Raw genomic sequence first — 144179 nt, 5'->3', positions numbered from 1 at the left:
CTCTTGTCCCATCCTGCCTCCTACACGTCCACTACTGACCAAAGCCGCTGTTAGCATGGCTACCCCCTTGCTCGGGTCCAGCCTGAACTGGAGTCTACTCTAACTACATCCCTCCTGGGGCACTGGCTATCTGGCCTGGCCAGTCTCCTGCAGGGCTCTGGGCAGAGAGATTAGTGCATAGACCCTAACTGTCACAAAGCCACAGACTGGTACCCTGTAGCCTCTGTGGTACTAAAAGGCTTGTTTTCCTGGGAATCGGGATGCTTGCCAGTGGTTGAGTGGCCCACCTTTCCCTCGTTCCTCTTCTATATACCTTATCTGTAGAACTCTCTTCCCGGGATATAGTCCCCGCAGGGAAGACACTGGTCTGTATGACCACAAATGTTCCCTGCTTGGGGCTAGTTCAGGTGGTAAGAGTGATGGACATACAGGAAGGGTGGGGTCAAGGGCTTTCTCTATGCCTCCTCACTCACCAGGCAGGTGACTTTGGCCACAGCCAGAGCAGAGGGTAGTGCAAGGTCACAAGGCCCAGCAGCCCCTGGTTCCATTAGTTCTGTAGGCCTAGGAATCAGCCCAGAAAAGGGGCCTGAGCATGATGAGTGATCCCCAACTGGCCCTGACCAGGCTCCTTTCTGGTCCTGGAGACAGCCTTGAGAGGTGGCCAAGGTCCCATCACTGCCCAGTGGCCCCTTGGAGGCACATAGGACATCTTCTTGTAGCTATGTTGGCCCCAGGCAAGGCAGGGTCACCCTGGCAGCCCCCAGCCCCGTGTGGGAGAGGAATCCAGGCTGGAGGAGTCAGTCACACCCAAAATGAAAACCACATGCTGGGCCTGGCTCTCCCTCAAGCCGCAGCCCCACAGTTCCCTCTCCCTCTTCTGCTCCCCAGCCGCTCCTCTCCAGGGTGCAGGGTGTGGGGAGGCGGAATCCAGAGGCCATCAGCAGGAGAGCTCAAGAGACAAGTGTGGCTTTCCGATGGCCACCAAGCCCTCAGCCTTCACCTCATTGGAGCTGAGGGTCTCTAGTTGTCCCTGCCTCTCAGGACTGAAGTAGATTTGCTGTGGGAGATGCCCATGTAGGACCGCTGGGTGGGGCACGGTAAGGGCCCTGGCAGGCACCTATGGGTGGAGCATCGGAGTGAGTGAGGACAGTCATGCGAGAAAGGCCTGGTCCTGGAAAAGATGGGCCAAGCAACTCCAGATGGCTTGTGCCCCCTGCCCCACTACCTCATATCTGAGGCCACTGTCCCAGCAGCACGACATAGACAGTCACGACATGAGAGGACACTGGATTACTCTGATCAGGCTTCAGGATGGTAGGTACTAGGTGCTGGCTCCCTACTTAGGTCTCCGTTCCCAGTACACACTGTAACCCCAGTACCAGGCACCATGCCTTCCCCAAGCTCCAGCTCTAGCACAACAGTTACCTCTTGTCAAATGAGAAACAGGCTCACAGGCGTGCCCTAGGCATAGCTTCAGAGGCCCAGCTGAAGTGCCACCACGCAGTACTGATGTGCCCAGGTCTCACACAGCCAGCTAGTCTGCATTCAGATGTGTGGAGTATGGCTTCTTCCCTGGGAACTCAGCTAGAGGTCTCTTGTCCACCCATAGCCAGTCCACCATCCACAGGCCCCAGGGACCATGCCCAGAGCCCAGCTTGGGTGGTATTGAGAGAGAAATCCAGTGCTGGGTAGTCAGGTCTCCTGTCTCAGCCAGTGATTAGCCAGAGAGGTTCAGTGTGCACACGCGCGCGCGCGCGCGCGCACACACACACACACACACACACACACACACCTACACACCTGGACACAAGCTCAACACACCTGTTAAGGCTTCAGGTAGGCCCCAGGAAAGCTATGAGAGGCCCAGTGAATTCAGCAAGGTAGTTGTGCCAAGAGTTAATATTCGGGGACCCTTTCTGAGTCAAATACTTACATTAATAGAAGCCATAATGAAAGGCCCAGTCGACAACAGCACTAGAATTTATAAACTGGGAACAACTGTAGCAAGCCAGAGCTATAGGGGAAATCCTGTCGGGCTGCTGTGGGACACTGGTTTCCACAATAGACAGGCATTTTGCTCATATGATACAGTGATACACTGCTTGATGACACAGCTGTTCTGCTGCAAGCTTCACCTCGGCCCCCGCGACCATATACCCAAAGGGTCTGGGATGTTTGGTGGAAGCTTCACCCCAGCTCCTGGCATCCCAGGAGTCAGGAATGTTGATGTGGAAGTTCCACCCCAATCCCCCTCCCCCATCTCTCTCTGAAAGCCCACCAAATGACGGCCCCCTCCCCAACAGATGCTCAAGACCACTCCCACAGGGTATTTAGAAAACAGACAGGTGGTTTTTCCGTTTTCCTTTCCTGTCTCTTCTCTGGGGGGCTGGAAAATCATCTGGGAGCACTGAGTCCATTAAACCTGGACTTTTTCTAATTCGGTTTGATTGGTCTGCTTTGGATTGCTGCGTTAGCAGTGAAGCTTATGGGTGTGGGGGGGGGGGCAGAAGATTTTCAGTAGCAACATAGCTTCACTCTAAGCCAATGCATTGGTCTGACGATGCCACTGAAAGCAACAAAGGATTTCTCTATAACTTGGTAAACTCATTATAACGTTACTATTGTTAAGAGGTGAGTAGGTGAGGGCTTCCCTTCTGAAAGGGTTAGTGTTCATACAGTAAGGCCGTGGGGCTGGGAGGAGGGCTCAGTGGTAGCGCGGCATCAAGCACACGTAAGGGGTGAGCTGGATCCCTAGCACTGGGCACGCTGTCTCTCCTGCCAAGTGAGGACACATGGTGCAGGCCACGGTCACAAGAAAGAGGCACCACCTGCGGATGCTTGTGTTTGGGACTCCTACCTCTAGCACTGTGAAAAGCTGTGTTACTGCTAAGTAATCAAGCTCGGGCATTCGGTTACAGCACGTCTCCTGGAAGACTTAGAGATGCCTATTCACTCACATAGGGAGGCCTTGACAGACTAAAGAGAGAATTCCATCTAGACCCAGTTCAGTGCATCAGTAAGTTCACTAGGGGTTACACGTAAGCGCTTGAATAACTTGCAGGTGGCTACACTACTGTTTGACCCCATCCCGCTATTGACCTCATACAGTAGAAATTAGTGATTGGAAGGGAGGGGCTTTGTGGAGGCCACACAGCCCTTCCCCTCTGTATTCATTGGGCTTTCTATTGCTATGATAAAATACCATGGCTAAAAAGCAACTTGGGAAGGAAAGCGTTTTATTTCACTTACACGTCCACATCTCGGGAAATCAGGGCCGGAACCTGGAAACAGGCCCTGAAGCAGAAGGCTTGCTGCTTACTGGCTTGCTCAGCCTGCTTTATTATAGCTCTCAGGACCACCAGCGCAGAACGGTACTATCCACAGTGAGCTGGACCCTCCACATCAATTAGCAGTAAACAAACCTCACCATAGGCTGGCCCATGGGGCCAATCTGGTAGGTGTGTGTGTGTGTTCTCAGTTAAAGTTTCTTCTTCCCAAATGACTGTGGTTTGTGTGGAGTTGACAGAAACCAGCCAGCACATCCTCCTCTCACAAGAGAATGGCAGCTGGATCACATGATCCCAGTGCAGGTGACCATAGGATGCAAGATAGGATGGCCCACCCCTAGGCGATAACCACCATGCATGGCAGCAGTACATGTAGGGACACATGTTCCTACCACAGCAGAAGCAGCCGCTCGGGTGGGGAGTCTCTTCTTGGGGTGAAAAGAGGGCTGTCCTTGAGACTACAAGTGTGCTGACATGCTGTTGAGTTGCTCACTGTGAAGGGGTGGCATTTATACGGCACAGCTGGGTTTAGAAAAGGTCTACATGTTGCCCCCCAAATTTGGTGTCACTGTGGAAGCCACACAAGAGAGGCAAATACAGCCCTTTTAGTTCTGCAGGGTCCAGGCCACCCTGTTCAAAGGGCGAGCCCAGGCTGAGGGTCTTCCATGACCTTGGCAGGAAATGCCCGATCCCTGTCCGGGCAGCAGAGCAGAGAGCCCAGCATCCCCGGGATCGAGACCCAGTCCAGACACACTGATGTTGGACAGTGACGCTGTGGTCCCCGCTTAAGTAAGAGGGCATCTCTGTCTGAGCTACAGGCACTTAGCCAGGCAAAGCTCCACCCTACCCTAGGGATCTGAGGGTCCCTGATTCCTCACCACAAAAGCAGGCACGAAGCAGGGACGAAGGCCCTTCTGAGCAGAGGTACCCTGTTGTACCCCAGTCATGGAAGAATGTAACGAGTGACTAGTCACACCTGGCCTGTCGCTCTGTAACCCTGGGCTTCTCAGTGGAAAACTGGGAGTGGACAGAGGTGGAGGTCAGCACTGTGCTGATGGGGACCAGCAGGCTCCGAAGGGGCAGCCAGCGGAAAGTGCATTCCCACACAATTAGCTCATGGTTTACACATCCCAGAAGGCTGATAAGGTCACGAAAGGAGAGAAGCTCAGAGCTGGAAGCATCATTGGGCTGAGGAGCCAAGCCCTGCCCACGCCAGAAGTCTGGGGGCCTTTGGGGTCGTCCAACGCTGGCAGCCCAGGCTCCTGGTGCCACCCACCCTGTCCTCCACGGTAGGGCCTCCCCTAGCTCAACCTTTAGCTCTTCCAGCACCTTTCCCGAGAGCCAGGCCTCAGACAAACCCCAGGAAATCCATTGAGGGCCATTTACTTGCTCCATTCCTCTGAGAAGTATTTATTTATGACAACCAAACACCATTTTGTGGATGCTGGTTTAGGATGGTGAGCCATTTTTAAGCCATTTTTCCTTAGGACAAAACTGTGGTTGCCTCAAGGCTAGGATGTTGCTAACCGCAGTAAGTTCTAACTGTGACTGTTCCATTGCATTGAGACACTAAAACCGCCCGACGGGCCGTCCATAATAACAGCCTTTCTCAAAGCCCGACAGTGTCTCTCTCCTGTCTCGCTTGCTGCAGCCATCCTGCAGTTTATCTAATAAGCGTTCTGCTTCTGCCTTTCCTCTATCGTCTGTCACCCCCATATCACCTGCCCATCACTGCCTTCCCTCACAGCAAGTTTTTCAACTGTCTTAACTCCAACTTTGCCATTCCTAAGCCCTTGTGGAGAGTGGGGTCTGCAGTCTGGGTGTGGGTAGCAGAGCCTGGACCCCCGTGGCTCCCAGGCTCCTGAAAGGCCTGGGCTCCTACAGAGAACTCAACATGAGCCAGCACTTGGTGCCATGTGGTAGCCCCCCACTTTTTAAATTTTAAAGATGATGCATTTGTGTAGTCAGTGTGTGAGTATGTGCACGTGAGTGTGAAGTCTCGTGGAGGCCAGGAAAGGGAGTCAGATACCTTGGAGCTAGAGTTACAGGCAGTTGTGAACCACCCAACATGAGTTCTGGAATTTAAACCCCAATCTTTTGTAAGGGCAGCAAGTGTTCTTAACCACTGAGTGTTGTAAGGAGCGATGGGCCGCTTCCCTGCTGCCCCAGCTCCCAGCCACCTGGCTAGCTTATGCCCCAAAATAATTACACAGAAACTGTATTCTTTTGAACACTGCCCGGCCCATTAGTTCCAGCCTCTTATTGGCTAACTCTCACATCTTGATTAGCCCATTTTTTTTTTAAATTTTTTTAATTTAATTTAATTTTTTTTTTTTGTGGTTTTTCGAGACAGGGTTTCTCTGAGGTTTTGGAGCCTGTCCTGGAACTAGCTCTTGTAGACCAGGCTGGCCTCGAACTCACAGAGATCCGCCTGCCTCTGCCTCCTGAGTGCTGGGATTAAAGGCGTGCTCCACCACCGCCCGGCTTTCGATTAACCCATTTTTAATAATCTGTGTAGCCCCACGAGGTGTAGCTTACCAGGAAAGATCTTAACCTGCGTCTGTGTGGGGTGGGAGAATCATGGCGACTGCCTGACTCAGCTTCTTTCTCCCAGCATTCTGTTCTGTTTACTCCTCCTACCTAATTTTCTGTCCTATTAAAGGGCCAAGGCAGTTTCTTTATTTAACCAATGAAATCAACACAAAACAAAAGACTCTCCCCCATCAACTGAGCAATCTCCCCAACACAAATTCTTTTGAAAAACCATTATTTTTGTTTTTATTTATTTATTTATGTGTGTGTGTGTGTGTGTGTGTGTGTGTGTGTATGTGTGCTGGTGCCCATAAAAGCCAAACGAGATTGTCAGATTCCCCAGAGCTGAAATTATAGACAGTTGTGAGCTGCCCAAGTGTGCGGTGCTGGGAACTGAACTCAGGTTGTTTGGAAGAGCATCTGTTGTTCTTAACCCTGAGCCATTTCTCCAGCCCTGCTACCTGGCACTTCTTTAACACAGTTACCAGTGTTCCTGGAAAGCAGTCATACATGTTCAGGGGCCACTGTGTGGGGAGCAAACATGGAAAAGGGACAGAGACACTTAGTGGCTTTCCTGTTCATTCATCCATGGAATCTCAGGTGCCGATGTGACCAGCAGCCACTGTTCCTTCTCCAGGAGGGAGTCAGGGCCTCCCAAGAACATGCTGGATCTCCTTGGCTTTCCTGTCTGTGTGACCTGCCCTGGGTTCATGGCTCTCCTCATGCCAAATCTCCATCTTTCTTGTCAAAGGATTTCACGTGCTTTCTTGTCTGGAGAAGACTGCTTGCTGCTAACTCTCCTGAAATAGAAACCTCCTCACAAGTGGGGCGTTGTTTCTGTCCCCAGCAGTCAGACCATGCTGTTCTGATCACAGGGCTACTTCTGTGACCTTGCTATAGAGTGTGGTCTGGCTGCCTTCCTCTCTGCCCCCCACCCCACCCCACAACCAAGGGCTGCTAACAGGCATTTTTACAAGGTAGCTATGCACCTGTAGGACCGAGCAACCATGAGGGAGAGAAGTGGGTCTTGCCTTTTGGGCGTGGCCTGTCTGAGCTGTTTGTAGCAGGTCCTAGCTCTCTGCTGCCCTTTGCTCTGTCTATGCTGTCAGTGGCACATTGCTGCAGGGTTCCTTGCTCTGTGCTTTTCACAGTCCAAGGTGATCTGTCAGGGGATTTCAGCGGAGGAAATGTCTCCATCACGCATTTTCTTTATTAGTGAGTGACGTGTGTGGGCAAGTCGTTCTGGGTTGTATACAAAAGCAAGCTGATACCACCGTGGAGAGGAAGCCTGTAGGCAGCATTCTTCCGTGGTTCTGCTCCAGTTCCTGCCGCCAGGTTCCCATCCCTATCCTGACTTCCTATGTGACTATGAACTCTAAGATGAAATTAACCCTTTGCTTCCCAAGTTGCTTTTGGTTATAGTATTTATCACAACAGAAAGCAAACCAGGATGGTACTTATTGATAGAAGGAATATATATATATATATATATATATATATATATATATATATAGCATTAATTTCATAATGGTTTTAATTTTTTTTCTTAAGGTAGGGTCTTATGATATAGCTCTGGCTGTCCTAAAACTTGCTCTGTAGACCAGGTGAGACTTGAACTTAGAGATCCACCTGCCTCTGTCTGACTCCAAGTGCTGGGACTAAAGGTACACTATTACTTTTTTTCAAGACAGGGTTTCTCTGAGTATCTCTGGCTGTCCGGGAACTCGCTCTGTAGACCAGGATGGCCTCGAACTCATAGACATCTTCCTGCTTCTGTTTTCCAAGTGCTGGGATTAAAGGTGTGTGCCTCTATCATTCAGTAACTATTTCTTTTTTTTTTTTTTTTTTTTTTTGATTTTTCGAGACAGGGTTTCTCCGTAGCTTTTGGTTCCTGTCCTGGAACTAGCTCTTGTAGACCAGGCTGGCCTCGAACTCCCAGAGATCCGCCTGCCTCTGCCTCCCGAGTGCTGGGATTAAAGGCGTGCGCCACCACCGCCCGGATTTATTTCTTTTTTTTTATTAAAGAATTTTTTTATTTATTATGTGTACAGTATTCTCAGTATTCTGTCTGCATGTATGCCTGCAGGCCAGAAGAGGGCGCCAGATCTCATTACAGATGGCTGTGAGCCACCATGTGGTTGCTGGGAATTGAACTCAGGACCTTTGGAAGAGCAGGCAGTGCTCTTAACTGCTGAGCCATCTCTCCAGCCCCCCAGTAACTATTTCTTTAATTAAAACTTTTTACTTCATTTTAATTTATGGAGTGAGGCACTGTCCTCTTCCCTCATGTGGATCCCAAGGCTTAAACTCAGGTCTTCAGGCTTGGTAGCAGTGTTCTCAGGGGCCTTTGAGTTTTAGTTTTTTAATAATAACATTTGAGTTTCTAGATTTGCAATCATTATTCTCTATGCTTTCTATGTTCATGTCATTTGTTTTTACCCTACTGCACTTGCCAGAAAGTCTAAGAAAGTGCTGTACAGCAGCTGCAGTGATCAGCACCGCTGTCCTGGCCACCCAAGGGTACACAAGCTGTCTCAGAATTTTTGTCGCATGACACACACCCGAAAGAAAGGTAAAAAGGGGTACAGGTTCGCCTTGCTCACAGTGGAGGGTTTAAGTCTAAGTTTGTCTGCTTCCCTCACTGTGGTCTTCTGCTGAAGCACGGCTGTGCTTCTCACCTCACAGCATCCAGGAGAGAGGAAGTGGTCCAGGAAGGGTCCAGGACAAGGTGCATCCCTGGTGACCCATCCTCCAGCTGGGCCCACCTTCTTAGATGCCTGGACCGCGTTCCAAAATGGGACCACGGCTGCAGGCCGACCCTTTGATGCATGCACCCGTGAGGGACATTTCATACATCAACCGTGGCAGGAACCTCTAGGGCTTTTGTTGTTGTTAATTTTATTGTTAACATTGATGGCTAGTTGATCAAACCTATTTTGGGGCATATTGATTTGTCTCTCTGAAGTTTCTAAGCTTATGTTTGGTGGAGTGATCTGAGGTGGTGGCAGAGATGGCCCTGCTCTAAGCGGTCTTACGCAAGATTCTGCAGACGTCACTGTTTTCGGTTTGGTTGTTTTTGCATCTTCACTTAAAAGTGAGGTCGATCTGGTTTTCTCTTTTTCTCCATGGAGCGTTTCTGTATTAAGTGACAGTGGAGTCATGAGTTGAGCTGCAGATTTTCCATCTTTTCATGCATGGGAAGGGCTAGAGTGATGGCAGGCTGACTTCCAGCTCAGAGTGGAGTCAGACCTGGCCAGCATGAGCATCTGCTTCTCCAGGGCTTCCTGGGCTGACCATTTCTAAGAGCTTTTCCAGTGTCTTGTCCGGCTGTGTTTTCCTGGTGCTGTGACTCTGGCTGTTTGAATCCACAAAGAATTGATCACCTGTGTGCTGCAGGTTTCCTAAAAGCTCTAGGTTTCTGAGCTCTGACATTGTGATCCGGTCTGGAGTCTTCCCTCTTTATGACTCCCTTCTTGTCCCTGATTGTATGCGGGTTGAAATGTCAACATTTAGCAAGTCCTGGATAGTGATGGTCGTCCTGTACTGGGCTTTCTGGCAAAGATAGTTGGTTTCAGAAAGAAGCAATCACTTTGCCTCTTGTTTCCTGCTACATTGCTTTCCTTTTACCCTCACAGTCCTCTCATTTTCATGATGGATCTTATTGTTCCCAATCGAGTTCCCTTTTTTGTTTTTTTGTTTTGTTTTGTTTTTTGAGATGAGGTCTTACCATGTAACTCTGATTGTGCTGGAACTCACTATGTAGATCAAGCTGGCCTCGAACTCACAGAGATTCACCTGTCTCTACCTCTAGGGTTCAGGGAATAAAGGTGTGCGCTACCACACCTAGCTCTTTTTCCTCTCTCTCTCTCTCTCTCTCTCTCTCTCTCTCGTTTTTTGAGACAGGGTTTCTCTGTGTAAAAACCCTGGCTGTCCTGGAACTCACTCCGTAGACCAGGCTGGCCTTGAACTTAGAGATCTGCCTGCCTCTGCCTCCTGAATGTTGGAATTAAAGGTGTGCGCCACCACCTCCTAGCCAATTTATTTTCTTAAAATAGATATAGAGCTTGGTGGTGGTGGGTGACACATACCTTTAATCCCAGCACTCAGGAGGCAGAGACAGGTGGATCTCTGTGAGTTCGAGGCCAGCCTGGTCTACAAGAGCTAGTTCCAGGACAGGCTCCAAAGCTACAGAGAAACCCTGTCTTGAAAAAAAAAAAAAAAAAGAAGAGGAAGAAGAAAAAAGAAGGGGCTGGAGAGATGGCTCAGAGGTTAAGAGCACTGGCTACTCTTCCAGAGGACCTGAGTTCAATTCCCAGCAACCACATGGTGGCTCACAACCACCTGTAATGAGATCTGGCGCCCTCTTCTGGCCTGCAGGAATACATGCAGGAAGAATACTGTATACATACTAAATAAATAAAGCTTTAATTAAAAAAAAAAAAATCCAAAACCACAGAGAAACCCTGTCTCGAAAAACAAAAACAAACAAAAAAAGAAAGAAAAAAGAGTGATGGATATAGGATCCTTTCTATGTATTCCCACCCAGTTCTGGGACTCTGGCTGTCTATTTCTATGGCTTTCTAGAAGCAAATTGGAATTCCTGCTTTAAACAAATGGTTAGTAGGAGTGTATTACTTCATTTCTGAGTGGTCAAAGTTGCAGACATTTCCGGTTATTTTAAATTTACCGGATTGTAAGATCATTTAAATCAAAGCACTTTCAGTTCGCCGACACAGCAAACGTGTACTCATTTCCTCTGTGACGGCGTGAGCACTACTGTGTTATGCACCTGTCTGTCATTTTCTGCCCCCTAAGACCCTGTCCTCGGCACCCCAGCCCCCAATAGCCTTGCACATTGTGCCACAGCGACTCCCATCGGCACATGCTCACTGGTGGCTCTGCTTCGATTCTTGCTCTGCTCTCTGGCTTGTGGCCACCGGCTTGGCCGCTCTTTGTTTTTGCTGGATTGGGCATATGGATGACATGTGCTAGAGATTCTCCTTCGTGCTTCCTGGTGACATTTCTGGGCTGGTGTGGGGTGCCCGGTCCCTAGATGACATGGCACTGTCCAAGGATGGGAACTCCAGACCTTGTCAGAGCTTCTGAGGTCACAGCTTGCTCTGTTGGCAAGTGAGAGCATTTCCCCTGCACTCTGGAAGGCCTGGGAGGGGGAGGATAGTATTCCTAGTAATGGCCCAGTCCCCCATCCTTCATCCTTTCACGGGTTGCCAGAGTTTCTCAGTGGGCACATGGCCATACACCCTCCTGTGCATTTCCACAATGGCTGCCTTCACCATGTAACAGAAGAGGTGGAAAGTCCTGGTGGCGCCTTATATATAGTGCCCTGTGTTTCCAGATGAGGAAAGCTGAGGCTCAGAGAGACAACATCACCTTTTTGGGGACACACAACTAAAATTCTCTCATCTCTCTAGCCTCTGAGAAAGTGCACCCAAGAAGGGTTTAGGGGGAAAAAACTTGCTGCTTTTCCAATATGCACAGAGTACCCTGATGGGTGTGCTTAATAGTTCACAGAAAAGAAAAAAAAAAAACTGGGGAAGGAGATGGCTGTGAGCTGAGAGAACAGCATCCAGCGACCATGATTCTGTGGGGGCCAGGGATGGAATGTCAGCCAGAATAGGGACAAAGGGGGCTTCACTTTCTGCATCTGCCCCGTGAGACTGCCAGGTACTACTTAAGTACCTTGGCCCTGGAGTTATCTCTCCAGCCTCCAGCAGGCTGTGCCAACAGCCCAAATGCAGAGGAGGCAGCATTGGTGATGTTGGGTTGGAGGGCAACCTTTTCTGTGACTCAATAGGAGTAAAGTTTATTGTTTACACCCTTTAAAACATCTTTTTCCAAGTCTAATCAACCCAATTATAAAATGTGGCACTGAGCTGAACAGAGAATTCTCAACAGAAGAACTTCAAATGGCCAAAAGACACTTAAGGTTGTGCTCAGCTTCCTTAGCGATCAGGGAAATGCAAATCAAGACAACTTTAAGATACCATCTTACACCTGTCAGAATGGCTAAAATAAAAAACACCAATGATAGCCTTTGCTGGAGAGGTTGTGGAGAAAGGGGTACACTCATCCATTGCTGGTGGGAATGCAAACTTGTGCAACCACTTTGGAAAGCAGTGTGGCAGTTTCTCAGGAAATTCGGGATCAACTTACCCCTGGACCCCGCAATACCACTCTTGGGAATATACCCAAGAGAGGCCTTATCATACAACAAAAGTATATGCTCTACTATGTTCATAGCAGCATTGTTTGTAATAGCCAGAACCTGGAAACAACCTAGATGCCCTTCAATGGAAGAATGGATGAAGAAAGTATGGAATATATACATATTAGAGTACTACTCAGCAGTAAAAAACAAGGACTTCTTGAATTTTGCATGCAAATGGACAGAAATAGAAAACATTATCCTGAGTGAGGTAAGCCAGACCCAAAAAGAGGAACATGGGATGTACTCACTCATAATTTGTTTCTAGCCATAAACAAAGGACATTGAGCCTATAATTCGTGATCCTAGAGAAGCTAAATAAGAAGGTGAACCCAAAGAAAAACATAAAGTCATCCTCCTGGATATTAACCTTCATCAGGCGATGAAAGGAGACAGAGACAGAGACCCACATTGGAGCACCAGACTGAAATCTCAAGGTCCAAATCAGGAGCAGAAGGAGAGAGAGCACGAGCAAGGAACTCAGGACGGCGAGGGGTGCACCCACACACTGAGACAATGGGGATGTTCTATCGGGAACTCACCAAGGCCAGGTGGCCTGGGTCTGAAAAAGCCTGGGATAAAACTGGACTCGCTGAACATAGCAGACAATGAGGACTGCTGAGAAGTCAAGAACAATGGCACTGGGTTTTGATACTACTGCACATACTGGCTTTGTGGGAGCCTAGGCTGTTTGGATGTACACCTTACTAGACCTGGAAGGAGGTGGGAGGTCCTTGGACTCCCCACAGGGCAGGGAACCCTGACTGCTCTTCGGGGTGATGAGAGAGGGGGAATTGATTGGGGGAGGGGGAGGGAAATGGGAAGTGGTGGTGGGAAGGAGACAGAAATCTTTAATAAATGAATTTTTAAAAAAACATCTTTTTCCAGGTGTGGTGGCGCACACCTTTAATCCCAACACCTGAGAGGCAGAGGCAGGTGGATCTCTCTGAGTTCCAGGCCAGTCTGATCTATATAGAAAGTTCCAGGGCGTGGAAAGCTACTCTGTGAGACCCGGTCTCCGTAAAATAAAGTGAAAAACATGTTTTGAGAATTCCTAGAAGGAAGGGGAGCCAGATGCTGCATAAAACACAAGCTTAACAGCTGCAGGGAACACCCTGGGCTTGACCCAGGTCAAGGCTTTGTCTCCTTTGCCTCAGCATCTGTCTAGACTGCTCCGTCCATCTTCCCATTTGAGACAAATGAGGACCTCGCAGAAGGTGTTGTCTCGGGCACTGCTTCAGAGCTGCCCTGGGACCAGGACATAGTCCCTTTCCATCAGGGAAATGGAGCTTAGCCTGGAGCCTGGATATGAGGTATCCATGGACAGCCCCGAGGAGCTGAGGGCACTGGGAAGGGGTGAAGGCCTTATTGCTGGAAGCTGGAGGACATCCAGGGGCCTTCCCCATATCTTAGGGGCTGTGCTGTCAGGAACGCACAAGGGGTCAGCAGCCTCTAGGGAGGAAAAGATTCGGACAGAGAAGTGCCTTAGTGTGGGCCACACATCATCTGCCTGCTCCTGGGGGCTGCCTGGGAATAAGCAGCCAGAAGATGAGTGTGAGACAGAGAGCCATGGAGATGGGAGACGGCCCGTAGGGTGGGCTCGGGCTGTACTGCATTCAGAGCTCTCTCTTCCAGCTAAGCAGGAGCAGGGGCATGCTCCCCACAGCCCTGACTCCTGAGCCCCAGTGTGGGCAGGAGGCTGCTGTAGGGCTGGGGCTTTGCCAGGCAGCTGGGCCTAGTGTTTTTCCTTCCACTGGCTCTGGCCCCAGGCCTGGTGAGCAAATGCTGACCCATATTTCCACTGTGCGGGGCGGAAAGTAGGGCAGCAGTGAGGCTGGAGCCAGGGTGGTGGGAGGCAGGCGGAGGTGGGAGGCCAGAGGCAGCAGCTCAGACTTTCCAGGCTGGAAAGTGGGTCCGTGGGGAGGGAGTGCCCTTCCCTAGGCCTCTGGGCTTCCCTGGGCCAGGGAGGGGGCTGGGTGGAGTCAACCCAGAGGAGCTGGGGTGGGGGTTGTGGTTCCCTATATACCCCTACCCTGCATTTTGAGGGTCGCACAAGGACAGAATAGCTAGTTCTTCTATACTTCCTTATGGAGTGCTTCTTCCCTTGGGGCTTAGCGGAAGACAGGTTTCCTTCCATGTAGGCCCCAATGTGGCTGCTTCACCTTGTCCATCCTGACACCTGGACACAGGGCTGACTTCTTGGTCTGACACTTCTCTTGCTCCAGGTTCTGGCCTTGGCTGTGGCCTCAAGCCAGCCTCCCACACCATGGTGGTATTGCCTGCTGGTAGAGCCGGTGAAGTGTGTGGCCCTGGCGCGTGTTGGGGAGAGCAGGAGAATGCTCTGTGGTACAGGGAGCAGAGCCTTATGTGGGATCTTGAGTTATCCTTGATCTCTGTGCTGAAGAGACCAAGAGAGAAGAAGGGTGCATCACAGGCAGGTCTCTGTCCCAGGGAGCCTTGGCCCTGCCTGCGCTATACACAGTAACCCAGGTTCAGATACAGTGAGGACCGTGAGCATCTCAGGGAATGATGATACAGTGAGGGCCATGAGCATCTCAGGGAATGATGATACAGTGAGGACCTTGAGAATCTTAGGGAATGGTGTTACAGTGAACACCGTTAGCATCTCATGGAAGAGTGTTACAGTGAGGACCGTGAGCTTCTTACCAGGAACACTCAAAGTACACAGGCAGCATCTGGGCACTGGGGTAGGATGCCTTTGATCCCAGCTCTTTGTAGGCAGAGGCAGGAGGATCTCTGTGAGGTCAAGGCCAGCCTGGTCTACAGATTGAGTTCTAGGACAGCCAGGACTGTTACACAGAGAAACCCTGTGTCTAACACAACAAAACATAACAAAAATAAATAACAACAACAACAAAACCCCACAGGCAGCGTCCTCAGCAAGTTCCTCAACAAGGAAGCTGGTGCTGGGGACAGCATGGGGTAGATTCTGGGAGCTCAGGTTGTCTTCACCTTTTCTCAAAGCCATGGGGCAGTCCTTACAGAGGCCCTGCTACAGTTATGGGTAGAATCATTTTGGCTCTCCCGACACTTGGAGTTTCTCCTACATGCCTCGCTGGAGGGACTGCACATTTTACCGCCAGTTTTTACACTTTCTGCAAGCAAACAAACACCCCCAGCTGACTTTTTCACTCTCACCCCAAACCGGGTTGTATATGTAGCTCAGGCGAGCTTTGAACTTGTGATCCTTTGGTTTCAGCCTCTTGAATGCTGAGATTATAGGGAGGCATCACCATGTCTAACAAGTAGTTGAAATTTTCTCAGGAATAGTATTGGATCTGAATAACTATGGGGAGCATGGCCATTTTAATATTACTAATTCTTCCAGTTATTTGGTGGAAATGAGATGTCGTTCTACTTGTTAAGTCCTTCTCAGTTTTCTCCGAATGATTGCAGTTTTTAGTGTAAACGTTTGCACTTCCTTGGTTAAATTCACTTTTAAGTATTTTGTTCTTTTTGATGTTACTGTAAATACATTTTCATAATTTTATTTTCATGTTGCTCACTAGTAGTATACAGAAATACTACTGAACTTTGTATACTGATCTTTTATTTGCGGTCTTGTGGAAGTCACCAGCTCTAACATTTTGTGTGGTTCTGTGCACACAAATATAGTTTGCCCTCTACTCTGTCAATCTGTTTGCTTTAAATTTCATTTCCTCCTAATTTCTCTGGCTAGTGATGACAGTAGAATCTATGTCTGGCTCCTAATCTTAGTGAGAAAGTCTTTAGTCTTTTACCATTAGGTATGTTGAAGTGATTTTTTTTTCCACAGAGGCCATTTCTAGGATTAAGGAAATTCTATTTTTTCCTATTTTTTTAAATCATTAAACGTATTAAGTTCTGTAAAATGCTTTGTGCTTTTACTGATAGGATCATGTAGTTTTATTCTTAATTAATTATGACAGTGCATTGATTGACTTTCATATGTTAAACCAATGTTACATTCATTGCACATAATATTTTTTGATGTTACGTGATTCAGTTGCAGTCACTTTGATGAACACGTTTGTTTCTATAGCCATAAGGGATAGTGACCTGATGTATTCTTTCCTAATGAGGACTCTGTCCAGTTTGGGTATCAGGATAACATTGACTTCAAGGAATATGCTCGAAACTGTTCCTTCTTTTATTTCTAGAAGACTTGAGGAATTAATTCTCCTTCAAAGGTCTGATTAAGTCCCCATGCAGCCATTTGGCTCCTGGCTTTTCTTCGTGGGAAGTTTCGTTTTGTTGTTAGTCCCATCTTTTTATCTCTAATTGAGCCTATTCAGATTTTCTCTTTCTTCCAGCCAGTTTTGACAGTTGTGTCTTTCTTGGAATGCATTCAGCCAGCTTGTAGGTGGCACATGGCTATTTTAGGGGAGCCTCATAAATCTTTATTTCTGGGAAACCATTGATAATGTCTCCTATTTCGTTCCTGATTTTACTACTTTGACTCTTCTTGCTCCCTCCTGTCCCTTGGTCTATCTCTTCAATTTTCTTGATTTTTAAAAAAAGATTCATTGTTGTGTATTGATTTTTCTTAATTACCATTCTGTTTTCATTTCTTCTCCTGCGATTCTTCCTATCTCCCTTGCTTGCTTTTCATCCCCTTTCCTTGTTCAGCTTCTTAGGTGGAAGCTTAGCTAGGGTGTTCACCTGCACTGGGAAATAAGGGCAGTCTCCTGTGCTGGCCCTCCCTATATAACCAATCAATTAATTATTTAATCCACTTAGTTCGATCATTTGCTGCCCAAATGAACATGGGCATGGTCTTATCCACTACTTACCAGTAGCCACCCTCCTAGAGAAAAGTGACTCCCTTTCCCCCAGAGGCCATCAACTACCAATAGTGCCTCAGCTAGGGGGTGGGACCTCTCAGAGAGGCCATCCCTACTCTGCTGTGTTTTGTAGCTGGCTTGACCTTATTCAGGTCACCAAGCAGCTGTGAGTTGATGTGTCTAACAGCCATGCCATGTCTGGCCATTTCCCAGCATTCTCCCCATCCTCTGGCTGTGACATTCTCTCTGCCAGTTCTCCTGCCGTGGGGACCGGAAAAGAGGGTGACACAGATGTCCCATTTACAGCTGAGCACCCACAGTGGCTTGTACTGAGTACTTTGAACAGTCATGGGTCTTTGCATTAACCACTGCCCTCTACAATAAAAAGTTTCTCTGACCAAGTTGGGAGCCATACTGCGGTGGTTTGAACGAGAATGGTCTCCATAGGCTCATATATTTGAATGCTTAGTTATCAGGGAGTCCAACTGTTTGAGAAGGATTGGGAGGATTAGGAAGTGCTTCGAGGTTTCAAAAGCCCACACCAGGCCCAGTCTTTCTCTCTCTCTCTGCCTGCTGCCGGCAGATCAGGATGTAGCTCTCAGCTCCTTCTCCAGCACTATCCCTGCCTGTGTGCTACCATGCTTCCCACACTGATGATAACGGACTAACCCTCTGAAACTGTAAGCCAGTCCCCAATTAAATGCTTTTTTTTAATAAGAGTTGGCTTAGTTATGGTGTTTTTTCACAGCAATAGAACACAAACACAAATCCATTCATAGATTTAACATAAATATCTATCTATATTTAATATTTATAACTTTATATTGATATAAACATAAATGTTGCAGGATACTTGCTTAACTATGCAAAGATGTGTTACATTTGTTTAATTATGTAAAGATGTGTTGCAGTTTTATTTTGCCTAAGGCACCTGATTGGTCTAATAAAATGCTGAATGGCCAGTAGCAAGGGAGTAGGTATAGGTAGGTCTTCTGAGTAGGGAGAGTAAGTAGGAGGATGAATTTAGGCTCAAGCGGGAGAAAGAAAAAGTGACACCAGAGAGATGCCAGGGATCAGACAGACAGAAAGACATGGAGGAAGTAGGACATACAGAATGAAAAAAAGATAAAAAGCCCTAAGGTAAAATATAGATGATTATAAACAGTTAAATTAAAAGAGCTGGTGGGACAAGCCTAAACTAAAGCTGAACATTCATAATTAATAATAAGTTTCCATGTCTTTATTTGGGAACTGGTTGGCAGCCCAAAGAAAATTCCAACTACACATAAATATTTATAAGACAGTTTAACAACATGACTACTTAGCAAAAACAGTTATCAATAAACTTTCCCCAGGACCTATGACTTCTTTGGCCATGGGCTTTGAATATGTTTATAGTAAATTTTCTCCTGTGGAGCAGGCCTCAAATCCAATCAAAACAGCAGCTGGGAACCCCAGAAACAGTCTCACTACAATTGCACCAGTGGGCACACCTTACCTGGTAAGCAGGTCTCATAACATGCAGGCAGGACTATCAATACCATTTCTTCCTCAGCAACCTTCATATCACTTTCCAGCAATATGAAAACTAGCCATTGGAGAGAGTTTCCTGGTCTGTTAAAGATTGGTTTGTCAGTCACCTACTAGGCTGGTGCTGCCACTCAGCCAGAAGGCCCAGCCTGCAGTGGGCATGGAGCTGCCATCAGCTGCTTGCTCCTCTGGGAGGAGGAGAGCAGGGGCCAGGCGCTGCCTGAGGGCTGTAAGCAGAATGATCATACCTGGGGAGCCTTGGGGTGGCTGGGGAGCCTTGGGGTGGCCAGTACACTGCCCAACCCCATGATTACCCTAACTCTATGCAACAACGGTATATCCAAGCAAAGTCTCAGGAATATTCCAGTATTTATGGAACTTCAGAAACCTTGAGCCAGATCAATGATGATGTGGGATTCCCCTCTGTGTGCTGTGAATGTGTTTTATTATCATTGGGTAATAAAGAAGCTACTTAAGCCTATGGCAGGGCAGAATAAAGCCAGGCAGGAAATCAGAACAGAGATAGATAGAGAGAGTAGTTGGAGTCAGGGAGAGGTCAGATAGCTCCCAACTGAAGGAGAAAGACGCAACGCTGGAATCATACCAGCAGGCAGCCTTGTGATTACACATCGATTAATAGAAATGGGTTAGTTTAAGATGTAAGAATTAATAAGAAGTCTGAGCTAATAGGCCAAACTGTTGTAATTAATATGGTTTCTGTGTGGTTATTCGGGTCTGGGCAGCCGGGAAATGCAAAAAGAACAGTCTCCAGTTACACAATGATTCTTCACAATAATGATTTGCATATAAAGAGGTTTGGACAAAATAATTCACTGTGTGACACATTGTTGGTCACAGCAGCGCTTTCATAAATGAATGTGTGACAGGAAGATAGGAAAGATGGCAGGATGGAGTGGTGTGCACAGTGGAGAGACGCCGAGATGCAGCGACTGGCACGGGAATGCAGCCATGGTGAACAAAGGAGCAAGTCATCCATCGCCGAGCTGCGGGGAGCCTGGGGCCCTCACCAGCCACCTCACCCCACTTGCTGCCAGCTAAGCTGGGGCTGCCGCTTAGCCCTCAGGCCCAGCCTGCAGCACGGAGCTGCCACTGCTGCTGCTTCTTGAGCTGCTTGCCCTGTTGTGGGGAGGAGAGCCTAGGAGGGCATCCCTGCCCACAGGCTGCAAACATGGTGGCTATGCCTGGGGACCCTGGTGCCAAGGGCCCAGGTACAGCAGCCTGGAACTCTTGCAGGTACCGTCCCTGAACATGCTGCCCGACCACACGGTCACCCTGACTCTGAGCAACAGCAAGATGTCTGAGAGGAAGACTGTTCATTTTCTGGGTTGGCATCCGTGGTCCGTGCTGTCGCTACAGGCCGTATCCATGTCCACAGTCTGTGTTGTTGCCAGAGGCCAGGTTGATGTCTGTGATCTGCGCTGCTGCTGGAGGTCATGTTGATGTCCGTGGTCCATGCTGCCCGCGGCTGCTATGGGTAAAGATGCTCCTTCTGCAGTTTGTAATGATGACGACAGAGCCATAAATGAGAATGAGAGACATTGAAGGTTTCTGTGACACTCCCCTCCGCCTCTCCCAAAATAGTCTAGACAGGAAGCTATTGAAGAGTTCTTAAAAACTGATGAAGATGCTGGAGTAACTCTTCACAGTTGCTGGCTTCTGGTGGGGGTTGGGGAATGGGAAAGGACTCAGGTTTTTTTTAAAGAGGGTGGCCACTAGGTGTTTGACCATACTACAATGAGTATATGGGGAAAAATTGGACTTGGTATTTTTTTTTGAGGAGGGAGGGTGGACCTGGGAGGAATGGAGAATGAGTGTGATTGGGTTCATGGCATGAAATTCCCAAATAATTAATTAAAATGTCTTGCAACCAAAGTATATAGTTTGTTCAGCAATGGGGTTTCACCATCTAGCTATGGTGGCCACCCCAGAGAAATGTTAATGGCTTATATTGTTTTGGGTGCCTCTAGGGCCTATCTGACCAATAACTCACAGGGCGGTAATCCATGCTTGGTACTAAGATTTTCATTTAATAACGCATGCGTGCTGGAAGCAGCACTGTTCACTAATGTGCGGCTGGGGTACTTCTGTTCAAACTTTATTTTTAAAAAGTTTAATTAGCTTACAAACGAGCTGGATTTCAACACGTTGATTCCTGTATCTTTAGTTTTGGTTAATGTATTCTCCACCCTCCTCTTCCTCATTGCGGGTCTCCATGCCTGATGGACTCAGGTTTGTTCTTTTGAGATAAGGTGTTCTGTAGGCAAGGCTGGATTTTAATTTGCTTCGTAGCTGAGGCTTGTCTTGAACTCCTGACCTCCTGCCTCCATCTCCCAAATGCTGGGATCACAGGCCTGCAGCTCCCCTCTCCCCTTATTCACTGTCTGGTACTGAACTCTTACTTCAAGTGATCCTCTGTGCAAGTGTGACAGTTCTGAGAAGAGAGGTCTCCTGGCAGCCGGGAGCCAAGGAATGCCACAGAGCCACACTGCACGACCAACCTCACACAGAGTTTTGTTTTGTTTTCAACTAGGAAAGACACAAGAGGGCTGATGCCTCTGCTCAGGGGAGAAGCAGCAATAACTGAGCAGGAGGCAGGCTGTATATAGGGTTTCATGTGTTTGTGTGTGTGTGTGTGTGTGTGTGTGTGTGTGTGTGTGTAGCTTTCGAGGATGAGCAATCTAGGCCTGAGGTTGGTGAGATTTTTGTGGCCTAATCTTAGGACAAGCTTAGGGATTGGTGGGGTTCTGTGGCCTGATTTTAGGGCAAACTGAAGGATTGGTGGGATTTTGTGGTCTGAGTTTGGGGTCTTTTTCTCTGTAGGGTGGAGCTTGGCTGCCTCCATCTAGAAGGACTGGAGATGTGAAGTCCATTAGAGTAGTCTAGAGGTGGGACCTGGCCACTTGCACACTCTGACCTCAGTATCCCAAGTAGCTGGGACTACAGGGATGTGTGATCATAACTGGTTTATTATTCCCTGTCTTTACATGGTTGTGTTTAACTGATGCTTAATTCTTTACCAATAAGGTAAGATTTAGGTGTGTCATTTGCCAGTTTTTTCCATGTTTCTTGTGTCCTTTTGTCCTTTCATATTAGGCTTATATTAAGTACAAACAGTTTGGCCTATTAGCTCAGGATTATTATTAACTAGCTCTTACAACTTAAATAAACCCATAATTCCTCTCTATGTTTAGTCATGTAGCTTGGTACCTTTTCTCAGGGAGGCATTCTCATCTTGCTTCCTCTGCATCTCTCTGCCTTTCCTCTTCCCAGAATTCTACTTGTCTGGTTGCCTCGCCTATACTTCCTGCCTGGCTACTGTCCAGTCAGTGTTTTATTAAACCAATATGAATGACAAATCTATACAGTGTATGTACAAAAGCATTATCCCATAGCAAGCTTCCTTTCATAAGTGCAGCTGACAGCATCAGTGATCGATAGGCACAAATGTTTAAAAAGAAGTTTGTCAGGCACATCACATCTATTCAACAAAACAATAACAGCTACTCCCCCCTGAGGCCTGTGGACTTCCAGCTACAGGCCTTTGCCTTGGCTTACTGTATAAGTCATATGTTCCCCCATGTGGAGTTGACCGTAAATCCAGTGGGAAAGTCGGTGGCTATGGTCGTATCAGTAGTGCCACTATTGCACCAGTGAGCACATATTGTCTGGCATGTTGGTATCATGTTTCACAAGGTTCATAGCTGATCAGGACCGTTGGTGAGAATCCTCTCCCAGCAGCCTGCATAGCACTGTCTGGCACTGTGAAAGCTAGCCAGTAAGGAGGGAGCTTCTTATTTAGTCTTGGATTTATTTCTCAATGTCCTGAAGTGAAATGATGTGGCGTCTTCAGCAATAGGGTCTTGTCATCTAGTCATGGTGCACAGCCAATGGCAACGGCAACAGCACATATGGTTTGTGGGGCCTCTGGGGCACAACCGACCAACAATTCACGGGGAGGGAACTGATAGCTGTAACTGAAATTTTTACTCAACCACCTCATGACTCGGGATTGTCCTTTTCTGTTTATGCAAGATGTTCTTGTTTAAAGTCCTTCATTACTGTTTACTATTCCTCCAGATGTTCTTACACATCTGTAAGATAGTCAAGGGATAACGTGATGCAATAAACCATTTTACAGAGGGAGGCAGGATCTCTAAAGTGCTGCCCATTCCAAATAAGTGCCATTTGGTCTTGAGCAGCTAAGGAGCTACTTAAAAGGGGTTGTTAAACAACATTCAAAAAAGATCTCATTACTTCTATCAATTCTTTTGTCAAAAGATCAACACCGGCTCTGAAGGCATAGGTGGGGGACACTATCTATCCCTGCATAGTCCACAGACATTTTACACGAGCCATTCAGCCTCTTCATCCCTGGCCTGCAGCTGCTGTGCATCTTCCTACCCTGAGGATCCTGAAAAACCCGGCTTGAGTTGCCCAGATTGGCTCAGGCCCAACGACCCAGCTTTAGCCTGCTGTGCCTGCCACTGTAGCTGGAAACCCAGTTCTGATAGGCTCCGGGACAGCACTATGGGTTGTGCCTTTCTTTGGGCCAGGTATGGCTTCTGCAAAGACCTCAGGCTGGGCAATAACTCTCCACCCCTGGAGTATTTTGTGTCATATACTCTGTGGTGACCACCCCTAAGTTAAGCTTAGTATTTTTCGTCTGTATTGTCTTCTCACATATAGTTAGTGGCTGCTGCTCAGGTTGCATTTCCGTTCCGTTTCTCATCATGTGACTGGTTTTCTGTATCCGCTTTAGCTCTCTGGAAACCTCAGGACAGTGTTGGTGAGTTTTTGTACAGCTAGTTCATCTTTTTTATTGACAGTTTCTTTTTGCTTTCCCCCTGAAATGTAAATGCTTTGCTGTTTCTTTGTAGGCACTGTGATTTTTTTTTTGTTTTGGTTAAAGTTGGAAATTTGTATCTAATAATACCGTGACTCAGTGGTGATCAGCTTCTCCCCAAGGTTTGTCGTTTGCATCATTGATTTGCGTTCATTTGTCCCAGGTTGCTTCTGGGCCAAGGACCAGCGTGACATGCAGCCTTGTCTTCTCAGGGCCTGCCCCTCCCCAGCATGCATGACATCACTTTTTAACTTTCTCACATATACAGTTCCTCGTCGGTAATTTAACTTTTGATGTCTGGGATTCTGAAAGAGGAAAAAGAGAACAATGAACGGGAACGGAGAGAGAAGGGCCTCAATCCTCTAAAGCTTTTGGATGCTGCCTGTTGGGACAGTGGAATGTATCAGCTACTTTATGCTGCTATGACGAACCCTGACACAGACAAGGACACAGACAGAGACATGGACACACAGCCCCATCACGGTGGGGAAGGCATGGCAGAGATGTCCTGTGAGGGTAGAGGCACCTCAGAAGGATGGCCTCAGACCATAACCTTCAAGGCCTTCCCTTAGCAACCTGCCTCTGCAGTGAGGCCCTGTACCCTAACTGTTCCACAGCCTCCATAAACAGCACCACCCAAGCGTCCAAACACAAGAACCCATGGAAGGAATTTTACATTCAAATCATCACAGGGGTTTGCAATGATTAGAGACATAACAATGACCATCCATCGCTATGAACTTCTGTGACCTCAGCCCCGGTTAGATATTGGAGTACAGATTATAGCTATCTGGAGACAGAGTCCATTGTGCCACTCACCAGGGATACACTCACACCTGCCTGGCGCTGGGGAATGGGCAGTGACTAATACGGAAAGCAATCGCACTTCATTTTAGAGCCTCCCCCGGAAGCTGCATCCCTTCAATAGACTTCCCAGTTTCACAGTAGTTACAGCGCCCAGATTGTCCCGTATAAGTGTCAGCCATGGTGGGAACAGCTTTCCGCCCACTAGCTGAACCTCTCGCCCCAGGGCCTTCTGTCTACTGTTTTGGGGGGGCTATTTCTGACGTCACATGGCTTTGAGTTTCTGTCCCTTGTTTTCGCTCTAAGGAGTTCCCTTCCGTGCTTCTTCTGGTTTGAGTTATGGTGGAACGACGGTCTTTTCAGATGCAGAGTTCTTGGCTTTTCGTGCTCATCCATTTCATCACCCCGTTGCCTACTGGCTTACACGGCTTCTGGTGAGGGTGACATATTAAATCTAGTGGGGTAACTCTCGCATGTGATGGATTGCTTTTCTCTTCTGATTCAGGTCTCTTTGGCTTTTGAATCTTTAACTGTGTCTCTGTGAGGATCTTTTTGCATGTTCATGCCCAGAATCAGCTGAACATCTTAGATATATAGATACCTTTTTTTTTCCCCCATCAGTTTGGGAAATTTTCAGCTGTTTCTTTTTTCACATGATTTTTCTCTCATGAACAAAAATTCCTGAAAAGAAACTGTGTCTGGCTGTGAACAAAAAAATTCCTGGAAGGAGCCAGTTGGAAATTTAGCACTGTGGAGAGATTGGGATTTTGCTGGCTCAGAGGCTAATTATTTCACTTGGGTTATTGTTGGTCTTCCGGAGCAGCCGTGCCTTGCTGTAGTCGGCATCTGAACTAACACCTCGTGATAAAACCTCTCAGACACGATTATCTTACAATTAACATTGTATAATAACAAATGAAAACCTCTGAGGGTGTAATTTAGCACAATACCAGCTTTCCCAACCTGAGAGCTAAGCATCATTAGATAGCATCTTTGGCCTATGAGATAGCTCCCCACAACTCAGAGTGCCCACCTCCCTGGTGCACCCACCAATGTCCCTTAAAGTCACCTTGATTTATGACTATCTTTGTTCTGTAAAACTACACAAACTCTGGGAAACTGCCTCCACATTGGAATGTGGAATTTGGGGGTAACCTAAATCTGTGTTCCTAGGCCATGGCTACTCAAACTGGCTCCAGAATAAACTATTCCTTCTTCCCTTTAAGATGAGAACTCTGGCATTTACATCAACACTCTCCATCCCTCTTCTCCCTTTGGGACTTCAGTTATGCAATTATTTGTGTTTGATGGTGCCCTGAAAGTCTCTGGTGTTTGTTTAATTTTCATTATCCTGTTTTCTTTCCCAGACTGGATAATCTCAATTTACCTATTCCTTTTATGGACTTTTAAAAAAAAATCCCAGCTTCTCAGATCTCCTGCTGAGCTCCTGTAGTGAGCTTTTTGATTCAGTTTTCGTACTTTGCAACTTCAGGATTTATGTTGCTCTGTAATTTCTACCATTTGTTGATATCATTCCTTGGTGGCACATTCCTCTCCCACTTTATCAGGCATGGCTTCCTCTGTGGGATGGAGGCCCTTCGTGGCAGGCTCTTACTACATGGTCCATGTTGTGTAGAAGAGCCTGGCTTGGAATTTGTGGCAATCCTGCTTCTGCCTCCCAAGTGCTGGGTTTGGCGGTGTGAGCCACCACGCCTGGCTCTTAGATCTCTGAGCATACTTGCGACTGTTAAAGTCTTTATCTAGTGCGCCCGAGGCCTGGCCTTCCTCAGTAGTTTTTGTAGCTGCCTCCCACCCCCTGTGTATGGGCTGTGCTTCCTTCTGGTTTTGCATGTTTTGTACATTTTTGTTGGAACCTGAACAGATTGAGAGTATAATTTGACAACTCTGGAAATTAGATCCTTCCCCTCTTCAGAGGTTTCTGTTTGTTGAGGTTTCTTTAGTGACTTAAGTTTGAAATATTTCTATTCTTTGCCATGCATGACCGTAAAGTCTTTCCTTGGTTAACTCAGTGGTCAGTTAACTACTGGACTGAAGATGTCCGGAATCAGTTCAGCTCCCAGTTGTGGGAATCTCTATATGTATTGGGACACACTCAAAACACTTAGCCATGTTCTTAATAAGGACGCTAGTCCTCTCTTCCCGCTTGCAAAGAGCCTTAAGGTCAGTCAGAGTTGAGAACTCAGGGGCCTAGTCAGGCCCTTCCAGAGCCCTGGACTTTCCTGGCTCCTTGGAATGTGTGGCCTTCTAGGTTCCTAGGGACGAGTTGTAAGTTCTGTTTCCTTCCTCAGACCAAAGGAAATGCAATTCCCCAAACTCCCTCTCCCTCTCCCTCCCTCTCTCTCTCTGTCTCTCTCTCTCTCTCCCTCTCCCTCCCCCCCCTCCTGCCTCTTTCACTATGCTCTCTCTATCCTCTATCCTTTGTTATTCTCCCTTCTCTCACAGAGAGCCCTGGTCAGGTCCAGTCTGCTGTCCCTGTTCAGTCTACCTTTTTCTCCCTCTGCTCTGGCCTCTTCCAGATGCCTCTGGCTGTTCTCCCCTCATATCTACAACAAAAGCCTTCCCTTCCCATGCCATGAAGACTCACACCATCAGTCTATACACCAAGTGCTGGCCCTGTCCAGACATCCTTCTCAGTTTTCTTGGTGCTTTGAGAGAGAGTTCTCAGGCATTCTCTCTCTCCCTTTTCTCTCTCTGAGATCCTGGCATCTCACGTCACATGTGTAGAGACACTGTGGCAAACGTTACTCGAGATGGCCAGAGCCACATTTATGTTATTTTGTTTTCTATCATGGGGGGTCTCATGAGAAGCATTTAGTGAAATGGTTCTCTTCTTTTGCCTTTACATGGGTTTAGGGGTTGAACTCGGGTCACCAGCTTTTAGCAGCCATTCCACTGCCCCGGGTTCACATAAAGAAGACCAGCTGTTGCCCAGCGGGAGAGGGAAGTCTGCATTAGAGTCACACAGCATCAGCAGGTCCTCTCCAGATCTGCCACATGCCAGTCATGGCCTGGCATTCTACAGGAGGGGAAGAGTTGCTGTATGATTTTGGAGGGCATGCGCTCCTTCGGGGACTGCATAGCTGAGGTGCTCACACTCACACACAGGAAGCCGCTGAACGTGGTCCTGTTTGCACTAGCTCAGAGATGAAGGCGAGCAGATAGGGATGGGTGTTGTGGCTTCGTGATCTCGCTTTTTTCTTAGGTGTTTTCCAAGAGAGAGAGCAAAGGCCACAAGGCTGAACCCAGGACTTGGTTACTGGATTTAGTTCAGGCCCTGGGTCAGAGGTGCTATTTGAAATCTGACCTAAAATAGTGGTGTGGGAGCCAGGGAAGGAGAGAGGGAAGCATAGAGAGAGGGAGGCAGTTTGGCAGCATTGCCCTGTGGGACAAGTCCCTGCGCTGGTTGGGCCAGCAGCTAACTTTGCAGCCCGGCTGCCTGCATAGTTCTAGAAGTTGTGCCCAGAAACCTAGTCCAGAGTCTGCTCAGCCTGCCACTGCCTCTGTGAGCACTTAATACCCTGCAGCAGAACTCAGGCTGCTCACAAGGCTGGGATGGATGTCCCCCTCTGCAGGAGATGAAAAGTAAAGCCATAAAGTGAGCTAAAAGGCTAGTGTGCCTGAGCACAGTGTCCTCTGGGCTGGGACAGCTGCAGGGCTTTCCCTGAAACCTGGAGAGCGTGAAGCCAGATTGGGGAGCTCTCTTTAGGTAGAGGGGTTGCAAGCAAAGACCCGGTGCTGGGAATGCTCAGTGCCTAGCAGAAAGGGGAAGGGGAGCTCGTGAGAGAGTCAGTCCGGTGGCCCCATTCTGGGGACATTGCCTAAGGGTGGAGGCAGCCTCTAGAAAGATTATGTATATAGAGCACAGATCATGGCCCTGGCTGGAGCCAGTGAGCAGACTGTGAGTCTGTGGGGGCTGGCATGTGTGGTGTCTGAGGGTGACTTTTTAATTCACAGCAGAGGTACCTGGCAGCCAGACAGGCTTGAAGCCTGTGTGCACTGCAGGAGACAGCTACCCCGTGGGTGGGGATTCCAAGCTTGAGTCAGCAGATGTGGCTTGGGAGCATGTCTCTGCCTAGGTCAAGCCTAGGGGCCTGTGCCACACCTAGGGAGGGGTGTTGGTAGGCCCTGAAAGAGCCGTTGTTATGCCACGGCAGAATCCTTCCCATGTTCCATCATGTCCATGAAACTTCTAAGGCTTTTTTCCTCCCTAAGGGGATACTACCACAACTAAAGGGAGTTCTTGCTTGGCTGTCCTCCTGCCCGGCCTTCCTAGGACAGCCCTGGCTAGGCAGCTGCAACTCTGCTTGGAGGCAACTGGCTTTGGCCCATTCTCATTGCCCAAACCAGTGAATCCCCAAGTCACACAGACTTCATGACTGGAGGCTGGGAAAGGAGCCTCCTGCTGCCCTGGGCTGGGGCCCTTAGCTACTGTCTTTTCCAGTGGAATGGAGTGAGCCTTAGGGCCTCCAGCTGGGCATGGGGCATGGGACACGGGGCGGGGCTGGACTGAAGTTACCCACAGTGACTCCTGGCTGGGCAGAAGTCATTTCCTATCCTCTTCCTAGGAGCCTAAGCTCCTGTTAGTGGAGACTGGCCTGGCTAGCTCTAGGTACAGCACTGTAGCTGCTCCTAAGGACTACACACACACACACACACACACACACACACACACACACGAGGAATGGGTATGGTTAACTTCATGTGCATACTCCATCTACCTGCTTAAAAAGCACAAGCGTCCTGGCCTCTGCAGCCCCCTCCTCCATCAACACTGTGAGCATCTTGGCCCCTGCAGCCCCCTCCTCCAGCAACACTGTGAGCGTCCTGGCCCCTGCAGTTCCTGGAATGCTTGTCAGAAGTGAGAAACCTGGATCCTGTGACAAGCATGGTCCATAGATAGTTCCAGAACACAAGGGAAGTTAGGGGGACGGAGACCTCTGAATCAAAGGTGAAAAAGATCCTTCAGGGTCCATAAAGTCAAGTTCATCTCATAAGAGTATCTGTCTGTCTCTGTCTGTTCTCTGTCAAGGGACAGTGGGATATTCCACGCTGCCTTAGGGAACCTTTACCTGAAAAGGGGAAGAGAGTCCTGGTCCTGATGTCCACTCAGGCTGGATTGTCTTCACAGCGTCACTCTGCACCTTCAGCGAATGAGCTGTAGTAGAGACAGTGAACAACCATCTCCTCTCTGGAATTTGTGCTGCTTCTGAGTCACACATTTCTAATCAATTTGTAACATATACCTGCTCAGCTTAAGACATTGTGCAGTTTCTATTAGCATAGAACAACTTTGCTATTTTCAGTGAGTTAGGTTTTCCTTGTACTTGCCGTGACTTGATAGTGTGGAGAGCTAGAACCCACAGACAGAAGCCTTGGGTGACTTGGTTGACGTTCAAGCCTGGAAGCCAGTGCCAACACACCGAGGACGGCTTGAGAAGTGCTGGAGTGGTTTGTCTTTGGCCTCTAGGCCTGCAGCCTAAATGCTGTATTCACAGTTACGGCTCAATGGCTGTGTTATTTATTTGCAATGAGGGTGAAGTCATTTGCTTTGTTTGCATTCTAGCCTCGTTGATTCTATTTATTCTCTCTTACTGTCTGTCTGACAGTCAAACATTAACTTGTTCCAAAACCCAGAATGTGTTTGGATCAGCTCTCTGGATATTTTGGTGTGTCTGGGGGACCCGGCAGAGGCTGAGTAAGATGTCTCCATTCCTCTCTCTCCTTAGTTCCTAGGCTCCATGGTAGTTTTGAAACTGTTTTCCTGACACTGAGCTGCAGTAAACCCCAGAATATACTATCCTGTCCAAAGGAGGGACAGTGGCCTGGAGGCCAGGAGAAAGCACACCAACAAGGGGGTCTTGACAGCCTGAGCTGTTCCGATTTGGTAGGCGCATGAGCCTTTATGTTGTATAGCTCAAACCCTGATGAGAAAGAGGAGACTGGCTGGCTGAAACCCAGAGTCCTAAAGCCTGAGCTGGTAGACCTGGGGCTCCTTAGCAACCCCCCAACACACACACACACTCTCCAAGTGGAAAGTGTGGGCCATATTCTGGTAGCATCTGTGGCAAAGTTCTGACAGGCCCCAGTGTGGTCTCTGGCCCCAGATTCCTATCCTTGAATACAGAGCTCCTCACAACTACAACCCAGAGGAGGAGGGAGGAGAGAGGAGGGCGGAGAAAGAGCTGAAGACAAAGAAAGGGGTGCGGCAGGGCAGCAGCTAGCCGGAGGGGGCGGAGAGTGAGCTCAGCCTGGAGCAGGTCAAGGCTGTCAGAACTTGTGGGAGGGTTGAGGAGAAAAGCCCTGCAGCACTCAGGCAGAAACGCCTCTTGTCTCAAGTCCCCGCTGTCACTTTCTGGGGGCTCCCCCGGCACTGAGGCAGAAGACAGAAAGAGCTGGGACCTCTTTATTGGCCAGAGGCACTCCTAAGCTTGGGCATAAATAGGATCTCAGGGGCTCTGTCCTACAGCTGACAGTCCAGCAGGCTGCCCCGCTGCTCCTGCCAGGTGAGTGCGGTGTACACATCCAAAGAGGCCTGGGGCTCCTGGAGCAGGAATTTGTGACACTCCAGACTCCCCTGGGGGGATGGGCATGACCTGGGCTTTTTTGGTCTAGTCTCGTGCATAGCTAGTACATGAAGTGTATGTGCTAGGCACACTTCACAGTGGTGGAGACACAGCGTGGAGCAGTCAGGAGAGTGCGGCTCCTGTGTGCTGCACTCGGTAGCGATAGCTGTAAGCCTGTTTAGGTTCTTTCTGTGCCTTGGGCTACGGCCCTGGAGGCTGTGAGTCTGCACGTTACCCTGAGGATTTTGTAGACCGGCAGTGAAACTAACCACGCACCCCATAACCTGGCACCCTTCTCTTTCCTGGATAGAATCGGGGAAACTCTTGCAGGAACATTTTGGGGAAGTAGGCATGTGTTTATGGTGTCTCACCAATCTGGAAGTTCCTTCTGTTCTCTTCTGGGGCTGGCTGGGCAGGGGCCTTCTTGGGACTAAAGGTGCCAACACTTCTCTCTCCCCCTGCTGTAGGTGATGGAAAACGGGAGTGTTTCCCTGGGCAGAGCTCTTTGGGCCTTCCTCCTGGCCATGCTAGGCTCTGCCACAGGCCAGCCGCTGGGGGGAGAATCGGTCTGCACAGCCCGGCCCCTGGCTAGATACAGCATCACTTTCACCGGCAAGTGGAGCCAGACAGCCTTCCCCAAACAGTATCCTCTATTCCGGCCCCCTGCACAGTGGTCCTCCCTGCTGGGTAAGGGCACCTTTCCTCCTTCTGCCCCATCCAGGAGGCTACAGTGCCTGCTGGCTGCCCACTTCACAGCACACAGCACAGGTTATTCTCAACTAAGAAACTCTCAACACAAAAGACACTTGCTAATTACTCACCATACTAGTGGCTGGCAGAGGGCACAGTGGTACAGGAACGCTGGTGGGACACGGGTCACCCAGCCAGGTGTGTCCTATCCTAACAACTTAAGTATAAAAGACAATATTGTCTCTCTGTGTTAGGGGTGGATGTGGCTCCTTGTCATTCATCTGGGGAGCTGACATGGGGGAGGCATGGTATCCACCGTGGTCAGCCCCGTGGCATTGAAGTCTGTAGCTCCCAGGGGATGCTACTCATCCCAGCTGGCTACTCATGCAGTCAGGTCTTTGCTCAGGGGCGGCTCACAGCTCTGACTACAGCATGTGGAGGAAGAACGAGTATGTCAGCAACGGGCTGAGGGAATTTGCCGAGCGTGGTGAGGCCTGGGCACTGATGAAAGAGATCGAAGCTGCCGGAGAGAAGCTCCAGAGTGTGCATGCCGTGTTCTCAGCTCCCGCAGTCCCCAGTGGAACCGGGCAGACCTCTGCAGAGCTAGAGGTGCACCCCAGGCACTCGCTGGTAAGTCTCTGCTGGTCCAGGAGAGGGTGTGTTCTGGGGCTGCAGCTGCTGAGCCTTCTGCTCCCATCCAGGTGTCCTTCGTGGTACGCATTGTCCCCAGCCCTGACTGGTTTGTGGGCGTCGACAGTCTGGACCTGTGTGAGGGGGGCCGCTGGAAGGAGCAGGTGGTCCTCGATCTTTATCCTCACGATGCAGGGACGGACAGTGGCTTCACCTTCTCCTCCCCCAACTTTGCCACCATCCCACAGGACACAGTGACAGAGGTAAGTAGTCCACAGTCTTTGCCCCACGGCATAGGCTGTATAGCCATTCCCCACGGCACAGGATGTCTAGCCATTCCCCACGCCATGGTGGGACAAAGAAGGTGGTCGGCGTGGTTGAGAAAATTTGTAAGGGCAGGCTGTTTCAGGGGGACCTCTGGGCATCCCAGACTTTGGCTTCTCCTTGGAGAATAATCCTGTTTCTGGTGTCTGCTGGTTGAGAGTGGGGTGCTGGTCTGCCTGGGATCTGGCAGTATTATAGAGAGAAGTGCCCGATGCCGGGGCCTGTACGGCCCTTCCTTTCCAGTGAGGAGGCGTGTGTCATCCTGCCCGGTGCATCAGCAGGCACTCTATAGACAGGTGTCTCAGTGGAGCTGCAGTGTTGCCTCTGGGAGATGGAAGGAATGGCCAGTCTTCTTCAATCTTGGCAAGAGGCCATGTGGGCACCTCCAGCTGTGCTGGCCTTAAGAGCCACTCAGATGATACCCAAGTTGGGAGTGTTTGCTGGCACTGTCCTGCTTGATGCTGGGTACTGACTCAAACAGACACTTGAAAGTGGGCCTCCCAGACCCTTGTGGCAGCTTCTCCTCCTCTGTCACCCAGATAACATCCTCATCACCCAGTCACCCAGCAAACTCATTCTACTACCCACGCCTGAAGTCCTTGCCTCCCATTGCCAAAGTGACCTTCGTGCGGCTACGGCAGAGTCCCAGGGCCTTTGCCCCACCTTCCCTGGACCTGGCCAGCAGGGGCAATGAAATTGTCGACAGCCTCTCAGGTAATTTCCTTGTTTCCCGTCTTCTGTTAGCCCCAGGTAGACAGGCTGGAAAAGCATGCTGGAGCTCATTCCCATGTCACTACTCCATGTCACCACTGGCTGAATTGGGGTGAGAAGCCACAACTTGTTCCCCTGAGCCTGTAGGGTATACTCTGTCCAAGGTCATACACTAGGTCCTAAAGCCCAAAATAAGGTACAACAGGTGAGTTCCTTCTGCCCTAGGCTAGCCCTTGTCTTTAGCATAGATTCTGAGTTCACAGACTCTCCCAGGACTCCAAGGTCACAGGAAACTTGAGCCTGAGCAATTTCAAAGGGGAAGTCTTGTCACTTTTTAGGAGATGGTATTAATTTTTAAAGGTTTAGGATTTGGTGGGTTCAAATACTGTAGGTAAAACTTTGACAATATCTACTGTTGAAAGACCCTGAACGACGGAGAAAGACCCCAGATATGGTTAGGAAACAGCATGCACCAGAAATGCATGCAGTGGCCTGCACGCCACAGCCCATAGGGATGGAGTGAAAACTCAGATGGTGGTTCCACCTCTACCTCCGTTAGCCAAAAGAGAGGAAGGCATTGGTGGAAGCCTGGCATTCATGATACTTCCATGGAGACTTGGGTCCTGCCTGGCTGTGGCCAGTGCAGAGTTCCCAATTCTCTAGGGCCAGTCCAGGGTTCTCCTCTTTCCACAAATGATTTGAGAGTCCAGAGAGTCTGCTAATAGGCACCTTGGGCTTTCATCCCTCAAGGGCCTCAGCTGGAGCCGAGGGAGCTGGACACTGAGAGTGAGAATCACAGTTTGCTCACTGCACTGCAGCCTCCAGCCAGTCAGACGCCCAGCAGCCCTTGTGTGAGGCCACAGAGAGAGACCTGGCCGTTTGAGGCTGTGTTTCTCCAGTCCCTCACACTGGAAGAGTAGAGAGTGCCTCTCATCCGTTGGCAGGCCCCAGAATGGGCAAGCACCCCTCCAGACGGCTATAACTTATTTTCTTAAGGAGCAGGAATCAGCCAAGACCTGCCAAACTTCAAAGCCATTTCTCCTGTTGGCAGGAGCTGAAGGAGCCTCAGCTGCCAACTCATTTTCTCTAGCCACTTGGGATGGTCTCTGCCCTGATGCATTGGCCAGGCCAGCCTCAGGCAGAAGGATGAGCTTGTTGATGGGCTATGTAGCACAGGCATTTGAAGTGTGTATCTCCCACCACCATTCCTGTTGGACAGTCCTGTAAACGCTAGACAGTGGTGTCACCTGGGAAGACAGTGCAGTCTTACGGGAAGAGTCACTTGCAGGCAGGCCACTGGAGGGGTCCTTTTGACTCACCAATGGGGCACTTAGCCACCTGGTCAGGTCTGGGAAGGTAGCATGCTGGGAGTGCAGGGGACACTGCCAAGGAAGGGCAGGCAAGGACAGTAGGTGGGGATGGCACGGAGAAGAAAGGGTGGGAGTGGACGCTGCCCTCCGCTCTGGCTGAGGACCACATCTCTGGTGACAGGGAACTTCAGCAAGTCTACCCATAGTTACCACTGGATGGCATAGGAGCCAGCTGAGCACTTCCATACCCAGTACATCTGAGGAACACAACGTGGCAAATTGTGCCAAGGTGTTCTTCGTCATGAAAAGCCATTGCCTGTAGCTAGGGCTTCTCACATCTGCCCACCTCTTCTACCTAATTCTCTCATGCTTTCATGACTGCTAGCCTGTCAGTGGAGTAGGGGCAGAATACCTGGCATGGCCCACATGAGTTTCCCTTGCTAATCTGGTCTCCTCAGCAGCAGACACCAGACCTTGTCTGGGATGAGTATATCCAGGAAGCTCCCACTAGGCCCACATCTGCACCTCTCCCACTTTCGGCCACACACGGGTCATCCTGGGTCTGCTCCCCTCAGGAATCTGCAGGGTCCAAGAACTCCATTTGGGAAGCTCTCCCTGCAGACCAGGGCTGCTGCAAGCGTTCAGGAATCTAGCTATACCTGGAAGATAGGGGCTCAGGTATCTCATCAAGGCTGGCTGCCTGGAACCCTCGCTCTCAGGCAAGGGTCTAGGTAAAAACTGGGTCTGTTCATCTTTCTAAAGGGTCTTTGTAGGCCCTGTCTCACCTTTTCCTCCGAGGAGAGGGCTATTTCAGGAGTGGCCTACTGAATTTTCTAGAATATTCTGGGTACTGTATCTGACATCCCCAATCTCTTTTTGTTCCTTTCTGAATTCTTCCAACATCTGACTTGTTTCTGGGAGCTCTACACATTGATTGCAGCAGCACAAGGACTCATAAAAAACGGGGTCCTTCCCTGGGAGCCATTAGCCTGGCTACTGCTGCCAGCACCACACTGTCCTCTCATGACACTAGTGGCGGTGGCTGGTCTCCTGGTCTCTTGGTCTTCTGTAGATGATTGTTCTCTGCTGACTGGCTGGCTGGCTTAGCATATGGTGGATATACGGGCAATCGCATTTTGCTCTGGAAAATGGAAATTACCAGGTTGTTTAGCCACATAACCCCAAACTGATTATTTTTAAATTTGTGAATATGATAGCAGCAGAGGAGACATAATCAAAAGGAACACTATTGAAAATGTTTGAGCTTCCTGGGTGTGTGTGGGGAGTAAGATTCCACAACCCAAAGGGTTTCCTGGCATCTGTAGGACTTCAGAAATGTCAGTTATGAAGGTTACTGGGGCCAGAGAGTCACCTCCCCTCAGAGAGGTCCCTGCTGTTGTAATGCCTCTTCCATAGCGGGTAAGATCCCACGACCCTTGCTGTCACAAGTTAGCCAAGGTTTCCTGAAGCTTACGTCTGGAGAGGAACAAGTCCAGCCAGTCATCTGGTTCTTGTTTGAGTGTATATTCGTGATACCCGTCATGCGTCTTGCTCTACACTCCCGAGAAGAGCAAGTGTTTTGTTCGGTCTTTGGAGGAGTCTCCTGGGGTTGACGCACATATGGGGATAATCTCTTGTTCTTTTTCAAAGTATCTCTTTGTATAGTACTCATTGGGTCTCCCCTGGGCTTTGTCCAGTTCCAGAGACACCGCTGGACTGTGAGGTTTCCCTCTGGTCATCCTGGGGACTGTGTGGAGGACCATGTGGAAAGTTGGGAGCCAAGAGCAGAACTCGTTACGTCCGTGTTCAACCTGCTAACAATGGGACCCCCTGCCCTGAGCTTGAAGAAAAGGCTGAGTGTACCCCTGATAACTGTGTCTAAACCCAGACTCCAGTAACCAGCCCTTAGGGTCCTCTCAAGTCTTGGACTCAGATCCGGGCCACAAATGTTCCCGGGAGGCACATGCAGACAGGGAGAGGAGCTTGGGCAGTTTTGCACCATTTCCCACCATGGTTGGGCTGATGAATGCTCTGGACACAGAGGTCCTCAGTGGCAGGTAAGAGACAGGCTGCTTCTCCCACCGTGTGGTCCCTGAGGCTCATGGTCTGTTCTCCAAAATGTCCCATGTAACTTATCACTGCGGCGAGAGGCTGCCGTCAACGCAGAGAGCAGGCACGCCGAAAACAGGCAGAGGATGCGGTAAGCCTGTGAGCCCCACAACCACACTGCTGTCAGATACCTCAGGCCCACTGCTACCACTGCACCTGCTCCTGGAGGCCAACAATGCAGCTTCACACCACTTGTGGCTAAAAGAGGAGTAGCCACAGGAGAAACAGATGAAGGGGACAGTTTGGGGAACTTGGTCCTCTTCTGTCACCAATCCCTTTGCATTTGAATAAAAGTTGTGTTTCTGACAAATGCCAGAGGGTGTGTTCTACCTTTCCTGGTCACCCTGCAGCAGAGGTGCTCATAGGTATGTACAAGTAGAAGTCACAGATTCACAAGAACCCACAGTGACATCATGGCTGCAAAGTGGGTCCTGGACCAGAGAGGAGGAGACAGACTCATGGGATCTGTGCTGAGGATTCAGCTGCCAGGCAAAGCAGCATGAAAACAGTGCTCACACGTTCCAGACTACCACACAAAGACAGCATGACAGAGTGGGGATGTTCAGAGCAGCGCCCAGAGATCTGTCACAACCACAGGGGCCCTCGCTCTGCTCCTCCCCACAGATCATGAACAGGGGCCTCTCGGGAACCTGAGTGTGGGCGCCCTACCCTCATCTATGTCCATGTCAGCTTTCTGTCACTGTGACAAACTGTCTGAGACAAATGACCTAGAGACAGGAAAGGACTGTTTTGTCTCAGCTTTGAGCATGTCCGTGCATGGTCCTGCAGATCTACTGTTTAGGGACCAAGATGAGGTTAGCACATCATGGCAAGGAGGGCACAGCAGAGCTGTGCCTTGTGACTGGCATGAGAGAAGGAAGGAGTGGCACTAAGGTCTTGTTGCCTCCTAGGGAAGCTTCCCAGTGACCTAGGGACTCCCAACAGGCACTACTTCTCAGTGTCACTCTAGGGAACCAGCCTCAACACATGAGCTTCGTCGACATCCCAGGCGCAAACTGAAACAGCTTTGAGGGCTCACTGTGGTCTGCCAGGGCCTTTCTTCTGGGTCAGGACTGCCTACTCCTCCGGCCACTGAATTCTGAAGTTGCCTAAGCATCTGACCCCAGAAGGTCACTCTGGGAATATCCTCCTAGCCCTGTCCCTCAGCTTGGATGTGAAGAACATGTCCTTCTTGCTTCACGGGGACCTTGGTAGACTACTCTTCTGACTGGCAGAGATCTTTGCCTCTGATGCTTCCAGGGTCAGATGCCAGGCCCACTGCCTACCATTAGGTATCTAATTCTCATTGAAAATTCTTGAACATAAACCAAGATCACAGGGTCACAAGTCTGGAGATTGCTGTGGAGATCTGAGAAACCTTCATTGAAAGCTTTCCTTAAGCATTTAAGAGGCTGAGACAGGAGGACTGCCATGAATTTGAGGATAGCCTGGGCTACATAGTGAGCTAGAGTGAGATCTTGGCTCAAATTAAAAAAAGAAGAAAGAAAGAAAAGGAAGAAAGAAAGAAAGAAAGAAAGGGAAAAAAAGGTTTTCTCTAATGTTCCCTGAAGGGTAACACCAGAGGAACTTTGGAGAGGAGCGTAAGACTGTCTGGAGGCTGTACTGGATATGTCCCCAGGAACATGAATATGGTCACCAACCCAAGACACATACAGAACACCAGTCCTCATGCCTTCGGCCATGGCATCGACAAACCATAAGAACAGACCCAGGAGAACTAGGGTGGAATGCAGTCCCAGGGTATCAGTAGGGTGTATTACACCAGGAGCTCAGAAGCCAAAGGAAGACCACAGAGATGTACACTCTATTTAAACCCCAGCAGATGGACTCGGTGCTCCAGCAAAATTATGACAGTTATGAGACCAGATCCACAAAACCATGAGCTGCTATGGAGTCTCCAGAAACCATGTCTTCAGTACTAGGACGTAGCTCTGTGGCAAGTGCAAACGTGTGAGGTCGTGGGTTCAATGCCCATTACTGTAAAACAAAACAAAATGAAACACGGGTGTGTATAAAAACTGGAGAAATCAACACAATGTCCGCAGTTCAGCTAATTACGCTCTCCCCAGGGCATACTCCAAGCCTCCGTGACACACCCACGGAGTTGTAGCAAGCCAGCCAACTGGCTGGGGTCCTCTAGCTCCACCTAAACGTAAGCTACACACAGGCGAAGAGAAGAGCTTCGGTGTCTAGGACCTAGCACCTGGCTTGGCACGTCCAGAGGCTTACAGTTCCGAGTCCTGAGAGCTAGGGCACTTTTGCTCTAGGCTCTACATGCTTATTACTCTGGGCTTTAACCCAAGTAACACTTCAACTTGGCAGGTACTGTAACCAGCAGTAGGTGGTAGTGGGCAGTGGGTTCTGGAACCCTCAGACCTATATCCCCAAGAGTTAAAAGCCCTGAGTAACTAACGTTACAGTTTCTTAGGCTTCAACCATTGGGGCTTTCCGCACTTGACAACAGCTAATATTAGAATTTGTGGAACTAGGGTGTTTAGAACCTTGGCCCCAAGGCTGGGCCCCATCTAGCCACCAGGGCCTCTAGTTTCTCTTCTCTAGCCTTTCCCAACACCTTTCTTCAGGTGTTGCTCTCTTCCCCTCTACCGCCATCTTTTACTGTCTCCGGTTTCCATTTTCTCCACCTACTCTCTGGAATTCTCCACCTGCCATCTCATTGCTATTGTTATTATTATTGTCCCTGCCTTGGTGGAGTCAGCCCACAGCTGCCAGCTTCATTATTGCTACTACTCAGTCCCACTTCATCTTTGAGTTCCCAGCTCATCTCAGTCTACAGATGATAAGATCAAAAGGAGGCAAGAAAAGGTCATTCAGGAGAAACCCAGTGTTTCAATACCAGAGGGAGCGCAGGGGTGTGTTCTGGCTATAGTGGTCTTCTGTAGCTGCTGGGGTCCTCAGAGTGACTTCAAAGTGTCCAAAGCAGCTTGGCTACTTTGAGGACAGTCTAGCTGCTGCTTGTGAAAGGGCTGCCTGTCTGATGGTTCCTGCCCAAGGCTGCCAGGCATAGGAAAGAGCCACTCACCCCTCTGGACAGTTTTCATTCTCGGCAGAAGGCACTAAAGGTCATTCATAGCAAAGACTTCGTAGAAGTTTAACACAGAATAACTCCAACGGCATTTACCATCATGCAACAGTATTTAACCATAGTTAACAGTGCTTAACTCCTGACCCAGGAGATGTGAGTGAGTTCCTCTGCTTTGTCTCAGAACGATCTCTGTCAACTTCTTTTTACTGTTATTACAACTTCTGAGAGTCTACAAATGTTCTAAAATAAAAGGCTTTATAAAGCCAGGTATAGTGGTGGACATCCATAGCCCCAGTATTTAGGAGGCAGAGGTAGGAGGATCACAGGTTGAAGCCAGTTAGTTTGGGTTACATAGGAAGTTGAAGGCCAACCTGGCCTCTCCAGCAAGACCCATTTGAAGAAGAAGAGGAAGAGGAGGGGGAGGAGGAGGAGCAAGAGGAGGAGCAGCGGGAAGAGGAATGCATAAAAACATCACTGTCTTATGAGTCTTCTCAAGGCAAGGACTCAGTTAAAATTCATGCTCTTTTTGGGCATGGTGGCTCCTGGGAGACAGAGGCAGGCAGATGTCTATGAATTCTAGTCCAACCTGGTCTACATAGTGAGTTCTAGGACAGGTAGTCAGGGATACGTAGAGAGACCCTGTCTCAATAAAGCAAAACAAAAAACCAACCAACCAAACGAACAAAAAACTCAAACCAAACCAAAACTAACAACAAAAAACCCAGGCTCTTCCCACTTCTCAGTGCAGAAGAGTAAAACTTGGAGCCCTGGTGACTAGAAGACTTCAGGACACTGCCAAGCTACCACGTTTCTCAGACACTCCTTGATGTAGGTGGGTCTTCTTTCTATGTGTTGCTTTTGTTGGTTAATTAATAAAGAAACTGCTTGACCTGATAGGTCAGAACATAGGTGGATGGAGTAGACAGAACAGAATTCTGGGAAGAAGGGAAGTGAATCAAACACTATAGCTCTCCTCTCCGAGATGGATGCAGGTTAGAATCTTCCTGATAAGCTAACACTTCATGGTGGTACACAGATTATTAGAAATGGGTTAATCAAGATGTGAGAGTTAGCCAGTAAGAGGCTAGAGCTAATGGGCCAAGCAGTGTTTCATACAATTTGTGTGTTATTATTTCGGGGCATAAGCTAGCCAGGCGGCCAGGAGCCGGGTGGCAGGAACGCAGCCCACCATTCCTACAACTCCTAGTCCCAGAACAATAGCTCCTTCCTCTAGCTACACTTCTAAGTCCTCTTCCCTTATCCCACACCAATCTCCCTTTCTTTCTTCCTTCCTCTCATTCCTCCTCCACCTCCCGCCATGCCGTGGGGACAACCAGGAGACTTCAGGATGGCCACTGAGGGTAGCTCTGGACTGCAGCATAGAATCCTCCTAAAGCGGCGTGCCCCAGCTTCCTTCAGCCGACAGGCCTGACAATAACCGTCTCTCTCTCAGCACACCTCAGCATCTTCAAAAGCCAGCAAGCTGCAAGGAACTCCTACACCATCATCCCTGAAAAGGCCTCAAGGCACAAACACCATTTTGTCTGGTTCACTGGGGCTTACATCAATTATCTACCTGAGCATAGGCACCGTATGTCGCTACTTACAAACATCAATCTGACAAAATTACTCATTGCAATGCAAACGCCTAACAAGCCAGCCCTTGTAACTGCTCCATTTCAAGGAAAGGACCACCAGGAGTGTCTAGGGCTATAGGGGTGGACATGCAGACACGTGTACGTTTTGGTTTGGTTACAGCCACTTTTTATTTCCATGCTGGAGAGAGCAAGAGGCGACATTCCAAGGGACATGCTGATAGCAGGTGGGTAAGATGGATTCTTCTGCTCGAGGCTGAGACACGGGTCATTTTATGGCATCACGCTCATCTCCCGAAGTCTGTATTATTCAGCAGTAGGTCTAACGCTTAATGGCTTTTCCTGCGATAGTTTATCGAGTTATGAAAATTGCCTTGAGGGTGAATTATATAATTCATAATACAGGAAGCCTACTTCTGACACCTTGTAATCCAAGCGTGATTTGTTTTCTGGGCTGTCAGATCTCCTCGAGCGGAGAAACTTCTGATGTCACTTAGCACACTAATTGTGGTTGAATACACAGAACGTATGTGGGGAATTCTGGCTTGGCCTTTAAAGCAGGGCACAGGAATGAGTCTACATGCATGCAGCTTCCCGGAACCTGCTGCACCTGGGGGGAGGGAGTACCCCAAGGGAGTCATGCCTCCCAGGACCTGACTTTGCCAACCACCCTGTCTTCACACTGGTTTCTATGTGCTCTCAGATGCAAGCGTGTTTCTACACAGGCGAGCCTTACCTTGATTCTGAGAAAGACACAAGTGTCCTGCAGTTTTCACACCATATAGAAACTCGGACAAGTCTTCCAACATGTAAGTCGGAATCAACACCAAATTTTCTGATTTGAATACAAGGAGAAAATAGAATTTAAATGGAGCGTCATTCTTCACAAAACTGATTATGCATTTTCATACTCTCTATCTTTTATTGATTGATATTAAATTCTTTCAGCTCATCATGACCATTATTCGGTGTTCTATTTCCAAAAATAATAATCTGGTTTGAAAAATATTAAGTATATGCAGCAAGCATAGAGGCAGAGAACAGAGATGGAGTGAGGTGGAGCTTGGAGCCAGCAGAAAGGGAAGGAACAGGACAGAGGGAATCTGTGTAGTTCGGTTTCCCCGTGTCTGTCACCGAGGGAAGAAGCTGTGCTTTCGGTCAGGGAGTTTGAACAATGCCCTGGTTCCAGATCTCAGCCCCGCTACCTACCAAGGAGCCCGTCACCTCCCTCTTCTCTGGAGTAGAGACAACGGAGATGATGTGGCAGCGCCTACTCCTTTGGATCATGAGGCTGGGCCTAGCACACAGGTGATGTCAGGGTCTGCCGGTGTCTGCCCGGTGTGCTCTGAGCAGGTGAACATCTGGATACCTGGAAAAATCCTGGCACGCTGACCAGTTTTCTAGTAACTCATGAGTTTTCCAACTTGGATGTCGAGGAGCCACGGAGGAGTAAGAGGGACGAGTGGTCTGTCCGTACTGCCTGCCGCCCACATTTGTGACAGGCTGAAGAGTCACCGGGCCCCTGGAGTGGCTGAAGAGACCAGACCAGTGCAGCTGCACAGTGCTCTGATGGCCACATGAGGAGAGGCCCTGGCGCGTTTTCCCATAGTCCCTCTGTTCATGCTTTAGCTAACCCAGGGTTAACTTCAGGAGACTTTGAAACATGTCAGCTCATAAGTCGTGAGGCATGCTTAGAAAAATGTCAAATTATAAGACCCCAAAGACAAAGGGGCACTAGAGAAAGATCTACAGACAAGGTAGAAAGGGACTGAAAGAATTTTAGCCATTGAAAGAAAATAGGGAAACATGAACATAAGGAGAATTTTAACTATTGGAATCTTTAATTTAAGCACACATATAAATACCCACAAGAGCTGGGAACTACTCTGTCTGGAACTCACGGAGTGGAATCAATAGAAGGCAGCAAGAAGGGCCTAGTAAAGGAGACTGGATAGCCAAGCTGGAAGAGGCCTCAACAGAAGCAGGAGCGAAGAGTCGGAGTGAGGGGCACAGAGGAGCCAGGCAGATGAACACACTCGCCTACGCGGAGAGACAAGGTAGAGAAGGCAACAGCAGCGACAAACAAAGAATTGTCCAAACTGATGAGACTAAAGAGCCCAGTGGAGGGAACGTGGGGAGCCACACAGGTACCCTGCAGTCCAGCTGCTGAAGGCCACCTGAGCCTCCTGGCTTTAATAACAACTGCCTTTCTGGATATGCCAGACAATTACTCATATCCTATAAAATATAATTCCCAGCATTTCATTTTAAACATCCCTTTAATGAAAACATTTTTTGTATGCCCATTTTTGTTTCATTTGCTGTGGGAACCCATTGGGACAGATTCACCAGGTTCCCTGGAGCCAGTCAGGCATGCCTATGTGACCTGTCACCAGCAAAGGCTGTGTTCTCACATCCACTGAGTTGAAGAACCCGCAGAGCCTGTGGCATGCCTTGGCTTCCCACAGTGCACACGATCACTAATATGCTCCTATTCTGAAGTTACTAGTAAGATGTAAACACATGCTTAAAAAGGTCTGGAATTGCCAGGCAGTGGTGGTCATACCTTTAATTCCATCATTCAAGAGTCAGAGGCAGGTGGACCACTGTGAGTTCAAGGCCAGCCTGGTCTACAGAGTGAGTTCCCAGACAACCAGAGCTGTTACACAAAGAACCTTGTCTCTGGAAAACAAACAAACGAAAACAGCAAAACAAAACAAAGCAACAACATCAACAGATCTGTACGCATAGGTACAACAAGGGCACATATAAACTGTGCATGGACTCTGGTGAAATACACCCTTCTAGAAAGTTCGGTAGATGACCTCAGAGCCGGCCATCAAGATATGCTTTCTCAGTAGGACTGAACATGGACTGTAAGGGACCTGCAAAAACTACCACTTTAGAGGCAGAAAATACTTTTTTTTTTGTTTGTTTTGTTTTGGGTTTTTCGAGGCAGGGTTTCTATGTGGGTTTTTTTTTGGAGCCTGTCCTGGAACTAGCTCTTGTAGACCAGGCTGGTCTCGAACTCACAGAGATCCGCCTGCCTCTGCCTCCCAAGTGCTGGGATTAAAGGCATGCGCCACCACCGCCCGGCTCCAGAAAATACTTTAAAGTCACTTTGATTGTCTGCTAGCTGGTGACTCTGAGCCATCTTGGTTAGAAGCAGACAAAGTGGCCCTGGGCAGGAAAGCCCCTGGCATGTCCGTGGCCTGCTGCAGGTGATCTGTCAAGGCTGGCTTCCACCTCTTGGACTTTGTCTCTACCTTGCTAACTTGGCTTCAGAGTTCTTGCTCTAAGCCTGATGGAGAAGTGGGTGTGTCTTCAGCCTTAACCCTCCCTGAGTGAAGAGACGTCCGAGAAGCATGAACCATGCTGCTGCTGGAAGCTGAGGGGAGACCGTATAGGATTTATCAACCAAGGGCTTGCAGCCAAATCCAGCAGAAGAAACCCTTGCCTGGAAACACCTGCAAGAGATGCATTCTGTGTATGTAACCTTGTTTCTGTTCCTTTGACTTGCAATGTCCCTTAAAAGATGGGGAAGGCATCGTTGATGGTTAAGTCTGAGGGGAGAGGAGAGGAACGGGGCAGGAAGCTGTGTTTGCAACTCCTCTGGCCTGGTAAGCTCCTTGGAGAGTTGTTCTCATCTCTCTCTCTCTCTCTCTCTCTCTCTCTCTCTCTCTCTCTCATCTATCTATCTATCTATCTATCTATCTATCTATCTATCTTTGTTTTTACATGCCCACTGCAGTTTCCCCTTTCTCCCAGTCCCTCCCTTTCTTCCCCTCCCTCCCCACCCTCCAATCCATTCCTCCTCTGCTATTTCTCTTGAGAAAAGGGCAGGCTTTGAATATCAACCACGAGTATCAACCAGTCATGCTATATCAAGCTGCAGTGAGACTTCTGTTAAGGCTGGGTGGGGCAACCCAGTAGGAGGAAAAGGGGTGAAGGACCAGAAAAGAGTGTGAGGGTTTGGGGGAGAATGTGTCTTTTACTCCATGGGTTTTGAAACCCTCGCTATGGTGTGAGCACAGTGGCAAGGCACCATGTCTACAGGTGACCGGTGTGGAAGCTTCTGTCCCAAGGAGTTCACTGTGCAGACCTTGCTCCATGGCATCCTCCTCCCATAGGCAATGCATCTCTCCTGACATCTGCTGACCGCATGGGGTATGGCACTGCTCCCTGTTACTCTAGCCTGCCCAAGGACAGAAGTGGAGTGGCACGTGCTTAGGGCCAGAAGAATCTGGGCAGAACCAAGCAGATAAAGTGATATTCCAAGAACAGTGGCATTTTAACAGGAGGATCAAACAGGCATTCGTCAGCTCAGAATCAATCACCGAGCACATGCTTTAGAACACACTTACACTCAACTCAAATATTCACCGAATCTCTACCACATAGCCAAGTCTGCTCTGTCTACCCTATAGCTCTGCTCCACCTACCACTAGCCAAGCCCTGCTCTTTCTATCATATAGCCAAGCCTGCTCTATCTACCACATAGCCAAGCCTGCTCGATCTACCATATAGCCCTGTTCTATCTACCACATAGCCAAGCCTGCTCTATATACCATATAGCGAAGCACTGCTTCAGGCTTATTACAAGCCTGGAGGTTAGAATAAAGGGGAATAAGATGTCTCCTGCTCTCAGGCACTTCAGAGAACATAGATGAATGCATACACTGTTCCCAAAAGGCACTCACGGAGGCAACCATGCTGGCACAAACAACTCCATATATGTATCTGTGGGAATGGGAATGAGCAAATCTTACAATGGAAAGGCGTGGCTATGGACAGAACAGTGGTACTCCAACCACCCACACAAGTGGCAGCCAGAAGGGTGAGCCACAGGGGCTTTGGTGAAATGAATCCCCCAATTCCATACACAGTGAGCTCTGGAAGGAGCTCAGAAGGAAAGACAGAACTAGAACCAGAAGTTTCTGAGAATGGCAGGTGCACACAGTCCTCTAGGTGATGTGGAAAGCGGCCTTCTACAGTCATCGTGAGCTCTTTCTTCTCTAGAAGCAGTCAGCTGCCTCAGCAGAGTGGCTTGTCACCTTTGGCCCTGCTGCCTGAAAGGTCAGTGTTGCCCATGCATTGAGAAGACATGCATACTCTGCTCTTTGCTCACACAATGACCTCCAAAGGTCACGAGGGCCTGTTGCTGCTGCAGGTCCCTGTCCTTGGTGACTTTCTGTCCAGTTAACTGAAGCACTGAGAGAGGGGTGGAAGTCTCAATTTGCCCAGTTCTTTCTGGATTTGGTCACAGTACCCCATGTGTTTGGAGACAGCCATCATTTGGTGATCTTATGTCTCTCCACCTCTCTGTGGGTCGCTTATCCCCGGTAACGTTCCGCTCTGATGTCCGCTTTATCTGAGCCATTCAAGCTTTTTTAACCTCCTGCCTGAATGGCCTGACTTAGTTCTTAACCCCTGACAGCCCTGTGCTCTAAATGATTTTTCCATAGTCTACATTATAGCTATGTCACTGAAGCCCATTCTGACAGTCTCTGTCTAGCCCCTGTTGAGGCTATGTTACATACCTTGTAGTTATTAATAGCAGATGTTATGACTGCCATTTTATTATTTTCTTTTCATTCTTTTTTGTCTTTGTTTTCCATTCTCTGTCCACTTGTGGGGTGCCCAAACATTTTATATTTTACTTTGCTTTATATAGAATTTTTTCCACTATATCTTTCTATAGTTTTATTGCTCATTAATATCCCCTAGTATGAATATCTTATAATTTTAAGATGAACATAAAACCCTACCTATACCATCTTGAATTATCTTAAATATTATCTCCTTAGACACAGAAAGGCACAGCAATGTTTGAACTTTTGCTTTCAATCATCAGCCACTTTAAAAAATGGACAATTGTGGGCATGTTGCTGTGGACACAGAACTGGGGAGGCAGAGGCAGGTGGGTCTCTATGAGGTTGACCTCATCTACATAGTGAGTTCCAGACCAGCCGAAACAATACTGTGAGTCCTGGGATGAAAGGCATGACCATGCCTAGCTAAGAATTCTTTTAACCTGGGCTGGAGGGGTGACTCAGCCATTAAAGGCTAGGCTCACAACCAAAAATATAAGAATTCTTTTAACCCGAGTGTCCTTGACTTTCTTAATCTTAATTTCCATTGATCTGAGAGTATCCTTGAGAATATTTTGTTGTGTATAGGATTTTGGTTGCTTTCTTTCAGTGTTGAAGCATGTACCTTCACCTGCTGGTGTCTGTGCTCCTGGTGTCTCCACCTGCTGGTGTCTGTGCTCCTGGTGTCTCCACCTGCTGGTGTCTGTGCTCCTGGTGTCTCCACCTGCTGGTGTCTGTGCTCCTGGTGTCTCCACCTGCTGGTGTCTGTGCTCCTGGTGTGTCTCCACCTGCTGTGTCTGCTCCTGGTGTGTCTCCACCTGCTGGTGTCTGTGCTCCTGGTGTGTCTCCACCTGCTGTGTCTGCTCCTGGTGTGTCTCCACCTGCTGTGTCTGCTCCTGGTGTGTCTCCACCTGCTGGTATGTGCTCCTGGTGTGTCTCCACCTGCTGTGTCTGCTCCTGGTGTGTCTCCACCTGCTGGTATGTGCTCCTGGTGTGTCTCCACCTGCTGTGTCTGCTCCTGGTGTGTCTCCACCTGCTGGTATGTGCTCCTGGTGTGTCTCCACCTGCTGTGTCTGCTCCTAGTGCCTCCACCTGCTGGTGTCTGCTCCTGGTGTCTCCACCTGCTGGTGTCTGTGCTCCTGGTGTCTCCACCTGCTGGTGTCTGTGCTCCTGGTGTCTCCACCTGCTGGTGTCTGTGCTCCTGGTGTGTCTCCACCTGCTGGTGTCTGTGCTCCTGGTGTCTCCACCTGCTGTGTCTGCTCCTGGTGTGTCTCCACCTGCTGTGTCTGCTCCTAGTGCCTCCACCTGCTGGTGTCTGCTCCTGGCATCATTCCTCATCCCTGACACCCTGTTAGTCACGCACTCCTTCACTCCTTCTCCCCCACTGCATCCCAGATAGTTCCCGGTCCTTAGCTTTGGCCATTGGCTGTGATGCACGTGGAGATGGATGTCTTAGAGTTTACCCACTTCGGTTTCCCAAGCTTCTTGAATCTGTAAGTTTATGTCTCTTACAAAATTTGAGGAGGCTTTAGTAATTATTTCCTCCATTTCCCCCACATCATTACCACAAAAGAACACTGTTTCTCCTTGGGACAACCTGTTCAAAGTAGTTTATTCTGTCACTAGCCTTGAATACCTGCTTGTTCAAGAGCTCAAATGCAAGTGATTGACAGCCTGGCTAAGAAGGGCAGGAGGTGCCAACAATAGCAATATCTATGGACCCTATAAATCTCTACATTCTGCGTTCGAGTTCCATTTCCAACAGTTTTGTTCTGCTGTGAGGGAACCGTGATCTGTGGTTAAATGACTTACGTGACGTCATTCTGTCTGCAGAGACAACACTGAGATTTTAAACCAGGTATTCTCTTTCTTTACACACACCCAAACAATAGGCATTCAAAACTATTTACTGAATTGGATATTCACTAAAAACAGGACTATATAGAGCCTCAAATATGAAACAAAATCTCAGACATTCAATTGAACACAGAATTTTTAAAGATTGATTTTATGTGTATGAATGTTTTGCCTGCATTTTTGTGTGTACACAACATGTGTTCCTGATGTCAAAGAAGTCAGAAGAGGATGTTGGATCCCTCGGAATTGGGGTTTTGGATGGTTGTGAGTCACCATGTGGGTGTAGGGAATCTGCAAAGGCAACAAGTGCTCTTAAACGTGAGGCCATCTCTCCAGTCCTCTTTTTCATTCATTTTGACATTTTTTTCTATTTGTTTTTCAAGACAGGATTTCTCTGTGTAGTCCTGGCTGTCCTGAAACTCTCTCTGTAGACCAGGCTGGCCTTGAACTCACAGAGATCTGCCTGCCTCTGCTTCCTGATAATTTGTGTTTCAATTGATATATTTAGACCATTGACAGTTAAAGTGATTATTGATATAGTTTGGCACTCCTATCTACTAACTTTGTTAATGTCTTCTATTGATTGCCCTTGTTCTTCTTTCTAAGTTTTATCTCCTACCCTCGTGCTTTGTGTGGTTTTAACAGCATTTTCTAGAATCTCATTTCCTCTTTTTTAAAAAATTATTTTTATTAAGTCTTTGAGAATGTCATACATACACATGTACACTCTGCATTTTGACCAAATTTATCACCATTTCTCCCTGACTCCTCTCACACCCATCCCTCCCGACTTCTTGTCCTGTTTGAGTTCCCTCTTTTCATACCCCACTGAGTGTAGTTTGTGTGATCACATACTCACAGGTGCAGGGCCATCCACTGGAGCACGACCACATTACAGAGAAAACAGGGTCCCTGTTCCCCAGAAACCATCAATAGCCTCACTGTGCTAGAGTGTCAACCAGTTGACACCGGGCAGGTCTTCCGCAGGCAGCCCCCTGCCGCGACCTCACCATCAGAGCGGTACCGTCACACCGAGACTTCATTTTCCTCTGGCCGTTTCTGACCTCTGGCTCTGACAGTCTTTCTGCTCCTTCTTCCACGTCGGGCCTTGACATGTTGAGTCTTGAGAGAAGAGGTGTGATACAAAGGCCCTGCTTGTGGCTGAGCGCTCCCCTCACGCTTACTCTTTGCACTTTGACCAACTCTCAGTCTCTTCCTTGTTTTTTTTTTTTTAAGATTTATTTATTATGCATACAATGTTCTGTTAACATACATACACCAGAAGAGGCACCAGATCTCATTATAGATGGTTGTGAGCCACCATGTGGTTGCTGGGAATTGAACTCAGGACCTCTGGAAGAGCAGCTAGTGCTCTTAACCTCTGAGCCATCTCTCCAGCCCCTTTTTTTTTTTTAAACGTAAGTTTTGACTGTGTGTGGGTGTTTTGCCTGCGTGAGTGCCTAGTGCCTCCGGAGGCCAGAAGGTGTCAGATCCCCTGGAACTGGGGTTACAGATGGTTGTGAGCTACTATGTGGGTGTTGGAAAGCAAACCTGAGTCCTGGGAAACAGCAGTCAGTGCTCCCGATGGCTACGCCATCTCCCCAGCCCTTCTCTCTGTTTTCATGCATATCAATTACGCAACTTTTAATTTTTTTTCTAAGCTGTCGCAGAACTGGCCATATACATTTAAAACAAAGCCAAGTCCACGTCAAATAGCAATTTGTTACTTTACATCATGTGTAAGCACGTATAAGCTAAGAATTCCCAATTGTCCTGGTTGTTACATCATCTTATTTCCACATAAATTATCGTTGGGTAAATTGTTGCTAAAATCTGAACAAATTTTTATCTGTTAGGTAAATTAAGAACAAGGAAAAATTTAATTTTAACTGCACTTATTTCCTCCATTTTTGTTTTTCTGATGAAGTATTTCTCTTTAACTCTGGAGGATGATTTTGCAGAAGCCTAAGTTGGTAGGCTCTTCTCTTCTTGTATGATTCGGAGCAGTCAGGTGACCTTACATGTACTCCGTGCTAGGAACAACCCCCCTCTGGCTCCTTCCCAGACTTTCTGGCTCCGTCACTTGTATGATGCCCACAGCTGTAGTTGTGTTGTTACCGCTGTTAGTTTTGTTTGAACGTTAATCCCACATGGTGTTTCCCGAACCCCTTACATCCACGTCTGGCATCTGACATTAACTTGAAGTTTTCCTTTTGCTTCAAACTCTCTTCCGGGTGTCAAGTTTGTCAGTGCTGCTTCACGTATTTTCTTTCCCTTCTCCCGCTCTTCTGACCCAGCATTCTGCGTGTTGAGGTTTCATAGTTTCCCCAAAGCCCTTGGATGTTCCGTCCCACTTGTTTTTCCTTCTGCTTTCCAGTGTGGAGAGCTGGCCCCATCCTCAGTCTCAAAGACTTTCCTCAGCTCCGGCTAGCAGACTTCACCTCTTTTTACAGTGCATTTTATCTCTGCCATTTGTTTTCTTAGCACATCTCAATCATGTGACCCACATTTATGTCATCGTGTCTACCTTTTCCATTTGATTCTTTAGCATCACTTTTTAGAAAAAGGCTTACCCTGGTAGTTCTAATATCCTTGCGTCTGTGCTCTGGGGTTTGTGCCCTCTTCACAGGTTTATTAAAACATGTATAAAATATCACTATACTTTTCTCTTTTGTCAAGTTCAGTGTATCTGGATTTATGTTGAGGTCTTTGATCTATTTGGAATTGAGTTCTGTGCAGGGTGATAAATATGGATCGGTTTGTGTTCTTCTCCATGCTGACATCCAATTAGACCAGCACCTTCTGTTGGAGATGCTTTCTTTTTTCCATTGTATAATTTTGACTTCTTTGTCAAAAATCAGGTGTCCCTAGGTTTATGGATTTCCATCTGGGTCTTTGATTGGATTCTGTTGATCCAAGTGTCTGTTTTTATGCTGATACCATGATGGGGTTATTATTGTTTAGCTCTGTAGTAGAGCTTAAAATCATGAATTGTGACACCACAGGAAGTTCTTTTATCATACAGTATTGTTTTAGCTATCCTGGATTCTTTGTTGTTGTTGTTTTTCTGTAGGAAGTTGGATATTGTTCATTCAAGGTCAGTAAAGAATTATGTTGGAATTTTAATGAGGATTGCATTGAATCTATAGATTGGTTTTGGTAAAATGCCCATTTTTACTATGTTAATCCTACCGACCCATGAGCATGGGAGATATTTTCATCTTCTAATATTTTCTTCAGTTTCTTTTTTCAAACACTTGAAGTTCTTCTCATACAGGTTTTTCACTTGCTTGGTTAGATTTACCCCAAGATATTTTATATTATTTGAGGCTGTTGTAAAGGGTGTTGATTCTCTGATTTCTTTCTCAGCCTGCTTGGTCATTTATATATAGACGGGCTACTGATTTATTTGAGTTAATCTTGTATTCAGCCACTTGACTAAAGTTGTTTATCAGCTGTAGGAGTTCCTGTCAGAATGGCTAAGATTTAAAAAAAAAAAAAAGCAACAGTTTATGCTGGAGAGGATGTGGAGTGAGAGGAACGCTCCTTCATTGTTGGTGGGAATGCAAACTTATATAGCCACTTTGGAAGTCAGTGTAGCAGTTCCTCAGAAAACTGGGAATCAACCTACCACAAGACCCAGATATACCACTCTTGGGCATATATGCAAAGGATGATCATTTATACCACAAGACACTTGCTCAACTATGTTCATAGCAGCTTTATTTGTAATAGCTAGGGAAGATGAACGCTAAAAAGAAATCCCACACTAGCTCAATACTGAGTATAATAAAGGGTTATTTATTTAGGGGTAGACTCACAGATCACAGTTCTCTGCATGAACTGAATGCAGTAGCCAGAAGAGAGAGCGACCACGTGCCTTGCATCGGCATTTATAGTGTAAGAGGCCATGCCCAAGTGGGTGGGTAACTTAAAGGTTACTGGCTGTAGGAATTCTTACAGCAAGCCAGAACCTGGAAACAACCCAGATGTCCCTCAGCCAAAGAAAAGATAAAGAAAATGTGGTACATTTACATAGTGGAGTATTACTCAGCTGTTAAAAACAAGGACACCAGGAGACTTGAAGGCAAAAGGATGGAACTAGAAAAAATTATCCTGAATGAAGTATCCCAGACCAATAAAGACAAACGTGGTATGTACTCACTCATAAGTAAATATTAGCTCTAAAAGAAAGGATAACTGTACTACAGTCCTCAGACCCAGAGAGACTAGGTAACAAGGAGGGCTCACTGGGGAACGCCCAGATCTCCCTGAGAAGTGGAAATAGAAGAGATTTTATTAGTGGATTGAGAGCAGATGGGGACATGAGTGATCAGGTTGGGGAGCATAAGGAGGATGTGTACTGAGGGGGACAACTGGGGGACATTTCAGGGTGTGGGAGAAACCCTATGTAGGGGAATCTCCCAGTAGTCTATGGGGAGGAACCCAGCTTAGACTCCTAGCAATGGCTGATAAGTAGCCTGAATTGGCCATCTTCTGTGACCAGGCTGCATTCCATAGCGTTCCTCCCATGCTCTGGGTCTTATTCTTTCCATTTCTTCTTCTGGGGTGTTCCTGGACCTTGAGAAGTGGGTGGGTGATAAAGATGGCCAACTTAGGGTTGAGCACTGAGTATTTGATTCACAACATTTTGACCAGTTGTGAGTCTCTGTATTGTCCACTGTTCATTGAAAATGAAGCTTCTCGACCAAGGTTGTGAACAACCCAGGTCTATTGCTGTAAACATAATTGTTTCCACATTCTGAATTGACTTTCTTTTCTCACTCAGCTCTTTATGTTCACTTGGAATTCATTCAGGAGTCTATTCATGTCTTCTTTGACGTCTTTGAACATATTTATAGTCATGCTCTTGTTTTCTCTTCAATTTCGTTTAAGTTGCTGTCATTGAAGGTTATACTAGGATTATTTTTGTACTTGGATCTCTACTCATATAGAATTCAGTCATTGGTTAAGTGTTGTTGTTATTGCTGTTATTGATTTAGTTACCTTCTTGCAGTGGAAGTGTTTGTGGTGTTCATAAGAGACTGATTTGTAATCATGTTGGAATATTTTCTTACTTTAGATGGGTGTTTAGGGCATGAGGCCCTATTTATCCTCAGACCTCCCCCAAGAGCTGATTGCTATCTGCAACAATGTCACTTATGAAAATAGAGTAGCAGTTGACTACAACAGTCACTTCTTAAGTACTAGTTGTTTCAGGAAATAAAGGGGCAGCATCAGTACTACACAGTACTAATATGATGTGGGATTTCCCTCTGCATGCTGTGATTATTACCTTTAATGAATAAACTACTTTGAACCTATATCAGGGCAGAACTTAGGTAGGCAGGGAAGATGGAACTGAATGCTGGGAGAAAGGAGGTGGAGTTAGAGAGAAGCCATGTAGCCCTGCTGGAGCTGGACAGAACTTTAGCCAGTAAGCCACAGCCACATGGCAATACGCAAATTGATAGAAATGGGTTAATTAATATGTAAGAGCTTTTCAATAAGAAGCTAAAGCTAATAGGCTAAGCAGTGATTTAAATAATGCAGTTTCTGTGTGATTATTTCAATTCTGGGCAGCGGGAACCAACAAGCAGCTCTCTCCCACTACAAATTGGTGCCCACATAACCAAATAAAATCCACTTAAAAACCTGAGAGAGCTTAAAAAGGAATCCTAGACACAAAATAAAAGAGTTAAGCATGGTTTGGTAGTGGCATTTTCTTGGGTGGGCTCTGTTTCCTAGAAGCAAACAGGGCATGGCTCCTTAAAAAGAGGTTTTCCTGATTCAACAGTAGCAGGAAAAAAAGCAGTGGTTTTGAAATGCCAGCTTTCTGGGCTGTGATGCCAACGTGAACTCTGACTCTTTCTGGAGGTCTGGCTATGGGGCACTTGAATGGGGTTTGTGGACCTGGGTGCTTGTATGCTTGCTTGGGAAAGTAGCTGAGACTATTCCAGCAGCTCAGCATGCACACACCCCCTTCCTGGGAAGGTGGTGGGGTCAGGACTGCTAGGAGTCCACAGGCAGGAGAGCATGGCAGATTCCTGCTGCCATATACAGAGATATTTCCAGGCAGTGCAATGCTCTGCACGGAATATCTAGCCATTACTCAGATAAAAAAGGGTTTATGTACTGCATGTTCATTCTCAGAGTTAAAGTGCTGAGCGCAGCTCCTACTGGGTGGTCCCAGAGCTGGCAGTAATGGTACCTCCACCATTTTGAAATTGGGAGAGAGGCAGAACCAACATCCATAGCAGCTGCAACCAAGCTGCTTACCATTTTACAAACTATTCAAGACAGTAAATAATTACATATACACAATAGAACAGATTCAGACATAAAAAAAACTTCTAAATGGGTCAGTGTTGGATAAATGTAGGTAGGATTGGGAGAGAAAAGAAAAAGAGTATAGAGAGTTATAAAATGAAATAAATGGTTTATAAAAAATTAGAACAAAGTCTTTAAAGATACAGAGTTCAGACAGTAATAGGTTAAAAGAAGTAAAGAAAAACAAGCCATGTAAAGATGGGAAATTCACAGAGAGTCTGGATTATGTATATTATTGTGTTTTCTTTGAATTTTTTGACTGTGAAGGAGCTAAATACAGAGAGACATTTCATTGTATGGACTGCTAAGCTAAACCAGCATGTATTTTATAAAGGTATCTTGACTCCAAAATTTGGGTCTAAGGATATGTTGCTTTGGAAAAGAGGTTCTTCTTTTGTTTCCATAGAGGATGAGGACCTGTGGAATCCTTCCAGACTAATGTGCTTTGATCAACCAAGACCCCCCAAAAGGTTGCCTTGAACACCCCTCAAAAATTACTTTACTGAATAAACAGCAGGAAGAAGTTTGGACAGAACGATGCCCATATTTAAAAATATTGTCTATAAATGCTTGCTTACATTTAAAGGGGAATATGCTATAGAGACTTGCAATGGTATGGATCTTGGTTTATTGATATAAATTTAAGGTCAATTTTGTTATACTGTATGTATGTATTTCTGATCTTGATTAAGATATTGTGTTTGTCCGGCTGATTTAAAAATATAATGTATAATTAAGAAATATAGGCTAATAGATAATCATCTATAATAGTCAAGTTTGTAGTTATGTTAGTTAGATTTTGTAGATATACAGAGATGTATTTCAGATAAATATCCTTCAAATCTTTCAAAGACTACAGAATATGACATTTAAAATGTTTAAGAATTTAGGAATTGTTTCATGACAATAAGACACATCTGCTCCTGGCAGCACCAATCTACTTCAAGAGGAAGATGGGCATCGAGGAGACTCCTTATGGAGTTGGATAGCCATTTGGACAAGAAACTGCTCTTGCTTGCACTGCTTAACTGGACATGCAGGACCCACAGAAAAATGACTGCTGCACTTGCCTAAAGGTGAGATGATCCTTTGGGGTTCCTGCATCATGAAAGAATCTGCCAGACATTCTGCAGGACACAGAAGAAAGTGACTGACAAACTGCCAATATAGGCAAAACTGTCTTTGAAATTTCCTGCTTCATGGAAAAGTCTGTTCGATACTATGGGTCTGTAGGCTGAAGATGGGTGGCACAATGATACAGAAGAACTTTGAGTGACTGTCCAGGCAGTGAGATGTCTCTGTCATTTCTAGAGTTTTGGAAGTTGTTTATAATGCACTTCCTGTTTACTTAGGTAATAGTATATCCTTCTGGAGTCTTTGATGGAGTTGAAGCATTGATAGTTATAGTTTTACTTAATTATAATAAAAGATAAAGTAGATATAAATATTGTAACTGTAATTCTTACTTGATATCTGTTTTGTTACATGTAATTTTACTATGTTGAAGATAAAGCCTTCCTTTTCATTTAAACAGAAATGGGGAGATGATGTGGGATTTCCTACTGTATGCTGTGATTATCATTAATGAATAAAGAAACTGCTTTGGACCTATAGCAGGGCAGAACTTAGGTAGGCAGGGAAGGTGGAACTGAATGCTGGGAGAAAGGAGGTGGAGTTAGAGAGAAGCCATGTAGCCCTGCTGGAGCTGGACAGAACTTTAGCCAGTAAGCCACAGCCACGTGGCGATACACAGATTGATAGAAATGGGTTAAATTAATATGTAAGAGTTAGCCAATAAGAAGCTAGAGCTAATGGGCCAAGCAGTGATTTTAAATAATACAGTTTCTGTGTGATTATATCAGTTCTGGGAAGTGGGAACCAACAAGTGGATCTCTCCTACTACACTAATACATTAGCTATTGTGTGTTTGAAAACAAATAAGAAAGAAATCTCACATTGGAAGTAGAGGAGGAAGGCATACATAGAAGGGGGAGTGGCTGAGCAGAGAGAGAGAGAATTTGGTTAAAAATAGACTGGAAAGAGGGGTAAAAATATAATCAGATAACACAACAGTCTCAGTTCCTGGGAGACTGAGACACATAGGTGCTAGTTAGATTTAACTGAGTCATGGAGGTGCTGGTTAGCTTTAACTGACAACTTGACCTAACCTAGAGTCACCTGGGATGAGAGCCTCAATTAAAGAATAATCTAGATAAGGTTAGCCCCTAGGCCCTCTGTAGGAATTTCCTTCTTTCCCAGAGTGTGGGTGTCTCCATGTCATGGGCTGACCCTGACCTGCACACTGGTGGAGAAGGTTAGCTGAAAGCAAGCATGGGTGTATTTGTTTCTCAGTGCTCTTGACTCTGGATGGGATGTAACTAGCTTGAGTTTCTGTCTTGACTTCCCTGAAATTGAGGACCATAACCTAGAGCTAGAAGCTGACTAAACCCTGTCCTTCCCCATGTGGCAAGTTGACCCAGCAGCAGAAGTGAAGCTAGAACATCCTATAAGACCAGGGAGGCCTCTGTTCTTTGAGAGATGGAGAGAAGGGGGGTTACAGAGAAATGGGAGAAAAGGTGTGAGCAGCGGGGGACTGAGGAGACCTGCTGTGGTGACATTGGTATGATATTAAACAGGAAAAGTTCTAGAGGGAAATGAGAGCTATGTGGAGACAGACAGAGTCTCTGCTCACTCCATGAACTCCAAGGGCAACAATCAGTGTGAGGCTGAAATCCCACTGCACTCCCTTACCTCTGAGGATGCTCTGGCTGGGGAACCAAGTCTCCATGCATTCTTTAAACTCAGAGGGGGACCAGTGGAGGAATACAAAGTCTCAGTGTGCTCCCTGACCTCAAAGGGTAACCATGAGTGAAGACTGAAACTTTGACACATTTCCCTGGTCTTAGAGGTGACCATAGGTGGGGAGCTAAGACTTGGTTCACTCCCTAACCTCAAAGGATAAACTAAAAGATCTAAAGTCTTAAACACTTAAAAGTCTTAAAGTCTTAAATACAGGGACAACCTGTATTTCATGTTGAATAGCTACATTTTTCTTGAGTTGAGATATGGTTATGTTGCCTAGGCTATCTTGAACTCTTGGGCTCAAGTGTTCCTTCTATTTGGGCTTTTCTAGTACCTGAGAATATAGGCTCACACCTCTGTGCCTGGTTTTGGCTACAATTTTTAATTGCTCAAGTGTGTGTGTGTGTGTGTCCCATATCTGAATGCTAACCACAATTAAGTTCACTTTTATCTGTAATTTTTCAAAGTTGTAAGAATTTTAGTGTTTTCATTTTTATCAACACAAATACCATTTAATCATTGGGACAATAATACAACTTAACATAGCATCTGCATGGCACTTTCCTGCATGTGTCTGCCATCCCCTTTCCAAAGTCTTCTACACACCACAGAAGATCCAATGAGCACCAAGACTTTCCATCTTTCACAGAGAAAAACACACAGCTCAGACAAAATACTTTATTAAAATATATACAGTAGATCACAGGCAATGCCAAGAACTGAAACCAAAACCATCGAGATAGTTCACACCGCCCTTTTTACCCACAAGCTTCAATCCTCCCCTTTCTCCTCTCAAGACCCACACCCTAGCACCAAGCCCTCCGAGACAGCACTCTGCAGAACTCTATGCTGTGCTGGCCCTGAGAAACTCCCCACTTTCCATCTCTCAGTCTAGGAAGGGGAAGGAGACAAGACCTCAAGCAAGTCCCTCCAGGTTTTCTTTCCTAGAACACAAACCATCCATTGACCCTGGAGCCAGATCTAAGTCCAAGACTTTACTCAGCTCTTTTGTAAACTAACTTAAAATCATTCCACAATAACATACTGATTTCCTAGTTTCAATGGAATAATATTACAAAATAATTTAGATTTTTGCAAGGGTAATTTTAATTAATTCATTAATTTTAAGTTAAATGAAAATTGTTTTCCCATGGAAAACTAGCTCAACATCAACATTCTTCTTCCTACTTAGCTCTAGGCAGCTAAACACTGCCACCTAGAGACAAGGGCATCAGCCTTAGTCTTGTCAGTGGGTGGTCACCAACCGGGACACCTTAAAAGGCAACCAGTGTGGCCATGGGAACACACAGGAAAGAGGAGCTTGGGCTAATCAGGTCAATGGTTCCTGGGAAGATGCACTGTGACTGGATGGCATATGTTCCTGCAGGAGCATTTGCTCTGTCCTGTCACACAGTGTCAACTTCTAAGAACATATTTCATGTCAACATCAGCACCATGAGGCAGGGGCCACAAGGAAATGCAGTGTTCTCCATACTGAACATCTGAGGTATACTTTGTGCAGCCACAAAAATAATAAAATTAAATACAAACTAAACAAGGACCAAGCAGCATCCATCAAAAATGTCATGAAATTCCTGGAGTCAATGTACAGTCCTGAGCAGCTAAGACACTTCGTGCACAGGAAACACCGAGATGAGTAACAAACACAGGAGATACACATAGGGTATTTCCTAAAGGCCAGAAAATTCCTGCTGCTCAAGATTGTCTGCACCCCCAATTGGTGGAGTCCCCATACTGCAGATAAATACTGTCCCCTTGAGACCACCATTTAAAGAAACAAATTCCTAGGATAGGGTCTCTGTCCTTAGCTTCTGGGTATTCATCCAATTGTAAAAATGATTTCCTTTTAATAGAAAAAAAATCTAAGATATGAGCCATTGGTAAAGATTTCTTAAAAACAAAGAAGGAAGAGTCAGGTAGGAAAATGACAGAAACTAGACTACAACCTCTAAAAAATCTTATTGAATTATTTATAAACAATAATTACAAACTGGATGTACTGAGGCAGAATAGCATGAGATCACACAGTCTTCTGTGGCTAAGGCAGACTTTTCTGAGATCTGTGTCAATTTCTCTTCTTAAACTCTAGGAGAGGCAGATATGTGTGCCACATGGCTTCAAATGCAAAAGTTTACAGCAATGTAATTATTTCCTTCCAGCAACTCTAAAATTACAATTTACATATTTAATCCCAATGGAAAAAATTTACAATTTCCCCAAACAACTGCAGAATGGTCTAAAGGGAAATACAAAGCCAACCTACACCAGAAGGCAGGACTCAAGCAAAATAGGCATAGCAAAAGACGGCCACAGCCAATAGGATGATGCCGTTGATGTTCACCACTGTCCTCCACAAAGGCTTCTCAGAAGTGTCTGTCATCTTCATCTTCAAGGCTTCCTCCTCTTCCTTAGTAAGCTTTGGTCCTTTCTCCTGGTCCAGCCCACAGAACAGGTCATATGCCTTCCTGAAGCATCCTTTCTCCTTTTGGGGAGCTTCTGTTTCTACAAAGAGACATCAAAAGGTTGGATAAAAAGTCTAAAGCAGTGGTTCTCAGCTTTCCTAATGATGTGACTCTTTAATATAGTTCCTCATGCTGTGGTGACCCCCAATACAACTGTTTTCATTGCTACTTCATAACTGTAATTTTGCTACTGTTATGAAATATAATGCAAATATCTGATATGCAGATGGTCTTAGCCCCTGTGAAAGGGTTATTTGACCCCCTGTTGCAGGAGCTCCTTCTGCTCCTTCAGCCAACAGCCACTGAGATACCAGCCCATTGGCGTGTGGTCTCTCTCTTTTTAAAAAAGTAGCAACTGCCTTCAGCTTGCTCTCCTGCTTCCGGCTCTGCTTCCGGCGACTAGGTTCCTTTCCTGGTTGTGCAGAGGGCTGTTGTCTGGGATGGTGATCTGTAAGTTTTCACCTTTAAATAAATAACTATTCTATTAATCATAATTCTGAACTGGTGTGGGATTGTTATGACTTACACCTTCAACCCCCCCAAAGGGGTCAAGACCCAAAGGTTGAGAACCACTGGGGTAAAGGGACTAGAAAGTTTCCTGGGAAGATGGAATACCACAGAGAATTTACATTCTGTAGAAGAATCCTTCTCTTGTTTTCCAGAATGGGAAGTGAATACAATTCTGAGACAGAGTTGACTTGGACTCTGGCTTCTCACAGTCAACTAATCTGAGATTTATCTCTTCTAGGACCAATAAAAATGGGCTTTGATTTAGAATAGTCAGGTAAGATAATAGATTATGAGAGGGACGTGCTAACAACAAGATGGACAACTGACTTAGGGACAATACGGTAAACCCACCTCTGAAATCTAGGACCATATCCTTTTGCTATGCCACTGGAAGGCAGGGAAGCTGGCCTGACCCAGAGGAGAGCTGCCAACACTTGCCTATTCTAAGGTCTCACAACAGACCCAGCCGGAGGGAAGGGCCACTCTGACCAGGTCCTGATGCACAGTCACAGCAGTCTGTACCCGCCGGGCTCACAGCACGCAGGTGCACACGTTAGTACTGCTCAACCAAGCCATGCGGTGCTGCCGACACCCAAAGTGGATGCTGGCAAGGGAGCAGATTCCCAGCTCAGAGGTCAGTTATGGCACTGGAGACAGACAGGCGTAGTTTCAGATGCCAGCTCTGCCAGTGACCAGCTGTGACATCCACCCTACTCTATTTTTTTTAATGTAGCAGGCTATTTTTGTTCTTTTTAAAAATTTTAGTTTGTGTCTTTACATCATGTATTTTGATCCCATTCATTTTCCCATCCCTTCACCCTCTAGCCCTGCACAGCCCCAAATAAAACAATATTTAAGAGAAAAAGGGAAAAATAAATTTAAAAAGGGGAAAAAATAAAAATCTTGTCGGGGAAGCTGCAGTGTGACACCGTGAGTCATACCATGAACCCCTTTGTCCATATAGATTTACTGGAAGTGTTCATTGCATGGAGTCATTGGTCTGGTTCGAGGCCTCTGGTTTCTACCTCCTGATCTAGGCTGAGCCTCACTAGGGCTCCTCCTGGATATCCTGCTGTTGCCCTGTGTTGTGGAGATCCTGCTGCTTTGGGGTCTGCAGGTCAGGTCCCTTCCCCTGATGCCACTCTATGTGTTAGCACCGTGTTCAGAGACTACTGATTGGCACATCCTGCTTTTTATAAGCAGATTAATATGTTTTGCTTTTTTGGGGTGGGAAATGGAGGCTCAATACATGGCCAGACAGACCTCCTGACTCCTGGATTATGGGTATGTGCCACCATTCCTAGCTCACACACTTATTTTTGGAGCTTTAGTGGCCAAGTACATACGTGTCTCAGAACTCTGAAGTGAGGTGACGAGGCCACGTGGTCCCTGGGCTCACGGTGAGCTTGACATCTACTGGGTCTGCAGCTAGGAGTCTTTGTGTCTGATGCCAGACTCGTAACTTTCTCTGCTTCAGCTAGTGCTATCTTCAGGACCAACCTTCCATTTCAGTACCAGATAAAGCACAGGGACTTGCGTACTTAACCTTCCCATACTTCTGCATACCATACACACGCATACCCATGTGTGTTTCTCTTCCACATAGAAAAAGTTGCAACACAAAGTTGAAGACAGACTTAATTTAAGGACTAAGCCTGGGGCTAGAGTGGAGGAGCTCAGACATAGAGCACTCTCTTTGCAGCATGCTAAGTCTAAGGAAGACTTGATCCCCAGAACTGAAAAATGGTGTGGGACAATTGTCTGCATCCTGTCAGTTATATTTTAAATAAACGCTGATTGGTCAATAGCCAGGCAGGAAGTATAGTCAGGAAAACCAGACAGGAAGTAGAGGCAAATCAATGAGAACAGGAGAATTCTGGGAAGAAGGAAACTCATTCCTTGGCAGTCCTGGCCTAGTCACAAAGCTAGCAAGATATGAGTGCCTTGCTGAAAAAAGTACTGAGCCATGTGGCTAACATAGACAAGAATAATGGGCTAATATAAGTTATAAGATTTAATAAGAAGCTTGAGCTAATGAGCCAGTCAGTTTATAGTTAATGTAGACCTCTGTGTGATTTCTTTGGGACTTAACGGCTGTGGGAACTGGGCTGGACAGAAACTGCATGTCCATGTGGAAACTGCATCCACATAAAGCCTGAGAGAGCTTGGGAAGTAATTCTAGAAAAAAAGGATAGCATGACTTATTGATAACAGCATTTTCTCAGATGGGCTTTGCTTGCTAGAGGCAAGTGCTCTCATTTAATAGAGGCTTCCGGACTCAGCTTTAGCTATACAACCTTACAGCTCTTTTAAGAAGCCCTGGCACAAAACACTTAAATGGTGTTGATGAAAAGCTGACCGCATGCTTTTTTGTTTTCAGCCATAGCAGGAGAAAAATCATGCCATTTTAAAATGCCAGCTTTCTGGGCTGTCCTGCCAGCACAAACTCGGACTCTTTCAGGTAGGAGGTCTGGCCACAGAGCATTTGAGTGAGGTTTGTGAGCACACTGCTGGAGCTTGCTTGCTGGCAGGGACCTTGTAACACCATAGAGTTGTGTCAATAAACATGGATCTGGTTGGTACCTCTGCCATGAGGCTGAAATCTCAGAAAGTTAAGTAATAGGCTGGATCCAGCCACCAAAGCCACAGCTTTAATTCTAGCCATTTTGCTTAATAAATTAAAGACTCACGTGGTCAGAAAAAGAGAGATATACAGTAAAGAGAGATTCAAAGATGAAGAAAACCTCTAAATGTTTTATAGTGTGTTAAAAATATATGCAGGCTTGGGAGAGAAAAGAAAAAGGTTAAAGTCCTTAAAGAGAGAGAGAGAGACAGAGAGAGAGAGAGAGAGAGAGAGAGAGAGAGAGAGAGAGAGAACTTGGGAGGCAGAGGCAGGTGGATCTCTGTGAGTTCAAGGACAGCCTGGTCTACAGAGGGAGTTCCAGAACAGCCAAAGATACACAGAGAACTTGTCTCAAAAAGTCAAAATTAAAAGTAAAAGTAAAAATAAAAGTAAAAGAAATAGAGGTTTAAATAAAGCTATGTAAAGATGAAAAATATACAGAGAGTCTGGATACTGTATGTTATTATGTTCTCTTTGAATTGTTTGAATGCTGAGGAAGGAGCAACAGTTGCCAAAAGATATTTGTTTATAATGCTGCTGAATTAATCCAAGATAGGTACTTTAAAAATACCTTGACTTCAAAATTGAAGTCAAAGGGTATATTACTATGGAGAAGAGGTTTTGCTTTTGTTTCCACAGGAAATGAGAGGCTGTGGATTCATTCTGAGTTAAGAAAAATCAGGTTTGATCAAGGAAGATCACCTAAGAAATCTCCAGTAGGAATAGATGGACCAGATGTCTGAGTTCTTCATCCAGAACAGATTCATGACTCTGCCTGAGATGATCAAGTCTCACAGGATACTCCAGTCAGGACTTGATCATAATTCTAAATTTTCTTTAGGTCCCCATAAGATTATCAGCACCCCCAACCAGCAGGAAGTAGCCTGGAGAACTATGCCCACATTCCCATAAAATGGACTATGGATATTTTCCTTTGTTTAGAATGTTGGTTACAAGTTGTAATGGCTAATGGTCAGGAGAAAAGCTAAACAAAGTATATCAGATTCAGAGTTCTTGTTATTTAAAAAAAAAAAAGAGGGAAGAGGTGTGGGACAAATGTCTGTATTCTGTCAATTATATTTTAAATAAACACTGATTGGTCAGTAGCCAGGCAGAAAATAGGCAGGATAACCAGGCAGGAAGTAGAGGCAGGTCAATGAGAACAGGAGAATTCTGGAAATAAGGAAGCTCATTCCTTGGCCGTCCTGGCCCAGTGACAGAGCAAGCAAGATGTGACTGCCTTGCTGAAAAAGGTACTGAGCCACGTGGCTAACATAGACAAGAATATTGGGCTAATATAAGTTACAAGAGTTAATAAGAAGCCTGAGCTAATGGGCCAATAAGTTTATAGCTAATGTAGAACTCTATGTGATTTCTTTGGGACTTAATGACTGCAGGAACTGGGCAGGACAAAAACCCAGACAACAGAAAAAAATCACAAAGCATAAGTTTATGGACACTAAGCATCATGTTAAGCATCCAGAGAAATTGGGTTTCTAACCTAAAGTGGAAAAACTTAACATGCCAAGAGCCTCTGGCCCATACTCTGGTGTCATCAGAAATGGACATAGCTTGCGTACATCTCTATCTTAGATCATAGGCTATACCAGAAAGCCCCAATCTTCGACCCTGACTGTGCTCCATATCAAGAACAAATTATTCTTCATTCCCTGATTCACTGAGTTCTGCAAAATCTGAGGAGCAAGGCAGCTGAGAGGGTTTCCCAGTGTTGCCCATTTGGTGAGCTTTTTCAGTGCGTATCCACACCTGTCTTCCACTACCCTTCCCTAGTCCCCGAGAAGAGATGTGAGCATTGACAAAGGCATTTGCTAAACTTCAACAAGTGGCTTAGGAACACACCTATCTCAGTTGTATCCTTGGAGTCCTCCTGGAAGTCCTCATCTCCTGCATCCAGGTCAATTCGTTCTTCCTTGCTGTCACGAAGACTCCAACACAGACGATACAGCTGTGGGAGAAAGCAGAACAGATTACCAGAAAGGTTGAAATAGTGCCTTAGGCCAAGAATTTGGGGAAACAAAGTGGTGTGAGACAATTTCTGTATTCTGTCAGTTAAATTTTAAATAAAAGCTGATTGGCCAGTAGCCAGGCAGGAAGTATAGGCAGGACAAGCAGACAGGCAGTAGAGGTGGGTCAAGAAGAATTCTAGGAAGAAGGAAGCCCATTCCTCTGCAGTCCTGGCCCAGCCACAGAAGAAGCAAGATGTGACTGCCTCACTGAAAAAGGTACTGAGCCATGTGGCTAACAGAGACAAGAATAATGAGCTAATATAAGTTATAAGAGTTAATAAGAAGCCTGAGCTAATGGGCCAATTAGTTTATAACTAATGTAGACCTCTGTGTGATTTCTTTGGGACTTAACAACTGCAGAAACCAGGCAGGACAGAAACCTCGAACAACAGAAAAGTATGAATCAAAAAAGGAAATGAATATGGCCTTGCCATACCAAGAAATCATGGATCACTCTCCCACTGAAATCCCACATAATATATGCAGCATAATCTAGGGAGAGGCTAAGGGGAGAATCACAGGTGAGAAGGGAAGACCAGATAGGGAAGAGTGTGGGAGCAGCGACTGGACATGACTCCTCCTGCACTGGGGCCCTCACTGCACCAGTGACCTGCACAAGATGGGGCTGTCACCATTTCCTCCTGCATGGGGAAGCCACTCAGGAGACCCCACCCCACGCTGAGGGCCTGTGGACAATTAAAGACTGCTGAAGAGGAAGTGACATTTTCTCCAGTGGGATAGCCAGTGACAAGCTCCCGGGTTCTAGAGGATTCCTGGCTCACTCTCATGCAAGCAGTCATAATTAAACTCTGTGAGCCAAAGTAAGAGGGGGCTTGTTGGAAAGACATGGGATGAGATGGTAATAGACAGTGTAAATGACCAAATTCAGTATGTTCATATATGAAAGTATCAAAGAAGTACAATAATATTAGTAGTAAAAAAATAAAAACAAAAATAAAGGGCAAGGTGAATTAAAAATATAATAGATTTAAACATGCTGGGCCAGTGAGATAGCTCTGTGAATAAAAGAGAGTACAACCAAGCATGAAGCCTCGAGTTCAATCCTGAGGATCTGCTGAATAGAAGAGGACAAGCACCTCACGTGAGTTTTCCTCTGCCCTTCATGTGTGCACTGCAGCATGCAGATGCCCACACATGCACAAAATACATAGATAAAATGGAGCTTTTACATTTTTAAAATTTAAAAGCTCATGAAAAGAAACTACCTGAAATATTTGTTGTGTGAATGAATTCACTTTTCTCTGATAATTAAATTTGTTCCTTTCATCACTGCTGCTAAGAAAGAAGACTAGAAGTCATTTATGTGAACCAGCATTGTAAGATCTTATTACTAACACTGTCACACTATGGAAATAAGAACTACAAACATGGGCCCTGTCAACACAGAGTAGAGCAGGGGCAGTTTCTACCGATACAATTTGGAATATGAGGTAAGAATTTGTAAAATTCTGTGAGAACCAATGCCATACATCCACCCCAGCCATGCCTTTTGCTGAATGTCTTGCTTTCCCTACTTTACAAGTGGTGTGGGAAATCCTCCAGTATATGTGTTGCTTTTATTGTTTAATGAATAAAAAAAAAAAGCTACTTTGGCTTGTGATAGTGTAGAACAGAGCTAGGCAGGAAAACTAAACTGAATGCTGGGAGAAAGTAGGCGGAGTCAGGAGAAACCATGTAGCCACTGGAGGAGACAGACGCACCCTGGAGTAAACTACAAGCCTAGTGGTAGAATATAAAATCATAGGAATGGGTTAATTTAAGATATACGAGCTAGCTAGGAATACGCTAGATTCATTGGCCAAGTAGTGTTGCAATTAATATAGTTTCAGTGTAATTATTTTGAGTCTAGGTGGCCGGGAATGAATGAGGAGTCTCCGCCAATACAAAAGGAAGCTCAGAGCTAAAAATGTGTGAAGCTTCAATGCTTCCGAAGAATGAGATACAGCAAAATGGTTGATACAATGTAAAGATCCCTACCACAGAGCTGGCAAAAGACAAGCTGGAGAATCTGCAGCTATAAATGCAGATTCTATTTTACATTAAGGCTGTCTCAGATCTTGATAATCTGCCAGGGAGGTTAAAGCTCTCTTAGGGATTCCACGGGTGCTTGTATTAGTGTGTGCTGGAGTAAAGTGTTCATACAACCCTTTTTCTACAGATAAATGCTACATTGGGTTCCTTTTCTAGCTCTGTTCCCTTGATAACCTGGGAACAATAGAATGTTGTATTATTGGGTCACCAGACTATTTTTATTATAATAAGATGGCCCCATTATTTACTATTCTTTGAATTGGTAAAACTATAAAATAACTTTAACACAATGTCAACATATGCAGCTAAAGAAGTGTCTTATGACTTGTGAAGGCTTCAGTTGGGTGGGCATTGATAGTATACTGTGGTGTGAATGTCTCCTCCAAGACAAATACTGGAATGTAATTGCTGGTGTGACATCCAGAGTGGGGTATTTCTTTAGATAATCTTTGGAAGGAAGTATTCCAATTACCTCTTAATACTGCTACCTTGGGAGAACCTTTCTGATAAAAAAAAAAGATGAAGTTTGGCTTCTATCCGTTCTCCCTCTCTCTCACAGCAGCTTCTGTCAAGACACCAACTACCACATTGTTATGCGACATGAAACCCCTTACCATATGAAGCCTGTCAACTTTTGACTTTCCAACATCCATATGGTGAGAGAAATAAACTTCTATTACTTATAATATTGTAAATGTCATTTTTAACATTAGAAATATTATTTATATAATTATATTGTTTATAATATTATTTATAATCTACTTATTCTGTAGCATTCAATTATAGTAACAGAAAGCATACTGTTAAAGATATCTCCTTTAGAAAAAAGTCAAAAAGTAAGCTATAGTTTAAGTTTTCCTGAGTGGATGATTTTTGTATTAGGCATGTGTGTTGCAGGACTTCTGGACATTTGGCCATGGTATTTTCACATGAAATTCAACTTCTTATTTTGGACAAGGACTTCTAACCTAGAGTATTATGCTGCCTGTCAAGTGACCTCACTTCCCTTTGTAGGCATTACTCAGGAAGCTGAGTCTTCAGGAAAGTCCCAGACTGAAGTCTGGGCTGTAAGGCTTGGACCAGACAGTGCTGAGACAGCAAGCATCCCATGTTTCCCATCCTGAATCCTCCTACATGAAACCATCGACCAGCTGGAGCTATCTCAGCTCTGTAAAGTGTGAGCTGCTCAGCGGGGTGCTGCAGCAAGGACTGTGGGACACAGGCAGGAAAGGTCTCGAATGGATGGATACTCACGTGCACATCTGGAATGGGCTTGGTGAGGAAGGAGATGGCCAAGACGACGATGAGAGTGATAGTAAAGAGGATGATGGCAAAGTATAGATAGTGCACCCCACAGATGATGGTGGGGCAGTTGGTAGGCTCCATGCAGCTCCCGGTTCCATAGGCAAACTCAGTAATCATACGGGAGAGTCCAATCAAAAGGCCTAGAATCAGTCCCCAGAAGGCTCCCTGCAAAAGAAAACCCTGGGTTAATTGTGTTGAAACAAGAAAGCAACTGGTGTTCTCAGAAGCCAGAAATGAGGAAACAGGAGAGAAGGCTCCTCCGAGCCATCTGCAGCCAGGACACTAAAATCAGATCTGGGCGAGAACTGTTAAGTAGCACTTTTTATGAGTCTGTCTATTGTTTCAATGACATGATATCCTGTATCATAACACAAAAATTCAAAATAAAATGGATTCAAACATTTACTGGTTGGTATAGACTATTTAACAGTGCATATCAAATCAAAACCTTCCTCCTAACAGAAAAGCTAGTTTGAGGGTGAAGGGTGTAGTTCAGTGGTTGAGTGTTGGACTAGAAGTGTGAGGCCATGGACTCAATCCTCAGGACCACAAAAACCAGAGCAGCAATAATTTGAGCCTGCATACTTTCAGCTGATGTTATCACAAGACTCCCAAGTCACGTACATGCTGATTCATTGCTTTCTGTACATTCTGATAAATTCTCTGAAGACATAAAAATAGTTAAACTAAATAAAGACTTTGAGGAATGAAGAAGAAAGGAACTTTTCTATAAAAGTATAAAAAATACTTGCAACAACCCACAGGTCCTTCCTGCATCACATCCGACCTCTTTATCCTGCCAAATCTCCCACCCCTTTCTCCAGGGTCTCACCTAGTGATTCTCTCTGACTCACTCATGCCTTCCCCCAACCCACCTGATCTCTCCCAGGACCACACATCCAGGGCCACTGCCTAATTTACCTCCTCTGCCTGCATCCAAACCAACCTCTGACTTCCACCAGGACTTTCTCTGATCACAGGTCCCTTTTGCCCAGCAGCCAACCCCTGCACCCAGCCAATAGCCAACATCTTTCTCCAGGGTTCATTTCAATGAGACTCCTTAACCCTCCCCATTTGCACACTATCCCCAAATCTGCTCCTGACCCCATAGACACTGCCTCAGCCTGGTCTTTACTGAAGACTCTACTTCTGCCAGACTCTACCTACCTGTTTTCAACCCACAGGCTCCTCTCATACCATATCCGACCTTTCCACGTGGCCAGATCTACCCATGTGTTCCAGTTTAGACCAGGAGGCACATCCTAGACCACTGCAGTCCCCTCCCTCCACCCGACTTCACTCAAGCCATTGCCTTCAGGCCCAACCCACAGGTACATGCTCTCCTCTGTCCAACCTGCTCTGTCCACATCAGAACTAACTACAGAAGCCCATACACCAGTTCATCACAAAAATACAAATGACATGAAAGATTGAGCCAGTAATTTCTATCCTACAACCATTGTTTCTATAGAAAGATTCACCAGTGAAAGTTACCCAGATGAGTCCCAGGATACAGAATTGAAAAGAACAATCATAACTTCAGCAAAGAATTCAAGTTTAAAGAAGACACAAGCAGTTCAATGAAACGAAGGAGAATACACACCTGCGTGGTGCTCAAGCAAATGCAAACCTAAGGCTGATGGGAATGACAGAGACAATCGGGATGTGAGAACAGAATTCAGTGAGGAGACAGAAGCCCTGAGGACTGAAGATGAACGTGACCACAGAACTGAAAACCCAACACCTCAACTAGGAACCTCACAGGGAAGGCTCACGAGTACAGCAAGTCAAGCAGAAGACAGGATATCAGGACTCGAAGAGTAAGCAGAGGATCTAGCCCAATTAAGCAAGGACTATGACCCTGAAGAAGAAAACAACACAGGAAATAGTTAGATCCTAGCAGAACACTTTCTCCACACCCATATGGATACAAGGAGCACGGGGGACAGAAATAGACCAGCAAAGAAGGTCCCCACAGCATAGCAGGGTAAAACACCAAGTGACAGAACAAAGATACAGTGTGGCCCTCATCTCTAACTCACACCCCGTGCAACACCACATGACTTAACTTGTCAAAGAGCAAGGGAGGGGACGCTGTCTGGTCACAGTTTCTGTCACCCTCCATCCCATAGGAGACACCTCTGTTCTATTTATTCCTCTTTTGGTAACCAGGGCCTATACCTTTTCAAGTTTAGGAAGGCAATGTAAGCAAAGCATTTCAGAGACCAAAATCAAAGAAAAGAAAACTAAGTGCCTAAATGGTTAAAAAGACTGGATGGAAAATGTACACTATTAGTTGGGACCTTATAGCAAGAACTGGGTTGGGGGGGTCAGAGAGAAAGTAGATCTGATACTAACTCCTGAGGGGCCCTTGTGGTTCTTTGAGGCGTACCCAGCCAAACTTCTAACTGTACATCACTTCTGTCTAAGATCTCTGGAAAACAATCCTTCTCATAGAGAATTTGCAAACCCCCATAAGCCACTGCTGCAGCACACGGGCTTTTCGGGAGCTTCTAGAACGATACCTACTGGTTCATTGACTCTCTTGCAGAAAACAGCAAGCAGGAAGACAGCTGCGATGGGTGGCCCCAAGTAACTGGTGATAGACTGGATGTAGTCAAAGAGCTGTCCACTCTGAGCCGACTGCACGATAGGCACCCAGGCGATGCTGATGGCGATCAGCACGAGGATGAACAACCTGAAATCAGAGCCCACAGTAGCACATCAGTGTTGTACATAAACAAATACGTACCAATAATATGTAAACATATGCACATACTTACATATAGAGGTCACCAGCAAATATATATGCACGAGTACTATATAAATATATGCATATCTCACGTTACTGTACTGAAGCGAAATAAGCAAATTCATTCTGGAGACTTCTTTCTTCCTTGCTCTGCTTAGGCATCAGAAAAGTCACCTGTGTCTATGAATAACTGAATAACTGAAACTCATCTGACTTTCACCAGGCAGCTTGGCCCAGTGATCTAATGTATGAAAATCTCGCTTTGAGAAGAGTCAGGTGTAGGTATGGGGTTACAGGACTCGGGAGCAAAGTAATCATGCGCTCAAATTCCCACTGTTTCTACATGATAGAAAACATGGCACTTAATATCTCTTCAGCTGAAAACTGAGAATAAACGGTTGGGATAAAGATTAATGAGAGAAAAACATCTCACAAATATTAGATTTAAATTTAAAAATTTTTAAAATTAAATTTAAAAAGTAAAAACTCTTCTTCTTCTTCTTCCTCTCTCTCTCTCTCTCTCTCTCGAGACAGGGTTTCTCTGTATGACAGTCCTGGTTGTCCTGGAACTCTCTCTGTAGACCAGCCTGGCCTTGAACTCACAGAGTTCCACCTGCTTCTGACCCCCAAGTATTGAAATTAAAGGTGGACACCACCATCACACTTGGCTCTCAAATTAAAAAAAAATTTAAATTAAATAAAAATTTTTAAAATACCATCTTCTTCTCCTTCTTTCTTAGAAAGTCTTAACACAGTTAAAAAAAACATTAGCCAAGGAGAGAGTCTAAAGGAGCCATCTACTCGGGAAGTGACCGGGTCTTTCTAGCTCTCTTCTTCTTATTTTACTTCATGTTGTAAAACGGTGGGAGATTCTCTTACATGCTCTTACTTTTGTGCACTTGGTTTAATTGTAAAGACTAGAGTTTCCTTACCCCATGTGTGTTTAAAGCACGGAGTAGTGCTTTTACATAGGTCTTCCTCTGGGATGGATTTCCCATAACATCCATGATTTACTCAAACCCTACCTGCCATTTTTGACTCTAAGATCTTCCACAAAACCTTCCCCCTACTACACTAAGCCATGCTCATCTCTCTTTTATCTGGCTCCTGGATTGCTCTTACAAACATTACGATTGCTTCATGCCATTGTAAGCTTGTTCAGTGCTGAGCAAACCCAAAGCCAGTAGTTATGGGAGGCGCAAAAAAATGTGAGATTCAATACAATCATAGGACCAGAAAATCTAGAACTATACAAGTCAACGAACTGGTTTTCTCTCCAGCAGGTACCTTCTAAGGAAAATCAAACCTCAGTGCTGCTCAGTAGAATGCAAAGTAGTAGATTCTCTGCTGGTCACACACTCTTTTGTGGCATTAAGTACCCTTGTTTTCTCAAAAATCAAGCGGTGTGGATACAGTTCAGTGGTAGAGCATTGCAAAGTGCCAAGTTCAATGCCAACACCATCTGAATATATATGTGCACATAGCTGGTACTTTGTACAGCACAGAATATACTCAGAGCCCTGTGCAGGGACTTAATTGGTTGCAGCTGGCAGTTCTGACTCTGCCCAATCCAGGCCTAGTTAAGTAAGACCTAGGCAACTTCATTCTAGTAATGCTCACTGGTAGCCTGAGATAGAGAAGTCAATCTGTTTGTTTCTCCTAACTCCAGAGGGACACTGCTCAACTGTTTCAATGTAAAATGAAATGCCAGGGCTGGGGTCTAGCTCTGTGGTGCAGTACTTGCCCAGAATGTGAAAACCCCTGACTTCAATCCTCCAGTAGCTCAGAAAATAAAGTTCCCGTACATAGCAACTATAACTGGGCACAGAGATAACTCCGATTATACCAAGTACCCGCCAATCTTGCCTAACCGCACTACGGTGGGTAGAACTCTCTGTGACCTTCAGCTCCCCTGGTACATGGTAGAGAGGAGGAAGCTGCATTTACCTTCCTGCAATCATGAGCTCCTTCTCAGATGCTCCCTTCCGGATCTTGGTGTAGACGTCCATGGTAAAGAGGGTGCTGGCGCTGTTGAAGATGGAGGTCAAAGAGCTCATGAGGGAGGCCATCATGACTGACAACATCAGGCCTCGGAGTCCTGAAACAGAACGGGGTTTTGAGTGACATTCATCACCCTGACTCTGTTTCTTGTGCAGCAGTCTCCAAGGTCTGTTTGCCTTTAGAAACCATGACTGTGTCTCAAATTTCTCTCTCCAGAAAGAAGAGAAGTTTCAAGAAATGGACTGTAGCTTTACATTCTAAGACCACAGCAGGCAATGATTTGAGACAAGAGAAACATTGCAGACTTTTCAACTAAATGGTGGTGATGCTGGTGGTGAGTGTGGTGGTCATGGCAGTGGTGGGTGTTCTCACCCGAGGGGACTACCGGAAGGACTCTCACCAAAGAGTCATGATACAGAAGAAGGATGTCTAAGCTGGACCGGAGAGAATGAAAAGACATCCACGAATGGGAGGCTAGAGAAATGAACAACTCTCATCTGGCAAAGCTGTAGCATAGAGTGTGGTGGCTGCTCTTGGTTGTCAGCTTGACTCACCTGGAATTAACTAAAACCCAAGCCACTGGGCACACCTGGGAGCAATTATTTTTCTTTATTAAATCATTTGAGGTAGAAAGACCCACCTTTAATCCAGATTTTTTGAGGTGGAAAGATCCATCTTTATTCTGGCTACACCTTCTGATGGCAGCCTGCATAAAGGACTTGGAAGAAGGATTCTCTTGCTGTTTGTCTGCGTGACATCACCCTCACTGGCAAGCCCATTATGGGAGCCTACTTCTTAGGGACTCCGGCAAATACTGAAGACGAGCTGAGACACTGAACCTCATGGCCTGAACAACTACTAGATTCTGGGGCTTTCTGTTAGGGAACAATGATTGTTGGACTGGCTGGACCACAACCTGTTAGCCACACTAATAAGTCACCTGGTGAAGCAGATCTGTGACAGACTGCCTGACTTGCAGCAAGATTTGGTTTTGTTGTTGTTTTGGTTGTTTATTTGCTTATTTTGTTTAGACACGGTTTCTCCGTAGCTTTGGAGGCTGTACTGGAACTCCCACTCTGTAGTACAGTCTGGCCTTGAACTCACAGGGATTCACCTGCCTCTGCCACCTGAGTGCTGGATTAAAGGCGTGTGCCACCATCGCCCAGCTAAGACCTGTTTGACCTATGCCCACATCAGCTTTGCCATTGACAGTTCAGGCAGCCTAGGTTAAAACAACCTAATCTCTCATTGTTCTATTCTTCTTAAACCTTCATCTGCTTATCTACTCAACAAATGCTTGCTAAATGTACTTGTATGGCAGTCTAGCCCCCCTCCCCATTATAATAAGGCAGATGAAGTAAGGCAAGAATGGCAAACGTAGGCAGGAAGGAAAGTGCATGATAGTTAGGAGACAAAATGGGCAGGACTGATGTGGATTAGTTGGGGAACACTTGCTGGCTGAAAAGCTGAAGCTACAAGAGGAACCAAAAGAGGCAGCCTAAGAAGATGTGGAAAGGCAAACAGGAAAGGATAACATTATGGACCCTAAGAGAAAGACTCAAGGAGACAACTGACCAATGCCGTTAAACGCAAGTGAGTGACGTAAGACAAGGGACAGGAAGTGTCTGGTGGTCTAACACAGGGGATTGAGTAGTCACAGAAGCCAGGTGACAGACACAGTGTTTTGCTGTTTCGCACATGGCTTTTTATTGCTCACTGTTCCCTCTAGCACCATGTGCTAGGGTCTCATGAGCGCAGGGGTCCAGGGCCCGTTTGGAGAAGTCACACCCTGTTCCTGCCAAGACCAGTGTGACTGACGCTTATGGGAACCTTAACTAAATAGCAGCCAAGTTCAGGGGAGTGGTTAAATATATTTCCCCTCTTATATGATTGGAATACAAACGCTCTGCCCAAGGTTGTGCATAAAGCTCTGGAGAGAAATTTAAAAAGAAGTCTAGGCATGCTGGTGCAGCCCAGTAATCCGAGTACTAGGGAAGTTCAGACGAGAAGACTAACGCCAATCCAAGGCTAGCCTGGGCTATATAACGAGACTCTGCCTCAAGAGAAAACATGAATACATACATACATAAATATACACACACACATACATACATACATACATACATACATGAAAGTATGAAAGGCTGAGAAGGCGGCTCAACGGGTAAGGTATTGGTTGCAGAAGCATGAGGACCTGAGTTCAGGCCCCCAGTCAGGAACTGTAGCTCATAGCTGCAACTCCAGAGCTGATGGGGAAGATGCAGATACTGGGGCTCCCTAGTCAGCCAGTTTAGAAATAACTGAGAGCTCCAAGTTTAGGGAGAAAAGCATGGCTTAAAGCTCATGGGATATCTTGGAAGACAGGGTAGGAAGATTATAAGACCCAAAGAACCAAAAAGTCTACTGTAAGACTGTGTCTCCTAGAAATGGCAGAGAAGTTTCATGCATAATACCCCAACAATATGGCTTCTTAAACAAGGCCTGAACAAGGACAACACCAATGTAGACATGCTAACATGGAAGGGGCCCTTCCATAGGCAAAGGACCTCAGGCAACTAAGGGGCATTAGGAGCAGGAGAAATAGTCTTCCCTTGGGATGAGCTCCTAATTAGTTATCTAGTACCAGGTGGTTAGCTCTGAGATCATATACACACAAACAACACTAAATGGAATCCATGTGTGTGTGTGTAAAATTTTATAAGACAGGAATTTGAGAGTGAAGGGGAGCTCACGGGAGGAGTTGGGGAAGGAAAGGGAATGGGGAAAATGATGTAAATATATTCTAATAACAAAAGTAATAAATGTAGCAGGAAAAGAGCTGTTACTACAAATGAGTGAAAATGTAGGTGATTGCAGATGTCAGTTAAAATGTTCTCTACAGATGTCTGCCTCCCTCTTACGTGCTTAACGTTTCCACCACAGTGTGGACTTTTAAAACTGTGAGGAAAATAAGGTGCATGGGCCAGTGCGGTGGCTTCACACACTCACACACACACTCACACACACTCACACACACACTCACATGCACACACACACTCATATGCACACACACACGCACACTCACATGCACACGCACGCATGCACGCACACACACTCTAAATACCAAGATGAGATCACTCGGCATCTGCGTTTCTGTGACCGACTCTCTCACTTCACACCCTGCTGCAGCATCCGTGTTCCCAGATGAACAGATCACCTTCTCGTGAGTCTGAATGTCACCCACTGCTTGTGCAGAGCACATTTTTATCTATTTATATTTAAACACTAAGGTTGGTTCCCTGTCTTGGCAATTGTGAACACACCTAAAATGCACACTAGAATTCAGTTGTCTCTACAACATAGTGGCTCCATCCCTTTGGATATGAACCCTGTATGGAGAACGGTGAACCCTATGGTAGGTCTATTTTTAATTTTCTTTCCTCAGGAGCTTCTACACTGTTTTCCAAAATGGCCATTGTAAGTTACAACCTCTTTGTTTAAGTATTCTACATGATGATCTAGACAGGCATGGAAAGGGACTTTCTCCCCCCACCCCAATAAGTTTTTGTGTCCTTTCTTAGCCCGACTAATGGACAAGACCCAGGGTGATAGACTCCAACTGGACCACATGTTGTGAAGATATAAATTAAACTCAGAAACACAGAAATGGGACTTTCTCCTTAGAGCACACCCCTGGCCTGGAAAAGCCTTTGTCCCAGAATGCACTCAGAAGTCTGGGTGGAGCCTAAGCCAAATTGACCTCCCAGGAAAGTCTCACCATTAGGCATGAGCTCCACCACCAAGGTAGGATAGGCGATGTTGGAACAGCCAACTGATGTGCCGCAGTACTTCTGACATTCCGAGGGGACGACACAGGCGATCTTGTCTAGAGAGAGATGAACGGGTGCATCAGTGAGCTTCCATTGGGTAGCAACGGTTCTGATGGTTGCAGTATTTACCTTAAAGCAACACTTCAAACAAGACAGTCCCGCCCGGTACCCAGAAACAGAAGCAGGAAAAGAATGTTTCCCAGCTAAGACCTCTATGCCATACCCTGTCCTGTTATCCCTGACACATCTGGACGCTCCCACAGCAGAGAAACTTGGCTCTTAGAGGACAGAAAGGAAACAAAGAAATGATCTGGAGGGGAGGAAGGAGGCACTGCCATCGACCTCAACAGCTTGGTGACGATAATTAGGGTTATCTGTGACCCTGGTTTTCAGGGTTTTTTTTTTTTTCTGAACAGCTTTTAGACATACAGTCAAAACCCTAGAAAATCAGGCTGACTCTCAAGATTTGAGAAATCTTGAGCAGTAATAAAAAAATAGACTGGAAGGAGAAGGGAACAACATCTAAAATCTTGGAGAAAATTCTAGAAACTTATGTAAAATTTTGCTCAACAACATTTCTTAAATACTCATTTACCACTGTACCACACAGCACCAATTCATACACTTATTATAAATAAATATGTTTATTCTAAATTCTAAATGCAGTAGCCATTAGGGCATGAGCTATTCTGTTTACTCAACAGGTATCTCTCAGCATCCATGTGTGAATTGTTTCTGGGTACTTTTTACCCAGTGGATTCCAAAGTCTGCAGAGGCTCAGCCCCCTAAATAAACAGCGTAGTACCTGCCCTAACACATGCACATCCTCCCCTGAAGTCATCTGCAGGTTGCTTACAACATAGAATAACCTAGAAGTGCTATGGAAATAGCTGTTGTCCTATGTTGTTTGGAAAAAGTGATAAGCAAAACTTACATGTTTTCATCATAGGTTCAAATATTTTAATATTTTTCAATAGGTGGTTGGTTGAAGATCTAGAGGTGTGAGTTATGAATATAGAAGGCAATTATATTTTCCTCATGGTGTACCAGCCAGCACAGGAATATGAGAGCCAAGCGGGGCATGCCACCAAGGACAACACAGCCAACGCCTGCCAGCTATCTGACTTCATTTTGGGGGTGCTTGCCAAATGGTCACTCTGTGGTGAACTGTTCACTTCTTGTTGTTATTTTGCATTTCAAAGCAGTTTTGATTCATAATAGCTAACCAAAAATTATTTGTATTCATAACAACAGGCCAGAAAAAGACCAAAGGTGAATCCGCCAAGGCGGAGCACCTGCAAGAAAACAGCCCATGAAACAGGGCAGAGAGCCAGGGCCAGCGGTAGCTGGCTGGGCCTTGGCATTAGAATTACAAAATAGATTATTAGACCCCACTACAGGCCTGGGGTTCAGGGTGCAGAACTGCAAGCGAATAAACACTGTTTTCTGGAAGAAGGAACCTGGATGATGTCATGAGTGTGGGAGATTAAGGGAAAATGAGGAGACAACTGTCAGTCTAAATGAGGGAACTGGTTCTCTCCTTCCGCCTCATGGGCTCCAGAGATCAAATTCAGGTTATCAGCCTTCGTGATGAGCTTGCTATCAAACAACTTTAAATTAAAAAAAAATAGCAAATTGATTTTAAAAGAAATAGGTAAAGACAACCCCAGGAATTCTGTGTCTCCAATGTGCACACTGCCTGACACAGGCAACCCTGCCGCTTGGTAATCATGGCACAAAAGAAAGGGAACGAAGGAGCCGGAGAGCTTCCATAGTGCCCTAGAGCTACAAAGGAAAAATTGCCTGAGATCAGGTAGAGGAATTACCTGTGTATAAAATCCGGCTGACCATCCCCGTCATGATCATGAGGAACATAGGCAACAGCTTCAGATAGCCACACAGGATACAGCCACCCTTCACGTGAGACATGTTCTTAGCTGAGAGGCAGCGCTGCACGATGACCTGTCAGGAACATCCCAGTGAGGAGCTGTGCAGGCTGGGAATTCTGGAACCCCCTGACATGCCAGCTGCCCTGTTTTGGTCTTCAGCCTTGGTTCCCAGCAACCCAGAGACCACGTGTGGCTTCTTACATATTCCACCCCAACAGCCTGACAGGTGGAAGTCTCTGTCGTGCACCCTGTCTGCTTCCATACCCAGACTCCATACCTGGTCTGTGCACCAGTACCACAGGGTGAGAATGGCCAGGCCAAAGATGAGCCCAGGCCATGGAATGTCTCCTGTGATAGGATCTCTGAATATGTGGAAAGAGTCGGCCCTGGGAGTGTAACATTCTTCCTTGATGGTCAGGTTTCCCTCAGAAACCACAGTTGGGATGGCATTCATGTACTTTTCCACGAAGGCATCATATCCTCCCACTTCAGTGAAGGCTGAAAAATATTGGTACAAAAAAGAACACTGTGAAAAATTTAACTCCTTGTTGTGATTTCATGTCTGAGTATCTTAGACACCAACAGAACACCAGCATAGGGGAACACCCATGATGTGTCGTTTGGAGTTAATGATCTTCCCTCTAGACCTCAGGCTTCTCATTTATAAAAACGGGAGTGTTAACTGCCCCGCCTCTAGGAGACACTGGCATTTCAAAGCAACAGCTTGCGGCAGTGCCCTGACTGCACATGGTCTGGAGAGGAAGGGAACTCATTAAAGGAAGACTTGACCTTGGACCACTTGCAGACTGTTGTTCTTCAAACCCCAGCTGTCTGCATGGTCTTTAGAACTCAGAACACAGAGTTAGGGACACACAGTGGCCTTCTGGAGACAGGACACAGGCCGGACAGCTGGCCCCAGGGATGCCCGGGAACGGGGCAGGGATCAGAATTCTGCCAGCTCCCATCTCAGTGCTGCCATCCTAGCCTGTGTTTGCTGACCCCAGGGCCTGCGGGGAAAGCAAGTGAAAGTCCTTAGAAAGCTAAACTCTGACCAGGCGGTGGTGGTGCACACCTTTAATCCCAGCACTGGGGAGGCAGAGGCTGGCAGATCTCTTTGAGTTCAAGGCCAGCCTGGTCTACAAGAGATAGTCCCGGGACAGACTGCAGAGCTATAGAGAAACCCTGTCTTGAAAAACAAACAAACAAAAAAAAAAAACAAACAAAAAAAGATAAAAATAAAGAAATAATAAAGTCTAAACTCTAGAGTTTAGACAAAAGTCTTTAATGACACCCAGAGGGTCCAGTAAACATAAAAATCAAAATATTTCTTCTATCTCTTCATGACAGCTAGGATTTCCAATGCTGTCTTTATCAAGAAATGATCAGAGATGCCAGCATTGAGTGAACAATTTTTAAATTGTTCTAAATGAAAAAAAATCACCCATCACCAATAATGCATAAACTTTGGCCTTTTAACATCACTTGTGTGCAGGATATAGTTTCAGCCTGCAAACACGGCGTGTGAATCTGTGTGACTTGCCGCATTAACTGCATTCATTTTTACCCAGGTTCTCTGCAAACACAGCACCGCATTACCACGGGCCTACACTGGAGACCACTGAATCAAGCTATAGGGAGAGAACAGGGGGCAATTCAAGTATTCCTTGGGTCTGCTCCAACAAGGGTGCTACAGGGAAAAGGTGATCCCATAAGGATTGCCAGACAGGGCTGGGCCACTGCCCTGAGCTAGACAAGGTGTTATGGGATATTTGTACACTGTGTGAGGATATATTGCTGTGATTGGTTTAATAAAGAGTCAAATGACCAATATCTAAGCAAGAGAGGTGGGTGGGATTTCTGGAGCAAGAGAGAGGAAGAGGAGGAGGAATCCAGGTACACGGATTATGCTAGGAGATGCAGAAAAATTTGGGCATACAAAAATGGAGAGGAGGTTAAAAAAAAAAGTCACATAGTAAAACATAGATTAATAAAAGCAGATTAATTTAAGTGACAAGAGCTCGTTTGGGGCAAGCCTAAGATAGACCAAGCTTTCATAATTAACAATAAGTCTCCATGTCATTATTTGGGAGCTGGCTGGTGGGACAGAGAAAGACTGGTTACGTCAGAGCAGGCAGGCAGGCCAGCCAGACTTACTCTGTCTTCTCAGAACTCTATACCTCTGCCCCCACCTGCTTAGTGAACCCCAGCCCCATTTACCAAATCCAGTCAGGATACAAGACCCCACGAGCATGATTGCTGTCTGCAAGGTGTCCGTGTAAATCACCGCTGCCAGGCCCCCTAAGCAGGCAAACACAATAGATCACATGGAGCGTACGATGCCCTCCGGCTTCTTTTCCTACCCACCACCCTCTCTTCTCCATAGTGCCCCTTCTGAGAACCTCCGCCCCCTGCCACCACCACCTCCTGCCTTTACTCCCAGGCTCTAATCCTGCTGCTCAGAATTGTTTCTGGCCTTCGCCTCTCATGAAAATACCTACATGGCCTGGGAAAAGGGAAGACACCTGTCTCTACCTGAGTGGAAAGTACTTGTTGTGAGCTTAATGCTAGGACATGGCTCACAAAGGAATGTTTGCTCTTTTTGACTCTGTAATGGTAGAGATGGAACCCAGGACTCTGTGTGTGTGTGTGTGTGTGTGTGTGTGTGTGTGTGTGTGTGCCTGTCTGTCTGTCTCTCTTTCTCTCTCTGAATCTTTCTCTCTCTGTGTTTGTGTGTGTGTGTGTGTACACATGCATGTGACAGACAAATGTGCCAACTGTAAATTACATCCCAACCTCTCTAAGGAACGTCTTATCTTCAGGTATATCGGGCACTCAGGTGCCCAAGGAACAGCAAGTCCCGCTGTGGCTCCTCCCCCTTCCTTCCTGCAAAGAACATTTGTCTCTGCCATCCTCAAATCTTACTCCGAAACCTCTTTGTATATCTTTTGTCCACTTCAAAATGGTTTCCAATCTAGTCACACTACATCTAAGGCTCCCAAGGACCCCGTACCTGTTTATCGCTCATGCTTTGTGTCTCCTCTCTCCCCGCTACTTTGCAGTAACCACCTGTTTGGTACCTGCGGGCTCGCCTTGCTCCCGATCCCCGCCCCACCCACTCCTGCCACCATTCTCCCTTCACTTACATTTTTTTCACCTAGCATGTCTCTAATTGTCCTAGCTTTGCCACTTTGCCCACAACCTTCAGGCTAAGCTCTCCCGAGCGCCTCTGAAAGGCTGTCCTGACGTTCCTCCACCCAGCACGGGAGCTTTCACGGAACATTCCACATGGCTTTCCACGGAGACCAAGAAAATAGCCATTCTCAGACCCTCTCTCCTCATCCCCTCACAAGTCTAACCCTGCCTAACCCCGAGCCAGACTGGAGATGCCGATTCGCTTGAATGGACTCACCTGTGATTGTATAAAGGGCGGTGATTGCTAGTAGGATAAAGATGGCCAGGTAGATGTCCAGGCCCAAGGCTAGGTTGATGAACAGAGCTCCAGAGAAGATGTCTGCCTGGAAGGAGAGAAGCAAGGCATAGGCAGAAGTGAGAGGGGTCATATGGTCACAGGGGCCATTTTTGGGTTCCCAAGCAAGCTATATTCATGATAGCAGTTAGTAGTTCACAAGAAAAAGGACTCTGCGGTTAAAAAAAATCTATTAAATGCTAGCGTAAACTAATTGAAAGGGGCTTTTGTACCACACAGCACCCCTTGGCCTTTAATATGGACCACATGCTGTGAATACCTAGCTGAGGGTCATGGGACAAGATGCTTCCCAAATAGAGAGAGAGAGAGAGAGAGAGAGAGAGAGAGAGAGAGAGAGAGTCTGTCGGCATCCACCCACCACCTGCTGCCCTTAGCCATTTTTTGACTTGTACACACACATTGGTGTGCACGGGTTTATAATCTCTGTCCCCAAAGCAAGTCTGAATGTTTCAGATCTATGAGTGGGAAACCCAGCCCCCACTCCCCGCTTCTTCAGCGAGGTTTAATTTTACCTGCTTGGCCCAAAAAGAGTTCATTGAGAACATCAAGTGCCTCTTGCATGTTACTACTGCTCCTGTGTACATTGTCTGGTGTCATTTCAGGGGACTTGTCCCTTGTCACTGGTGAATTCACCGTGTTCTTTACCCAGTGAAGAAAAGCCTTCAAGGCTTTCCTTGCCTCTAAGATAAAGCTACCTGGCAGGAAGGTATGCAGTCGCTAATATGAACCAGCAGGAGGCACCAAAATATCGTGTTACAGGAAGAACACCATGCCCATCAATCTTGGTAAATCATTTTAGATCTGCAGGTACCGAAATTAGACTTCTCCTCCGGGAGTGTGTGCGGGTGTTTTGTTTGTTTGTTTTTGTTTTTATTGCACATAATTGAATACATTTTAGGAAACTGCAAAAGGAATCCTGTCACGCTCCAAGGAGAGGTCAGCATGGTTGGACTCAGCTCTCTTGCAAGCTCCCCATTATGGCTCCCTTCCTCACTCCATTGCAGTTGCTCAGTGCCCTGCAGTGTTCAGGCCCCTACCACATCCTCTGCACTCTGCTATGGTTTCAGTGTGTCCCCTAAAAGTTCATGAGTTGGAAACATAATGCCCATATCCATATGCTGATGCTGTTTGTGAGGCTCTGAGGGGTGGGGGTGATTAGGAGTAAATGACACCAGGAGGGCAGGACCACCACAATGAGATTACTGACTTTCTAAGAAGGAGGAAAGAGAGTCCCCATGTGGTAACACAGCCAGAGAGCCTCACCAGCTGTGGGCACTTGGTTTCCAAAACTGTGAGAAATCTCTGCTCTTTATAAATTTCTGGTTTTACAGTGGCAACGCATGCTGGACCAAGATATCCACCCCATGGGATCTCTCTTGTCTCCTGCCTTCACTGTTTCCCCAATACCAATCCCATGGCTATGTGCTACAACTTGAGCCCCACCCTCCCAAGATAGGGTCCCACATCTTAGCTCTAGCTCCAGTCTTCTCAAAGCCCTCCTGCAAGATGCTCTCACCCAAAGAGACCTACATCATCATCATTCCTGGTGAGGAAGGACAGACAGAATGAGGAGAGAAGAGAGGGGATGGTGAGTCACACACACACACACACGCACGCACACACACACATCTACAAATGCACACAAGTGGTGCACACGCGTGTGTGTACACGTGTGTGAAGCTGCTTTTAAGTGTTAACTAATATAAGCCTTATTTTTATAATATGCCATGTGTCCAACAGAGATAAAGGAAACTTTTGTGCCAAACTGAAAAAAAACCTAATACAAACTCTTCCTCTTATGAATTCTCTCCTTTGGACCCCCAAATACCAGGATTCCTGCTAACAATACCGTAGCTAACTGAATACAGCCAAGCAAACCCACCTTAGCGCTAACTGAATACAGCCAAGCAAATCCACCTTAGCGCTAACTGAATACAGCCAAGCAAATCCACCTTAGCGCTAACTGAATACAGCCAAGCAAACCCACCTTAGCGCTAACTGAATACAGCCAAGCAAACCCACCTTAGCACTAACTGAATACAGCCAAGCAAATCCACCTTAGCGCTAACTGAATACAGCCAAGCAAGCCCACCTTAGCGCTAACTGAATACAGCCAAGCAAGCCCACCTTAGCGCTAACTGAATACAGCCAAGCAAACCCACCTTAGCGCTAACTGAATACAGCCAAGCAAGCCCACCTTAGCGCTAACTGAATACAGCCAAGCAAACCCACCTTAGCACTAACTGAATACAGCCAAGCAAGCCCACCTGGCCTGAGGGCTCTGGGTTTTGTTTTCAGTTCTTCCTATCTGCCTCAATTTTCTGTTTCCCTGTGGATTTTCCCCCTCTTCCTTTCCAGGGAATTTTACAGCTTACCTAGGGTTGCCACGGGTGTGTATTATTTTTATACTAAAAAGTATTGACATTTGCTTGTTTCTGTCTATGCTTTTGGGGTTGCAGTGAGGCTGAGATTCTCGAGTCCGCTGCTGGACCCCACAGAGATCGTGCATTAATGTGAAAGCACAAACTGCCAAGCAAGGTTCAAATCTTGTGGTATTACAAGATGAAAAGTTAAAACTTCAGCAACAGGAGCTGGAGGGGTGGTTCAGTGGTTAAGAGAACTGACTGTTCTTCCAGAGACCCCATTTTCAATTCCCAGCACCCACATGGCAGCTCACACCTGCCTGTAACTCCAGTTCCAGGGGACCCATTTCCACCACCCAAAGTTGCCAGCGTTCTGGCAAAATGCCTGGCTGCCCTAAGCGCCGGCACTTCCGGGTTCCACGGCCACAAATGGGCCATCAAGCATTCAGGCAACCTACACAGCCACCCAGGGTCCTCAAGTCTACGTGATCTACGTACACTCTTAAAAAAATTCATAGTTGTGTGTCTTGTGATCTGTAATCACACCTGTTAATTTCAATGGTGCCAAGACTCCACCGGCTCTCCTGCCCCACTCAACGAGGGTTGGGACCCTGGACCGGGTTGTTCCACAACTGCCCATATTCCATCTGCCAAGCTGCTGAATTCCGTGCACAACACCAGTACTGTTGGTGAGTTCCCCATTCTGGTCAGCGTAACCATTTCCCTGAACCCAAGTAATTGACCATTGGTTGTCCGGCAACCCTCTAGTGTTCTTCACAACAGGGGAATGCCCCCAGCCACAGCCTCCATGGCTACAGTTGATCCCTTTGCTGACATTCATCTCTGGTAACTCCCCACAGCTGAGGACTGGGATCCCATTTCTCATCTTGGACAGTTGACCTTCAGGATCCTCTGCCCTGGTCCCCAGCCCCTGCATTGACAGCGTTGGGGCAGCTTGAACCAATCACTTGCTCTGTCTCAAGGACACTTGTAGACAAGTTAGCTGTTGGGTCTCATCTCTCTCTCTCCCTTCCTTGGCTATGGGAAATAAACCTTCTGGTGCTCAGTCCAGCCTCTCCCCTGGGATGTCTTTCGGAGACCCTAAAGCCCCTAAGCTTAATGCCTTACTTACAGACTCCTCAGCTTATCCTCCTTTGCACGAAGAAATGGCCTAACAATAGGTAACAATCTAAAGTGGCCGCCTAACAGCACCTTAGATCCAGCTATTCTGTGGGAGCTTTCTAACGTCTGCCAGTGAACAGGTAGATGGAAAGAGCTCCCATACGTTCTAGCCTTTTTCTATTTAAGTTCTGCGCCCTCTGTCGTTGCAATCTGTTCAGCTCACATATTCCTAGCTATGCCATCTAACTAGAGGAACACCCCACTTCTGTTCTGGACCATGCTAATGAACCCACAATTTCCCGACCTCTCCAGCTCTTCCCCTTCCCCCAGCAACTTTTCCTCCTCCCTGTTGTCATGCCACTGCCTCCGCTCCACTCTGGCACCTCCTTTCACCCCTCCTCTCACGCACTCTCGCGCTGCTAAGGAACCTAACCCTGACCAAACCAAACAAGCGCAGTTCTCCCTTTGAAAGAGGTAGCCAGTGTGGAGGGGCTGGTCAAGGTACATGTCCCTTTCTCACTCTCAGAACAAAAACTGGGTTCTTACACGTCAGATTCTACCTCTTTCATAAAACAATTCCAATATATTATCCAAATCTTATAATCTCACCTTTCATGATATTTTTATGATCCTAACTAATAACCTACTTCCTGAGAAGCACAAGCAAGTTTGGGAGCAGGCTAGCATGCATGCAGACAAGATTCACCAGACTCATGCAGCCCACCTCCCCTATGCTGGGACTGAGGCAGTCCCCAAGCAGGACCCACACTGGGACTACAACACCCCAGGTGGTTTAGCTAGAGATCAGTTGAGACTTGCTTTCAAACAGGTCCCTGTCAGACTGCCCTCAAGCCAGTAAACTCCTAGGACAGGCAGGAAAAATCCTCAATTCTTGGAACCCTCACAAAGGCTCCCTTGCAGTACACGAATTTAGATCTGGAGAGCCCAGAGGGCTAACACTCCTCATGACCAGTTTCTTTTCCCAGAGCTTCCCCTGCATTAGGCCTAAACGTAAGCTTTTGGAGAGAGGCTCCTTGACCCCATATGCAGAAGTCTTAAGGCTGACTTTTAAGGTGTACCATGGAAGAGATTATAAAGCCTGTAGACAAAAATGCCAAATGCTGGCCAAGGCCGTCCAATTGGCCATGGTGACTACCCATCCTGCCCGTGCTGCTCCCTGGCTCCCTTGCCCCCTCAACTCGGGGCTCAAGGGCCACCGGGCTTATGTTTTAAATGTGGAGAAAATGGGCATTGGGCTTAGGCGTGTCCTAATCCTTATACTGAGACCGTGTCCAAAGTGGTTTGATTTTACTCATATGCTCACAGTCAGACAGGTTAACGATCTCCTGGTTTTGGTAGATACCATGTCTGGGTGGATTTAAACATTTTCCACTACTCTCTAACAAGAGGGCCCAGACAGTTTCTGATGTCTTTCTCTGGGAAATTATTCTCCAGTTTGGAATCCCAACCTCTTTTTCAGTCAGATAACAGCCCAGAGTTTAACTCCCAGATCTCTCAAACTCTAAGGCTCTTAACATTCCCTGGCATTTTCATATCCCATACCATCCTCAGTCCTCAGGGAAGGTAGAACGAACTAACTGCTCCTTAAAAAATATTCTTGTTAAGATGTTACAGGAATTTCACCTTGGCTGGGTAAAGCTTTTGCCTCTGGCTCTTTTCAGGCTCTGGACCCTCCCCAAACGACCCTTTTCAATCTCACTCTTTGGACCCATGTATGGGTGGCTGGTTCTGACTCCCGGACTCTCACCCCTCCCTGCTCACCTGCTCGCCTGCCCACCTGCCCGCCTGCTCGCCTGCTCACCTGCTCACCTGCTATTATTGCATAAAACCTCTTATGGGATTTAACTGACTACTCACTACCCCAACCATGCGTCAACCCCTGTCATCTCCAATTAACATTGGAGATCTCTCCTCCAGACCAGCACCCCACATCCCTTTCCCCTAAATGACAGGGCCCCTTTAAGGTAGTTCTTGTAACTCCCACAGCTGCCAAGTTTGAAGGCCTCCCTCATTGGATATACCTGTCTCACCTCAAACCCTTTACTCTTCCACCTCGGGACACCTGCTCCTCGTATATATGGTAACTCAAATAGGGCTCTGTTCCAGAGAACACCAAGATGGGCTGCTTTGTCTCCAGTTCCAGAAGAATAAAGTCTCACCACCGTACTCAGCTCTCCTGTACCAGGAACTCCATATACTCTCCTTTCTGATTCCCCCTTTTCTCTTTCTCCTGTCTGCCTTACCAATTTCTCAGTCTCCAATGACATATTCAAATTTCCAATTAACTGCTCAGCTGTTGTTACAGGGACCATCCTTAGCTACAGAGCTGGAGGTACACACATTGTCAGATGCCCAGGTGGTAAGGAAGAGTAACAGCCTGGGGACATTCACACCCCCAGACTCAGAAAGGAGTCTCACAAAGTAGATTTCAATATAACAGGTTTGTCACGGACTGCAGCAGTGTCTCCTGGACGTTAAGGTAATACTGTGATACTGTGATGCTAAAAGGAACAAGTGCCCTAAGGTTTGCTTAGGTAAACATTAATAGGTTTAATTAATAATTTGCCCTTCTCTCCCTCCTCTCTTCTCTCACTATATAGCTTCCATAATCTTAACACTAACCGATAAAATCCTAATAAGTTATGCCAACATTATACTATCATAACCATGAGCTTCTTAATGTGTTTAAAATTTATCTCTTTTTAAAAATGTAAACATTCTCATAAGCTCCAAGGAGCCAAACTGGATCCACCTGAACAGACCAGACGCACCCAGGATAAGTATCATTTAGCTTCTCCCTGGTCTCTGGCTCCCTGGGAAATTCCTTCTTCATCTTGAGAACTCTGGGGAACCCCCCTCCCTCTATCTTGGGGATCCTCCTCCCTCAGTCACCAGGATCAAGTTTTTTTCTAAATGTAATCTGCCTCACCAGCATCTCATCGGGTCCAGCCTGCCAAGTGGACAGTTCCACAAAGCCTGGAGAACACTGAAGTAACCAGCTACCTCAGGACATGGCCAGCATCCCAGCTTTCTCAAGTCTCCCAAGATTTTGATGCCCACAAATCAACAGAAAGCAGTCTCAAGAGACCTGACGCCCCCATTCCTGCCCCTCTGCTACCCTTAACCCTCCCCCCAATTTTTATAATAAAGAGAGGGTAAAATGTTATAATTTCCACCACCCAAAGTTGCCACCTAGCCACCGCAAGCGCTGGCACTTCTGGGTTCCCCAGCTGCACGTGTGCCATCAAGTGTTCAGGCAAATGTCCCATACCCAGAAAAATAAATATGGTGTATGTTCACTTATATGTGGATGTGAGCTGTTAAGTCAATGATAACCAAACTACAATATAGAGAATCACAGAAGGCTGGCATAGAGAAAGAGACTGGAGGGAATAGAGAGATCTCCCCAGGACTGGAACAGGAGTGAGGAGAGGAAGGGGAGAGGGAGTTGAAGGAGGGAGTACAGGGAGAGACGACTGAAATAAAGGGGTATTTTGAGGGGTAGTATAGAAAAACAGTATAGTAGAATCTTCATTATATATATATATATATATATATATATATATATATATATACATACATACATGGAGGCAATATAAACAAAATTGCCAAGGAATGGGGATATAGAGTCCCAACTGGACTTCTCTTGCCACCAAATGAAATTTCCAGTACCAAAAATGGGTTATGTCTAATTGAGCTCTTAGCCAACGGGGTCCCATGGGAACCCCAAAATGACCCAGGCTATTGCCAAGGCTATTGCTCCCCACAAACTGAAGACAACACCTATACAATGCCCTGATCTTGAAAAAAGGGGAGATAGTGCCTACATAGTGCCTTCATCCCTATGGGCTTGTGTTCTTGGTACTGGAAGGTACGGCACCTGCTAGTAAAGGAGAAGCATGCGCAGCAGCGCAGCTGCAAACCTTCCACGTGTAAGGGTGCCCTGCCTGAATGCCAGTACTGTACACCAGTGCAACAGGGGCACAGAGCTTGTGGTTACTTAGGACCACTTCAAAAGATGGAACCCATACCAGACACTGCTTGGGTGACCAAGAACATGAGACCAGATAACCCAGATACCTGGGGAAAACCAAATACTACTTTCCTACTAAAAGAGCATAGCTATAAACTGGCTCTAAATGGCATTCTGCTATACATTCATAGACGAGAGCCTCACTCAGCCGTCTCCATCTGCAGTATATGAGAACAAATACAAAGATCCACAATGGACAACATGCAGTGACTGAAAGAAAAGAAACCCTTCATCATAAAGTGGATGTCTCTACCCAATCCCTGCACTCAGGGTCTAGGGAACCCTCAGAAGAATAGGAAGAAGAGTGTAGAAACCAAGGGAGATGCAGGCCACCAAGGAAACAAGACCTCCTAACCAACAGGATCTATGTGCCCACATGAGCTCATGGAGACTGAGGCAGCATGCACAGGCCTGCACGGGTCTGCATATGGTGTCCTAGAACTGAGAGACGTGCTCCATGACCTATCCCTAACCCTGAAGCTGTCTCCAATTGATAACCACTTAAAATGAAAATTCAGTTGTCTCCAGAGCCTCCCTGGGAAAGCAGACTTCTCCTAAGGGTGGGCTGCATGCCCAGCAGTAGATGGCTGACAGAAAATTAACTCGACAACGTCTTTGGAGAGTCCCTGTCTCGTAATGTCATGTCAGGGCTTTTTCTTTTCTGTCTCTCCATTTAAATTTGTATCCCTTTCATTTTTATTTAGTCATTCATATTTTATCCCACAGGCACTTGGCATGTATATCATGGTTCAAGTTCTGGGTTCTTCTGGGGTTCCTGGGTGTGTGAACAAGTGGCTTCTGTGCCCATATCTGTTTCTTGTGCCTTTTCCTGGGCTCTTTTCATTCTGTTCGTTTGTGTTGTCCTACTCCAATGTGTTTATTTTTGTTTTATCTTAATCTATTATATTGTTATCCCTTAGGTGACTGTTTTAAAATAAGGCACAGAAAGGGCATGGAGTCAGAAGGGAGAGGACGTGGAGAAGAACTGAGCTGGGAGGAACAGAGGGAGGGGAACTGGAATCAGGCTGTATTATGTGGGGGAAACAATCTGTCTTCAATAAAAGAAAAAAACAGGTGGATAAAGGTGGATAAAGAAAAAAATGCTACATTTAGATAATGGAATAATATGCAGTTGTTAAGTTAAAAGGGAATTCATGAAATTCACAGGTAAATAGATGGAGAAAAAAAATCCTGCGTGAGGTAACCCAGGCCACAAAAGACAATATGGTATGTATTCCCTTATACATGGATGTTACCTTTTAAACATTAGGCTAGGTATAGAGTAAAGAACCAGTGTTGGGGGAAGATCTCTCAAGTTAGAGAGAGATGGAACAGGAGGATTCAGTGGAGAGGAGGGTAGAGGGTAGGGGGAACGCAGGAAGGGACAGTTATCACTAAGGGCCATTTGTAGTACCACATAGAAACTGACTTCATAAAAGCTTCTTAAAATATATAATATATAAAAGAAATGAAGATGGAGTTGCCAAACAAAGGGGGAGAGAAAACCCTAACTAGCCATCTTTCACTACCAAGTGAATTCTCCGTGCCAGGAACGAGTTACATCTTATTGTTAGGCAAAGGGGGCCATGGAAATTCCTGAGCAACTCAGGCCACTGTCAAGGCTGTTTATCGGTTTCTCTCCAAAAACTGATGGCAAGGTTCTATTCTAGAAGAAAACATCTACACATCTCATTGGACATGGAGGAGTGGAGCTGGAGACCAGTGAGAGCTTTTGTCCTGTTGGTAGGGTTTATGGTACTTGAAGGCACTCTGCACTCTACTAGAGGGCAAAGGTAAATACCAGCCCAGCTACAAACTTAGACCTGCAGTGGTGATCCGCGTGCATGACGTGTTGCAGCAACGGTGGGACAAGGGTTGTGGCAGTAACCAACCACTGAGGTTGGATTTGAGCCCCGTTCCACGAGATGGAACCTACACCCGAAACTGTTGAGTCGCCAAAAGCCTGAGACTAGATGGGCCATGGAGCTAGAGGAAAACCAAAGACTACGTTCTGCTGAAGGAGGGTAGCAGGAAAAGGACTCCGAGTAACATTCTGCTGTGCCCATAGATCAGTGTCTCACTCAGCCATGGTTAGAGACGCTGCCGTCTGCAGTACCAGATACAAAGGCCCACAACTCACAATGTGAGGACAGTCAGAGACTTTGGACTACTCAATCCTAGATGAGATGTCTCCATCAAATCCTCCCCTTGGGGATCAGGGAACTATGTGGAAGAGGAGACAGAAAGATTATAAGACCCGGAAGGGCTGGATGATGTCATGGAAATAGTTTTCCTGGACACAGTAGAACTGAAGAACTCACAGCAGGAATGGTTCAACATATGCAAGTAAATAAATGTAATAAGACACATAAATATATCTAAAGATAAAAAATCACATGGTCATCTCAATAGATAAAGGAAAAACCTGTGACAAAATCCTATATGCCTTCATGGTAAAAGTCCCAGAGAATGTAGGACGAGAGGGAACATACTTCAACATAAAATCTATATATGGAAACCCCACCATCAACATCATCCTAAGCGCAGAAGAGCTTGAAGCAATCCCATGAAGTCAGAAATGAGACAGGGATGTCCACTATCCCCACTCCTTTCAACATTGTGCTTGAGGTATTAGAAAGTGAAGAGAAGAGAGCCCATGAGGTCACAGCCCTTCACCAAGAACTACAGGCAACTGAGGGATGCAGCAAGGAGATAGTCTTTCCCAAGGTAAAGAACTCCAGTTGGTTATCTAAAACCAGATGATCAGTCTTGATACACACCCACAAGTAACATTCTACAGACTGAGCGGGTTATATTTAGGAATAAACACACACACACACACACACACACACACATATATGCATGTCACAACAATTAATGAAAGAAGAGGCCATGGATGTGAGAGGGAGCAAGTGTGTGTACATGGGGAGTGGCTAGAGGGAGGGGAGGAGGGGGAAATAATGCGATGATGAAGTAATCTCAAGGATAAAAAAAAGGTCTTAACAAAAATGTGATTACAATTAAAAATAAATCTAAAACAATATATTGAAAGCTAAATGATCACTTTTCTGGACTATTTTCTACACAAGCAAAAGTCATTTTGAAGAAAAAATTAGGAAAATATTAGAAAAATTTGTGTATGTGATTTTAAAACAAATAGCACAGAAAGTTATACATTAGAAAGAAACACCCTGGTCTTGGGAGGCCATGCACACACAGCGAGCTAACAGCTCCGTCACCAGATGCCCTGTGGTCCTGCAATCCCCTCCTAGAGTGGGGAACAGGGGGCCCTGTAGACATCCCCTCTGGAGTGGGGAATGGGGGACCCTGCAGACATCCCCTCCTGGAGTGGGGAATGGGGGACCCTGCAGATATCCCCCTCCTGGAGTGGGGAACAGAGGGCCCTGAAGACATCCCCTCCTGGAGTGGGGAACAGGGGACCCTGCAGATATCCCCTCCTGGAGTGGAGAGCGGGGCACACATAGTCCAGGCCATATGTATATGACCCTTCCCAAAACTGGAACTGTTTGAATTAAACCTAGGAGCTTTAAAGCTTTTTAAAAGTTTCTAATTAAAAATGTCAAATGTTATAAAGAAAACTTACATTTCAAAGTCATCATTGCCAAAGTTCGTCTGCCTTTGTGATTCTTTAATACTCTGCTGAAATATGGGTATCAACAACAAAGCTCTCTACCCTCCGACAGTTTGATTATGGAGATAAAAACTGGGAATTACTTATAATTTAATAGTTGGGAGCTCACCAAGGCCAGCTGGACTATGACTGAAAAAGCATGGGATAAAACTGGACTCTCTGAACATGGCGAGCAATGAGGGCTGATGAGAAGCCAAGGACAATGGCACGGGGTTTTGATTCTACTTCATGTTCTGGCTTTGTGGGAGCCTAGCCAGTTTGGATGTTCACCTTCCTAGACATGGATGGAGTGGGGAGGACCTTGGACTTTCCACAGGGCAGGGAACCCTGACTGCTCTTTGGACTGGAGAGGGAGGGGGAGAGGAGTGGGGGGAGGGGAAGAAGGGTGGGAGGAGGGGGAGGGAAATGGGAGGCTGAGAGGAGGCTGAAAGTTTTTTTCCTTTTCTCAATAAAAAAAAATAGTTAAAGAGGGGAAAGACAAGACATGTGTGTGTTTCTATATCTGTGTGCTGTGTCTGTCTGTGTCTGTGTGTGCATGAGCACAAGTATGCACGAATGCATGTCCATATGGTACTGGAGGCTGAACCCAGGGCCTCGTACATGATAGGCAAGAGCTCTGCCTCTGACCGATACTGGGCTGCTGTGCATGTCCTTCTCGTAACTCTATAGACATAATATGGACAAGACCAAAATATGAAAGTGTTATAGATAAATTATAGAATTATGGGTATTTTCACTGCCTAAAATTCTTCTTAAATGCCATTATTTCTGTACACTTTCAAAGATGGTGCAGAAACAATAAAACAATAGGTTCTTAACTGATACGAGATGTTTATGTATATAGTGAAAATATGGAATCATAGACTGGAAGACTATATCAAGACAGTGTTCACATTTTAAGAAGTGGACTGAGATCAAGGGTAGATACCACTAAGTTCTGATTTGTTTCTTTATTAAATAATTGCTTAGATAAATAAAGTCTGAGTGGTAGATATTAAAAAAGTATGTGTCATATTATTCTTTGTACGTTTGAAGTGTGAAATGTTTGGGGTGGGGTTTTTCCACTTATAAACTTGGGAGATGAGTTAGAGAATACACTGCCAGCCTTGGTATAAATGTCTCCTGTATCCTCACTGTGTCTCATAGGTCATCCCAGATCACTCCTTTGCTAAGATTTTATTTGCACTAAAAGAGAGGACAGGAGGGAGGAACAAAAAAAGAGGAAGAGGAAAATAAAGGAAGGGGAAGGAAGAAAGAAAGAAACTTTCTCAGTGCTGCTAAGCACTACCAACCTGAAGTAACAATTTTAAAGTATGTCCTTCAAAGCCAAGAACAGACAGTCTTTTTCAATGGGGGTAGGAAGCCAGGCATGGTGTCATTGGCTCAGAGTCCCAACTGTTAGAGACACTGAGGCAGGAATGTCATCACCTCAAGACCTACGGAGTCCAAGGCTAGTCTGGGCAACTTAGGTGAGAATTTGTCTCAAAGAAATTTAATTTAAAATAAGAACATTTTAAAAAGCTCAGTGGTATTGTGATAGCCTAGCATATACAAGGCCCTGGGTTCATTCCCCAGTAATACACACACATACCCACAAAAATGGTATTGGAAACCATTCTCCCTTATCTTCTCTGGCAAAGGCTGAGACAAGAGCACAGCCCAGTACAACATAAACACATTGGCTTATACTCTGTGGGATTTCCAATAAAACCTTGGTTATAGCAGTGGATGAAAGTTTGGGTTCAACCCAAGCATCATTCTTATTGGTCTGAGAGCTGGGCTGAACTCTGTCCATGGGACTCTTGGGAAGCAAAAAATGTGGTTCCCACTGGAGAGTAACAGCCTTGAACAGGTTACCTGGCCTCAGCTCAGAGGTTTAAAACCCTGGGATTTTCATTTTATTTTATTTTATTTTATTGAGACAGGATCTCTCTACACAGCCCTGGCTATCCTGAAACACACTATATAGACTGAGATGGCCTTGAACTCACAGAGATCCTCCTGTCTCTGCTCTGGGTGCTAGGATTAAAGGCGTGTACCACCATACCTGGCCCAACCCTGGGATTGAGTGTTTCCTGCCCTTTCCCTGGCAATGAGGTTTCAGATGGAGAAGCCTCGTGACTCAAACTTCCCTCTTGCTGTTAGTCAAAGTGAACAGTCCAGGTCATAAGCATCAAACATTAAGCAAGCACAAAAGCTTTTATCTCTACCCAAAGACCCAAAATGTGCAGCCAGGGTTACTGTTAAAAGTTTATTGCAGTCACGATCTGTGATAACAGATCCAGGAAATAGAAACATCCAGCTGTCGGTGATTCATAAAGTCTGAAGCTTTATCTCAACTGATTGGACGTATTTGATTGAGATACACTACGTCAGCAAATCTCGCAGAACAAAATGCCTCTTTCAGATTGATGCGGCAGGTGTTCAAGTGAACCATTAAAAAAAATCCACGGAGTGACAAAGAGACGTGATCACAAGGTGACAGCCACAACTGAGTCTCCTTGCCGCTACTAACCTGTACCTGCAATTCCCTGTCTTCCTCTTCTACCAGAGATACACCTACTAAATCCCTACATCCCTCCAAACCCCTCCTAGCGAGTCCTTAACTATTCCCTGTCTGGATATGAGTCTCACACACCCTCTGTGCATGCACACACACATACACACAAACCCTTCATTTCTCCAGAGGTTTGAATTTTGACCTGATCTCTGCAGAGGAATGTAAGATTCATACAACAAAGAGAACATAGGTTAAAATATTTGGTGTTGGGAAACCTATTACTTATTCCAGTTCTGCTCCTGTTGAGCCTCGCAGAGCCCTTCCCCTCTCCGCAGTTTGTTCATCTGTGAATGTCTATCTGCTTAGGACACACGGTGAGACACTCTACCCTTTCCGTCATTCTCTGGCTTCATCTCATCTGAATACAGGACAGAATTGTGAGACTGCAATCTATGAACCTAGAGCTGGACAGCTGTGGGTCTGTACACCAGCTGTGTGTGCACATCTGTGTGCTCTGGACAGCTGTGTGTCTGTATCCCAGCTGTGTGTGCACATCTGTGTGCGCTGCACAGCTGTGTGTCTGTATCCCAGCTGTGTGTACACTTGTGAGACTGCATGGGTCCTTGCCAGTGTGCCTGTATCCACACATGGAAGTCAGAGGGAAATGTGCCAAGTTGGTTCTCATCTTCCAGCTTCTAAAGACAGGATCTCTCTTGTTGTTTCTCTATCAGCTATTCCAGGCTAGCAGGCTCACAAGCTTGCAGACGGTTCTCCTGTCCCCTTCACTGGGCTTTGGCTGGGATTACAGATGCATTCCTCTGCATCTGGCTTTTTGTGTGGGTTCTGGGGATGGAACCCAAGCCAGTAGGCTTTGTGGCTTTTACTAATTTACTAATTGAGTCATCTCCCCAGCCCTAGTGGTGTGGCTTTTGAGAAAATTACCTGACATCTCTTGAACTCAAGTTTCCTCTCTCATGGTTTGGAGAGTAAAATACACATCTCCAGCCCTGAAGTATACTGGTGAGAACCAGAGACGGGGAAAGCCCCCAGTGGGAACTAGAGCAGGACTAAGACATCGTCATGTACATTTTCAAGACAACTTTGGGATTGCTGTTTAGTCACCGGGTGAAACAAATATTATATTGGCCAGGGCCTCCAGCCAAGAGCCTCAGAATCACAAACAGAAGCAGCCTGCAGCTGTGTCCCGTTCAATTGCCACGTGTAGGAAACAGTGACCACTGGGGAACCTGCTCCTCCTTTATGCTGGGCTGCAAGGGCTGGTGCTTGGCTACCTGGGGGCTCTCAAGTCCAAGGAGGTTTAATCAGTAACCTGAAGAGTAGGTGAGGTGATAAGGAGAAGAAAACAAAAGCCCTGGCGCTGGTTTATTTCTACGACCGCCCTATGCCAGTCTAAGGGCAGAGAACCCTTTCCATGGCAACCACAGCCAACAGACCTCACCAGCTTCAACTGTGACTCACGAATCTGCCCTTCAGAACCGACAGCTGTGTTCCCTTTCCTGTGCACTCCAACTCTCACAGCTACGCCAAGACACAGGTCCCTCTGAGCGTCCTGTCCCTTCTAAGCTGTCCCCAACCGCACTGTCTACATCCCCTCTGCTCTGTTCAGGTGGTGCCTCCCTCCTTAGGAAGCCTGCCTTGCTCTCTTTGGCATTCAGGCACATCCCAGTCAGGGCTCTGCTCGCTGGTCTAGTGAAATAACCAGTTTTTTCATCTTGTAACTAAAAACTAAGCCTGGAAGAGCAGAGGAGGATGAGGAGACAACAATCAAGTTGCTACCAGTTGAGGACATTGTCGGGATGTGTTGAGAAGTGGAGTATACAGGGGTAGAATTTCTGGCTGTGAGCCCCAACTCCTAAGACAATGTTCTCTCACCCTCACCAGTGACAGCAGGCTCAAAACCACTCATGGGAAACAGTGTTGGGAGAATTCAGTGTCCACATACAAAAGAATGCATGGACCTGGCCTTACATTCACAACTCAAAACAGATCAAGCCCAGGAAAATAAAAGTTAACACTCTTAAAAAAAAGGCTGGAGAGGGCTCAGTAAATACAATGCTTGCTGTGTGTACACAAGAGCCTTAGTTTAAATCCCGAGGCCCCAGGTAATAGGTAGGATCGCAAGGGTTTACAAGCCCAGCACAGGGGTTGGAGACAGCAGATCCCAGCAGTCAGCCAGTCTAGCTGAATGGTGATCTCCACATTTACTGAGAGACCTTGTCTCAAAAAAATGAGGTGGAGAACAATAGGAAAAGACATCTAACAATTATTTCTGACCTTCATATTTGCATGCATGGAAATAAATCTCCATTCTCTTCAACTTTACAGCAAATTCTATGAAATATCACCAAAAACATGAGCAACAAGTACAAAGTTGGTAATTCCACCAAATGTAAAACCTTTGTGCATCAAAGGATACTGTTCAGAAAGTGAAAAGACAAATGCTTGCAAGTGATGCCCCTGATAAGATTCTAGAATCCAAAAACTAAAAAAAAACAAAAAAAACAAAAATCTTTAAAAAGCCGGGCGGTGGTGGCGCACGCCTTTAATCCCAGCACTCGGGAGGCAGAGGCAGGCGGATCTCTGTGAGTTCGAGACCAGCCTGGTCTACAAGAGCTAGTGCCAGGACAGGCTCCAAAGCTACAGAGAAACCCTGTCTCGAAAAACTAAAAAACAAAAAAAAAACAAAGATTCTAGAATCCAGAGTATTATAATGAATTTTTCTTATTGAATAAGGAGACAAACAATCAAATTTTTAAGTCTTTGCATGTAGGCCAGATCATAGGATAATATAAGAGGGAAAAATAAATGTGGTATGCTAAAAACTTTAAAATATTTTCTTTGAAGAGCAATCAGTTCAATGTGTCCTAACCCTGTGAAAACATTTTTATATGATTGAGAAATTTTGGGCATGCCAAACATTAAGTTATCTGAATTTTTAAATTACATAATTTTAAAAGTTTTTATTAAATGTTGTAAAGGCATAAAGGTTATTGGTTCCAAAAGTTAAAGGTGTGTGCTGAAGAACTGCAAGCAAATGCTATGAACTCCAGGATTTGACTTATAAGACTGCTGGAAAAATGAGAAGGAAATAATGAACCAGGAGCAGCAAAGGATTGCATTGCTAAAGTCAAGCAGTCTGCAGTGGTTTATCATGCACGACAGCGATGCTGTAAAGCTTGTGTGCAGAGAACGTTTGCTGGGATCCAGACTGGTGCAGCCCCCAACCCTCCTCAGAGCTTCTTGAGAAGCTGGAATTGACACAGAGACCCACAGCAGGAGCACGTGCAGAGAGTGGGAGACTCTGGCGTGCTCGGCCCTGAATGAGATGTCTGTATCCAGCCCTCTGCTCTCAGGATCTATGTAGAAGAGGATGAGATCCTGAGCATCTATCTTCTGCACGTGGCTTATTTCATTTAACACGGCCTCCAGGTTCACCCAAATTGTCAAATGCTGAGATTTCTTTCTAAGACTGAACAGTGGTGTGTGTGTGTGTGTGTGTGTGTGTGTGTGTGTGTGTGGTAGATTTCCACCTATACTTGCTGACGAGCAGTTTGGTCGACTCTATACCTTGACTACTGTAAATTAGACTTCAATAAACCTGGGAGTTTGTTATTTCTTTTACATGCTGCTTCCATTTCCTTTGGATATATTCCCTGGGATGGGGTGACGGCTCACATGACATCTCAACCTTCCTCTAATCTCTTCAGAGAAGCTTTTTCTGAACTTTCATGAACCTGATACATTTTCATCTTACAACACAGTGGAGGACAAGGAATCCCATTGCGCTCCATGGCTCCTTGATGCAGAAAGCAGGTCTTTCCCCTAAGGACCAAGAAGGCTAACATGCAAAGTCCATAGTTTGCATGGTTGCTTCTTGGAATAGTGAGAAGATGAGCCAATGGCCAGCCTCCCTCCCCCATCCATCCCACAGGCCCCTGGCTATGCACTCACTGAGATCTTGGTAAATATGTACAGCAACAAGGACAGAACGGAAAGGTAGATCTGGATCCGCTTGCCTCCAAACCGCTTCCGCAGGTACTCTGGCATGGTCACCACCTGGATAGGATGAAATGGAGCCCAAGTGAACAGAGAGCCCAGGGCAAGCAGATAAATGGGGTCTATCCTGGTGTCAGAGCATCAGGAGTGGTCAGGGATTCAAACCCTTGTTAGCCCAGGAAGTCTACAAAACAGCCAGGTGCCATTTGCTTATTTCAGCTCCACATACCCTGTCCAGTAGACGTAGGGAGGCCCTAGCATTCAGCTGCAATGTATCAAAAGCATCCAATAAACACATGTTCTATAATACACACATGACTGGATGTAACCCAGGAGGTAGATGCTTGCCCTGGAGAAGGTGTATGCAAATACATGTGTCTGTGTGTGTCTGTCTCCCTGCCTGTGTCTGTATGTATTTTTTCTATATAGTGCATCTACTATACAAGACAATGGTATTCTCTTGCCAATGCCCCAGAGAAGTTATCCAAATGTGAATGTCACCTTGTTCTACACAGGTAGTACAAAGGATTGTAGCTACAGGCCTCCTCAAATTTTCCCTTCTGCGAATCCAGCCACACTTCCTGTTTTGCTCCCTATGGCCTTAGCCTGTTGTCTTCTGGGACCAGTTTGTCACCAGCTCTGTGAGCCTCCAGAAGGTACAGTCTGTAGCTTGTCCTGTATCACCTCTAGCTCCTGATGCAGACACTCACATGGCGGAGGTGCTTATCTATATCACTGAAGAGGTGATGATGAAGCTATGTCTGGTCAGCCACAGGCTCCAAAACAGGAGGTGATGTTGTGCATAAATGAAGAGGGGGGCATAGTTCTTTTTCTCTCTCTGTTTCCCTTCTAGGGGAGGAAGTAATGAGCTCACAGCAGTGTGTCATAAGAACACACTCAGAGGATGATTCAGGGGCCTCTGAATATAGTAGGGTCACCTAGGGTCCTTCCTAGATGGAAGAGCAATAAACCTGGACTGAACAGAGCAAGAGGGACTGTTTGATGCCCCTACACAGAATCAGGAGCTATTTTAAAACCTAGGACTGAGGGTAGACCTGGACAATTCTCTGTCATTTATGCCATAAAGTCCCCTGTGCCCTCCAAGGACAAAGTTGGATAATGGAGTGGTTACTTACCCCAGCCTTGATGTAGATGGGGACAAACACCCAGCCCAGCACAACCACAAAAACCAAGGCCTGTAACCAAAACAAGAGGTAAACTCAGATCAGGAGAAATGTCCACATCTCTGCTTCTCTCGAGAGATGCTGAACTGCTATAGAAAATCCCCACCTCTCTATCCCTTCCTTCCTAAGGGGCTTGGATAGACTTTGCTACTGGCATGGCCTATGGCAAAAGCATGTGAGCAACATTGGGAGAGAACCCAGGATGCTGCCCATCAACACAGCCCGGACTCCCCACTGTCAACACAGCATGGACTCCCAGCTATAGTTCTGAGTTCTCTTTCTTCTCTTCCCTGGTTTATAAAGAATAAAATACCACTTAGAGAAGAAGGGAAAGAAAGAAGGGAAGGAAAAGGAAGGGATGAGGTAGGGAGGGAGGGAAAGAGGGAGGAATGGAATAGGAAGGGAAAAAGGAGATCCAGTAGCATTTCCCAATGCCTAACTTGGCTAGAGGAGGCCTTGTCTTTGAGGACCAAGGGAAGGGGGCTCCTGTGACTGTCATAGCTAACGGGCCTCTCATGTGAATGCTCCTGGAGTCAAACCCTACTGCACCCAGGTGCTTCTGAGGATCCCATAAGATCTCAAGACCCTGAACACAGACTGAGCTGCCTGCTAAGACTCTGCTATAATTGCATACGGGAAGTTTGGTCCTTAGTGTAGAAAGGTGGGGGCTCTTTATGAGGTGGCGGAGCACACTGGGACATCCTTGCGTCCTTGAGAGCACTGTTCAGAAGTGACGGGGGTAATTCTAAAGGGACTCCTCAGCTGTTCCGGGGGGGGGGGGGGGGATTTTTACAAAGCCAGTCTTGGTTCTATCCTATCTTCCTGAATGAGTGATGTCCCTCAATCATTTGCCACTGACATTCCACAGTCCAGAGGGAGCCTCACAAGAACCTGTACCATGCTGTTTAAACTTCAGCCTTTAACCCTATTGACTAAAGAAGTATATTTTCTTTATAAAGTTAAGCTCTCTCCAACATTTCATTATAGCAATGAAAATGGAACTGAGGACTGTTAAGTTGGGAGCGTAGACCCCAGCACCTGGCATTCATCCCAGCCCCCAGGTCTTGGAGTTGCTTTGGTCTGGACTCCAAATTCCAGCATGCCAGGTCCTAACCCCTACCCGGGGAGGGTCAGGACCACTCCCACAGGGTAATTAAGTGGGCTCCCAGAGGAGAAACACGTGGGTTAGGGTTTGCATGGGCTCCCTGCTGTCCTGTCTCCTGGCCGCCCACTCGGCCACCCAAGAGCATCTTACTTAATAAAACGATGGGCATTTTGATTTGGTTTGATTTGACCTAATTGGACTTTTTTTGCACTGGCGGACCTGCCCTTTCTTTATATTTTCTTTCTTTCTTTTTTTTAAAATTTATTTATTATGTATATAGCGTTTTTGGGGCACCAGATCTCATTACAGATGGGTGTGAGCCATCATGTGGTTGCTGGGAATTGAACTCAGGACCTCCAGAACCGCAGTCAGTTCTCTCAACCTATGAGCCATCTCTTTAGCCCTCCTTATTTTTTCTTAACAAGGACCAGCTCCTTCTACCTCTAGGACACGGATACTCACGATCCATTCAGAACCACCCATGGCGATGCCTGAGGCTGCTCCTGTCCCCGCCAGCCCCACAAAGTGACCACTTCCAATGTTGCTGGCAAAGAGAGAGGCTCCGATCTGGAAACAAAAAGTGATAAATAAATACAGTTAGGTGAGCAGGACACTCTGGCTGGGACAACGGAAGAAGAGACGTGCCCGCCAAACAAAGGCACTTGAGCAATCAGAGACCAGCTGGGGTAATTCTAAAGTGACTCATCATTGAAATCTGTGGGACCACATCCCATAGCAGCCATGGGGACTTGGGAAATAACAAAACACAAAGAGAGGCTCGAAAGAGCAGTAGGTCACATCGACATCCACATCTGTCTGTCATTTTTGAATCTGATTTAACTGTGAGGAGGCCCTGGGAAGTCCCCCAGCTCACCAGGGTGCCCTGAGCCTCCTGGGACTGTCTGCTCAGAAGCAAGGCTGAGCCTTTCACCTCCACATCCTGTCAGACCAGGTGGTGGGGCCACACAGTCCTCAGTCAGTGCAGATGCTCTTGAAGGCGATCATAGAGACCCCTGACCCCAGACTCCTTGTCGAGAAAGAGTGCAGAGCTGGTGCCTTCTGTGTGGTTTCCTGACATGAAATTTTGGGATTTCATGTGCTCAGAAGTAACACAAGATACTGTTAATGACAACTAGTCTCTAAATCCTCACCACATCCTATAGCCATACTGATGAATATTTTGCATATCACCATAGAACCTTCATCTGGCGATGGATGGAGATAGAGACAGAGACCCACACTGGAGTACTGGACTGAGCTCCCAATGTCCCAATGAGGAACAGAAGGAGGGAGAAGACGAGCAAGGAAGTCAGGACCAAAAGGGGTGCACCCACCCACTGAGACAGTGGAGCTGATCTATTGTGAGCTCACCAAGGCCAGCTGGACTGTGACTGAAAAAGCATGGAATAAAACCGGAATCTCTGACCATGGCGAACAATGAGGGCTGCTGAGAAGCCAAGGACAATTGATGGAGGAAGGTCATTGGCTAATAAAGGAACTGCCCTGGCCCATTTTATTGGTTAGAAGATAGGTGGGAGGAGAAAACAGAACAGGATACTGGGAGGAAGGGGAAGTGAGCTCAGAGACTTGACAGCTCTCCTCTAGGGAGCAGATGCCTGAGAGAGACGCCATGCCCTGCTCCCGGGCAGACACACGCCATGAAGCTCCGACCCAGGATGGACTAGGCTAGAATCTCCCCGGTAAGCGCACCTTGGGGTGCTACACACAGATGATTAGAAATGGGCTAAATTAATATGTGAGAATTAGCCTAGAAGAGATTGGGCCAAGCAGTGTTTAAAAGAATACAGTGTCCATGTAATTATTTCGGGCATAAGCTAGCCGGGCAGGCGGCCGGGGGTGCTGAGAACGCAGCCCCGCCGCCCTCATTACTACAGACAATGGCACTGGGTTTTGATCCTACTTCATGTTCTGGCTGTGTGGGAGCCTAGCCAGTTTGGATGTTCACCTTCCTAGACCAGGATGCTGGGCGGGGGGGGGGGGGGGGGGGGGAGGACTTTGGACTTTCCACAGGGCAAGGAACCCTGACTGCTCTTCAGACTTGAGAGGGAGGGAGAGAGGAGTGGGGGGAGAGGGAGAGGAGTGGGGGGACGTGGAGAGGAGCCGGGGGGGGAGGAGTGGGAGGCTAGGAGGAGGCGGAAATTGTTTTTTTCTCAATAAAACAAAAAGAAAGTTAAAAAAAATAAATAAATAAATCCACACCACATTGCCGTTTTTCTTCTACAAAGGTCCTGGAGGTGCCCCAGGAACAATCAAAAACCACCGCACTTTTCAGGAACACCCATATATATCTGACAAACAATTAAGAAGATGTTCATTAAATCCCCAAGAGTAGGGGATGGGAGAATGAAACTGAAAAGGGGGCTGTGCATGGGAACCGAAGGAGAAAATAGCAACCTGGGCATGGAGAGATGGCTCAGCAACCAGGAGGACACATTGCTCTTGCAGAGACCCCAAGTTCAGTTCCCAGTACCCACGCTCCAAGTGGGAATGAGTGCAGGCCTGAAAAGACCAGGGTGACTGGAGTGTGATGGACAGGGCAGGGTGGCGTGAGAGTGGGCAGGAAAGTCAGGAGGGGCTGGGCTTGTGCCAAGACAGGAGTAGATGTCATTCTTAGTGTGACAGGAAGCCTCTACAAGAATTTAAGACAGAGAAGGAAGAAAGAAAGAAAGAAAGAAAGAAAGAAAGAAAGAAAGAAAGAGAAAAAAGTGCTTTTATGAACTGTTCTAATTCGTGCATGGAGTGTAATATTGGGGAAGCCACCTCTGCAGCTTGGATGGCGCCTTGGCCTAGGTGATGCAAAGACAAGCTGGGGACTGGGAGGCTATGCTTTAAAAACTAAGGCAGCAGTCTTTGTTGATGGATTTGATGAGGGAAGGCATAACCAAGGCTGACAAAGTGAATTCCACGCATTCAGAAGAGGAAACTTGTAAGTGACATTATACAAACTGAGCGGAGAACATACATACACATATATGTGCATAACAGCAATTAGTGAAAAAGAGATCATGAATTTGAAAAAGAGCTTGGGAGATGTTTGGAGGGAGAAAAGGAAAGAGAAAAATGATGTAATTATAATCTCAAGAAATAAAAGTACTAAGTTTTTAAAAGAATCTAAGGGGCTATATTGTTTAAAAATATGTTCCTCTTTCTGACCAAAGGTTTGGTGAAGATAATAATCCAAAAATAACCAGAATTCAGGCTGGGCTGGGTGTTTGTTTGTTTGTTTGTCCCCATCTACATCAAGGCTGGGGTAAGTAACCACTCCATTATCCAACTTTGTCCTTGGAGGGCACAGGGGACTTTATGGCATAAATGACAGAGAATTGTCCAGGTCTACCCTCAGTCCTAGGTTTTAAAATAGCTCCTGATTCTGTGTAGGGGCATCAAACAGTCCCTCTTGCTCTGTTCAGTCCAGGTTTATTGCTCTTCCATCTAGGAAGGCCCCTGGGTGACCCTACTTTATTCAGAGGCCCCTGAATTTGTTCAGGCCCCTGCCTCTGGAGACAGGATTATCTCAAAGTTTATCAGGATAATGAAGTCATTCAGGTGGGGCCTTGTGATAAGATTGGTGTCTTTATAAAAGAAAGAGACGGTACCAGAGAACTCTGCTTTCCTCTCCAATGACCCCCCCACATGCACACACACGCACACACGCACACACACACACAAGCACATACGCACACACACAATGAGGCCATATGAAGACTCAGAAGATAGCAGCTATCTGCAAGGCATGAAAAGAGATCTCACCAGCTCTGGCAGCACCAAATCTTTCAAATCCCTCTCATCACCACTCCTGGGCAGGGGTCCCCGTCCCTCTACTGCCCATCACTGTCAGAAGAACTGCCCCTCAATTATTTGGACCATTTGCCAAGGACAGCTTACCTCGCACTGCAATTTATTTCCCTGATAAAGACCAATTCAGTTTTCTATAGCACAATGATTCTATCAGTAAAATTTTGACTTCAGTCCCTCCAGGGTTTGACACAAGTGAAATGGTGTCAAATGAACCTTCCCATAAGGGAGAACAACTTGCACCCAAAGGAAAACATCCAGCTGCATCACTTCTCCCTGTTCTCAATGTTAGGGCTGGAAAGTAATGGGATTACACCTATCAAGACAGGCGTTCAATGACTATGCCTTCAATGTGCAACTCAGCCCTAGAAATGGGCTCCTGGAACCAGAGCTGCTCACAGAGTCTTCTGCTCCTCATCAGCTCCACCTAGGACTTTTGAGACTGCAACGTCTCAGTTACCACCCAGACTTACTGAATTAGAGAACTAAGTCCCTCCGGGTGATTCTTACCCACAATGGAGTGCGAGGAGCCTGCCTTGTCCATATTCAAAGCCATCATTTCTCAGCCTTGTTTTGAGATCATTTGGGGAGCAGAACGGAGTGTCTAGCCATACAGAGGGCTAAGATCAAGTGTTCAAAAAGGCTGGTGTGAAAGAAATGCCTCTCTCTAAATGCCCACTGTGGCCCTCAATCTGGGGCAGAGAGAATGGCTTTCAGAGGCAGCAAACATGCCTCCGCCATATTGGACTGCGTAGAGTAAGCAGGCAGGACCATGGAGTTGGTCCTAGCCATTCCTGTTTAGCATTTCAAAGGAAAAAAAAGTGCTCCTGGTCAAAACATAATAACAGATACACATTCAATGAAGACAAATCCAGATGGAAAAGACCTCTGAATGGGTCGTTGTGTTGGATAAATGTACATAGGCTTGAGAGAGAGGAAAATCAGTATAGACAGTTACAATATAAAAGAGTCCAGACAGTCATAGATTAAAGGAGTAAAGATAAACTGAATGCTGGGGAAAAGTAGGTGGAGTCAGTGAGACACCATGTAGCTGCCAGAGGAGAAGACATGAGTTGCTAGCAGGAACCTTGCAGGTAAACCACAAGCCTCGTGGTAAAATATAAAATAATAGAAATCTGTTAATTCAAGATGCAAGAGCTAGCTAGAAATACATTTAAGCTATTGGCCAAACAGTATTGCAAATAATACAGTTTCAGAGTGATTATTTGGGGTCTGGGCAGCTGGAAACGAATGAGCAGCCTCTGCCAATAGGCTAGGTTGTCTCAGAGACTCATAGACTATTCCTATTGCTCTTGGTTGCCCCCACAGGTAGAAGGTAAGTTTCTATTGCTAAGACACCACGTACTTCAGACATAGTGCCCAAAAGCCCCTGGCTGAAACTGACTAAATGCCCCCCTCTGAGGACTAGCTTTTATGGCACCGGAAGAATTCATTCATGAAAGCTTCCAAAGGAGGGGAACAGACAGTCCTACCCAGCTATGACACCTATGAAATCTATGAACCGTAACAATGACCCATATGATATGATACCCCTAAGGGTGTAGTAGTGGCAAAACACCTTACTGCTAACCAAGAGCTGCCTACCTGGACTCGGGAACTGTTCAACAGGAGGGAAAGTATGTCTAGTGCTGGAAGCCTCGCCACCTCTCCAGGGCTGGTGACGTCATGGACACTGCGGGAAGACCTGCAGCTTTACTAAAGCAGCCAGTGCCTCAGCACAGTTCTCGATAGCTGTCCTCACACCCACAGGTGAGTACAGTCTTCACCATCATCAAGAAAAGTCCTCTTAGCCAGGAGGTTGTAGTGGCACACACTTTTATCCCAGCACTGGGGAGGCAGAGGTAGAGGGACCTTTGAGAGTTCAAGGCCAGCCTGGTCACAATGAGTTCCAGGACAGCCAGGGACCTTGTTTCGAGAAAAAAAAAGAAAGAAAGAAAAAGAAAAAAGAAAATTCCTCTTTACCATAAATGGTGACCATTACTGAAAAACACAACCAGTCAAAATACAGAGTTGTGAAGCCCAACTCTAAGGGATACATCTACAAAACAACTCCTGTACCTAAGGCTTAGAGAATATTGCAGAAGAGGGAATGGAAAATTATAAGCCGTAGGATTAGGAAATTTGCCTTGTAATTGTTCTCCTAGGAATGTCAGAAGCTACACCCATGAAATCTCACCAGCATGACTGCCTAGAATGAGCTGAACAAGGACAACACTAATAGACACGCCAAAGTGGCTGTGAAAACCACCGGGTCTCCACCCTGCACAAGTAACTATCAACAACTAGGGGGTGTTGAGAGCAGGAGAAGTAGTTTTCCCTAGGTAGAGCATACCAACTGGTAACCCAGTACCAAATACTCAGCCCTGAAAACAGGCATGCAGGTAACATTATACAGACCAAGCAGGCTATTGTTGGGAATACGTGTGTGGAGGAGTGTGTGTGTGTGTTGTGTGTATATACAAGTATATGTATGCATATACATATAAATACATACATAAACTTGTAACAACAATTAATGAAGAGAGGCCATAAATTTAAAAGAGAGCAAAGAGGGAGTGTTTAGAGGCAAAAAAGGGAGGGGGGAATGATGTAATTATATTATAATCTCAAAAAGTAAATAATAAAAAAAGAAAAGTTTTTTTCAGAGAAACTTACCGGCCACCACACCATACTTCGACCCGCCAGGAAAAAGCCTCCAACTGTCCCGCGGTTAGTGGAGAACATTGCCTGAGGGAGAGAGGGTCAAACCTTTAACAGGAAAGTAGAAGAGCGACTGTGCCAACAGAAGGACATACCCCTTCCCACGGGCATGTCCTTGTGTGCATTCCACTTTCTGAAGCACTTTTCACTCCTTATCTGCCGCCCCCTTCCCACCAAAGCCTCAGTGCATTCACACGAAGGAACTCATAGGTGCTCGCTTACATTTGATGGACAGGGAAACTGAAGCCTTGGAACTAGCTTACTTAGCTTAGAACATACTTTCTTCTCAGCAGCTCAGGGAACTTTCTCCAAAATTGACCACATGCTTGAACACAAAGGAAGACACGAAAGATACAAGAAAACAGAAATAGCTCCCTGCATCCTATCTGAACAGCACAGATTAAAGGTGGCTATCAACAACAAGAGAAACAACAAAAAATTTTCAAGCTCATGGAAACTGAAGAACTCACTAGTGAATGAAAAATGTGTGAAGACAGAAATTAAGAAAGAAATGAAAGACTTTCTAGAATTGAACGAAAATGAAAACACAACATGGCCAAACTTATGAGAAACAATGAAGACAGGTCCAAGAGGCAAGCTCATAGCACTAAGTAACTACATCAAAAAAATTGGAGAAATCGCATATGAATAACTTAACAGCACACCTGAAAACCCTAGAACAAACGGAAGAAATCACACCCAAAAGAATTAGAAGGCAAAAATAATCACTCAGGGTTGAAATCAATAAAACAGGAAAAATATAAAGAATCCAAAAAATCAAGAGTTGATTCTTTGAGAAAATCAACATAATTGACAAACTCAAAGCCAAACTAACTAAGAGGTGGAGAGAGAAAATCCAAATTCACAAAATTAGAGGCAAAAAGAGCAACATAACAATAGACATCAAGGAAATCCAGAGAATTATGAGGACATACTTTAAAAACATGTGCTCTACAAAATCAGAAAATCTAAATGAAATGGAATTTTTTTCATATACACCATCTACCAAGGATAAATAAAGACCAGATAAACAAATTTAAACATAATTATAGCCCCTAGTGAAATGGAAGCAGCCATTAGAAGTCTCCTTCCCCCAAAAAAAGGCCAGGGACAGATGGTGTTAGTGCAGAAGTTTATCAGACTTTCAAAGAAGAGTTGATGTCAGTACTCCTCAAATAATAATTCCACAAGACAGAAACAGAAGGAATATTGACCAAATCATTTTATGAGGTCACATTTTCCCTGATTCCCAAACCACATAAAGACCAAACAAAGAAAGAGAATTAAAAACTAATTCCCTCATGAACATAGGTGCAAAAATTCTCAATAAAATACTTGTAAACTAAATCCAAGAATACATAAAAAAGATCATCCACCATGATCAAATAGACTTTATCCCAGAGATGCAGGGATGCTTCAACATATGTAAATCTACAAATGTAACCCACAATATAAAGAGACTGAAAGACAAAAGCAACATGATTATTTCATTAGATATATAAAAGGATTTCAAAAAAACCCAACACCTCTTCATGATAAAAGTTCTAAAGAGATTAAGAATACAAGGGACACACCTCTTCATAAATAAAGGTAGTTTACAGCAAGTTCATAGCCAGCATCAACTCAAATGGAGGGAAACTCAAAGCAATTTCACTAAAGTCAGGAACAAGATGAGGTTGTACACTCTCTCCTCAAATATTTAATAAAGTACTTGAAGTAAAGAAGATTGAGGGAGTACAAATTGGAAAAGAAGAAATCAAAGTATCTTTAATTACAGATGATAAGATAGTATATATAAGTGACCCTAAAAATTCTACCAGGAAACTTCTATATTTGATAAACACTTTCAGCAAAGTAGCAGAATACAAAATTAACACACAAAAGTCAGTAGCCCTCCTATATACAAATGACAAAAGGACTGAGAAAGAAATTAAGGAACTAACACATATCAAAATAGTCTCAAATAACATAAAATATCTTGCATGCCCAATCATACTGCAAGAGTATTTGCTCAACTATGTTCATAGCAGCATTATTTGTAATAGCCAGAACCTGGAAACAGCCTGGATGCCCCTCAATGGAAGAATGGATAAAGATAGTGTACACATTAGAGTACTACTCAGCAGTAAAAAAAAAAAAAAAAAAAAAAAAAACAATGACATCTTGAATTTTGCATGCAAATGGATGAAAATAGAAAACACTATCCTGAGTGAGATAACCCAGACCCAAAAAGATGAATATGGTATGTACTCACTCATTAGTGGACTCTAGCCATAAACAAAGGACATTAAGCCTATAGTTCACAAGCCTAGAGAAGCCAAATAACAAGATGAACCCAAAGAAAAACATATATAGATCCTCCTGGATATTGGAAGCAAACAAGATTGTTGGGCAAAGGTTGGGAGCACGGAGGTGGGAGTAGGGGTAAGGATGAGGTTGGGAGAAGGGGAGAGAGGGAGAGGGAAGGGAGAAGGGAAAGAATGGAGAGAGCTTGGGGGAGTGGTAGGGTGGAGATGGAGGAAGGGCAGATATAGGAGCAGGGAAGAAGATAGCTACATTAAGGGAGCCATTTGAGGGTTGGCAAGAGACTTGGCTCTAGAGGGGATCCCAGGTGTCCATAGGGTTGTCTCCAGCTAGGTCCTTGGGCAGCAGAGGAGAGGGTGCCTGAACTGGCCTTGTCCCACTATCACACTGATGATTATCTTGAATATCACCATAGAATCTTCGTCCATCGACGGATGGAGATAGAGACAGAGACCCTCATCAGAGCAAGGACTGAGCTCCCAAAGTCCAGTTGAAGGGCAGAAGGAGGGAGAAGACGAGCAAGGAGGTTAGGACCGCGAGGAGTTGGTCCACCCACTGAGTCAGTGTGTCTATTCTAATGGGAGCTCACCAAATCCAGCTGGACTGGGACTGAACGAGCATGTAATGAAACCAGACTCTCTGATTGTGGCTGACAATGAGGGCTGACTGAGAAGCCATTGATAAAGGCACTGGGACTTGTTTTTACTGCATGTACTGGCTTTTTAGGACCCTAGTCTATTTGGATGCACAGCTTCCTAGGCCTGGATGTAGCAGGGAGGGCCTTGGACTTCCCACAGGGCAGGGTTCCTGCCCTCTCTCAATCAGGGAGAAGAAGGGAGGAGGGGGAGTGGGGGAGTGGGAGGGGAATGGGAGGAGGGGAGGAAGTGTAAATTTTTGAATGGAAAAATTAAAAAAAAAATCTTAAAAAAAAGATCCAACAATACCACTCTTAGACATGTATACAAAGGATGTGTCATCTACCACAGAGATACTCGTGCAGCTTTGTTTATTGCTGCTCATTAATAATAACCGGAAATTGGAAACAACCCAGATGTCCACCAACAGATGAATGAATAAGAAAAGTTGGTACATTTACCCAGTGTAATGTTACTCAACCATTATTAAAAAAATGAAATCATGAAATTCTCAGGTAAATGGACAAACTAGAAGAAAATCATCCTGAGTGAAGTAACCCAGACCCAGAAAGACAAATATGTATTTGTTCATATGGGGATGGTAGCTGTTAAATTGTTGAACAAGCAGCTAGAGTTTGTTTAACTGCAGAAGTGAGGTTGAGAGGAAGGGACTAAGGGTGAGGGAGGTGTCTCCCTAGAAGGGGAATAGAAGAGATAATGATGGATGGAGGCTGGAAAGGGGAAGTGGACTGAGGGGATCAAACAGGAAGCTGGAGGGAAGAAGGGGCAATGGAGGGAATACAGGGAGAGACAGCTAAAGCTAAGGGCCATTGGAGGGGTCATATGGAAACCTAATGCAATAGAAGCTTCCTGAATTATGTACATAGATGAAGGTTCTAAATGAAATCACCAAATAACAGAGTGACCCAACTGGATATTCCTCATTACCAAATGAAGTTTATGGTACCAGAGTGGGGTTATATTGAATTGAGTTCTTAGCCAAAGTGAATCCCTAAATCCAGGCTGGGACTTGTCTGTGGGTGGTTAGGAGGATGATCTTTCATTTAGTTATGTAGTTCTGATATATAGGATATATACTGGGACAAGTTTCATAGCAGGATCTATTTGTCCCACAAGAACAAAGACACTGGAAACCCTGCCTTGTTCTTTGGCTGATTGGGTGACTTACCCCACTCTGTGAGACCATTGAGAGAATTTAGTCACACAGTCAAAAACCTTGACTCCCACAGCTAAATCTCCGCTTCCTTCCCTGAGATACATTAGAAGCCAGCTCCCTGTAGCTATCTTCCATTTGGCAGGGCATGCAGTCAGGAAAGGAGTCTTTCATAAGGGCCACATTTGGGACCTTCAGACATAAAGTGAAGTGCAAGCTCATTTGAGATCAAGTGCCCTAATTCTCCCATAGCTGACTTGGGAAAGAGCTAGCCCAGCTGACACTCAGCGCTAACCCTAAAGAAAGCCATCCACTTGCTGCACCTACCCATTTCCCCTTTGCATTTTCTGTCACTAACCCGTGATGGAGGTGGGTCTTGTATCTATCTGTTGCTTTCATTGGTTAATTAATAAAGAAACTGCCTTGGCCCTGATAGGACAAAACAGGATGCTGGGAGAAAGAAGCTGAGTCAGGCAGTCGCCATGATTCTCCCACTCCAGACAGACGCAGGTTAAGATCTTTCCTGGTAAGCCACACCTCGTGGGGCTACCCACATTATTAAAAATGGGTTAAAGCAAGATGTGAGAGCTATCCAGTAAGAGGCTAAAGCTATTGGGCTAAGCAGTGTTTAAAAGAATACAGTTTCCATGTAATTATTTCGGAGCATAAGCTAGCCATGAGGCGGCCGGGTGCCGGGGACACAGCCCCACCGCGTTTATCACTACAAACCCATAGTTAATCCTAGAAATGTGCTATTTTGTACGAATGCTCTTCATAATTTAGAGCCTATTAAATCAATCTTTCTGCCTCCTAGTGCTGCTCCGGTGGGTGTCTTCCTAACCACGCTTCCCTGAACTGAGTCTCCTGGGACAGCTCCCATCTGCATTAGGACCCCAAGAGAGACACTAGGTTTGTAACCTTACGTTATCAGAGAACTGTCTTTGTTTTGTGTGTGTGTAAAAACTAGAAACTTTGCAGAACAAAAAGAGTGCAGGGAGAAAATAAAAACACATGATTCTAAGAGCAAATGTGTGAGTTCATTTAGTCTAAGAATTAGATTCTAAGTCCTTTGCTGCGCTGAGGCATCTGTCCTGAGCCTTGGCAGGGAGTCAGAAGTGGACTCTGCTGGCCCTCGATACCTTCTAGACACAAGGCTGGCACACACAGGAACTCACAGGCCTGAGGCAGCGCACACGACCTGCACAGGTCTGCAGCAGATGGCCCTGGAGCTGAAAGGAGGAGTGGACACACGCCCCCACCCCCAACCCAGAAGCTGTCTACAGCTGATAGCCACCTGCAAATGAACAATTAGTTTCCTCCAAGGGGGTCTCACTGGGGAAACAAACCACTCTTAAGGGCAGGGCCATGCCCAGCAGTGGATGCCAACACAGAATGAGCTCAGGGGCAAGTTTGGACAGTCTTGGTCTCACAATGTTATGTCAGGCATTTTTCTACCCACAGGTCCTTTGCTTATGTATTGTGTCTTCCAGTTTTGTGTTTTTAGGGGATCCCTGTGTGCTTTTATGTCCATGTGCGTTTTGTGTGCTTTTTCTTTGGCTTTTTCATGGTGGTTATTCTGTCCTATTCTGATTTGTTTGTTTTCCTTTATCTTACTGTATTTTATTAGCATCCATATTATATTAGCCTCTCCTTATCTCTTTCAGAACAGGCCTTGGCTGCAGCATTGAATTTCCTGGTGCTCCTTTTCACTTAAACTGCACATGTTGTATTTCTTTTTGCCCTACTTGCTCCTTTAAAATGTAGACCTGCATAAGAGCGATGGCCAACAAACATCGGAACATCAGAGTCGATATCGGGATGGCTTGAAATCTCCTCTCTGAACCAAATTACATTACCATTTTTTTTTTCAATTTAGTGTCAGGCTGATTCTTGGGACAAGGGCAGAAAACAGTCACATTCTTTCCAAAAATCTCACACTAGTCTCCAGTCCCAATAGATCTCCACCATCTGCACAGCCCTCAGCACTGCTGAATCATAACTTAGTTCAGGGAGATCTTGATCATCCATCTTTTCTATAAAATATCACACTGATCTACTCTATTATCACATGATGCTCAATGGACCCATATTGATAAGGCATATGTACATCAGAGGATGTAGAATGTCCAACCAAAATTCAAGAGGCCTCTATCTCAATGAAATTTCCAAGAGTCCAGGGGTACGGGGCATGTAGAGATAACCCTTTTCTAAGGTGAAAGATTAAGTTATTGTACCTGGCCCCACCCATAACCGAGAAAGAAGCACGATGCTTAATAGGCCTATGTAGGTTCTGTTGACAGCACATTCCTCACTTGGGTGTGTTGCTCTGGTCCATCTACTCAAGCTTTGAAAATTGCGAGCTTTGAGTGGAGCCTGGAACAAGGAGATGGCTCAACAGGTGCAGGCTGCTGTGCAGACTGCTGTACCACTTGGACCGTATGGTCCAGCAGACCCAATGGTACTTGAGGGGTCTATGACAGATAGGGATGCTGTTTGGTAAGTCCCCATGTGAGAATCACAGAAGAGCCCCTGGAATTTTGAAGAAAGGCATTATGATTATCTGCAGACAACTATTCTCCCTTTGAGAGACAGCTCTCGGTCTGCTATTGGCCCTTAATGGAAACTGAATGCTTGACAGTTGTTCACCAAATCACTCATGAGCTGGGTGTTATCTGCCCCATCAAGCCATGAAGTAGATTGTGCTTGGCAACAGAGGCAGAGGCAGTGAGTCTCTGTGAGTCTGCGGCCAGCCTGACCTACAGAGTGAGTTCTGAGACAGCCAGGGCTGTGTAGAGAACACACATGCACACACAAGCACAAGAAAGAAAGAAGGAAAGAAAAGAAGGAAGGAAGGAAGGAAGGAAGGAAGGAAGGAAAGAAACAAGGGTGTTGGGTCCTCAGGTGTGGCTTATAGTTTCCTGATACATGAAATGGGACAGTCATGTCCAGAGCAGCCTACATAGGTCACAGTCAGATGAAATATAAGAAACTGAGGACAAGTGGCTTGAATTTGATACTGGGAGGATTTCTTCTCTTCCAGGACTGTCCAGAGATGGAAACTGGGTCCCAGGGGAGAGTTTCCGCTGGAATGTTCTAGGTAAAGCTGTTGGTAACTTGTGAAAACTATTTTCTCAAATGTCCAATGGAGAGATGTGTGAGTACAGAAGGAAGAGGACTGGACTCAGTAACTTTAGGCCATCTTCATGCGCTCATGAGGAAAGGGGGACATGAGAGCATCTGGACACTCTCACTCAGAGATGGAGCAGGGACAGAGAAGAGGGTTTCCAGGAAGGGCAGTGTCTTGAGGGAGGAGAAAGGAAGGCTAGCATTGGTTTTGTGTCATAAGCTCTGAGTTCTAGTTGTCTGGTGCCGATTTGTCTGAATGACTTCTGGCTACCCATTTCGACCCTCATTAATAAAAGGCAAAGGTTGGGCTCCCTGGGGCCATGCCAACACAAGAAGTCAACGATGCTAATAACTCAAAGGCCATTCCAACTCAGGCAGCAATGACCCTACTGATGCAAACAGCAAGGGTCTTAATGACAAGCAATCATCTGATTAGGCCAAAATAAAATAGGTTTGAGGGCTGAGGAGATGACTCAGAGGTCAAGAGCACTGATTTCTTCCAGAGGACAAAGGTTCAATTCCCAGCACTCACGTGGCGACTCACAATTATCTATAACTTCAGTTCAAGGTGACCTGACACCCTCTTATGAACTCATAAGACACTGTACATGTGTGGTACATATACATGCATGCAGGCAGCACACCTGTATACATAAAATATAAATTAATAATAATAATAATAAATTTTTAAAAAGAAGAACTTGGGTCTGATATTGGGTACTTCATATTTTATGGGTTCTCTGCCGCATGTTATTTTTATTTTGCCTTATTCTATTACATTTGTAACTCACAATGACAGTGTAGCATTTATTCCTAGTTTATGAGCCATACAAAAGTGGGCTACGGGTCAAGATTTGGCCATTTATCATAGTTTTTAACAGTTCTGGTTTGGGTTGGTAGCATCTTCCAGTACGAATAAGGTCAGCAATTCAACTTAGATGTATATAAAACCCCCTGAAGAAGCAACGAGAAATAGTGAAGAAAAGGGAAATAAATAGAAAACAGGAAATAGGACAAGGCCCAAAGATAATCAATGAAGAACAATGTAGAAAGAATACAGAGCCCACACAGGTAATGTTGGCATGGATGGGGATGGAGATGAAGAACAGTAGCTGCGGGTGATTTTCTAAGCTGAGGCACACAGTAGGCTGGGGTGCATCTGTGCAGCCCAGAAACCTTTCAGAGAGCCCATCCCTAATTCAAGCCTCAACACCTCAGTAGGATAAAGAAGATTGTTAACTGGAAGACATCCATCGTGTCAAATGAGCAAGGTCCAGAAGCACTGGCTAATAGGAGAAGATTAAACATAGACAAATACTAACAGCTCATTAAGTAGCATTTTAACAGGACAAGTGACCCTGGTTCACAGATATTTCAAAAGTGCAAACACCATAAAAATTGTAAACACTCGCAGGACTGGGGTGGGGGTGGGGGGCTAAAATGAGTCTGGCTCAGAGCAGCGAGATGATCAGTGCCTGGAAAGGGGGCGGTGTAACTAGCAAATGGCGGACTCACATCTTGGCTCCGACATCTGCCAGTCGGAACTGGAGGGGAAAGGCAGAAAGCAAGAACCATGCTTGAGGGCCTAGTGTCAAGGTAAGGATCAAGACACCTGAAAAAAATTTCCTAGAATCAAGACCTCTCAGATTCACATCACAGTATTTGGGAGAGGGGATCCTAAGAACATGCCCATTTTATACTAGGATAAACTGAGGCTGACAGGGGGAGTTCGTTCTTCATCATCTAGTTCATCTGTATGAGAACAAGTACTAAAGGTGAGTATTCTAGACACCTGCTTCTGGTAGAAAGACTGGTGTAGTGATGAAGAGTCAGCCACGCTGACCCAAGAGTGACACCCAGAAGTTCTTCTGTTATATGTGGTTTCTACAATTCCAAAACAAAAGAGTCCATGCTCCCTTCCATCCTCCCCTGATACAGCTATGTCTATAAAAAGGCTAATGCCGACCATCCTTTCATAACTCAAGAGCCCACAGCTGCCTTCACAGCAAATTCAACTTTAAAGGTGGGTGAAAACCTCGCACGCTCTGTCTGGCTGTTAGGTATCTAGCATCATAAATGAACTTTCCAAGTTCCAGGCTTTGAAGAACAAGTTTCTCTGGTTTGGTGTGTCCCCTGCGTCCCAAGAGGAGACGCATGTACTTCCGTCTCCCCAGGACCAGGTCACTCTGCTCACCGATTCCTTCCTCATGGCTAACCCCAGAGGTCCTCTAGAATCCCACCACACAAAGCTAACCCTTCCCCAGGAGGGGGCACTGCTCAGCCATAGGCTGCCTCATGCACCTGCTATGCAGAGGCTGCACCGTTCTGGCTCTAAATTGTTTCTTTCCCATTGGAAACTGGATTCTTTGGAGGTAGGACAGTACCCACCTGCCCTGCGCCCCTCCCTGCAGCCCTAGCAGTCCATTTTCCTGTCCCTTAAATTCTTCTTTAAAAAATTTTAATTTATTTTTTAAAAAGAAAACAAACTTTTATTTTACATACCAATCCCAGTTCTCACTCCCCCATCCTCCCATTTCTCCATCTACTCCCCACCCCACCCCCTATCCACTCCTCAGAGTGCTTTGGAGAAGGTCCAAGGCCCTCCCTATTATATCTAGGCTGAATAAGGTATCCATCCAAAGAGAATGGGTTCCCAAAATGTGGCCCTACAATCTGCCCCATTCATACAGCTGTCATCCCCATTCAGAGGGTCTAGTTTGGTCCTCTGCTGGTTTCTTTTCTCTCCGGCTGGAGTTGATAAGCTCCCGTTAGCTTAGGTAAACTGTTTTGGTGGGTGAGAAGCTAAGTAACAATGTGAACCCTAAGAAAAACATACATAGATCCACATGGAAAGGGGAAAATAGACAGGATTGCCTGACAAAACTGGGAGCATGAGGGTGGGAGAGAAGTGAGGGCAGAATGGGAAGAGGAGGGAGAAGTAGAGGGGGAGGAGAACTTGAGGGAACGGGATAGCTGAGATGGAGGAAGGACAGAGATGAGAGCAAGGAAAGAGATACTTTGATTGAGGGAGTCATTATGGGGTTAGCAAGAAACATGGCACTAGAGAAATTCTCAGGAATCTACAGGGATGATCCCAGCTAAATCCTTAAGCAATAGAGGAGAGGGTGCCCGAACTGACCGTGCCCTGCAATCAGATTAATGACTATCTTAAATGTCACTATAGAACCTTCATCAACCGACTGATGAAACAGACGCAGAGACCGCAGCAGAGCACGGGGCTGAGCTCCCAAAGTCCAGTGGAGGAGTGGGAAGAGTGAGAATATGAGCAAAGAAAGAGGTCAAGACCTGTCCCTTACCTTCTATCCTAGACTCTGTGGTCCTCTGAATCCCCCCACACAGCCAACTCAGGATATTCCTGAACCTTTCTTTGGGACCCTTCACTTTCCTACACACACGAACGCTCTAAACTCCTCCCTAGCATTCCGGGACATTCCCACTCCCTTCTCTAGACCTATAAGCCCATCTTGGTCTTTCGTGGTTCAGTGAAACCATGGCATCTCTGTGCATCTGCTCATGCCACACAGTAGCCCTGGCCCCTTCAGTCTATGTCCCAGGACCCGCACATACCCACAGCCCAACAGCCATGACCACCACGAAGTAGATGACAATGACTGAGATGTCAGCCGCATTGCGAATGCGCTCATAGGACGGTATGGGTGAATCTGTGGTGGTGACCGCGGGGCTCAAGGTGCTAATGTCCATGGCGGTGGCGAGGAGTCCCTCTGGCTCACTGGCTCCCCGGGGCGCTCACTCCTTATAATGCCTTTGAGTTAATGATCAGCCCCGAGGGAGGGGACCCGTGGTAGTAATGCTGGGCCCCCGTCGCTGCTGCTCTTCACTGCACCTTCAAGAAGCCTCTCCCCTTGTGACCCATTGAAAGAGGAGCCAGCAAAGATGCAGGAGAGACTGCTGGCAGGTGACCGTCCGCAGGTAAAGGCTGTTCTGTGAGCAGGGAGGGGCCTGCTGGGGGTGGTGCCCTCCTGGCACAAAAGTCCTCTGTACTCCCGCAGTGGGCACCCCGCGCAGTTGCCACACCTGGACTGGCACATCCTTCGTGGAGCAGAAAAGGAAGAGCTGCACAGAACACCAGGAGCCAGCGGCGCACACTCTGTGACTCATCTGTGGCAGGTGCCTTTGAAAGAGACCCGGAGTTTCTGTGAGCATGGCTTCTCCGTGTGAAAAATGAGTGCAGGACATTTCAGAGAACTCAGCCAAGTTTTGGTTTCCTGGAGAATATTCTCAGGAGGATGAGATCGCTGTGGTAAACTCAATATAAATCTTGGTCACCAGCAGCAAACTCACCCGTTCCTGACTTCTCCACAGCCTGCCATCTTCAGGAGCGGTGCAACGGAATGAGAAGAAGGAAAAAAAAACAGACTTGGAGAAAAGGGGTCTCGCCAGAGGCATTTCCTTGTCCTAAGTTTCATCTAAATGATTCAACCCACCACAGATGGAAATACTTTTGTGCTGAATTTGTACAGGCTGTTTTCCTTGTGGTTCCCTAGACAATATTGTATAACAGCTTTACATAGCTTGCACATGGTAGTCAGTGCTACACATAATCCAGAGATGATTTAAAGCACGAGAGGACATACATGGGTTGTGTTCATAATTATATAATTGTGCCTTTGTATGTAAAGGACTTGAATTTCAATATTGATGGGATCCTGGAACCAAGCCCCCTCAGACAACAAGGGACAATTTGCAATGTGCTTTGAACCCCTTTTAAAGTGTGAGAGATGTCTGGGTGTGGTGACACATCTCTGATCCCAGCACTCAGGAGACAGAGTCAAAGGGATTGTGATTGGTGACTAGGCTAAACATATGGTAAGACCCTGAATCAAAAGAATAAAGCATACAGACAAGAGGATGCCCGAGAATCTCTTTCCAAGACTTCATCAAACCCTGGACATTTGGACAGGTGTCTGAGCCACAAGCCTGGGCTCAGATCACACACAGTGAGCCAAGAGCTGTGCTGGCCCTGCAGCCCAGGCCAGGCCAGAGCATCCTGCAGAGGAAGGACTTCTAGAAACCAATTCCCAGGCTAACTTTGCAGAAGAAGCATGGGGTAACACATCTGCAACATCCCTAGCTTTCCTTCCCATGAGCCCACCAGTGCCTAGCATTCAGGCACATTAAGTCAGAATTATGTCTTCTCCTGAACAAGAGAAGGAGCCCAGAACTTGCTACCTAACTTTGCAGGCACTTGTTTTCCTCGCTTACAAAGTGGGGTCAATCATGTCTAAGGCAGATGATTCCGCGCATCAAAGGCATCTCACACCCAGTGAAATATACATGCAGTGCTCAAGAACAGGACTGACGTCATCAAGGTCACCTTCATGGACTCAAAGATGAGGGGCTCTCAGGAATGCTCTTGCCCTCACAGAGCTGGAGGCAGGCATGACCTAGGCACAAATGGTTCTTTGGTTTTCACAGTGGCCATCCTTGTTTTCTCCTGTCATGGGCACTAGGACTTGTAAGGTTAGGTAAATTGCTCCAAGAGTCTGCAGATGAAAATAGCCAAACTGGTATTCAGTCGATGTACCTGTATTTATTTTAACCATCACTGGAGAGAGGGACGGGGCGGGGACACATCAATAAGTGATGATATTCAGGCCACCCCCGGGCCAGCAGCCCTCTCTCCCTCTGACGTTACTCCCATTGGCAGTTGATCCCAATGTCTATAGGTCTCAGACATTGAAGTGAGCCATTAATTATGAGAAAGACAAGTTAAATTAGGACAGGTCTTTCTAGGCACCAACTTCTGGCAAATATCTTGGTTTGTAGCAAACTCAGAGATTTGAGGTGAGAGGAAGAAAAAAAAACTGTTCATTGACACTCTGATCCTGGAAAGTCCAGTTCTCTGGAAGTCACACACCAATGTGACTACATATTATATATGTATTACATAGTACTAAGATAATAAGTTTTAATGGCATCCAGATGTATTAATATCATTAAGAAAAGCTCTCTAGGCAACTGGAAAATCTTTTCAGGTGAGTGTGGGGTTGGGAAGTTATTCGTGCATTCAGCAAACACCAGGCAAACATTGTTTAAGCGGTAGGGACACGGAGAGGACAGATTAGCAGCCCCCACTCTTAGAGAATTTAAAACCTGTGCATGGGTATCTGGGGGGCATCCCTTGGAAATAATAAAATGTTTTGGAATTAGAGGTGGGGGTTACATAACATTTGGGTGTGCTAACGACCACCAAACTGTTCATTTCATAATGGTTAGTTTTACGCTGTGTGAATTTCGCTTCATCCCAATAAATAGTGCACAGGCCTGAATATTGCCTGAAGATAATTTTAAAAAGCTCTCCTACCTGGACCATTTCTCCCCAACTTAACAGGCTCTGTGTTTCTTGCATTTCATCCAGGTGTTCAACACACCACCTGGGCTGAAAGAAACAGAATTCATTTCCCCATCAAAAGAACCCTCTCCGCCACCTAGTAGCGGAGCCCAGTAATCGTGCATGGAAAACTCTTTCCCAACCCCTTATTCATTCCCTGTGCCTGCTCAGTGTCAGCTGCTAGAAATACAAATGTGAATGGCATGCCCGCTCTGCCTGAGGTCAACCAAGGCAAGCGTGCACGTGAGCCCTGCATCTGGGCGCTGTGCAGGGCCCTTCCTCTCCACCAGCCGCTCTCGCAAACTTCTAGTCCCATTTTCAATCTCTTCCATGGGGCTCCTCGCTTGCCTCCATCCCTAGCCTAAATGCTATCCAAGGCACCCCTACATCCTTCCAACACGTGTATCAATTTTTGAATTATGTTTATATAATTATACTTTAATACCTATAATCTCCCATAACATATAAGCTTTTTGAGAATAATGCTAATGTCTCCTGGCCCTCACTGTGCCCAGGACTGGGCCGACACATAGTAGGTCCTCAATAAACACTACTGAGTGGGTAAATGACACAGATGACATAAACAGTTACAGTGTGACAGATGCTCTGGCTGTGAAGTAAGGCAGTCTGACTTGGTCCCTTTAAAGAGAGCAGTGACAAGAGCAAAAGGGACAACCAGCAAGGGTCAGCAGCAGTCCCTGCAGCAGCATGGCTGGAGGGCGGTGTGAGAGCACAGAAGGCGTGTTCCAGGACCGGAAGTACCTGTGGTCTGCATGACTGGACATAACAGCTGGAGACATGGGCAGGCAGTGGATCACAGAGGATCTTCTGCAATATGTAAAGCATACTGTAATCCATAAAGCTATAGGAAACAATAAAGGCAGGTCCCTAACCTTCATCCATATCCCCTCAGAGGTGGGCTTCAGAAATCTACGTGGTCCCTAGAATCACATGCACACGGTGGTCAGGGAGAAAGGGTCCATGACCTTGGTCAGATTCTCAGACTGGCAAAGTAAGTTAAGAACCTCCCCTGGGGCTGGAGAGGGGCCCCGTGGTAAAGAGCATTGCCTGCTCTTCCAGAGGACCTGTGTGAGTCCAGCACCCACATGGCTGTTCACAACCATCTCAACTCAGGTCACAGGGGGCCTGACGCCCTCTTCTGGCCTCTGTAGACACCAGGCATTCACTTGGTGCACACACATGCATGCAGACGAAACACCTGTATACAAAAAAACAAGAATAAATTAAATAAATCTTTAAAAAAATATAAATGCTTATATACTATGGACGATAAAATCAACATTTTACATCATGAACCATTTAAAAATAAAAATAAAAGAACCACCACCTATTCTGACAGCATCCACTCAAACAATCCACCTCACCCTGACCTTTCACGGTACTCACACAAAAGGTGAGCTTCCGTTTCTTGGTTTACTGCCTTTCTCTGTGCAAAGGGCAGCTCTGCTGGGCAGGCTTTGCCTTGCTTATTCTCCTCTGTCTCCAGTGTTAAATACACAAGGCCTTGACAGCTCTTAACATTCAACAAATAGTTAATAACTCTATAAATCTTATTACAGCTCTCCTTTCACTGGAAATAGAGGTAGCGTAAGATTTGGCATCTGAACAATTTTTAGACATAGGCTTCAATTGCATCACCGGGTTTGTAGTGCGCTACCGTTGCCACCACCTACCCCAGGCCTTTCTTTTTACAACGCAGACTCTACCTCAACCCTGAGGCTGATTCAGCTCTCTATACCCTTGCTTTTTTTGTTTGTTTGTTTGTTTGTTTGTTTTCGAGACAGGGTTTCTCTGTGGTTTTGGAGCCTGTCCTGGAACTAGCTCTTGTAGACCAGGCTGGTCTCAAACTCACAGAGATCCGCCTGCCTCTGCTTCCCAAGTGCTGGGATTAAAGGCGTGTGCCACCACCGTCCGGCTACCCTTGCTTTTTCTACATTTCCCTGGGCATAGTCCTCTCTACCGTGCGGACCCAGAATTCCCTGCGGCTCAAGTTCCTGAATTTCCATTGGGCCGATTCTTTCTCCTTTGGCTAGCGTTCTGGGTCTCCCACGTTTGATACTGAACGTGGTTTCACTCAGCTGGAGCCCCTCCCTTCCTTACCAGCATTATCACTTGGGGAAACCGCTCCTTCCTGATCAGCGGCACCCCAAGTCCAAGTGCACAGTCCTCTCTCTTAATGACTCACGCCAGTTGTGGCCATAAACTAACACAGAATTGCTCATCTCGGTAAATATTTTGAAACTCCCTGCAACTCCATGCAGCTGCTGCCATCGTGACAACAATATTAAAGTGATACACTGCCCCGCCCTCCCTGCCCCATCTTCCTCGGCTGCCCCTGGCACCACCATCCTGATTCTGACTGCGTGGATTTGACTGCTCTGAATACCTGTTCTAAACAGACTCTGCAGAATGTGCTGCTTTGTTTTTGGTTTGTTTTACTTAACACAGTGTTCCCCGGGCTCAGTCACACTGCAGTATCTGTCGGGACATTCTTCCTTTCTGAGGCTGGATGACGTTTTTGGATGTCTAGACCACATTTTGTTTATCCCTTCCTTCATTTATGGACACACGGTTAGTTGTCCTCGTTTTGACGTGTTGTGATTGCCTCTGCTATGAGCATGACTACATAAGCATTCTAATCTTTATATATATAGATTAGTATATATATATATATATATATATATATATATATATATGTCACAGGGACTTAGCAGTAGAGGACACACTTTGTATGTGTGAGGTACTGGGCTCAGTCCTCACCATCTAAAGAGGAAAAAGAGTGGAATGGCTGAGTAAATGAACAGATGTGTGACTGGACATGTAAACAACAGATAATAGATGGAAGGGTAGATGGCTACAGTGATGATATGGATGATGGCGGTGGGTCAGTGAATGGGTAGATGAATAAAAGACGAATGAGCAGAAAAATGAAAGCCTCTGAATTGAGAGTGAGGAAGGCTGCTCCCTATTTTAACTGTGACAGTTTCCACATGCATCAGGAGAGACCTCTGAAGGTGTGGACATGAATCTAGGACCATCAAGTTAGTAGACCTAAGCCAGGACCCCTGTGGGTCTGGCTAGAACCTCCAAGAATTAGACCTAAGCCTGGACCTCTGCCAATCCGGGCATGAACCTGGGACCTCTGACAGAATAGGCAGGAACCAGAGATCTCTGTGGGGCCAAGCTTGAGTCTGGGACCTCAGAGGGAGTAGGCCTTAGCCAGGACCTCTGTGGATCCAGGCGTTGGTCTGGGACATCAAAAGGAATAGGCAGGACCCTGAAACCTCTGGGGGATCTAAGTGTGAATCTGGGACCTCTGAGGGAGTAAACCTGAGCCAGGTCTTCTGCGGTTCTGGGTACACCTGAACCTGGGAACTCCAAGGCAGTAGACCAGAGCCAGAGACCTTTGCAGGACCAATTCCAAGCCAGGGACCTCTGCAGGAGGGGATTCAGACCAGGATTTAAAGAAACAAGTCAAAGCTGGTAACATAGGTCAAAGTAGGCCTGAAGCAGCAAACTCCAAGGGAGCAGAGCAAAGCCCCTAGGAGCACTGAGCTATCTCCAGGAACATGGAGTGACCAATGGGGTAACTAGAACTGTGGCACTGACTGTACCACGAGGAACAACCATCTGAGCTTTGCATTCACTGGCACCTAGAAGATTAATCAACAGGATCTCAGACAGCCCCAACCACACCTATGAGAGGAAAAGATGAGTAGAAAAGGTAAGAACACACGCAACAGCACAAAGAGCCATACAACACCAGTAAAACCTCAAGACCACACAACACCAGTAAAACCTCAAGACCACACAACACCAGTAAAACCTCAAGACCACATAACACCAGTAAAACCTCAAGACCACACAACACCAGTAAAACCTCAAGACCACACAACAGCAAGACCTGAACAACCAAATATAGATGAAGCAGAAGAAAATGACCTAAAAAATAACTTCAGAAGAGTGTTTGAAACTCTTAAAGGGGAAATGAGAAATTCCCTCAAAGAAATGGAGGAAATGACAAACAAAAAATTGGAAGACATCAGCAAATCCCTTAAAGAAAACCAAGAAAAAGCAATCAAACATACAAAAGAAACTATTCAAGACTTGAAAACTGAAATAGAGACAATAAAAAAACACAAGCCAAGGGAATTATAGAAAAAGAAATCATGAGAAAACGATCAGGAACCACAAACACAAGCATGAACAGCAGAATACAAGAGATGGAATAGAGAATCTCAAGCACTGAAGATACAATAGAGGAAATAGACCCATCAGTTAAAGAAAACATTAAATCTAACAAAAACTTAACCCAAAATATCCAGGAAATATGGGACACCATGAAAAGGCCAAATCTAAGAATAATAGGTTTAGAAGAAGAAGTGCAACTCAAAAGCACAGAAAATATATTTAACAAAATCATAGAAGAAAACTTTTCCAACCAAAAGAAAGATATGCCTGTGAATATACAAGAAGTATGAATATACAAGAAGAACACCAAATAGACTGGATTAAAAAAAGAGTCCTCCTGCCACATAATAATCAAAACACTAAACATACAGAGTAAAGAAAGAATATTAAGAGTTGCAAAGGAAAAAAGTCAAGTAACATATAAAGGTAAACCTATCAGAATTACACCTGACTTCTCATTGGAGAAAATGAAAGCCAGAAGGTCATGGTCAAGTGTTATGCAGACATTAAGAGACAACGGATGTCAGCTCAGACTGCTATACCCAGCAAACTTTCAATCACCATAGAAGGACAAAACAAGATATTCCATGACAAAATTAGATTTCATCAATACCTAGCCACAAACCCAGTGCTACAGAAAATACTAGAAGGAAAATTTCAACCCAAGGAAGTTGGCTACACCAACAAAAACACAGATAATTGGTGGTCTCAGAGGCAGAAAATCCCAAAGAAGGGGAAAATGCACAAATTAACATTACTAACAATGAAAACTAAATTAACAGGAGATAGCAATCACTGGTCATTAAATTCCCTTAGTGTAAATGGATTCAACTCACCTATAAAAAGGCACAGATGGTGTAGGAGGTTCTTTTGTTCATGTGTTACTTTCATTGGTTAATGAATAAAGAAGCTGCTTTGGGCCTGATAGGGCAGAACTTAAGTAGGCAGAAAAGACAGAACTGAATGCTGGGAAGAAGGGCAGAGTGGGAGATGCCATGGATCTTCTGCCTGAGAGGGACACTGGTTAGAATCTTGCCAGTAAGCCACAGTCTCGTGGCAATACACAAATTAATAGAAATAGGTTAAATTAAGATGAGAGAATTAGCCAATAAGAAACTAGAGCTAATGGGCCAAGCAGTATTTTAATGAATACAGTTTCTGTTTGATTATTTCGGGTGTAAGCTAGCAGGGAGGCTGGGACAAACAAAGGGCTTCGCTCCCTTGTAACACACAGGCTAACAGATTGGATACAAAAACAGAATCCATCCTTCTTCTGCATACAAGAAACACATCTCAACCTCAAAGACAAACATCATCTCAGAGTAAAGGGTTGGGCAAAATATACCAATCAGATGGAACTAAGAAACAAGCAGGTGTAGCTATCCTAATATCTAACAAAATAGACTTCAATCTGAAATCAATCAGAAGAGACAAAAAGGTCATTACATATTAGTCACAGGAAAAATCCATCAAGAGAAAATCTCAATACTGAACACCTATGCCCCAAATACAAGGGCACCCTCATATGTAAAAGAAACACTTCTAAAGCTTAAATCATACATTAAATCCCACACACTAATAGTGGGAGACTTCAACATTCCCCTCTCACTATTGGACAGGTCAGTCAGACAAAAAATGAACAGAGAAATAAGGGAACTAACAGATGTTATAACTCAAATGGACTTAACGGACATCTATAGAATATTCCATCCAAACAGAAAAGAATATACCTTTTCCTTAGCACCTCATGGAACCTTCTCAAAAATTGACTACATACTTGGTAACAAAACAAACCTCAACAAATACAAAAAATTTGGATTAACCCAATGTACCTTATCAGATCACCATGGTTTAAAACTAGAAGTCAACAACAATGCTAATTCCAGAAAGCCCACAAACTCATGGAAATTAAACAATGCTCACTTGAAGCATCAATGGGTCAAGGAAGAAATAAAGGGAGAAATTAAAGACTTCCTAAAATTCAATAAAAATGACCACACAACATATCCAAATTTATGGGACACAATGAAAGCAGTGTTAAGAGACAAGTTCATAGTACTAAATGCCTACATAAAGAAGTTGGAAAAAATCCCACACTTGTGAATTAACAGAACATTTGAGAACTTTAGAACAAAAAGAAGCAAACTCACCTAAGAGAACTAGACAGCAGGAAACAATCAAATTGAGAGCTGAAATCAACAAAATAGAAACACGGAAAACAATACAAAGAATCAATGAGACAAAGAGTTGGTTCTTCAAGAAAATCAACAAAATACACAAACCGTTATCCAAACTAACCAAAAGGCAGAGAGAGAAAAATATCCAAATTAACAAAATAAGCAATGAAAACGGGGACATAGCAACAGACATGGAGGAAATAGAGAGGATCATCAGGTCATATTTTGAAAACTTGTACTCCACAAAATTGGAAAACTTAAAAGAAATGGACAACTTTCTGGATAAATATCACTTACCAAAATTAAATCAAGACCAGATAAGCAAATTAAATAGACCCATAACTGCTGAAGAAATAGAAACAGTCATGCCCAGCCAGAAGGTCCCCAGAAGGGAGTGCAGGGCACCTCCAGCTCCTATTGAAGGGGCTTCTTTGTTCCACAGGACACTGCCCCTCCCCCTTTTGTCTGCAGGATCCTTGGACTTCCAGGAGTCCCTGTTCTTGTGCTGAGGAATTCCATCCAGACAGAACCTTCATCTGGCGATGGATGGTGATAGAGACAGAGACCTACATTGGAGCACTGGACTGAGCTCCCAAGGTCCAGATGAAGAGCAGAAGGAGGGAGAACATGAGCAAGGAAGTCAGGACCACGAGGAGTGCGTCCACCCACGGAGATGGTGGGACTGATCTAATGGGAGCTCATGAAGGCCAGCTGGACTGGGACTGAACGAGCATGTGGTCAAACCGGACTCTCTGAATGTGTTTGACAATGAGGGCTGATGAGAAGCCAATGACAATGACACCGGGTTTTGATTCTACTGCATGTGCTGGCTTTTTGGGAGCCTAGTCTGTTTGGATGCACACCTTCCTAGACCTGGATGGAGGGGGAGGGCCTTGGACTTCTCTTAGGGCTGGAGAGGGAGGGGGGAGGGAGAATGGAGGGAGTAGGAGGGAAATGGGAGGAATCGAGGAGGTGGAAATTTTAATAAATAAATAATAAAAATAAATACTAAAATAATATTTTTAAGAAAAGAAAGAAATAGAAACAGTCATCAAAAGTCTTCCAACCAAAAAAAGCCCAGGACCATATGGTTTCAGCTCAGAATTCTACAAGACTTTCAAAGAAGAACTAATATCAATACTCCTCAAATTATTCCACACAATAGAAACAGAGGGAACATTGCCAAACTCTTTTCATGAGGCTACAATTACCCTGATACCCACATGCATCAGATACTATTGTATTGTTTGGATTTTGTTTTTTGCAACAGGGTTTCTCTGTATAGCAGCCCTGGCTGTCCTGGAATCACTCTGTAGACCAGGCTGGCATTGAACTCACAGAGATTCTCCTGCCTCTGCCTTCCAAGTGCTGGGATTAAAGGTGTGGACCACCTGGCATGGTGGTACTTGCTTATAATCACAGCACTCCACTCAGAAGACAGAGGCAGGAGGGTCTCTGAGAGTTCAAGGCCGGCCTGGTCTAAATAGCAAGCTACAAACCAGTTAGGCCTATACAGAAAAACCTTGTCTCAAAATTTTAATTAATTAATGTTAATGTATATTACTAAGTGGGAAAAGTCAATCTGGAAAGGTTGTATTTGTGTGACACCGGGGGACAAAACAAAGCTCTGAAGTCCACAAGAAGGACTGCACTTGCTGATAGTTTGCTGCAGAGAGGAAGGGACATTGGGTGTTTAGAAAGGTGAAATTAGACTGTATGATACTATAAGAATAGATATGTAATAATAGATATATTATAATTCACAGACCGTGAACCCTAGTATAAACTATGGACTTTGGTTAATAATGAGGTTATCATCCATGACGAGTTCCGATCCAGAGTGTGGTGCTGGGTGTGTCAGAATCAGAGTTTTATAGGAACGCTCTGTACTTTCTATTCCAATTTACTATGAACCTAAAACTACTTCTAATGAAATAATTATGCATGATCCATTGATAAAACAATTTATTTCTAAAAATTTATGTTATAAATATATAGCATAACATATAGGCAAATAAAAGGGCAAAATAATCTATATTTAAATTTATTTATTTTGGAACTATTCTGAATTGAAAATAATATGAAATGGCATAAATGTCCATCCATAAAGCACTGGTATATATACACAGATATATATGCATATATAGTATGTCTATGCAATGGAATATTACTACATAGCTATTTTTAGAAAGAAAGAAAGAAAGAAAGAAAGAAAGAAAGAAAGAATTCCCAGCCAGTCTGGTGGTGGCACATACCCTTAATCCCAGCACTTGAGAGGCAGAGACAGGTGGACTTCTGAATTCAAGGCCAGCTTGATCTACACAGCAAATTACAGGACAGCCAGAACCAAGAAGGAAGGAAGGAAGGAAGGAAGGAAGGAAGGAAGGGAAAGCCCTCATGTGACAGGTAAGGCAACCAAGAGCCTAAGAATTAGCTTCATCTGTAAGTTAATAACACACAACAAGCAACACAAATAAAACTATATACAAGCAAATATTTGAAAGCCCTCATAAATGCATGCCCATGTAGGCATATACATAGCAACATAAAACACAAGACCTAAGTCTGAGGTGCAGAGACACTCCTTCTAGACTGACTTCATCTAGAGAATGGAGAACCCCAAAATGCTCCAAAGTGGAAAATGATAAAATCTCTGATTCTGGAGCAATTCTGTGGTTGAAGAGGGTCTGCTGTTCAGCCATCCAGCTTCAGTTACTTTGCATGGGTATGTGGAACAAGGGGCTTCTCAGAAATACTGATAGAAGAAAGGAATTGGTCAAGATTGTGTTCAGAAAGAGCAGAGAAGACAATTTAATATGGGCTTTAATGGGGCTGCGGTTCAACCACAAATGAAGGCCTCGTGGTCATTCCTGGAAGACTCCCCAAGGCATGTGTCTCTCCCAGGTTAAACCCTGACCCCATTCATCCTGAGTCACGTTCCTCTGGCCTTCCACATCTTGAAAAAGAGGCTGGAGAGTCTCCTCGGGTGCAAAGTGTGCTCTGGAGTCAGCTGCTCATGTGAAAGGGACGTGGTGCCGTGGGGCAAAGGCCTCTTTAACTACAGTTGTCATTAATACTGCGATCGCCACCACACGGCACTGATTCTGGAAGACGGTGTGCCTTCTGGACTGTGGAAAGCTACTGTCATTGGTGACCTTGACGGCCGGGTCCTTCGATCCAAAAGAAAGCCAATGGCAGGTTTTAGAGTCACATGACTTTTAACAAAAATCGGCTCTTCACACTGAAAAAGGCTAAGAGCCTTTGCCCACCTACTCATTCGACACTCATGAAATCAAGGCCCAAAGAGTGAGGGTGGCTTCTCTAAGATCATTGCCTGGCTCTGAGCAAGTCATCTGTGTTCTGCGCATCTAAAAACATTGCCTCGAACATTGTCTCGAACATTACAATGTGAGGTTCAGTCTGTGTCTAACTTCCCGTGTCCATGGATTGGTAGGATTAATGTAGCAGAAATGACCATCCTACCAAAAGCCATCTACGAATTCAATCCTTCAAATTCCAACACAATTCCTCACAGAAATTGAAAGGACAATGTTCAGCTTCATATGAATACACAAAACACTCAGGATAGCGAAAGCACTCTTAAATGTTAAAGAACTTCTGGAGGTTTCATCACTCCTGATCTCAAACTGTACTAAAGAGCAACAGTAATGAAAAACCAGCATGATACTGGCACAGAAACAGACACGTTGATCAATTAAATAGAACCAGCCTCACAGAAAAAGGTCCAAAGACCTATGGACACCTGGTTTTTTATAAGGAAGCCAGAAATACACGCTGGTAAAAGGACAGCATCTTCAACAGATGGTACTGGTCAAAACAGATGGCTGCATGCAGGAGATGCAGAGAGAGCCGTCCCTGTCATCTTGTTCAGAGTGGACAGCTGCATGCAGGAGATGCAGAGAGAGCCGTCCCTGTCATCTTGTACAAAACTCAACTCCAGACCTCAACACGAGGTCAAATGCACTGAATCAGGTAGAAGAGCAAGTGAAGGACAGTCACTGGTACAGGAGACGACTTTCTGAACAGAACACTGATAGCACAGGCACTGAGGGCGACAATTAATAAATGGACCTCAGGAAACAGAAAAACTCCTGTGGCAAAGGACACCGACATTCAGACAAAGCAACAGGCTACAGAATGGGAAAATAATTTTATCAAGTATATACCCAAGAGAGGGGTAATACCCAAAATATAAAAAGAACTCAAAAAAAAAAACTGGACTTCAAGAAAAAATATGTGGTACAAGTCTGAACCGAATTCTCAGAAAAGTAAATCAAATGGCTGAGAAATATTTAAAGATATGCTCAACATCCTTAGTCATCAGGGAAATGCAGTTCAAAACTACTTGGAGGTTTATTTCCTCTTACACCGATCAGAATGTCCAAGATCAATAAAACAAGTGACGTCTCATTCAGCAATGTACACTAGAGGGCACACTCATCCACTACCTGTGGGAGTGTAAGTTTGTACAAGGCACAATGGAAAGCAGTGTGATGGTTCACTGCAAAATGAGAGTCAGTGCTTCTCGTGTATTTCTTCCTTTCCCTTCTCCCGCTCTTCTGACCCACCATTCTGCGTGTTGGGGTTTTAGAGTTTCCCCACAACTCTTGGATATTCAGTCCCACTTATTTTTCTTTCTGCTTTCCAGTTTGGGGAGCTGGCCCCATCCTCAGTCTCAAAGACTTTTTCCTCAGCTCTGGCTAGCAGACTTCACCTCTTCTATTTTTAATTTAATTTTAATTTTTTTATTGTTAATATTGAGCTATATTTTTTTCTCTGCTCCTCTCCCTCCCTCCCCATGCTCCTTTCTCATGATGCCCATACTCCCAATTTACTCAGGAGATCTTGTTCTTTTCTACTTCCCATATAGATTAGATCCATGTATGTCTCTCTTAGAGTCCTCATTGTTGTCTAGGTTCTCTAGGAGTGTGAACTGTAACCTGGTTTTTCTTTGCTTTATGTCTAAAAGCCACTTATGAATGAGTTCATATTATATTTGTCATTCTGGGTTACCTCACTCAATATCATGTTTTCTAGATCCATTCATTTGCCCACAAATTTCAAGATGTCATTTTTTTCCACTGTGTAGTAGTACTCCACTGTGCAAATGTATCACATCTTTTTTATTATTCTTCAGCCGAGGGGTATTTAGGTTGTTTCCAGGTTCTGCTATGACAAATAATGCTGCTGTGAACATAGTCGAGCACATGTCCTTGTGGTATAATTGAGCATCCTTTGGGTATATACCCAAAAGTGTTATTGCTGGGTCTTCAGGTTGGTTGTTTCCTAATTTTCTGAGAAATCAAATAATTTCCAAAGCAGCTGTCACAGTTTGCACTCCCACCAGCAATGCAGAAGTGCTCTCTTTACCCCACATATTCTCCAGCATAAGTTTGAAGGCGTAAGTCACAAACAATGCCACACCAATTTGGAATTATGATTAATAGGGTGGTATTTATTTAAGGGGGAAAAAAACTTACAGATCGCCGTCCCAGACAACAGCCCTCTACACAACCAGGCAGGGAGTCTAGTCACCCGCGGAGCAGGAAGTGAAGAGAGAGAGGAGAGGGAAGTGGCCGCTTTTTTAAAGGGAGAGAGACCACGCCCCAATGGGCTGGTATCTCAGCTGGAGGAGTGGGAGGACCTCCTGCAACACCTCCCCCTTTTGTTTAAATAAGAGAGTTCTAAACCTACTATGAAATTATATACAATAAGTACAAATATCCTATTCTAACTAGCTTAGGTCTTGTATAATAAATAACTTGGCCAAGTCATGAGAGAAAGTAACTACATTTATATAGTCTTCAACCCCATCGAAGATCTGAGAAGGGAAATAATGTTACCTGGGTAATTAGGAAGTTCAGTAAAACAACTTCCAAAACATGCAACAAATCACAGAGACAACTAGCTACCTGGGCAATCACCCAAAGTCACGTTAGAAGCGTTGAAGCGACCAACTTTGGCTAAGGCCTAACATAACTGACATACCATTTTCAAAGGCAAGCAACTTTTCAAAACTATCTTACCCTGTCTTGGCAGGATATGACAGTCCTGTTTTATCCATTGATGCATGCTCTGTATCTCTGTCAGTGGTTGAGGTATGGGCATTTCTTTGCCCAAAGGCCAGTTCTGCCAAAAAGAAAGGCTCCAGGTGGAGTGTCTTTGGTGCTCAACATTCTCTCGGGGATAGAGTGGTGTTGCCAGGAGCAATTGTGTCTCACTACCACAAAACTCTGAGTTAGATTAAAGGCCATTTTCTACAGCTCTTTGAAGAAGTTGAAGATTATCTATCTATACTGAGTATAATCTCTATATATCTAAAGAACCTGATTAGTCTAATTATAAATGACAAACTTAGATGATTATTAATCTATATAATTCTCAATATCTATCTAACTTAAAGACTAAGAAAATAAACGACTGTGAAACAAATGAGGACAATGACCTCCAAATATAAACAATGTACAAATATACATTGCAGTAGGTAAATATATATCAATACACAAATATTATATAAGTATCTTAATGAGAGGTAGAAATGTACACTGCAATATGGTAAATATATACAATATATATCAATACAATATATGTCAATACATAAAAAAATGTTTTAAACAGAGGTAGAAACATGCATGCATACAATAGTCAATATAATTTAACTTTGTATCAATATACAAGAATCTATACCAATATATTTGTTTAAAAACAGTAACTCACAATTACAAATCTATTATCCCATCATCCCTCTTTTTTTTTTCAAAATGATCCCTGAGCTTATAAAATTCCTCCCCCAACCCTCAATCATATACTAATTATAATCAACCCCTAAATGATGTCCCTAAACCCAAGGGCAAACTTTATGGGGAGAGGGGACGTCGTCCTCTAGAATTACTTCCAGCTGTCATAGGGGCAACGTTCTTTCTGGGGGATCCTGTGAAAGTAAAATGATGGTTAAATTTCAAGATCAATGTCTTTTAAAATTGCCAATAGTCTCTGAGTATTTTGTGCAGGTCTGGCCAAAATGTTGTATAAGATGTGCACCATTTAGCTAACCAAGTTGGAACTGTCTTGTGCAGCTGGTACCCAAAGCAGGTCTTGTAGTAGCCCTATCAGTATCATGACGTCATATCAACCAGGTGGAGTTGTTGTTATGAGGCCCCATCTTCTTCCTGGAAACTTCAAATGTCACTTCAGGAAAAACTCATTGTTCATTGTGAAAAACTTAAACATTAATCATATAGACATATATAGACATATATATATATACATATTCACTGAAAGGCATGATAGATATATTCAATGAAAAGTATGATCAATATGAAGAAAAGCAAAGATGTTTTTTAAACTCATATTTCTTTCTGTCCCATATCATGGCTCTTGACATGAGACAGAAACTCCAGAAACTCTGGGTTTTTCTCTTACTAACAGGCTTGGAATTGGAGAGGGACTGAGCCAGAGTCCAACTTCAAAACCAGCTTTATAAATTTAGAAATATGGTTTAATATATTTTACTTACACAACCCATTCAGTTTTCTTGATATTTCCTATTGGGCAGGTATTTTTCCATCTGTCAGTATCCAAACATCCAGGGTCCCTTGAATTTTTCAAAGACGAGTGTTTTCCTGTGGAGATAAGAACAGAACCCTGCCCCCATTCTATATGTTTTTCTTACCACCTGTATGAATATCATCATTGTGGATGAGTTGTCATTTCTCCTTTCCAGGAGGTTTCTCCTCTTCAAATCGAAACTTTATTAATTTTGATGGTATCCACAATTTTTCTTCTCCTGTGGAAATAAGAGCAAAACCCCTTCCCCAACGTAGCACATCTCCTGGCTTCATTGAGAGGTCAGCACATCTTTGAAATAAATCGGTTGATTTAGTTCAGCAGACTTTTCCATTATCCAATGTCTTTCTGCTGCTGTCGTTCCTTTCTCATTAGCGTTAAGAAAATTCAAGGTTAATAAAGCATTATGTAATCTATTTCTGGGGGTATTTTCGGTCCCTTTCTGTTTGTTCAGCATATCCTTTATAGTACGATTTGATCTTTCTATAACTGCCTGACCTGTAGGATTATTTGGTATACCTGTAATGTGTTTTATATTATAATAATCAAAAAAGCGTTTCATTTTCTTAGATACATATGCTGGACCATTATCTGTCTTTATTTGTGCAGGTATACCCATGATGGCCATAACTTCCAATAAATGTGTGATTACTGAATCAGCCTTTTCTGAGCTCAGGGCAGTAGCCCATTGAAAACCTGAATATGTGTCTATGGCATGGTGTACATATTTTAATTTACCAAATTCCATAAAGTGGAACACATCCATCTGCCAGATTTCATTTCTCTTAGTACCCTTTGGGCTACTCCCTGCAGGCAACGGTGTTTGATTATAGAAAGAACAAGTAGGACATCTCTTTATAATGTCCTTAGCTTGTTGCCAAGTAATGGAAAATTCTTTCTTTAGGCCTTTACTATTGACGTGATGCTTCTTATGAAATTCTGAGGCCTGCAACACACTTCCAATCAATAATTGATCAATCTCAGCGTTGCCTTGGGCTAGAGGACCAGGCAGACCTGTATGAGACCGGATGTGTGTTATGTACATCGGACAAAGCCTGTTCCTGATTATGTCTTGTACCTGGAAAAACAATGAAGTCAACTCTGTGTCATCTGGTATAAATTCAGCAGTTTCAATATGCAAGATAACTCTTTCTGCATATTGTGAATCTGTAACTATATTAAGTGGTTCTTTAAAATCCCTTAGCACCATAAGAATGGCATATAATTCTGCCTTATGGGCAGAATTATAAGGGCTTTGTTCCACCTTACTCAATCCATCTGACTTGTAATCTGCTTTCCCTGATTTATTTGCATCAGTATAGAACGTATGGGCTCCAGTTATTGGAGCATCACGTACAATTCTAGGAAGAATCCAAGAAGTTCTTTTTATGAGGTTAAGTCTACCACTTTTGGGATAGTTGCTATTAATTTCTCCCAAAAAATTAGCACAAGCTCTTTGCCACGGTTCATTGTCTTCCCATAACTTTTTTATTTCTTCAGTAGTAAAAGGCACTATAATTTCTGCTGGGTCTATACCTGCTAGTTGACGAAGTCTCAGCTTACCTTTTATAATTAATTCAGAGACTTTTTCCACATAAGTTTTTATTTTTTACTTGGTTTATTAGGTATAAATATCCACTCTAAAATAATATCTTCCCTCTGCATTAGAATCCCTGTAGGAGAAATTCTGGAAGGCAATATGACTAGGATGCAGCTAAGATTTGGGTTCACCCTATCCACATGTGCCTCCTGTAATTTTTCCTCAATCATTATCAGTTCCTTTTCTGCTTCAGCTGTCAGTTTTCTTGGACTATTCAAATCTTTATCACCATCTAAGGTTTTGTTTAAATGAACTATTAGATCAGGTGTTATCCCAACAGCTGGTCGTAGACTGGAAATGTCTCCTAACAATCTTTGGAAGTCATTAAGAGTCTTTAACCGGTCTCCCCTAACTTGTGCCTTTTGCGTTTTAATTTTCTCTAACCCTATTCTGTAACCTAGGTAATTAGTAGAATTTCCTCTTTGAATCTTTTCAGGGGCAATTTGTAATCCCCACCTAGGCAAGACTTTCTTTACTTCTTCAAACATCCTTTCTAAAGTATCTTTATTTGAATCAGATAACAAGATGTCATCCATGTAATGACAAATTATGGACTTGGGGAATTGTTTACGAATTATTTCCAATGGCTTACTTACAAAATATTGGCACAATGTAGGACTATTGAGCATACCCTGTGGGAGGATAGTCCATTGATATCTCCTATTAGGCTGAGAATTATTATAAGTAGGCACTGTGAAGGCAAATTTTTCTCTATCCTTTTCTTGTATAGTGAAAAAACAATCTTTCAAATCAATAACTATAAGAGGCCATCCTTTTGGTAACAGAGAAGGCAAAGGAATTCCAGATTGTAGTGGGCCCGTAGGTTGAATTACTTTGTTGACAGCTCTTAGATCTGTCACCATTCTCCATTTACCAGATTTCTTTTTTACAACAAACACAGGAGAATTCCAAGGGCTGGTTGATTCTTCAATATGGTGAGCATCCAGTTGTTCTTGCACCAGCTGTTCTAATGCCTGTAGTTTATCTTCAGCTAGAGGCCACTGTTTGATCCATATTGGTTTCTCAGTTAGCCATTTTAAAGGTAGGGCTGTTGGTACCTCTAAAGGTTTGGTATTTGCTGTATGTTCTTGTACAGCCTGAATGGCTGGTGACCTTTTTCCATAATACCTCATCATATCCTTCCCAGAATTATGAGTTCCTGGAAATATAGGAATGTTAATCAGGGTATTCCATTGCTGTAGCAGGTCACGGCCCCATAAATTTATGGCAATATTGGCTATATATGGCCTTAGTCTTCCTATTTGCCCTTCGGGCCCTATGCATTCAACCCATCTTGTGCTTTGTTTTACACGAGATAGGGTTCCAATTCCCAGGAACTGAACATCTACCTCTTGAAGAGGCCAATTCGGATGCTAAGATTCTGGGGTAATGATACTTACATCCGCACCTGTGTCTAATAAGCCTTCAATAAAAGTGCCATTTATACAGACTCTTAGCTTTGGTCTTTGATCATTAATAGAAGTCTGCCAAAATATACGTTTACTCTGTTCTACTGGGTTTTTTTTTTGTTTGTTTGTTTGTTTTTTGGTTTTTTGAGACAGGGTTTCTCTGTGGTTTTGGAGCCTGTCCTGGAACTAGCTCTTGTAGACCAGGCTGGTCTCGAACTCACAGAGATCCGCCTGCCTCTGCCTACTGGGTTTTTTGACTCATCCTCCACATGTAATTCATCATTTAGACTAGTATTACTTTTTACAGCAGAAATTGGAGCTTTTAATTTTCTTGGTGAGGCACGTTCTCCACTGTGACTGGGAATGACTGGGCCACTGTTGGCTTGGGGGCCTGCGAGAGGCCCCTCAAGGAGTTTCCCAATGATATCGGATTGCCCTGTCTGTCTGTTGTTGACCTGCATTCGTTGGACCAATGTCGGCCTTTACCGCATCTCCTACATATACCTGAAGGCTGAGGTCTCCTATTTTTGTCATTCCCAGAAGAGATATTATTCCTAGAAATTCTTCGCCTGCAATCCCTTTGCAAATGTCCTAATTTACCACAATTAAAACACCTGGCAGTTTGATGTCTTCTCATTGCTTTGGAAATCGCTTCTCCTACCCAAGATTCATCATTATAGCTAAACGTCTCAACATTCATCGTATGCTGAATCCATTCATCCATAGGTGCTGATCTAGACTTTAAAGGCCCAATTATCTTTTTGCATTCTATGTTTGCATTCTCAAAAGCTAGAGATTCAAGAAGTATTCGTCTAGCTTCTGGGTCTGTTACCCCTATGTACAGAGCCTTAATTAATCTTGGCAAAAAGTCAATAAAGGGTTCTCTCTGTCCCTGCCTAATTCTGGTATATGATTCAACCCTTTTTTCTGGATCTTGTATCCTATTCCAAGCATTTAAAGCTGCTTGGTGACATAGACACAGTACTTCATCGTCATAAAGAGCTTGGACCTGTGGATCAGCATATTCTCCTGCACCAAGAATTTGATCTTGGGAAACCTCAATACCCTTTGCTCTTCCTTGTTGTTCCATATGTTTGGATTCTTCTCTGAAATAAATTCCAAACATCAAGGAAGGTCCATTATCTAAAACTGCAGACACTAACTGATGGAAATCATGGGGGGTAGCTCTAGCATTAGAAGCCCAAGTCCTTATCGTTTCCTTTACATATGCGTTGTGCAAGCCAAAATTAACAACAGCTTGCTTAATTTCTTTCAGATCATTCATTGCTATTGGCATCCATCTAGCTTCTCTGACTCCCTTTGAGCCTTTAGAAGTTGATGTTTTTTCAGAATTAAGTATAGGGTATGTCACTAGAACCCTGGGTAAGCCAGTTCTAATAGCTGGTGGAGGCATTGTATCCTGTCCTTGTGCCTCCTTACTCTGTTCACCAGCTGCAATAATTTCTCCAATCTTTTCAAATCTTTTTATCATTGTCTCTCTTAAATCCTGAATCTCCTGACCTGTATATATTTCCAGTGATTTCACTGAGGCATCAATTTTTTGGTCCCATTCTGCACCTGTGATTCCAGAGCTTTAATTTTTTCCTTCAAAGATAACATGTCCTCCTTAAACTTTTCTTGTATATCATGTAGATTCCCATCTTGGAGGTACATTCTGTCTGTTACCTTATCAAAACTTTGTGATAAAGTCTGAAGGTCAAATTCAACAGCCTGAACCCTTTCAAGTAACTTTCTAATACTCTTGGATATGGAGTCAATTTTGTCTGTCATAGTATCCACTTGTTCAGATAACCTCTGATTTTCAGTAATTTTAATCCTGTCAATTAGTTGTTCATTATTAGTTCGTAAAGATTCTATCGTTCTTAGGAGTGCCATATTCTTCTGTTCATTATTAGTTTGTAAAGATTCTATCGTTCTTAGGAGTGCCATATTCTTCTGTTCATTATTAGTTTGTAAAGATTCTATCGTTCTTAGGAGTGCCATATTTTCTGTTCATTATTAGTACATAAAGATTCAATCGTTCTTAGGAGTGCCATATTCTTCCTTAATGATAGAATATGGAAAAGAAAACTGAAACCTAGTAACAAGCAAATTAAGGTATCCCCATAATCATATAAACCTTTAATGATGTAATCCATTGTATTAGTAAATATAAATTTACTAATCCATTGTATTAGTGAAAACAAAGCAGTAAAATTTGCGTTAGAAACGAAAACTGCCATATTACCTATTATCCAGCAGGTGGCGCTGTTGCCGAGTCGCAATGAAAACGGGGTCCTGTTTCAGTGCCTTAGTAGATGTTAAAAACTGGAAAATGCAAGTTTCTCAACAAAGTAAATATAATTAAATCAATTCCAGAGACGGAACCAGAAACCCAGAATCCAGGGGTAGAGAAGAGCAACCTGGAAGCAGCTTATGCCTCCACATGACAGAGTCACCCTGAGGGGTTGTAGCTTTCAGCAACCGCGTGCTCTGGTTTGCGCCACTTAAGAGCTGTGCTCGCAAGGGAGATTTAAAACGACTCAGAAAAGAGCAAACCACTCAGGCAGAGACTATGCAGGCCTGTGGAGTTTAAATCCACATGGGGAGGCCAAGGCTGCCGCTGCAAGGCACAGGCAGCGGCTGAGGAAGGGAGGGCTCCTGCCAAGCCGAACTCGCGGCCGGCAGCTGAGCGGGGAAAGGAGAGGTTCTAAAACCAAATGTTGGGTGCCAAATGAAGGCATAAGTCACAAACAATGCCACACCAATTTGGAATTATGATTAATAGGGTGGTATTTATTTAAGGGGGAAAAAACTTACAGATCGCCGTCCCAGACAACAGCCCTCTACACAACCAGGAAGGGAGTCTAGTCGCTGGCGGAGCAGGAAGTGAAGAGAGAGAGGAGAGGGAAGTGGCTGCTTTTTTAAAGGGAGAGAGACCACGCCCCAATGGGCTGGTATCTCAGCAGCTATAGGCTGGAGGAGTGGGAGGACCTCCTGCAACATAAGTTGTCATCAGTGTTTTTGATCTTGGCCAGTCTTACAGGTGTATGATAGTATCTCAGAATTGTATTGTTTTGCATTTCTCTGATGACTAAGGATGTTGAACATTTCCTTAACTGTCTTCCAACTATTTTAGATTCATCTGTTGAGAGTTCTCTGTTTAGGTCTGTACCCCATTTTTTATTGGATTTTTTTGTTCATTTGATGACCAACTTCTTGAGTTCTTTGTATATTTTGAAGATGAGCCCTCTGTCTAATGTAGAGTTGGTGAAAAACTTCTCCTATTCTGTAGGCTGCCATTTTGGATTGTTGACTGTGTCCTTTGCTTTACAGATGTTTCTCAGTTTCAGGAGGTCCCATTTATTGTTTCTCTCAATGTCTGTGCTACTGGTTATATTTGGAAGTGATCTCCTGTGCCAATGCATTCAAGTGTACTGCCTACTTTCTTGTCTATGAGGTTCAGTGTGGTTAGTTTTATATTGAGGTCTTTGATCCATTTGGACTTGAGTTTTGTGCATGGCAATAGATATGGATCTATTTTCATTCTTCTACATATTGATATTCAGTAATTCCAGCACCATTTGTTGAATATTCTTTCTTTTTTCCATTTTATATTTTTTTGTTTCTTTGTCAAAAATCAGGTGTTCATAGGTGTGTGACTTGATATCTGGGTCTTTGATTCAGTTCTATTGGTCTTCCTATGCCATTACCAGACTGTTTTCAGTACTATAGCTTTGTAGTAGAGTTTGAAGTCAGGGATTGTGATGCCTCCAGAAGTCCCTTTATTGTCTAGGATTGTTTTGGCTATCCTGGGTTTTTCGCTTTTCCATTATTTTTTCAAGGTATGTGAATAATTTTGCTGGGATTTTGATGGGTAGTATCCTGTTACATTGCTGAAGGTGTTCATGAGTTGTAGAAGTTCCTTGGTAGAATTTTTGGGGTCACTTATGTAAGCTATCATAAATTTATCATCATCAAATAGTAAGAATTTAACTTCTTCTTTTTTGATTTGTATCCCCTTGATCACCCTTTGGTGTCTTATTGCTCTAGCTAGGACCTCAAGAACTATATTGAGTAGATATGGAAAGAGTGGACAACCTTGTCTTGTTCTTGATTTCAGTGGAATTGCTGGGAGTTTCTCTCCATTTAGTTTGATGTTGGCTGCTGGCTTGCTGTATATTGCCTTAATTATGTTTAGGAATGTTCCTTGTATCCCTGTTCTCTCCAAGACTTTTATCATGAAGGGATGTATTTTGCCTAAGGCTTTTTTCAGCATCTAATGAGATGACAATATGATTTTTTTCAGTTTGTTTATATGGTGGATTACATTGACCGATTTTTGTATGTTGAATCATCCCTGCATCCCTGGGATGAAGCCTACTTAGTCATGGTGGGTCATTTTCTGATGTGTTCTTGGATTCAGTATGTCAGTATTTTATTGAGTATTTTTTGCATCAAAGTTCATGAGTGAGATTGGTCTCTA

General features: G+C 45.3%; 2 protein-coding genes across 4 annotated transcripts; one reads left to right on the top strand and one right to left on the bottom strand.

The window, feature by feature from the left end:
• Positions 1–30340: 30340 nt before the first annotated feature.
• Positions 30341–36686, top strand: LOC121459655 (spondin-2). The gene is made up of 6 exons (XM_041669577.1): positions 30341–30551; positions 31079–31298; positions 31708–31931; positions 32003–32194; positions 32795–32969; positions 35974–36686. Exons 2-6 carry the CDS (start codon positions 31082–31084, stop codon positions 36156–36158), a joined length of 993 nt encoding a protein of 330 aa, XP_041525511.1. The 5' UTR covers positions 30341–30551; positions 31079–31081; the 3' UTR covers positions 36159–36686.
• Positions 36687–58947: 22261 nt separating this feature from the next.
• On the bottom strand, positions 58948–120058 carry LOC121459395 (sodium/glucose cotransporter 1-like). 3 transcript variants are annotated; one of them, XM_041669103.1, is made up of 15 exons: positions 119924–120058; positions 109052–109123; positions 103022–103126; positions 101407–101466; positions 100226–100330; positions 82485–82590; positions 81293–81373; positions 79353–79573; positions 79013–79148; positions 77135–77242; positions 73324–73474; positions 71154–71322; positions 68574–68789; positions 65101–65206; positions 58948–60147 (listed from the first exon to the last, which is right to left on the bottom strand). In XM_041669103.1, the coding sequence occupies exons 1-15, from the start codon at positions 120056–120058 to the stop codon at positions 59924–59926; spliced, it is 1995 nt and encodes a 664-aa protein (XP_041525037.1). In that variant the 3' UTR covers positions 58948–59923. The 3 variants fall into 3 exon arrangements, with proteins under 3 accessions (XP_041525037.1, XP_041525038.1, XP_041525039.1); XM_041669104.1 differs by having other exon boundaries at positions 58948–60141; XM_041669105.1 differs by having other exon boundaries at positions 58948–60138; positions 119924–119956.
• Between the last annotated feature and the right edge of the window lie 24121 nt (positions 120059–144179).

Source organism: Microtus oregoni, unplaced genomic scaffold (genome assembly GCF_018167655.1).
Source record: "Microtus oregoni isolate MIOR12 unplaced genomic scaffold, Mior012 000019F_ref0000042, whole genome shotgun sequence".
Taxonomy (NCBI): domain Eukaryota; kingdom Metazoa; phylum Chordata; class Mammalia; order Rodentia; family Cricetidae; genus Microtus; species Microtus oregoni.
The sequence above is the reverse complement of the archived record's forward strand: the minus strand, read 5'-3'. Positions and strand labels throughout refer to the sequence as shown.

Coding starts and splice junctions, on each gene's coding strand:
- LOC121459655 (XM_041669577.1), top strand. CDS start 31,082: ATGGAAAACGGGAGTGTTTCCCTGGGCAGAGCTCTTTGGGCCTTCCTC. Junction 31,299..31,707: donor ACAGTGGTCCTCCCTGCTGG/GTAAGGGCACCT, acceptor GTCTTTGCTCAG/GGGCGGCTCACAGCTCTGAC. Junction 31,932..32,002: donor TGCACCCCAGGCACTCGCTG/GTAAGTCTCTGC, acceptor GCTCCCATCCAG/GTGTCCTTCGTGGTACGCAT.
- LOC121459395 (XM_041669103.1), bottom strand. CDS start 120,058: ATGGACATTAGCACCTTGAGCCCCGCGGTCACCACCACAGATTCACCC. Junction 101,467..103,021: donor TGGGTGGTTCTGAATGGATC/GTGAGTATCCGT, acceptor TTTTGGTTACAG/GCCTTGGTTTTTGTGGTTGT. Junction 79,574..81,292: donor TTGTATCCTGACTGGATTTG/GTAAATGGGGCT, acceptor AATATTTTTCAG/CCTTCACTGAAGTGGGAGGA.